Source organism: Siniperca chuatsi, linkage group LG13, assembly GCF_020085105.1.
Source record: "Siniperca chuatsi isolate FFG_IHB_CAS linkage group LG13, ASM2008510v1, whole genome shotgun sequence".
Classification (NCBI taxonomy): domain Eukaryota; kingdom Metazoa; phylum Chordata; class Actinopteri; order Centrarchiformes; family Sinipercidae; genus Siniperca; species Siniperca chuatsi.
In genome coordinates this window covers 5911403-6055581 of record NC_058054.1, presented here as the reverse complement: position 1 = coordinate 6055581, position 144179 = coordinate 5911403, and the positions used below count along the sequence as shown (strand labels likewise).

General features: G+C 39.0%; 1 protein-coding gene, 1 long non-coding RNA gene and 2 other non-coding genes across 5 annotated transcripts; 2 read left to right on the top strand and 2 right to left on the bottom strand.

Moving 5' to 3' along the window:
- Nucleotides 1–24097: 24097 nt before the first annotated feature.
- On the bottom strand, nt 24098–120061 carry LOC122887152 (contactin-associated protein-like 4). Of its 2 annotated transcripts, XM_044220099.1 has the most exons (24): nt 119812–120060; nt 95948–96058; nt 83387–83580; nt 77720–77867; nt 76823–77026; nt 72772–72947; nt 72285–72431; nt 69547–69814; nt 67926–68075; nt 67311–67482; nt 60256–60362; nt 57904–58023; nt 56485–56685; nt 54539–54701; nt 52779–52906; nt 52153–52323; nt 48938–49156; nt 41644–41883; nt 38490–38714; nt 36545–36678; nt 33555–33642; nt 29696–29914; nt 27888–27959; nt 24098–27047 (listed from the first exon to the last, which is right to left on the bottom strand). In XM_044220099.1, the coding sequence occupies exons 1-24, from the start codon at nt 119894–119896 to the stop codon at nt 26851–26853; spliced, it is 3939 nt and encodes a 1312-aa protein (XP_044076034.1). In that variant the 5' UTR covers nt 119897–120060; the 3' UTR covers nt 24098–26850. The 2 variants fall into 2 exon arrangements, with proteins under 2 accessions (XP_044076034.1, XP_044076035.1); XM_044220100.1 differs by lacking the exon at nt 27888–27959 and having other exon boundaries at nt 119812–120061.
- Nucleotides 66203–66285, top strand: trnal-uaa. Its single transcript has one exon. It is a non-coding gene; the product is annotated as a tRNA-Leu (tRNA).
- Nucleotides 66416–66498, top strand: trnal-caa. The gene has a single exon. It is a non-coding gene; the product is annotated as a tRNA-Leu (tRNA).
- Nucleotides 120062–127163: 7102 nt separating the features above from the next.
- On the bottom strand, nt 127164–134469 carry LOC122887337. Its single transcript, XR_006380512.1, has 4 exons — nt 134408–134469; nt 132320–132424; nt 130679–130826; nt 127164–127451 (listed from the first exon to the last, which is right to left on the bottom strand). It is a non-coding gene; the product is annotated as an uncharacterized LOC122887337 (long non-coding RNA).
- Nucleotides 134470–144179: the final 9710 nt, after the last annotated feature.

Genomic DNA, 144179 nt, shown 5'->3' with positions numbered 1-144179 from the left:
AAAAAGAATAAAGAATATTGCCTGAAAACGTGGTCTCAGTGTGTGTCTCAGAGCCAAGGGAACTCACGGTGGCACGATTCTGCTACAGTCTCTTATTCCTCTATCTAAGTTGATCGTCCTGTTCGGGTATCTGTGTTTTGATGTTTGGGCTGGTGGTTGGTGTTTGGGTAGCGCGGTGCTGTCGACTTGTTTCTCAATGGGAGCTCATCCAGAAGCTGCAGCTGAAGCTGAGATTAGAGCTGCTGCTGTTCGACAGCCTGAAGCTGTTTGTCTGATCATTAGCTCACCAGATGTGTCAACACTGCCAGTCAAAAAATCTGTTTTTTTTATCTTTTTTTTTTTACATTTTGGTTAAATCTCAAACAATATATAACCCAACATTAGAAAATTTAATTAAGAAGTAGGTATAAGTTAACAGTATCAATTACTTTCCCATTTGGATCTGAGAGCAGCTAAGCAGCAGTTTCTTAATTATCTTGTTTAATTAAATGTTTACAGGAAATTATGATGAGAAACAGCGGAAAATGTTGCCTCTGGTAATTGATGTGAGGACAAAAATGGAGATATGAGAATGCTGACATGCCAAATAAAAAGGTTTTGCACATGACTACATTTTTTTTCAAAAACTCTGAAAGATAGACTCACCATTGAATTCCTCTTACTTAAAATAATTGATGTTTGATTGATTGTTTTCTGTCAGGAGGAGGTAAGGCATGTGAACGTGGGGACATAACAGAAACATTGCTGGTAGGCAAGGCAGTATTGACTTAAAAGGCCTGACTTAACCGATCCAAAACTTCTGAAATATCTGTACCAAACCAGGCTGTTTCATGCAGACCGGTTCCAGAGACCTGTCTCCATAAGAGACCTCTGAATCCATGTTATAGTGAAACTGGACTCCCTGCACTTTCAAACAATGAACTGGGTTTTATTTTTGTCACCCTTGTGTTAAAGAAAAAAGGTAACACCTGCACACTTACTCCATGCCACAAAAGTGTAATAATGACATTGTTTCGAGCCGTCTTGGATCTTTGTCAGGTCAGATTCATTGACGCTGTTTTCTGATAACCTAGCACCTACGTGATGTACGTATAATTACTCCCTTGTGTTAAAACCATAAACAGGCCAGGTTCACCCAACCACACTTGTGTTAAACATGATTTTACAGCAGATAACTGTATCAACTGCAACTTAAGATTTGTTTATTGTTGCTTTGTTTGTCATTCAGCTGACACTCTTCTCTGGGATTGTAGAACGTCGGTTTAGTCTGTTCTCACCCGTTTCCAGAATTAATTTGTAGACTCATTATCAGTGCTGACATGCCAACATTTCCCCCAGGAATCAGATTTTATTCTTGTCACAGAAAAACCAACATTATCATGTCATAGTATCTGTTTTAGTTGATCCACATTCTGCTCTGATGTGTTTGTAGAAAACACTTTGCTGAATTGATTAGGATCATTTCAAGCTGCTCAGATTCATTTGCACTCACAGCAGTACAAAGAACCAATCTTCCTGTTTTCTGCAGCCGGTGTAAACATGGAGCTCAGGAGATTGGAAAGTGGTGATTAGAGTTTCTTGAAATTTAATGTGGGTTTCAAAAGTCAAGACATGAAGCAGACAGAATTGCGTTTTAGGGGTTTGCCTCAAAATGAATCAGTTCAAAACAATGTGCTTCATGAAAGTATGTGGCGCTGATCATTTAAACATGTTGTATTTCTACAGACAGTGTCTGGTGAGTCAGTGTGTTTTGCAACTTTGTTTTGTGGATCACAGAGTGTTTGTTAAATGAGCCCATATGAAGCGCAAGTGAACATCAGGAGCTTCATTTATCAAAGTATGTATGAAGTTCTTAATCTTTGTATAAGAACGTGATGTACATACAAGAAAGTTGGTAGTAATCAGACTTGTGCGCTCTCTCTCTCGTTCATTGCGCGCGCGCGCGTGTGTGTGTGTGTGTGTATGTGTGTGCATGAGAAACAATGAAATCCGTACATTCTACATCTGCCTGTGCATGAACCACTTAATTTGCATAAAGAGCCATATATGGTCAATAACATCACTTTAAAAAAGGAATAAAGAGCCTTAATGTAGCATCACTTGTTGTGCCAATGTAGCAATTGAGAAAAATAAAGACAAACATCACAGACAATGACGCTGAGGTCCCACTTTTGGGTAAGTTTGGGTAAATTAAAATGTTTGTGGCTTGTCCAAAACAAGAGGCAATGAAGCAGTAGAAGAGACAAGGTGAAATAGAGGCATTCAAGACAGCAATAAGGAATGGCAGGAGGTCAATGTATATTTATAAACAACTAAATTTCACCCTGAAAGACACAATTTACTTGTTTTCAAAATAAATGTAATTTTCACATTGTGAAAAATTGTTTCAGTTGAAAGTCACTATTTTCAAATGAAACTAACGTAAACAACAACCAATTGTCCTGACATGGTTGACAATATTGTTTGAGTTTGTCTGTAATTTGAGAATTAGATTTACATTTCTCTACATCCATGCTTTTTCAATGCATGGTCAGGAGGCATTCTAAATGTAATGTCGATGAAATTTTCAGATCTTTTACTTAAAGGTTCAGTGTGTAGGATTTAGTGGCGTCTAGTGGTGAAACTGCAGTTTGCAACCATTTGAATACCGCTCGCCTCACCCTCCCCTTCCAAGCGTGTAGTAGTAATAGTAGTGGCCATGAAACTTGCGGAAAAACGCGAAAGGTCCTATCTAGTGCCAGAGTCTGATCTTCACTTGTTACTCTTCCTTTTTCTATCCAAAGCTGTAGTTATGAGATTAAACCCACTAGTCTTTTTCAGTTTGTAGGATCTGTAGGTACTGCATGGTGGGACGACGAGGGGGACAGGTACAACCTTCAAATATGGCATATTTAGGTCAGTATCAGTGGATTAACAAATTGAACAAGCTAACACATTACACCTTCTTTCACACAGTTACTTTAATCACTTTCGTGCTTCACTGGAAAGAGCTTTGTAATAACTGATTTGGACAAATTAATTAAGACTGTGGGAGTGGATTGGAGGGTTTAGCCAGTGAGGCTGAAATATCAAACGATGGCTAATGACACTTCTGTTTACACAGACACTGGATAAAAGATTACCCATGAGCCTCTTGGGCCAGGCGTGCAGAAAGAGTCGTAGGTGGTCACAGAGTTGACATGGTAACAAGCTGTGAGCCAGCGGCCTTCTGGGAAGAGGCAGCCATGACACTCGGTGGGCTGTGTGAGAAACAAACACTCGTACGTACTCGAACGTTCAGACTCATGATTAATGGCTGCTGGTGGTTTTACAGCAGTGAGGAATATAAAAGTACATGACATTAGAGGAGAAGCAGAAAAGTGGCTGGTATTAGAACAGAAAAATAACAGGTATTATAGGATAAAAATGGAGCTTCAGAATCATTTGTTGATCCATATGTTTTGCTATTGGGCTGCAGAGTAATGAGAATGTCTGAGAAACTGAACAGAAATGACCCAACAAAGGGCCGTACCGAGGAGATGTGAGGCTCCTGGGAAATCAACATAATGAAACCTTCTCACCTGAAAACACAGACCGCCGGGCCGCAGAGTGATTGCCTTTCATATGGCCGCCTGGATCAGATGGAAAAATGAGCCGACGACAGTGTAAACTAACAGAGGCTTCTGAATGAGGAGGATTTAAAGTGGCCTGTAAAGATCTATGAGTGGTGTTATACAGTGTGTGTTAGACTATAACTGCTCTGTTGCTTTAGAAAACTGAATACACTGAGACACAGAGGGAAACATTTACCCTGCCATATGTTGGGTGCTACAGAGCAGAGTGATGGGAACAGACTTTTTCTTTTAAAGTAATAAAAATATCCCAGAAGAGGTCATACTGGAGCAATATGATGCTCTGATCTATAAATATAATTAAACAACCATCCTAACAGAGTGAGGACTACCAGCAGCACATGGATTGACATGGAGGGAGCAGCCTGCTGGACAAGATACTAAAAAGGAGCTAATCAAGTAGCAGAATGTGGATGTAGCACCTGAAATATATCTAGATACAGTTTTAGGTTTTGTTGTTTTAATGGTATAATTTTTTTATGGTGGTAACCGTTAGACATATTCACTCTCTGCTGAACAACAGTAGCCAGGTTTCCATCGAAATGTAACCCAAATTTTACACAAATGTTCAGAAAATTGGCAAAAGAAGATGCACAATTATGTGCATTTCCATCCACTGCGAATATTAGGAGTTGGTTCAGTGAGACAAGCAGTAGGCGGCGCTACTGCTCCAGTCAGGTGCCATTGCACTATTGTAGAAGAGGGCGCAAAGAGATGACGTAGTTGAGCATGCCAGTCAAACCTCAAACGGTGGGGGGGTAATTGAGGAAACATGATTGAAATATGACATTTATATATTTTGTTTCATGTATTAATTCGAGGAAGGTTACAGTTTCCTCATCTCCTCACCGATCTGTTGTTTTCTGGGACATTTTTAATCTCTCCAGTGGAAGCTCAAGTGATGTTTAAGTCACATACAGTATATGCTTCATGTACGTCATTAATCATTTGTTGAATCAGTTTCCATTGCATATTTTTATGGAAACAGCAGCTTTTCCTCCTTCCTCAAGCATTAATTTTTTATTTTGCGTTTTTTGACATTTCCATTCATTTTCTTTATTGTGCAAATTGAAAATGCGTATAAAACCATGTGGATGGAAACCCACCTAGTGTTTCATCACTGCATCTGCTTTGCGACTGATTAGACAGCTCACTTTGTGGCATTACATCAAAAATTTACAAAATACGCAGAGTCTGTTTCAGAGTTAAGTGGCTTCTACAAACAGCAGACTGAGAAGAAGAAAGTGGTTTGATGTCACACAGCTGGTATTCCTGCTGAATGTAATTATGAAATAATGTACGTCCAGATCTGTCATCAGCTCTGGTGGTTTCACTGGTTTTTACGGAACAGGGATGCAGAAATGAAGCCATGGATGAAAAATACTAATGAGTCTGTGCATACATGCATGTCCATTTGTCATTGGAGGTTAAGAAAATAATAAATTCGCCTGTCAGTTAACTCTTTCTCCCAGTGAGGAAGATGGAGCTAATGTTATTGCAACTTAATGAAGGCCAATCAACAGAAGACCTCAGACGACACTCTCTGTGGAGACAAAGTACATGTTCACACTGGTAGTATGCAGAGTTTCTCCATCCTTCACAGTTTTCCTTTGAGATAAGTTAAACTCCCTTATGATTCCCACACACAGAAATGTCTAGAAACCCAATATTTATGATCTTCCAGTCATTTTTTTGTTCCTTTTAAACTGTTTTTGGAGCACTGAAAGCCCCGAGGAGCATTGAGCCGTGCTAACTCTTATCAAAACTCCCGAGACAGGAGCTGAAAACAACAGTCAAGCTGCAGCAGGCCTGTTGAACAAGGAGACACGGTGAGGGTTGATGTAACAAGCTGTCTTGTTGTGTGGGTGTGTGTTCAGCCGTACAGTGACGGAACATGAAAAGCCCACAGCAAAACCAGGTTGTTGTTTTCCTTCCCAGGTGAATCCCCAGGGATCGCTTTTCCTACTTTTCAAACAAAACAACGCGGAACAGCTGATTGTGTAGTTGAGAGCAGAGAGCGGCACATACAGGAGCTGAAATTGATTTTTAGATAATGATTTTAAATTAAGTGATGAGAAAAGGTCAAAACAAAGTTTAATCAGTCATAAAGTGTCTGTGCTCTTGAGTAGCCAGCAAGGCAGATAAATTGCTTTTAATAATTTTTAGACTACATTACAAAGGTAAACAGGAATGAAAATGTCCTTTAATACTGTCAGAGTCATTTTGAATACTTCCTACTTTAATACTTTCCTCAAAATGTCAAAACATTTAGTTCTTAATGACAGTCAGTGTTGTCCCATTTCATTTTGATGAATCCCAAATTATTCTTAAAGAACTTTTATATTTTTGATGATGTTTCTGGGGTGAATGATTTTTAGCTTCATATACATCCAACAAAATTTTCTCTCTCAATATTTCTCAATTTTTTTTTGTTCATGCACGTGTATATCAGGTAAACAGTGATGTAATGATGAACTATGGCCAACATCATTTCATAAAGACTTGTTTGGTAAGAGGGCCGATGTTTCAGCTCTACTGACCTTTCTCAGGGTAAAACTTTATAGTCCAAATCGCCTGCCACAGGTGTGGTTCCCAATTAGCAATCAGCAGGTGAGGCACCTGACACACTTCCTGTTTTTTCCATATATGGTCTTTTTAGATACACAAACAATTTGTAACAAAATTAAAAGCTCCAGGAATATAAATCAGTTGTAATAGACAGATATACATCAAATGTTTAACATTTGAGGTATCTTAGAAAACTGTCAAATCTAATAAGAAAATTAGTACAAAAATTCTAAAAATGAAGAAGCAGAAAAATGTTTTCAATACTATCCTTTGATTTGTATGTGATTAATGGCCAACAAATACAAATTATGACAATAAACTTGATTTACATTATAAAGCACTAAAAGGAAAACAATCAATATAGGTAAAAATCAACACTAAAAATATAAGCAAAGGTAAAAGAGAACTAGATAAAAGAAACCAACTACGAAAAAACCTTCATATAGAGGCAAGCTTTAAGAAAAGATGATAGACTTATATAATTAATAACTAATAATAACTCAACAATTTTTATATGACCTCAGTGAATTAATTTTGTGGATTTGAAACACTGCTCAAAATAATATTAAATTACTCCGTTACTATCAACCTCAAAATAGCAGCAAAATGGTTAGTTTGGTTTGGTTTTATTCATAGAACCAAAACAAAAATGAGTTTCCACAGAGCATGTGAATACAAAATATGTAAAATGAAAAGAAATAAAATAAACTGTAACAAACTAATGATGTTTTGACACAGTATGACACTGGAAATAAGTTATGTTAACTTGAAGTGTTTTATCCTTTGTGGCCCTGGCCTACCCAAAACCACAATAACGACAAAAAACATTTAAAGAAAGTTGTGACATGAGGATTTTGTTATTATAGGTATTGCACACAATCACATATTAAATACAAATTCAAAATTTTGGCCACCACACAGTGAAAGCACGTAGATCCAAAAGAACCATGCCTGTTCATGTCTGATTTCTTTGCTACGGCTAGTATAATACCTATACTGGTACGCTCAACACCAGAAAGTGTTTCGAACTTTTTATTTTCACTGGCCTCGTTGTCTCCGCTGTCTAAAAACACTATGGTGATTGTCTGAATAAAGAATACAAGAGTCCAGTCTGTGTGCTGTCCATGTTGCTAAAACAGTATAATGCAGATTTAAGCACAAGTGATGTTTCAAAATCTGGAAATCCAGATTTATGGCTTTTTAAACAGGAAGTGTGTTAAATATATAAATTAAACATTGTCACATGGACATGGTAAGTTGTACATATTTATTTATTTATTTGTTATAATATAATGTAAAATGCCTCATATGAGCCACTGTTTGACAATAAGGTGGATCACAAAATGGTACTGATTACCACAGGTGGAGCTACAGGTGACACAGATGACAGCTTGATTACTGAAGAATGCAATCATCCAATAGGATGCTTTGTATGTGTCTGGTAAAACTACATATAAGGTGGTTTCTGACCAGTGCTTCTGTTTGATGCAGATGTCACCAGAAATGCTGGTCTTTGGTTCAGTTTAATGCTGTTAGACTTGTCTTTCTAATATTGTCATATTTAGTAAAATTGTTCTCCTCTTCCAGTTTTTTTCAGTACTCCAAATTTCAGACATCTTATATTACTTTAATCTGTTTCACTATGATGGCTGACATGGATTAATGTTAAACTGATTCACATCAGCCCAAAATGGTGGACAAAAATAAGTTTGTCATGTCATATAGAACATCTCCCTTACTTACTTGAATCTGAGCTAGCACTTTAGTCTGTGACACAATTTATTTTTATTTTTTTTTAAAACTGCTCCAGAACAGCCAGATCACACAACCCATCAAAGCTATCAAGTTCTGATGCAGTTAACCAGCCATCTGGTACACTGCTGCCATTGCCAAGGACAAGGGCAGACTTCAGTGTGTCCTTCGCTCTGCTAAGGTGAATGTCTGCAGTCCCTCCAGACCTGTACGCCACAAGAACAGTTTCTTTCCACCTGCAGCTGGCCTCATCAACAAGGCCCAGGACACCCACTTGATACTGACATATTGTGCAAAAGACTAAGCTAAGCTAAGTTTTTGGCTGAAGTAAAAAATGGGCCTGATTTTTGTGTGCATTGTCTGCAATAGATTGTTTAGCCATCAGTTTTTTTAAGTGTAAATCAGATGATTATATAAGTGGAAATAGTTTTTTACACAAATTTAATCATGACTATGCCAATGAATGGATATAGCTAGAGGTCAGCTGTGGATCTGTTACACTTGGCAGAAAATGAATGAAGATGAAAGCCACCTGAAGGTGCACTGAACAATTTGGCAGTACATCCCATTCTGGCAGAATTAACTTGTTTAAATAACTTGGAACATTTAATTTACATATCATTCATGAAGATGTTGGCACTACCAAAAGGTGAGCAAAATGGAGTACATGGACCAGTAACTAATATTGTGCCAACTAGCAATTTGCTTCCTCGTTCAAATATGGAAGGATCTCTATTGTGTATAAAACTGAAACGTAAGCTGACATAAATATAAAGGCCATTATGAGTGTCAATTTGTTGACACTATGCACAAGACCATTATAATATTGGAAAGACGTATTATTGAATGAAACTTGGCTAAATGAGTTTTGTAGGGAACAAGATGATGCAAAATATTTACAGACACTGGTGAAAATGAGCTTTTACATGATAGACATTGTATGTTCCAGGACAAGTCTCTCATCCCTGACATTGGTCAGGAAGTGCTGGATCAATATTTTGATAATATATTGAATGTGGCTTCCTACGTTCTTTCTTAGCAAACATACAAATTAAGGTCAGGTTACTTCCACCCAAGATCACATTCATTCAATCGTTTATCATTGCGATCTTGAGATGAATGGATTTCCATACAGATCACTGTGTGTAAACTCTTGAACTACCCATCCAGAAGCCTGTAGTACGAAACAAGTTCAACATACCCAGGATATCTTTTCGTCATCTGGTTTCACTAAGCCTAACAACCGCAATCGCTCTAAATGGTCACACGACGGTGGTCATCATCTCAGTAATTTAACCCTGGTTTTCTTAATCTAGCCATGAGTGCATTCACATAAAAGGGGTGGGGTTTGCAGCATATGACCAATTGCAAACATGGACATGTCTACTGGCAGCAGAGCAGCATATTTTACGACCGATGAGCAAACTATAGTAGACAAATAAGTTAAACACGTAATCCAGGCTAAATGCAACACAGTTGCAGCTGCCCATGCTGGAAGGACACCTGGCAAAAAATTGCCGACTGTGTGAATGCTTAAGTTACAACATCACCGCCCCATTATTTGGACATGAGTAGATCTAACTATAATTACATTTGTGTATTCCATTAAATTAACATTGCTTAAATGTATTTTTATGGCATGCATGACAATTTTAGCGTTATTCTTTCAGCTGCAACCCCGGCGGTGTGAAACGGACTTGGGAGCAAATAAAATATAAATATAAAGCCATAGTTCAAAGGGGTAAGTAGGCTTACTTTCACATATTATAAGTACAACAAGTTCAAGGCTTTATTGCCTCAATTAGTATGTTATAGGATGATATCAGTACGCAAAAGTGAAATGGCTTGACATTGCTTGCAGCCAACAGGAAGAAAAATGAGATGAAGACAGGAGGGGGCCCTCCTACACAGGAGTACACTCCTGCTGAGGAGCTGGCCCTCTGCAATAATGAGAGTTGCCCCTTAATGGAAGGGGGTGTCTCATCAGACCCTGGTGGAAGTGGCAGCTCCCAACAGGCCACATTTGTATAGAGTCAGTGAGTCAATGTTAAACTACTGGGTTGCTATTAATAAAACACGATTATATAATATACTAATTATTGTGGGAGTACGGAACATGTATTTACTTTCTCTACAGTTGATGGGGAGACGTTGCTGCCACCACCCACTTACACACTGTCCCATACAGAGGTAACCGTGAAGGGAAGCTGTCATACACTGGCATGTCACCTGTGAATGTCGATCATGGATTAAATAGACCATTTACATGTCTTATTATCTGAGGTGGAGGCACTAGATGACGAGACGGTGTTGGTATAGTCAGAGAGCTTTGGGGGTACACTGTGGTTACCAATTTTATGCAGTTTTCAATTTGCCCATCTTAACACAGATGTTGAGTGTGAACACTTGACTGTAATTGATTTATCTTTAATTACTTGCTAATGGGGGTGGTCTGCACATGGGACTAATAATTGCTTCAAGTGCTCTCTATCCTAAAATGAATCAATTGATTCCATTGCTATAATTTCCTCCCCTGAGCCTGTGGCCTCCACTTCTAGGCCAAGAGGATCACAAATGGTAATGAATTAACCTTAATTTAAACAGGGATAGTCAATGTGACATTTGCACATTTCTTCAAGCGAGGCTTGCAAAGGGACAATGCTTAAATCTTAAAGCGACTGTATTATGTGTTTTATTTGTTTTAGGTTGGAGCAGACAATGAGGTCTCTCTACAAGAGGACCTTTTTAGAACTCGATATTGAGTACAAAAAACATTTAATAAAATAAGTGAAACTAGAGGTGGAGAAACTATAGTACGAAAAGAAGGTAATTCAGTAACACGATATATTTCATAAAAATTATTATTATAAAAATGTGCTCTCCTACAGCCCTGCTAGTAAGGTGGTCTAGGGTGATGGGGTCCACAACATCAGGGGGTTGTTGGCTGACAGCAGGGGCCCTCTCCTTCCGTATGGTGGGGATATTTTGGGGCACAACACATGCTGAGATGAATCTGAAAGCCGGTCTGGGACCACCCTGAACTCACGTAGGCAGACGAAGCGGGCTTTCAGTATCCAAAATGTCATTTTTATCCTCACCCTGGTTTTGGTAAGGGCCATGTTGAATCTATTTTGTCGCCCTGCATCAGGGTCAGGATAGGGGGGTCATTAAAAGGGCTGGAATTCATACCCCCACCCCACGTCACCTAGCAGCACTCCACTGAATAGCCATGAACATAAAAAAGAATATTGCCATGATCAGTATCCCAAAATGCAGTTTAAAGAACATAACAAAATAATATGCAATGTACAGTTGCCATATCTTGCTCAAATCTGTGGCACAGTGCAGGCTCCCTGAAGATCCAGGAGTCATGGACTGACCCAGGCCACTTCAAGACAGTCTGCCTCCAGAGCTCCTCTGGGCTTGCTTCCAGTGCACGCTCTGAGTCTCCTCCTTCCCAATTTATACCCCTCTAGGTTTTTCAATGAAGGCAATAAAGGAGACCTGGGAAACCATCACCATCTCCTCTACACACTCCTCTACAACATTTGACACACACAAACGCATACACCACACATGCACGTATAAATGAATATCCTTTATATTCTTCTTGCAGATCCTAAGATACAACATTTGAACATAAATTTAAAAGATTCAAAATTCACAAACTCTAAATGCTGTTACAGAAAGAGGATGGGAAGGAGGAGGAAGTTAAAATGCTGAAAGCAGGCGTTAGTGCAGCACCAAGGATGCAGTGCTCATTGTTGGTGTCTAGATAGAATGGCAGGATATGGAGCATGTGACTATAAAATTACATCTGTGCCTACCCATACTGGCCCCATGTTTGTTGTTCATTAGTGTCAGCAGTGTCAACAAGGCCCATTCCTGCACATTTGTTGAACATGATGATCAAAGTGATACAGATTGTGGTTCATTGTCCCACTCTGGAGGACACTGAGGTTATTTTTCATTCGGCCACTCTGAGATTTCCGTGTGAAAGATCCCAGAGAAAACAGCCTTTCCCTGATTTACTAAAATCTGTCTCTGTCTCATGCAGTTCAAAGCCTTGTAAACTAATAATCCATCACTGTGCTATGACCTTGGTACATAAACAGCATCACTGATACAGACTGAGTAATGGCACAGAGCAGTGGACGGCCTTTATCACCCGGTCTGACTGGCTCGCTGCCTGCTGTCGATATGGACAAGTAGAAATATGGATCAGGTGGGATCTGAATATGGATGTGATTACAGCTCTGATTACACGTATAACCCAGTGACATGTAGCAGGACCTACAAACTAGACTAATACAAAGAGAGAGGGTTTGATATGGTGGAACATGGTGCAGTCTTCTGTTTCTGGTGAATATAATTATAATGACAAATCTGATTATATGTAAAAACAGTGTGGGTGGTGACAGCAAGGAAGCTGAAATGCATCAAAACTGATGGTTTTTACATACTGATGCATTGATAAAACAATGATAAAAATGTAATGTTTTGTCATGGGTTTCATTCATTCCATTTATCTATTTATTTATATAGTGACAGCGCATCATGGGAAGTTTCCATGCAGTCTAGGCCTATAGCAGCATAACAGAGGAAAGTCTTAAGTCTACTCTTACATGTAGAGATGGTGTCTGTCTCCCAAAACCAAACTGGGACCTGATTCCACAGGAGAGGAGCTTGATAGCTGAAGGGCTTTGGCTCCCATTCTACTTTTGGAGACTCTAGGAACCACATTGTACTTTGATTACTCATATCAATGTATGTAATTTATGGTCATACGTTTGTCATATGCTCACATAGAAACACATGCTTATTTACTTTACTAATAGGCCATGCATGCGGTTCTTGTGGTTGCCATGGCCACAACGAAAGACCAGTTAGAAAAGTTGAACAAGTCTCAAATAAGGTAGCAGGGGCAATACCTCCTTACTTTATTGAGCTGCCTTAGTGTTCATGTTGGAAACAGTAGTGAAGCAGCTTAATTCAGAGCATGTGTCACATATGAGTCTGTAAGTAAGCAAGCAAGCCAAGGATACCATTATTAATGGATGATGATTGATGGACAACAGTAAACAAGTTAGGGACAATTCCTCATTAAGAAACACTGGATGTAGTGTTCTCATACAAAAACCCCATTTGTATTCTGATCTAAGACGTTTTTGATCGTCATCACTTCTAGTTTTGTAATCTGTTGGACGGCACAGAATGAAAGTGTTGAGACTGGAAGACCAGCTTCTTTAAAATGTCAAGCAACAGATTACTTCATATAATTTCTGCATATGGCACTTTTGTGTTCTAAAACACGTTTTAACAGGGCTGCTTGTTTTACCAATAAATTGAAGCCCACATGGGCATGAGAGAAGGTAGATCACACAAACAGATTTGCAGCTAAGGGACTGTCTGATGCTGTAAGTTTTGCCTGTAGTGTGACTTGTGAATGTACTTGTTTCCTTGGAATTCTCATTCAGTTCACATACAAGGAAAGAAGCTGGTCATCCCATCCAAACTTTCCTGGGTGGGTACAGAGGGAAAGAGTATGTGCATATACAAGATAGTCATTTACATGTCTTGGTTTGTACTGGGGAAAAAGAGGAGGACCAGAGAACAGTATTATACAAATAGGGCCTACAAAGAGCATCCCAATGTTTATTTAACAATTTTTTTTATCTCCTTACTAGGTGGTATCAGACTCACATAAATAACTCCTGGTGGATGTGTGGTTTTCAGCTGCCTACCATCAATCTTACAAACTTCTTCAAGTGCCGAATTGAGCCAATTGGTAGGATAGGCTCTCTCCTGGAAGTTCCTGTACATTTTTTGAGCCAGTAAGGAAAAATAAGCACTTTTCAAAACAAAGTAACAAAGTGCTTTACATAACAAAACTGGAAGACAAAGAATGACAGAACAATTTAAAAACAGTATAGCAGTTACACAGCATTGAGCAAAAGGAGTAGGACACGTAAAGTCAGCCCACAAACCCTAAGAAGGCGTACTTATAAAAATGTGTTTTTAAGACGGATTTAAAAGAGGATATGGAGCTTGCCAGTCTGATCTCCTCTGGGAGGTTGTTCCAGAGAGTGGGGGCCCTAACAGAGAAGACATGGTCACCCTCGGTCTTCAGCCTGGAATGTGGAATGGCTAGCAGTCTGGCTAGCTGCATTTTGGACAAGCTGTAATTTATGTAAACTCTGTTGACTCAAACATGTGTAGATAGAGTTACAATAGTCCATGACGAGAGATTTCTGCAGTATAGAAATGAACAGATCTTGGAGTTTCTCCTGAGCTGCAGAAAGCAAGACTGGACAACTGTATTAACATGCTTGTTTCAAGCTGAGGTTGTTGTCAAAGATGACACCGTTTTTTTTTTTTTTTTTTTTTTGTTTTTCTTCAGTTTTGGGATATATTGTGGCACAGAAAGCTTAGATGTTTTGAAGCATGAGTGTTAGCTGTGCCAGGGCCAATAATAATTACATTAGTCTTGTTAATATTTAGCTGCAGGAAGTTCTGGGCCACCCAGCATTTGAGGTCAAGGTTGCAGTCGTTGAGTGTATTAATTTGATAAATTGAAGCTCACGTTATTCTTGCGGATGACAACCCCCAGAGGTAACATGTAGAGACAGGACAAGAGTCCGAGGACAGACCCCTGAGGTACCTCGAAGGTCATCTTCACAGAGGATGACTGAGTTACCAATGGCTACACTTGTTCAAAATCCACAGTGGAACAGATACGTTTTTTATCTCAAAAACTGAGTAAGGAAGCCCTTTCTTTAAGGAAGTAGGACGAAAACTGGATGCATGAAGAATGCTGGTCTTGTGAGTTACATATAGAGGGTTGTATCAGGGTTTTCCAAACTTTTTTGCATCACAAACAATTTTTATATTGACAATGTTGTTGCGGACGTGCCGAACCAGGGGGTGGGGAAGTGGGGTGACATAATTGCTCTGCATAATTATTCTCCACACACCCCATCAGTACGAATACTAGAAGATAAAGTAGATTAACATAAACTTAACTTTATTTGCTCTGGATTTTATTGTGGCTACTTACTAAAAAAAATTATCCTCTCTAATTAAAAATCAGTATATTGTTGTTAGGGCTGTGGCAGGGAATGATGAGGAAAAATGCAGCACAGTACAGTTTGGTGTGTTTGTGCAGTAGCAAATATTGACATGGCAGCCTTTTGTTGAAAAGAATCAACAACTCACAAAAAGTGACTAATTCTGTCACCATATTTGGTTTGGGCAAACAGACACTTGCACTAATGTGTTGTTCACTCAACTCAACATTTTCTATACACATGCTATATTATATCCTGCAGATATGGGGAATGCTTTCTAAAACCCTCATTTCAACAGGGCCAAATCTGCCTGGTGGGGAAATTAAACTGTAGCTGTCAGCTCCACCTCAGCTGTGCTGCTTTCTGTGTGAACACACAAACAAGCAGAGAAAACCTATCTCGGATTAAATAGATCCATTTGCAAATACATTATTCATGTTCCCCTGGTAAGCACTAATATATTTTTACCTGCTGTTATGTTTAATTCATTACTTGAAGACATTTCTCTTGCCTCCAAACTGGGTGAATAAATTGTGAGATGTTGTGATATTTCTCAGAGGCTGTTGTGTCCACTCAGACTGCATGCCCTGGATGGCACTAATGATTCCTCCAGCACCAAAATCGCACTTACTTTAGCAGTAAATATTTCTCTAGGGGTTACCAAATTGGGACGAATAACAGGTGTCAGTTTGTGGCAAAACTGTTAATATTTCCCCCCGACAGTGCTTAAAATGGCATCAGCAATTACGAACAACTAACATCACCCTGCCACAAACTTTTACAGCAACTTTTTGTCCAAGTTTCTTGAATGAGGGCAGAATGGAACTTTGCTAAACTTTTCTTTCTGTTCAAACGTTGACATTAATTAACTGCAAATTTGTTGCCAGAACCTTGTTTAAATTATTTCCCGTTTGCAGTCTGGGATGTTGGCTATAACGTTTTAAATTTAAGTAGTTTTAATTCCTTAAATGTTGAGATGATGTCAGTATACTACACACACCGCACCTACCAACACTGGATGTTGTATGGTGCTTTATTGGCCACACACATCAGGATAAAAATAAATGTACTATGTATCCCTGTTACAACAGGAAAAGGATTACTTCAGCAGACTAAATCTGTGCTCCTTTACAGAGCAGCTTAATAATAAATGTCTTGACTGCCACCACATGACAGATGTTACTGTAAAGCTGTTAATTCAACAAGTTAATATTACACCACCTGCAACTGGCAAAGCACGTGTTTGCTAAATCTCAAAACACAGGGAGACACTGCGCTCGAAATTATCTCAACTGAACAGGCAAGGTACATTGATCAATATTCAGTCAGTAGGAAATTATCATGCAGAAAAATTGCGGATTAAAAATGATTACAGGAGAAAGAGCTGACAATAGGGCAAGAAACAAGCTGGAAAAAACTAAGCCAGAAAAAATAAGAGGGTGAAAAAAATAAGAGTAAATTGCAGAGGGAAAGGCAGAGAGAATGGGAAGAAGGAGCCCGCTGAGCTGAAAATAGCTTTATTGCCTCTATGTGCGAGGTAACAACAAAATAGGACTCCAGTGTAAATGTCAGGATGTAGGTGTATGTAATAGGAGAGGAGCTGTGGGGTAAATGAGACACTTTAGCAAGTGAATGCCTCAAGACACTGATGACAGCAGAGTAGCTTGGAGAAGACCTACAGAGAAATAATAGCTTTAAGTGTATAACTGAAAATAGAAGTCTTAGATGAGTTTCATCCCTCTAAAATCCATCCATCCACAGTTCTTGCTAATGTACCTTGCACCAGCAAGTGTCGGCACATAGAGCACAGGGTGTTTTGTCTTTCTGAGCTTTATCAACAAATCCCATGAAAATACAAAAACCAGCAATTAATTTATCTAACAAGTTTTGTCTTGATACAACGTACACCTCTGTACCTCCCTTACTTCAAGATTAAATAATGCATATGAGTCATATTGTTGCATTTGGCTAATATTCCATCATTCAAATGAACTTGGGCATTGTATTTTTTTCTCTTCAGCACTGTACAGGAAAATGTGTTCATTTATGAAAAAGAGAAATGTTAATCACAGAAAAGGTTGTGCTCAAAACTTTGTGATGGACAACTTGGACAATAATCTACACTCACTTTTAGTGCCAGAGATTATAGTTGAGCAGTGAGTGTCCAGTTGCCCAGGATCCCTTTTAATGGCAAGGCTGTGAGATAAGAGGACTGTAAGAAGCAACTCAAGGTTGTTTGTCTTTAATGCTTGTGTATTGCAGGGTTACATGTTGGTCTGTGTTCAGACACAAGACCGCGGTCACACTGACCCATAACAAGAAGAGCTGAAGCCGAGCAGAAGGATGCTGATACAAAGAAAAGAATCCTTCAACTGTACATTGAACATCAGTAAACATGAGGTGTGTTCACTTAATTTATGGAGACTCCCCTATATAAAATTGAAGACTTAATCAACTCCAATGTCTTTACTCTCTATCAGATTTAAGTCTTTACCTGCTAATTAGAGGGATTTAACGCTGGCAGGGTTTTTTGAGACAAAAGATCTTAATTGTCGAGGTCGTCTGGATTCTGCCGTGTCGGAGTCCTGCACCCTCTTCCTCACAGCTCTCCACCTGCCTGATAAGAGCGTGCAGAGGTGAAACTGAAAAACGTTTTTAGGAAATCTATTTATTATTGGACAGGGAGGCTGTAAGGTGGCTTGGCCATGATAACTGATATGTATCAGGATGAACGCTGACAGAGAGGAGAAGCTGGAAATGTTTTGGAGAGAGAGAGAGATGGTGAGTGCGAGGATAATCCTTTAAAAGTACACGTTGTCTGCAGGCAGCCATGTTTAAAAAGTTGTTCTCCACTGCTGTTATTTCTCTGTCACAGATTAGCTCTGTTTCTACAGGGACTGTCATTTTTCCATTAGAGATTAGACCAGTGTTATCTCCTATTAAGAAGGAAAGGTGGGAATAGTCAAGAATTTAACCGAAGCTGTGAGACTGTAGAGCAATCTGATAAATATACTCTGCAGCCTCATCTGCTCCACGATAAATCTCTTAATTCTCATTGCCTTGTCCTACTTTGTCTTCTCCTTTTGTGTGTTCTCCTTACCTCAGACATCAGGTTACAGGTGATAGCCATCAGTCATAAAGGTGTGAACTAATTCACTGAGAACAGGATGGAAAGAAACTGTTTTAATAACCTTCTCGCATTTCAGATATTTGTCAGAATATCTGAAACAAGATGCTTCTGAAAAAAACCTGTTTTGTTCAACTTCATACAATCACTTTAAGTCAAGTCAAGTCAAGTCAAGTCTGCTTTATTGTCAATTCTTCCACACGTACATTACATACATACAGAGAATCGAAATTGCGTTACTCTCAGACCCCCGGTGCATACAGATAACACTAACAGTAGAGCCTAAAATCTAGATCAAATATAAAATATAAGCTAAAACTATACAATAAGGGAATACAAAAAAGAGACATAATAAAAAATAAAATAAAAATAGGTTGACTAAAAGCAGCGCAAGGCACATGGCAGATAAAGTGCAAACCAGTGAACAAACAGTGCAGATAAAAAGATAGAGCTTATTTTAATTAAACTGACTGAGGTTGTAGAATGGCGTCAGTTCCATGGTGAATGAAGTAGTGAGCAGACCAATGCTACACAAAGTGACTGGTGCATGACATGTATGTCAGTGGAAGGTCCTGGGGATGTGGGATCTGGGGGGGGGGGGTTCATAGTTCAGAGGTGCCTGGGGCAGAAGAGGGACGGGGGGGCAAGTTTGGGAGCGAGTTCAGCTTCCTGACAGCCTGATGGATGAAGCTGTCCTTCAGTCTGTTGGTCCTGGCCTGGAGACTCCGCAGTCTCCTCCCTGATGGCAGCAGACTGAAGAAGCTGTGTGACGGGTGTGTGGGATCACCTGCAATGCAGAGGGCTTTGTATACCATGGCCATTATATATTCTTGAGTCTGACTGATGATTAATAATAGTTACAGATGATTAATAATAGTTACAGTGAGTGTCTCCCACTAGGAGACAGTGAGTGTCTCCCACTAGGACTGACTTATCCTAACCCAGTGGTTCCCAAACTGCGGGTTGGGACCCTAAATGGATCTCAAGATTAAAAAGCAGATATTTCTGTCCACAAATGTTTCTCAATTATTTCCTTTTTTTGTGAAAAACTGGATACAATCAATTCTCATTCTTAAAATGAAACAATCTTAGAGGGAAGAATTGGTTGAACTGCTCACAATTCATGTCCACTCTAAGACCATGACCAGTGATGAAGGGTCATAGGTAGACCTTGCTTCATTTTAAGGGGTCACAAGCAGAAAGCTTTGGGAATTACTGTCCTAACCTCTTGAGGGATCTCTGAGCCCTCTTCAAGCAGTGGAGGAGGCCCAGAATGACACCTGACATGTACTTTTGCTTTGGCTCTTTCCTTGCAACTTCTGAGTCAACACACATGGGACTTTGAGATATGTAGGTTCATATATTTAACTTTAAATGCAATGCCTCATTTTCAGGCCTCATCAACTTCTGCGGTACATCAAAAGATGATTGTGTGTACTCTCTCACATTAGGATTATTATTTGACTAATAGGGTTACAGGTGTCACAGATCTCACATTCTTCAGTGTTAAATTTTAATGAGCTGTTCAGTTGAGGCAGGTACCAAATCTAGCAGATGTTCTGAATTAAGCCCACACATGAATGAAATGAAGTGTTAGATAAGAGAAATGAGGAGTGAAGGAGAGTGATGATGGACTGGCTCTGCTCTCTCCTACGTGCTGTTGGTGGGCTGATAATTAGCAGGGCAAACTCTGCCATCTAATTACTCATCTGATACAATTCAAACTCTGCAGTGAGAAACATCTCCACAGCGGCTCAGATTATAAGCTGTAGGTGGGCCGGATAATTACCAGCAGCCTGCTATGAGAGAGATCTTTTCCCTCCAGCAGAGCATCATGACAAAACTATGGAGGGTTTCAAGTCGAAACAAAGAGAAACTCCTGTTACTCTGACTGCTGTGTAATGAGACAAGATCCTCCTTTAAACTTCCAGCATCTTAACCAACCCTGTTTTTCTATTTTTTGGTTTGTTTGTTTTGTTTGTTTTTGGTCATTTGTTCAAAAACTTAAACCAGCCCATGTCTAGGCAGCAACGCTTTATGTAGGTCCAAAATCCCTTAAAACCATTTTCAATTTCCTTTCAAGTTTCCCTAAAATAACTATGCAATTTAACATTAATTTTAGGGAAAATAGGAATTTATCTGGTTTCATTTGAACATTCTGCTGCTAGTAGTAGACAGTTACACGGCAACGGAGTTTAACTAACAGTTACATCCACCATTTTGTTAGAGGCCAGCAAATATTCATAGGCTGCTTTTCTCTTTTTATTACAGCTGTTTTGTGAATGTTAATATGCAATTTGTTAATGTGGTTTTCCTGCGATCAGTTTACTGCTAATCAAGCTAGCCATTATACAAGCTGTCTGAAGCTAATGTGTTGCTAATACAACATTCTAAGGAACTGCTAATTTACTGTTGGGCTAACTGTTACATATTTTACTCTTTTTGCCTTTATTTTTGTGGACTCTGTACGTTAACTACACTAATTGTTTTGTACTTACTGTGTGACACTTAATGTTGATCTTTGTTTCTCCCTATGCTTTTGTGAATCCAGTTTCCTTGTTACTTTACTAATTCATTTTACAATACCTTTGGTCTAACTCTTGTTTTATTGAACGTTTGGTTAAGTCGCTGCATAGCTGTGCAAAGACACGCATAGTGAGGGCAGAAAAGGATATTCACACACACAACTTTTTGAAAAAGGTTTTACTACACCACTAGTCTACACTGACTTCACAAAATGTAAGTTGAACTTTCCAGATATTAAGTTGCAGACCATATCGCCTGATCGACCCTATCAGTCATCTGAAAGCCTAAAAATCCTTCTCCAACTCGACTGCTTCTGTTTACATCTCCTTTGTGGCAGGTTTGGATTTGATAAGAGAAATCAATACGAGGAAATGACTTTTACCCAGATTAATCTTATCAGTGCATGCAACAAAAAGAGCAAGTGGTATTTGTACATGCAGTGTACATCCTGCTAGCTCGTCTCTAACAATCCTGATAGGTGGTGGTAGATTGTTTCATGCCTACACAAGGAGCAGTTGCTCCAAAGAAGTCTTTTAGCTTTGGTAAATGTCACCATAATCTTCTGGATGACTGTAATAGATCCAGTCTGATGTGACACTGGAGAGCTGAGTGTCGCGTAGAGTCGGTGAGTTTATGAAACTGGTTTGCCAAACATCACTATTCGCGTAGCAGGCCACATGTAATAATACGATCCATTTACAGCATGCAGGACAACACATTATAACTTTAAATCATCCAGCTAAATCACCCCTTCTACTTCTATTTTTGTTTGTTGTTGATGTTTTAATAATTTAAATTTTTGAGGGATAGTTTATTTATAAAGCTTGACTCCTGTTTGGACTTTGCAGCAGATTAAATTCAATTATTATTCTAGAGGGGACCATTAGATGTGCACAGTGTCCCCACCTGCATATCAGAAATAACATGATATTATGACAACGTGGAACTGTGGAACCGCAGCAATTATCCTGAAATGGTAATAGGCAATTCTGGTAATAGCTGTAGAGAAAATAGACACTGACAATGAGGCACTGAAAAGTAGCTGAGGCTCTAAATGGCTCACAAATCAAAACCATTTAATTTCACTGAAGTCAACATCTGATGTTTTTTGTTACTGCTTACATATCTGCCCTGTTTGTGTGACATGAGGAAATGCTGCAAACAGGAATCATCTCAAAGCAATAGCAAAAAGAGAGGCTAGTGAGTTTCACAAAGAAGTATGTTTGTGTTATCCAAAGTAAAGAAGTTTCTCTGGATAGACTGTAAAATAAAGAGTGATAATTAGCATTTGAATTTAAAGAAAATGTAGCCATATTCAAAAGTGTGTTGGAAGTAATTTATTCTGTTCATTTCCCTTCAAACATATTTTAAAAAGCTGATCTTCATCTTTAAATTACGTTTAAAGGGTAAATGTGTAAAACGGCACATTATTCATCCGAATTATTACAGCACGTTGGCTATTTAAAATCACTGTGTCACTGTGTTTAGTTAGTCTGCTACGTTCAAATCATTCATTGAGTTTTCTTCGCCCACCTCAATGAATAAAATAACAGAAGATCTTAATTTTTAAATTACCTTCCTTTTTACATGTTAAGCCTCATAAATGAAACCTGTGAAAGTACAGCGATGAGTGAGCAGGTGTCAACCAGCAGGAGTCCTCTGGGTTAGTCTGAGGGGATCGACTTCGTCCAGCTAGACAACATCTGCATCATGTGGAGAAGAGCTGCTGATCAGGATGAGATGGAGGGAGATGCATATAGAAGGAAGAGAGAGAGGCGGAGGAAAGACTTCAGGTCCTCTTTACTCTGCTTCATTACCGTTAAGTGTCATCACAGCAGTTTATTACATTGCATTTTTGGCAGATTGAAGAGGAAATAATCTCATGGGGTGAGTAAATCAGTAGGGGCCAATGCTGGCTTTTTCACTGAATCAAACACTCGCACCTCTAGGTTTGAAAGGTGGCTGAAAAAAATGCTACACAATTACTTGATGGTACAATGGATACCAAAGATGACATGCTTTCACAGCTGAAAATCAAAATGCCTAAAAAAACTTTCTATATCACTCATAATCCACTTCACCAATGTCTGTAATTCCAGGTTTCCAGTCACTGTGGTTCAATACAGTGAGACAGCAAAAGCTTGTGCTGTTTGTAGGCCACACTTCTGCAATACTGAAGAAGTAATAAAAGTGATTTAAAAAAAATACATATAGTGGTAGTCTTCCGTGTCTTTCATAAATTAAATTTCCAGTGATCTGCTGTCCATAACTTTAAGCATAAAAAACAAGGATGTCAGCAACATAATGTAAGCAAAGCGGAAAGCACGAAGCATAGAAATGAATTAAGCCCATTATCAATAGGAATTACGTCCATATTGGATGATTTTGCACCTCACATCCAATGCAAAATTAAATGCCAATTGATGTGGCTTTATGCGGTGAAGCAGAGAGTATGGTGTGGAGGACAAGGTCGTCTGACTTTCATGTAGGAGATTGGAAGCAATTAACGTTGGACTTTTTATCCACAATCTATCTCTAACCTTAACCATACCATAATTGCCATGCGCACATATTGCAGAAAGGGAGGATTTTAAAAACATTGTCAAAAAAGTTTGCCATTGAATGTAATCTGGGGGTTTGATATCGACATTCTTGTCAGCATGAATTCAGTTGCAATTGACTCAAATTGTGACACGTCTTTTAACCCTACGTTCTCCATGTTGTTCTCCATGAAGGATGAAACTACAAACTTTCAGCTACCCATGGAGCACAAATGGTGGAACTAAATTCCCTGGCTCTGCCAAATTACCAAGGCAACTCTTCCTGTAAGAAGTGTTTGTAGTTGTGGAACTACAATGCATGCATAATGGGTCAAGTTGGCTTTTTCACATTCAAGGCGCAGATTTACATGTAAATACAGGTCACTAGAAGATAGTCAAACCTCCACGATCCTCCCAGGGTGGTGGCCTGGTCCACTCAGGTTCAGCTGTAAAATCAAAGTTGTGGAGATCAGCATCCATTGTGGCTGATGGTGATCTGGTATATTCAAGCTGATTGGCTGACAGCAGAGTAAAAGAGAGAGATCTCATGTCTGCAGAAAGACAGTCTTTCAGAAATGTCATGCGCCAACACTAAACTGACTGAATCATACTCGCAGTTGAGGGGTACATTCTTGCTGTGTGTCAGCTTCATGTAATAGAGAAACAAAAGCTCAATGATTTTTCATTTCAAAACAAATTAGATTTTGTTCACCAACAAAACCTGAATGTCTTACTACATCTGCCAGATTTCTGATTGTTCAGTAAATTACATGCTCTTCTATGGATAGGGAAAATGTATTGGGAGTTTTTGAGTTGTTTTTGCTGTTTGACTGCATGGAGTAATTAATATCAAATATTTATATATCTACATGTATACTTTGGGGTTAGAATCCAATTCAAACTCAGTCTCTGAAAAAACATTTTATTTTCATCAAACAGGATTTTGTCTGTAACCAAACAACCAGGATATGGTTAAAACCTTCTGGGTTTTTTTTTTTTTTTTTGGCATGTCACTCAAACTCACTGACATCACTGTTCATCACCAATACTAAGTATCATTACATTAGTATAGTTACACTGAGAGCTATTCAGCTTAACTACAAACCTTGCCACAAAAGAGACCAAACCACTATCAGCAAAACCTGATTGCAAAAATGCTTTCAGGTGTACAGGTGCACATACGCAGGTTCAAATATGCAACTGTTTCACAGTAACACTGGACTGAGCCTGAAAATTCACAACTAAAGGTCTGTTTTCTGGCTGCCAAATTTTCCTCTTTCTTTCTTTCTGTTTAGTGTCACGGTAAGAGCTTTTCAATTGAGACACATTTTTGTACTCTTCCCTACAAAGGTGAAGCAATAACATTTCTTTGTGTTTTTCAAAAGTGAAACAACATGACTCAACTTTATAACAAACATTACATGCTTTTAAACAATGTTTTTTTTGTTATTCACTACTGTATCCTTTTGTAGGGCAGAAATGTGCTGACCCAACTGCACTGGTATATGTGTAGGCATGGTTACTACTCAGTTTTCGAGTTATGTATGAGCGGCTGCTGCAGCAGAGACACCAGAGACAGAAACACAGCAGAAAACAATACCTGCCATCAGCTGTTCACTTGTGGTTGTGGGGTGATTAAAATAGATACAATGAGATTAAGTTTAAAGAAGCACTTTGAAGTTTTAACAACTTTTGTCATTAAAATCCCATCTGTGCTTTGGGGTCTCGGAGAGAGAGAGGGTGGTGTGTGTTTGATAAACAGCTGCTGTCGATCCTCTTTCTGCTTCTCATCCTCCCTCTATCAGCAGCACTCTTTACACATGAGCTGAATTAACACATGGGGGGATTTTCTTCATTTTCAGTGTTTATCAGAATTGGTGTTTTCATTACATCCATGTCTGCTTGACTCAGCCTCTCGGATTATCTTTCTGTCTCATTCTGATCATCACTCTGCTCAAGTCCCAATCCACCTGTCAGACAGAAGCAGATTAGCATTTCAAAAACACATTAACTGTCTCTGCGTGCAGTGAACAAGGTGACAAACAGCCACAGTGTTGTAGAGTCTATGCTGCTGTCAAAGTTAAAAGCTTTACTGTTCAGAGACATTTAGAGAGCTGGGAGAGGAAGTTCCCAGCAGGCGGCGTGCAGCAGGGAGGAGAAAACGTTTAAGTGGGGGTAGAAAGAAAAAGGAAAATGAACTGGATGTACAGTAAAGGCTTTTGAGGGAACCACCCATGTGATAGAAGTCTAGAAATGATCATGGATGTGACTCAGTTTCCTGCCAATGCCACCATGTTCAGAAAAGAAAGAAGGGGAAAGAATAAATTGAATGCCTGTGTCAGATATCTCAAACCTTCACTGCAACAAACAAAATCGTTCACATACAAAAGTTCTTATAAATGAATCCAGACTACAGACTAGGAACCTAGTTTTACCAGAACAAAGTTGTTTGAATCGTTTGAACCGTGGGAAGGAAAGAAATCAAGAGTTTCTGTGGGAGAAACAGCTTGACTTCTTCGTATGAAAATTTTCAAAAAGAATTTCTCAGGCTACATTACATAAGAGATGCCTCTTTGATATGCTTTAGATAAACCAGTGTTGCCAAATCAACCATGATTTAAATCTTAAACCTGGAATGACTGATTTTTATGGCCACTTGGGCGCAGCAAACAACCTGTAAACAACATTGACATACATCATATTTTGACATATAAGTTGATACAGCAAGCTTGTTAGCAAACAGTTACTTACATTTAATTTGTAGTTGCGTTTCTGCGAATGTAAGTTCAATATTCGCTCTGTTTTTTTGTTTAGCTCTTCAGCTGCTAAATGACAGCTTTTGACCAGCTAGTCTCTAACTGTCTGCCGTTTGGTGCTGAGTAGGAGTGTAGAGTGCGTTATTTGAGCTTTTTTCCAAAAAAAAAAAAAAAAAAGCTGTTGGCTGCACCCACAAAAATTATGCTATGAATGAACCAAAACAGTAAAGTATAAATCTCTGTAAAGCCGAGAGAAGCTGCGGATAATTCTCTGTAGGTTCATCACTACAAGTGACTCCTTTCACATTGTCACGTATTTTTCACATTTTCATTTGATACATGGTACCTTGTAAAAGGCGGCGAAACCATATGATCAGAACCAAAGGTATGATGACTGAACGAACTTCAAGGGGATATACAATAAAACAACGTCCTGCCAATTTCAAGTTCTCTCCTGTCTCTAAATATAAGCACCATCTTTCTCCAAGAGAAATCCAAACACAATAGGGTGTAGCTTGACATTTTCCCTACCCATACACAATAAAAATACTCATACCTCCATCATTTACAACATTTCAATATGACAAAGTGACGTTAGCCAGAGATTTTTACAAAGACAATAATTCAACATTTACATTTTTGAATATTTACAGTTGAAACAAGGATATCACACCTCATAAGTCCAACACTGTTGCCTGTTGTATCAGCATATTCACAATTTACTGTAAAGCAACAGAAAGACAACACTGTGCAAATTGTTCTTTTTTTGCCTCGACATGCTGCGGAGCCACTTCTTCCAGTAAAGTGTCTGAGTGGCTCTGAGTGCAGTGTAAAGTCCTGAGGCGTGGTAGGAGGGCTGGAGCAACATCTATTCCAAAAACCACCAGTTCATCAGGTCATCAGTTAAATGAAATACTCCTTTGGGTTTTCACCGGAGACATTCTGGGAGTCAGCCTGGTTGTTGTAAAGGAAATCTGGGTTGTCCTCCTGTTTGACTCCCTTCACTTCCTGGTTTCGATATGTCTCTTTTCTCCGGTAGAGGAATCTGGCAGTTATCGCCAGGCCAGTCACAACCACAAAGATCACCACTGCTATGACACCTGCAAGGTAAAAGGCTGAGATATTAGATAATTGTCTTTTCAAATTTCAATATGCATGAGTGCTTCAAAGACTTAAAGGAACTACTCCAAAATCAGAACAAAACATATGCCTATTTTTCTCCCATTGTACTGCCATTTAATTTCCTAATGTGTTGATTATCTTGCTAATCTAACTTTCAAGTTTAAACATAATTTGAAATCTTTTGAAGCTATTGGGCTGTTAGGTTGAGCACTTTTGGGAATATGACGGCGGGTTTCATTTAATTGGAATTCCAAAATACATCTGAAATCAATTTTCATACTACATTACATTATAAAAAGACAATGCTTTTTAAGATAACAGCAAAAAAGTTTTCCCATCAGCAAGTCATTCCTGCATAGGTTTAATTAGGTGAGCTGCGCTTTGTGCACTGAGACGGAGTCAGGGCAGTTTAATGGACAGGTTTAAATGACTTTTCTCTGTTTCACCTTTTCTATCTACACGATTATAGATTGAACCTTTTCAGTCTTCACTTTGAATCAATCTGTGCTGGCAGAGCAACAAAGTTTTAAATTAGTTTTAAATGGACTCTTGCCTGGTACATCACTTTACTCTTTCTTGGAGAACATCTGGCAACACAACTTTGTTCATCCCAGCAAACCTGATGTGTAACCTTTAAACTTTGTCACTTTGTTAAAAATGCACCAAACAAATACATTAAATATTAACATGAAAATCAGTATGTTTGACTTGACAACGATTGTTGCTATGTGCCAAAAACCAAAGATCCTGGTGTTATTCAAGTGAAACAAGGTGAGACAGGTTCCAGTACAGTGAAATACGGTGAAAAGGTCCAGTACCTCCAATCAGAGCTGAGTCACTCCTGATGGCATTGACTAAAGGTTGACCTGAACCCATTGAACCAGACTGGTCTACAGCAGAGAAAGAGAGAGAATAGTTGTGAAGGAGAGGAGGAAAACAGAGGGGAAAGATAATAAAAAACAAAGGGTACCAAGAAACAGAAGAGAAGATATTGAAGAGTAAAAAAAGAAATGCAGAAATGATATAAAGGAGAGTGAACAGACAAGAAAATAAGAAGTGAAATTAGATGAAATGGTGGAGGGAATGATGGGAAATTAATGACAAAAAAATGGATCAGAAAGAGAGAGACAGAAGAAAAATCCAGAGACAAGATCAGAAGAAAAATCCAGAGACAAGATCAGAACATCATCATTCAGAGTAGACAGGGAATACTACATCAGCTCTCCAAATGACTCTAATAAAGCATCACAAACTGCATTAGAACAAGCCCAGAGGAAGGAAATCCCAAAAGAAACTTCCCCCTCTGTGGTCCAAATTAATTAAAGCACTGATCACACTGTCATTAATCTAAAAAAAAACAAGGAGGATACCATATGTGATTAATAAGCCCCTTTTATGAGCTGGGAAAGCAGCTTTCATGCAATTTTGATACACAGAAATGGAAAGACAACAGGAGATGCATGCTACTCTACTCTTTATCTGCTTTGGGGTTTAATCTATAGACAGAAACAGAGTTGGAATATATGAGTTAACCAACTTCTAATGTAATGCTATCAGTTATAATTGAGCAATGTCATCAAAAATGTCTTTTATATTTTGGAAAGTATTGTAGAACCATTAACTACAGTGAATTTTAACATCTGTTGAATGAGATATATTCTTGCTTTATCATTTTTAGTTATTGTGGTTTCCATAACAACTATAAAAGCGGTGTTGTTAGCTCCCGACCAATTGCAGATGACACTTTGTGTCGTTGCTCATTTTACAAACTAACCGCTATACTGTCGTTAAACAAAGTGTTAGCAGAAGCAAATACCATAGCAAGTCTGAATGAGCGTAGCAGTGTAACTTGTCATGCTACATAATAATGGCTTCAGGCTTGACAAGTTAACCAAAGATGCTTTAATGACTCCCAATCTGGCATACAACACTGCACCATTGTTGTCACTGTTAGCTGCACTGACTGTGGCTTCTTCTTTAGTACCTACAGGATAAAGCTGACGATTTTCTATATTTCTGTTATTGTCAACAAATCCCATGAAAAGACAAACAATGTATTAATCCATCTCTCAATACTTTCTGACTTCCCTACTCTATCTGTGGCACTCCCCCACGCCCCAAGCTCATTCGTTTATATTGAAGAAGTGAATCTTGAAAACATGCTCACAAATACAGGCTCATTCTTTTTCTAAAACAGCTGGGAACTATAGTTTTAAAAATGTGTTGGGACTATTTTCAGCTGCGGATTATTAAACTTTTGGTGCTCTAATGAGTATTTCTGGCAGCAGGACTGTATGTGGGACTGACTCAAAATAAACGTGTGTGTGTGTGTTTTCATGGTAATGAAGGAACATGTCACCCAGTGCAACACTGTTTTTAACAGTCTTTGGACAATAAGACAACAATGGAGCTTTACCTTGTTTTGTAACTAAATTTGCAGGACCACAGCTATTAGAAGTTTCTAGGCTACAAATAAATAGTCAAAACACATTGGACCTCATTTTTGATATATCATGCTCTTTTCTCTTGTTTGACAAAACTTCCAACAGAAACTTAAGCCTAATTAGTATCCTCACCATCATATCAAGTTTGATATTAGACCTACCCAACCCCTTCCTTCTCCTACCTGACAGGTGATGTGTGTTCTCTGCTGCGTCAGGATTTGCTGAAGCCGAGGAGCCGCAGTTGGACTGGACTAAAGGTCCGGTGATAATGACAGGGCTGGTGTCTGGGTGGAGCAGAGCAGCTTTCAGAGGGCTGATGGAGTTAAAGTAGACCACTGAGAGGCAACCGGTGAAACCGAGAGACGCCAACCTGGCCAGGTCTGGATCCAAATCATCAGACCCTGTAGAAAGAAATTGAATGAGAAAGTTGAATATGTGTCATTGCTGTAAACTGCATAAGTTACAGAATGTAAAAAGGACTGTACATTAAAAAACAACATTAAACCAGTTGGTATATAACTTTACTTCTAATTTAATCACGTCCATTGTCTTTATAAAAAATAGCAACTTAATGTTATTTGGTGCTGATACCTGTAATGGAATAAGATATTCACTGCATTTCCAAGGTACAAGTAACTGACTTATTGCTTTCCCACGTACAGTACTGGCATTGGAAATACTGGCTCTTTTCCATACTGATTAAGAGTAAATGAAACCGGCATAATTACATAATTTTTGTCAGCTATGAGTTTAATACTTAGGGGCCATTCAACACATGGTGGTTTTTAGGGTAACACATGTTTTTTTCCTGGATAGAGTTTCGATTTCTGCCCAGTAGACGTTATTGAAATAGCATCACATCAGCGGAGAAGAATCTCAATGCATTTAATATGACATTACCAGTGAATATCGGTGCCGTTATTAAATTAAATTAAAGACTTAATAAACAGATGAATTGACTCGGCTACAGATTCTCCTGTTGTCCCCCATTGTAGGAACATTTGTGGCAGTACATTAACTTGAAGTGATTTAGCACCTGTAAACATGCCATTCATTCATTACATTATGCTGAATACAATACTGTTTATCTGTTGTAGATGTTTTGTCATATATAGTTTATAGTTTGTTTATTCCACTGAGTGCAACAGCAGGACACAAACTGATATGTCAGGATCCATAATGCTAATCACCATCCAATCAGAAAGAAGGACAAACATACAGACACTAACCAGCCTCATTACAGTACACAGACTGTCAATAACTCAGCTTCCAGTCTGCATCCATCACTCCACAAGACAGATGTGCACTCTCGCCTTTATCTGTTTTATTGACTTAAATCCCTTTATCATACACCTCCACTCCTTCACAGCAGTGTAAACAGCAGCTGTGAAATCTGACATTGCCGCTGTAAACAGCTGCAGCAGTGTCTGTTCAGATGACTGAGAGGTGACTGTGGTTTTACCAGAACACATCTGCATGTTGATGAGAGCAGCAGGAAACATTACTGCAGCCTGTAAGCTCCTCTCAGCTGATACACTATTCACTCCATCACCTCTGTCTCTCTGTATTCCTTCCAGGTCCATTAGTTAGCTTGATGGATGACAGGGTTGGTAGGAAACAACAGAAAATCCACTTTCCTGCTGCTTTTCTGATCCTGATGTGAGACTCTGCTGCCTCTGGTTTGACAGAGGGTAGGACTGGTCACATGATGACATGACGGGGTTAAAACACACTGAGTTCTGAGTACTGGAGCTTTACATCCAAAAAGACAAAAGATCTTGGATAATTAGTTACTCCATATGATATGTAGTGATCATGCCTCGCATAAAATGTAGATTTATTTAGTTTTGTTATGAAATTTAAACACTTTAAACAGTGTTAAATTAGATGTGACAGATATGATAAACCAATGTTTTGAAATGAACCAACTGATGACAATTTTGCATGCAGTATTTTTTAATTTTGATCAATTTCATGCCAAAAAATGCAAGTAATTACAATTTTCGAGCACTGATAAAAAAAAAAAGCTCCTGAAACATCAATTACAGTCTGAGACTGTCAAAGTCTCTAAATTTAATCAAAAGAAAAATAATGCTTGTTTGTGTGGGATCCAATGAAAATGTTCTGAGGTTGGCTTCACAGACAACCACTGCAATGCTGAGCACTCACACAAGAAATATGTAACTAAACCAACTGCATCATATCCATAAAAACAGAAAATAATGACCTATTGATGCCATAAAAAAGTTCAACAAACTGACAAACTGCAAGAATGTATCTGTCTGAAAATACATAATTTGCAGTACAACACAACAATGACAATAACAAACTGCTGCACATTTTCTGTTACAAGACTCTAGTAAAGGGCCATTTGAATAAGAAACCTCTAAATGCCAGAAATTGAAAAAAGACACTTTGTCGAGATATATCATTTTCTTACTTGGTGTTACTTGATAGTACTGATGAAAGCCATTTTAAATAACCAACTCATGCTTTACTTCTAATAGCCAGTGTGTTTCCTTTTTAAATTGACAGTGCAGTTGCTGTGTGTCTGTCTTATCAGAGCGCTGTGACTGCAGCCTATGGCTTCTCAGCCCCTCATGTTATTAACAGCTTATATCTCAGTCCGTCTCGGATGGAGCCAATTACTGTCTCAACCCGACTCTGTAACAGGTCCCTATCCAGAACTACACAGCTAAATGGATAAAGCGTTGCACTAAAACAACCAGGGTTGGTGACACTTTTCAATAAAACATCTATTAATGGACTCCTGTTCACTTCTGAAATGGGAGTGAGGAGGAGACGGTCTGTGAAGGCAGGGAGAGCTTTGACCAAACAGTCAGACTCCCTAGATTAAGGCTGGACAATAAATCAAATTTATTGATTAATCAACATTATGCATCTCTAACAACCTAAATTTAACCATATAATTTAACCAATAGACAACTCACCAGTTTAAAGAGTAACTTAACACCAGGCTGAAAAGTAGTGTTTCACTGCCCTCTCAAGCTTGTTTCCCCTCTGACCACAGCCAGCATCATTGATGAGTGTGGTCAGGAGCGTGCTCTGTTGCACCTGTAACCACACCCAACAGTGATGTCACAGGGTCCTGGAGTACACCTGTACATCACTACAGCAAGGTGAAAAGTTAAAAACTGTGGAGGTCAGGAAAAACAAGATTTTCAGAGGGTGTTAAGTTCAATCTTCAAGGTACATTTATTGGCAAGACAAAGCTGCACAATGAAATTAAAGTTGTACACACACAGAACATACAGTATATACAAATATTTAAAAATTAGTAATAGTTAGTCTTGAACCAACCAATCAGCTCACAGTCTCGTCCAGAACATTTAACTGGGCAAACATAAAGTGAGTCATCAAGAGTAAGAAAATATAATGCACTGATGTACTGAACAAAAGGATGTGTTATTATGAGTAAATTATTAGTTATAACTTATAAGTTAAGACTATCAGGGAAATCTATTTATCAGAAAGACGGTCGAATCAGGAGAAAAGACACTCGATTATTTCAGTATGAAGTAAAAGTGACCAAACATGTTTGTGAGCTAATGTATGGTATTTTATTAATCTGAATGACCTTAACATTTATCTAATAACTGGGTAACAGGTTGATCTGAGCTAGAGAGAACATAACATAACTGAAAGGTCCAAGATGTGGTTCCTGCAGTAATCATGCACGTGTCTGACAACATTAGCATCAATTAGTTGCTCACAACATGTTGTTCTAGATGTGAACCTCAGTTTTAAGTGTAACACAAAAACTTATACATCATGTGGCTAAATCCAACTTCACTATCTGTTATACATCCTGAATCAGCACTACTTAGCACTAAGATGAAAATATGAATCACTTTATCATACTGAGTGCTAACAGGTTTGACTACATTTATTTCTGTAGATTTTCATGAGAAACACATGCTGAGTGTTGGATGAGATCAGTCGTCTCAGGGCTGTTCAAATGAGTATGAGTGCTTGCTAACTAAAAAGCCTTGTCTCTGCTTTTACTGCCTCCTCACTTACCGTGCACTTTGCCCAACACCAGCGACTTGATGGCGTTGAATTCTCCATCAGACGTCAGATTGAAGTCTTCTCTGGCATTTTGGTCGATCTGAAACAATAATTAATTGTGAGAAACTTTTTTTGTCGCCTCATTAGACAAAAAAAAAAACCCCAGTAACTTTAAAATTACTCACTAAGGTTGACTTTTGTGCCATTATTTTCTAAGTGAAGGAAGTCAAAACTGTGGTGATATCTGAATTTGGAACTCTTTTAGAACAGTGTTCAGCTTTCCCTTTGTTTCATCTCACCAGCTCAGTGGGAGAAATGAGCAACCATACTTTCAGTGAAAAACATTCAGTCATCTGGGGTGAAATTCTCCATTGGAGATTATTTTAATGAGGGCTTCTCCACAAAGAGTCTCACCATGTGGCTATGGAGAGGAAAGCTAGTCAAAACCAAAACTGAAGTTTCAAACTAAAACACCAAAGCTTTAAGAGATGCTTAATTTCGGTCTAATATTTTACTTTTTGCCCCATTAGACTTTGTAAGTAGGAGGTTGAAACACTGTTTACTTAATTGAGGTATCACTTGACTTGAAACTCCACTTAAAATAACTCAGTTGGGGGTCATAAACTTAATACATTTTTTTACCTAATTACAAATGTGATGTTTAGTGCTGTGAAGTACACCTGCATGTCTTAAGCATTAACTCTGGCCTTTTATAGCCTTTATAACTAAATGTCATAAAGAGTCAAAAGGAGTATTTCAATTTATTGGTGTACATTTTATGTCATGTAATTCTGTTTAGCAGTGATGTGTGAAATGACAGTTGCAGATCAGAGTCCCTGTGAACAGAAGTCTCATAGATGTGTTAAAAATTTACTTAAAGTGAGGTGAGTTGGACTTGAGTTGAAGTGTGTTCATGAAGAAATAAAATAGTGCAAATGGGTATGGGAAGTAGTTATAGTCCTGTTCTGCTGATATTGAAAGAAAAGCTCCAGGTAAAGTTTTCTTTGCTTTAAATTGATATGATTCAATTTAGTTTATTTTAGGTTCCACATATTGGAGTGTTTCTCCTCCGGTATCTGAACAGAGCAGACTAACTGGAGCATGCTGTGAGATCAACAGGATACCCTTGGAGGAAAACACTAGGCACTGGCCTCTCTGATAGCAGAACGAAAACAGAGGACACAGTGTATTGGTAGCCCAGAGTGATTTAGGCTTCAATGAGTCATTTTTCAATGGGACATCTGCTCAGGGGAGAGGATATGATATTTAGACATGTGGAGACTGTGTGCTGCTGGCCATCAGGAAACCAAACCAAAACTCTTGTTGAGGTTCACCTGATGTCCCTGGAGTATGTTGCTAACAATAAAATGATTCAAGGTGATGGAAACTGGCATGATGAGATGCACCTCCATATTTCACTGGAGCCTCACAACACAGTGAATCAGGAAGCTGCACCCATGCAAAACGAGGTCACCTTGGATTTCATTTCAGGGTGTTAATAATTATACAGACATTCAGGCTGCTGGCTCCTGGTTAGATGAAGTTAACCTCATATATCATCCAAGGCTGCTATTAACAAGATAAGACATTCAGTAGATCCAGGTACGATTAAAACACTTCATATTTCATCTGAAGCTCTTCTAATGTGTAGTTTGTCCCTGCTGCCATCACTAGGCCTTTTATTATTGCTGAGAGAAACAACACAATACTGTAGAGATGGGACTCTGTTCCCTACTTTTTACTGATTGAAAATTATACAACACCCACACATGTGCTCTACCATGTGTCTCTGGTAGATCATTAGTTTCAGTATTCTAACATTTTGGTGTATGCTATCTTGAGTGACAGCAGGTGACTCATTATCTCATGGCATTTAAAACAAATCATTTTAAATGCCATGTGCCCCAAACTGTCACTTTTTTGTGGGAAATTGGTAAAATTGACAAAAATAACAGACTTTTTTCCATCTATTAAGAACTACTCTCCCTGTTTCCACAGGAGGAGAAGGTAGTGAATGGAAGGAGTACATGTGCAGCTACATGATTTAATTTAACTTGGCTACAGCAACATTTTAGCACAAAACTTGAATTTGGTTAACGTCAGGTACTGGTCATTAAAATGTATGTTAAAGTGTTCACATGGAGAAAAAAATTGATTGTATGATTCTGGCCTCTGTTGTCTGAACATGTAAACATTTTAAGTTAAAAGGATACTCCATCCAAAATCTATCTCTTAGTTAGATTAGTAGTCATCAGCTGTAGACTTGGAAGGTGGTTGTTAAAATTTGGCAGTTTCATTACAACAGTGGCTGTTCAGCTTGAAATCACGTCAATGACAATGGAAAACTAATACACAGCTTCCATTTGTCACTGGTGTGGCTAGCTGTTAAAGCTTTTGACCATTGACCAAAATTAAAAGGAAGATGTGCATTTAACCATATTTTGGAGCATTTTGGAGTCTTTGGAACATACTGAGCATATGGATGGAAAACTGGATTATGCTGCAGGACTGGTTGGATTCTTTTATCTTGAAACTGGGTGGAAATTGTTGGAATATATTTTAATCACTGTGGCACTGACCACAGCTGAAATAAAATCAGCTGCATAAAACAGCATTCTCGTCTGCTTTTGTCTTCGGCATTCCAGTTGTTTAAGACAGCTTCTTCCACCGCTTCGAAAAGCAATCAATAGTCCATAAAATAGTGCAGCTTCACGGATGGCTACCATCTTTTTTTGTTTAGTTTTTTGTTGTTGTTTTGTTGGACCCACGCAAACGAGAGGAGGATGTGTGACGTTCGGTCGTTTCAGCTGGACAGAGCAATCGGATCTCAATGTGGACACTGGAGACGCATTTTAATACCAGGTGTACATGTAATCAGGATAATGCAAGGTGTGAAGGGAGTCTCTGTACCAATAGGTACATGGTGTAAATATAGTAATAACTATATGGTGTGTGTGATTGTGTGTGTGTGTGTGTGTGTGTGTGTGTGTGTGTATTGTTACCTGCACAGACACAGAGTCTGTCAGTCTCCTGATGGTAACAGTGTGTAGCTGTCCGTTGGCCAGGCTCCTCACTCCGCTCCTCAACACTTCGGCATCTCTGCTGCTGTCCAGTTTGTATCTCACCTCCAGCTTATCTTCACACGCAAACACACACACACACACAAAGTTTTTCCAATTTAAACTTTTTTCTCATGAAAACATCCAGGTCTCCTTCTCTAATCTTTACTTATCTTATTTTAAGGATGTATTTTTCACTTCAGTGATGAATCTGAATGATGTGCATCTGAGTTAATAAAGCTTTCCATATTAAGAGGATTAGGAGTTAATTCCCTATCAATAACACAACTCCAAATCTAATTTAATTTTACTAATATTTGGAGGATTAAGAGCAGATTTAATGAAAGCCCTGTGATATCTTTGGGCTTTTAAGATTTTAAGAAGGATAAGAAATTACACGTCGTCCTTCAAATGCATACATATTAACATTTATTATACTTTTCAAGTATAATAATTAATCCCATAAATAAAATTTCATGATTATGATTCACTATGTTCTTCTTTTTATTACAAAGGTGTATTTACCAAGAAGGAATAATCATTTGGTGTAAGAGCTAATCCAGTTAGCTGTTGCTTCTGATAATAAATGTATTTTTGAAAACAGGCCTTAAGTGATTGACAAGGAATTTCTGTGTTTGGGCTGAGGAGATTTAACTGCAGCAGAGGGGGAAAATAAATAAGAAATGAGCTGAACAAGAGAAAGCTCTATGGGATTTAATTGGACACTTCAGTTTAAGTGCATCTACCTGACGACTCCACGGTCAGCATGAAACCGTAATGCCCTGCTGTCCATCAGCTTTCTCTGACTCATTAACGCCAGAAAAATCCATTTACAGCTAATCTAGCAGCAAAGTGCTGATTGTATTGGACTCCTGGATGCTGAAAATGTAATTTTAAATTCAAAGTGCCTCCTACTACTCTTAAAAGCCAAATTCACAAGATGATTATTTCACACAAAACTTTATAAAACACATCAGCAAGTTTTCTGCTGTTTTATTCAGCAGCACACTGACCTGCCACCCATTAGCAGCCCACCAGACGTTTATTCCCTCAGTATCGCTCATCAGGTCTCAGTGACCAGTGAACACTTTTTTTAGCCTGAGACAAAACATAATAGCCGGCCCGGCTGGACAGATTAAAAGGCGGAAGAGGCTGACGGGGTGAATCCAGAGAGAGAGGAAAGATCTGACAGATCCTGATAGATCTGGTAAAGTTGCAGAGCAGAGAAGATGAGGAGGAGGAGAGGTCAATATCAGGAGAAGATGACAAGAATGGGAGACAGGATGAGATGAAAAGGAGAGGAGAGGTGAGAGGCTTGGAGCAGCTGAGGAAGAGAGAAAAGTAATTGAAAAAAGTTGATGGAGGAAGACGAGAGGCGCAAAGGAAAAGTCTTGAAAAGATTTAAAATAATATATAAGAAGGGAGAGCAACAAACAAGAAGGAAAAGACCGAAGATTAAAGATATGTAATTACTAGAAGGGGAGAGATGGGGGGAGTAAGAATTTGAAAAAGGTGTATAAGAGGGTGAAAGAAGACTGTAAGGGAGAAGGAGGCAAACAGGAAAAGAAGCTTAAAAGAAGCTTTTCAAAAATATTGACATTCAACCTCAAGTCTGAATGACCTGCAGAGAGGAGACAAAAAAATTATTTGACAGGCGAGAGAGGGGGAAATGAATGGGAGAAGAGGTGTTTAAGAGGCATTTCATAAAAAGTGATACACCTAATATTGTCTGCAATCTTGTTTAAAAAAAAAAAAAATGAATAAATGAAAGCTGCAGGAAAGAGAAGCTGAGGTAGATTAGACGGTTTAAAAATTAAATAAAATGCTCTACCTTAAGCTTGAGCTACAGCCAAACAAACAAACTCCTTCAAAATAAAAGCCTCCTCACCGTGCTTGTTGATGAGCAGGGCCAGGTACTCTCTGTAGTAGGAGCTGACGTAGAACAGCACAGCCGGACTCTGGTTCGTCCTGAAGCTCAGGGAGACGTTCTCTCCTCTCAGCGTCATGTCAGAGTAGATGGAGGACGGCAAAGCGCTGCTGTTCCTGCTCAACTCGTACGGCTCCTTGAAGGTGTAGCTGATAGACGTCCCCGACTTGAAGCTGGCTGACACCTCTGGAGGAAGAGAGACAGCCACAGAGAGGTTATAGTACAGACTTTTATTTGGCAATATCAAAAATGGAAAGGAAAAATGAAAGCTGATTTCCAAATATATAAAAATAAACTGTTCTTTGAAAACAATGGGGCAAAACAAACATCAAACATCGAGAACTCTGACAAAAGATACAGCATTATAAAGCTTTCATTTTTGGCCATTGACTCATGCAGACTAAGAACATATTCAAACCTCTTGAACCTTGAAAGATAAATGGAGGCTTTTTGATGTTTTCAGGACAAGAGTACTACCATTGATTTTTCATCAAGGAGGTAGACTTTTCTTGTTTTGACGTTACTTTTTCACAATGACTTTAGATGCTTTCCCACCACAAACAAACACCACCAGAGTCCAAATGGAACTGGACCAAGAACTTTTCAGATGGTTCAGTTCAGCCTAAATGAACCCAACTAGGCAAACGCACCAGATTTCATTTGAACCGGGCCCAGAGAGACTTTACCATACATGACCATTAAAGGAATAGTTCCACATTTTGAGAAATATGTTTATTTGCTTTCTTGCCAAGTGTCTGACACATAATCCCCTATAAAACAGCAAATTGTTGTTTTTACACTCTGGTTTTTGTACAGACTAAACAAACGAAATGTATTAATTAGTGAGCTTCAAAGAGTGGTATCAATCTCCTCATTTTGCTCTCTGCAAGAAAATGTGTATTTCCAAAAATGTGGAGCTATTCCTTTTAAAAAGAAATGGCTATAAAACATTTTTTTAACAAATTAGTGAGCGTCAAAAACACTTTGTATTATCATAATTTTGCAATGAGGTTTAATAAAATTAAACAAAAGTCTTAAAGAGCCAGATCTGTTTATCACTTTTGTACTATTCATTTGTGTGAGCAGTTGGTTGGCTCAACCAAAGTAAGAATCTAATGCACATGCTCTATGGGCCACAAAATGTAGAAGGGTGAAGAACTTTTTTGGCATATGACGAATAAGAAGAACTACTTTATTATTTCCCTTGGGGAAATTCAACACTCCGTACCAACTGGTCCATGCTGAGATTGTATATTTTGTGTAAGTGTTCATAATATTGTGTTCAACCCTTGTTATTCTAAATTTCAGGAATAGTTTCAGAACAAGACCTGAAACTCAGCAGGATTAAAATGCTGCTGTGGTTCATAGCCCTAATAACAGCAAAGTCTTTTACCGCTGTTTTAAACTTTAGTTTTGGTTTATTGATAGATTTCTTGGAAGTGCGTTGATTTTTTGACTTGCATGAATACCATTTATTTAAATTTGCAGCATCTCTTTTGTTTTTTATCCAGTAGAATAATTGTTTCCCTGGCAAAGTACAATTTACACATATTTATTTTTCACTTTGTTTCAATATTATAATAAATTGCTCAGGGTTATTTTAGCTCAATAAGATATTTACAGCATCTGAACAACACTGACATTGCCACACAAGGCTGTTCTCAAAATACCAGCACCCAAGCAAGAAAAAAACCCCTTTGTACTAATTACAGAAAACTGTGTTTAAAAGTTCAACACAGCTATATCCATGCAGTATTTCACAATTAAAATTTACTTTCTCTGCCTCAGCCTGCTAACGAAGATGCTGATACGTACAGTAGATACCAGTAGTTGGCAAGAGGGCAAAGAGAGTCCTCTTAGTTATTGAACCCAGGTATAAAGTTTAATGTAATGACGCATTATTAGTGCAATGAATTTAACATCAAACGCAGGACTTAAATAGACTCCATCACACATCAAACAGACACATGGTAGCTAAGTACTTGTTGATGAGTCTTAAGTGCAGTAAAATGTTCACTGGAATGATATAGATTCTTACAGCAACAGAAAAACACCCACACATGGACATTTTTAACAGCAGTCTCTGTCTCGTCTTCTTATCTCACGTTTATTTTTATTTGCATTTCCATCCTTTGAGTTAAAGTACATTATGAGAATATATCCCATTAGAGTCCTATAGAAATAGCTGCCTATATGCACTCAATGACATCATCTTTATGGAGACACAGACGTTCAGGGTTCATCTGCACAGTGAAGGACTTTCATTCTCCTCTTTAAGGAACCACAAGCTGACACATATCATCAGAACAGCTTTAACCTTGGAGGTTGAGATATGAGTCAACTACAGTAAATGTAAAGCAAAGAGGAGAGGATGGAGGCATTATGTGACACTGTGTAGCATGTTGTAGAGAAAGGTCAAGGCACCATCAATTTAGTTTGAGCTGAAGAGAAATATAAGATAGAATAAACCCTTTTAATGGCTTCAGCTTTAAATACTGTGACAACTTTGTCCACAGAGCTTAAATGTAACCTGTGGAGTTTCTGATCACTAGAAGTGCTATAGAGCATTGTTTATACATGTTTTGTTTGTATTGAGAACGTGCACAAGCCACACACAATTGTGCGAGCATGAGGGCAATGTGATACACACTCTTGGGATTATCATCATTATTCGCTATTCTGCACAACTGGTTGTGGTAAGACGCAAAGAAATGTAGCAATGCGCAAACAAAGGCAGTGAAAAAGACTTAGATAGCAAGTAAGCATGGATGTAAACAATGCAGGATTTACAGCTTTACAAATGTTTTATGAGGAAGGAAATGCATTCAACACTGAATGTAAACTGTAATGTTTGTTTGTTTAAAAGAAAACACCACAGTACACCATTAAACTTAATTTATAAATCCTTCAGCTTGTATGGTCTCTTTTTATGGGTGCGACATGCTGCTGTGAGGAAGTGATATTTTTATACATTTTTTCTTCCAAAATAAATTTTAAATACCACAAAATCACCTCCAAAGTGAAAAGATTCTCCAGCCAAAGGAAACCTTTACCAACATATAGACATTGGCTAGTATGACTTGCCTACACCTCTACAGTATGTATATGTGTGTACCTGTATGGCAGAAGACTCCAGTGTATGCTGACAGGCCGCAGTCACAGTGGAAGCCGCTGGCTCTCTCCACGCAGCGGCCCTGGTTCTGGCAGAACGAGCCGTAGCTGCTGCAGTGACCCGGGCAGCCGGGTCGAACCCCAGGCGTCATCCTCGCCCTCTCCTCCAAGTCCAGGGTGACGCCGTTCAGTTGCAGGGAGCGAATACAGCCCCGAAAGCCCTTCTGCCTGGACGCTGTGCCTCCTGAAAACATAAACATTGCGTGGCATTTTTTGTATTACATCTCATGTTGTTGTGAAATGCTTCATTTTAAACTTTCTGTGTGGCTGAAACGGCTATGTCACTAATATCACAAGCAATCAGCATGAAAGCATGTAGGGATCAAAGCTAGCACTCAGAACAAAAATGGAACCAATATTCCTGTCTGTCCTCTTTGTCCCAGCCTCTCTCATTTCTTTGTGTGTTGACAAGTCTGTTTGTTTTCTTTCTCTCTAGTTTTTCATTTCTCCTCCTCCTCCTGTCATCTACAGCAGATCAACATGTCGCTTCTACTCCCCAAAAGCTCCAAACTGTCAACACTCTTCTTATAAACTATTAAACAGCAATGAAGCAACAAGCTGTATGTGGAAAACTGATTCGGACATAACACTGTCTTTAGGTCTGTCTGTATAGCATCATTCTAGCTACTGACTGGCTAACAAGGTGGTTGGCTGTCTTGCTGAATTACTGTCTGATTGTGTGTCTGGTTGTATGTTTATGTTTTCCTTGCACCATCTCCAGCACCTCACTTGCAATCTGTCAGAATTTTTTTTAACTACAAACCTGAGGACAGTGAAACAATATCAAAAATACATGTTCACCTTTGCACACACATATACTGAGACCTCATATGTGATGGCACAGCAAGAGTTCAAACCTGACAACCTAATTTCTGCAAAGATCACAGATTGAAATTGTTATTGTCTTCAGAGTTCAGACATGCCAACACTTTGCTCTCAGCCCTCAAAGCTGACAACTTCCTACTGTTTAGCAGTAGCTTACCAATAAATCACTGAGCTCTGTTAGGTCCCTATCTCTGCTCTAATACAAGTCGCACACAGTAAATCATTGAAATAGGTGGGCATCACTAAAGCAACAACAGTGCAATGAGAAGAGTACTTTAATTAAGCTGACACAAATGTGGACTCATTTATCATTTTATAGAAAAACTGTGTTTATTGACAATGAGAAAACAATGCTAATGAGACTAGAATATGTCCTAGTGGGAATTAATTTGTCATAATGTAACAACATTTTTACTACATCTTGCTAAATTATTTGATGTATTTTAGAGTAGGACAAGAGAGGCAGTTATATTGAATGGGAACTGAGGCAATGATTTCAAAATCCAAATGTCTTCATAGGTTTTTGTAGACAATTAAAAATGCAAGCTAGAAAGTACTATTGATGGGTTTTTTATATAAAAATAAAAGAATAGAAAATGTTGAAATGTAAATATTTGGACACCCAAAAACAGGACTTAGACAAAGGTTCTAAGTTTAAACGGTTTATTTCACAACGCTGGGAGCATAGGGGTTTGAGAGGCTGACTCGAAGTCTCATGGTGACGTAGGCAGGAAGACAGACAGGCAAGGAATGTCACAGAGACCAGGCTGGTAGACAGGCAGATTACACAGGAGAATATGATCCTGAGACACAAGGAAAAACACAGGTTAACCAAATTCAAAAGACACAGGATAACAACAAGACGGTGACTAGGGTGTGCATCTGTAACACATAGATAAACTGACTGACTATCTGGCGAAGGCTGGAGAGGAGAGCCGGGGTACTGCTGGAGCTGGATGATTGGATGAACTGCAGGTGTGCAAGGGGAATTGACGGCAAGGGCTTGATGAATGGTTGGTTGCAGGTGTGTAGGAGAGAGATGGACTGCCATGCCTAGACCAGGACACACGTCCACAGACACACACAGAACAAACAGCAAACACAAAGGAAGGGAGAGAACAACTGAAAACACTAAGGATGAGGGAGAGGCAGAGCCAGACCACGACATGACATGTATTATCAAACTAGGGTATATTATGAAATCAAAGGCTGGATGCCTACATGAAAAAGCAGCATCAGAAAATATTAACTTGTTCAGTGTAGGTCATTTGTTTAATACAAAGACTATTTTATAAACTACAACACAAAACTTCACTACAACTTGTGAATGACTACAGTTTCCGATATTGAATGTTGGGGCTGAGACATCATAGATTGTAAGAAATTTTCGTATAATTCCTTAATAGGCTAAAAAAAAGCAGCAATAATAATTATGATTATGCTGTTACACGTGCAGTAACTTTAGCTTATTAATGTTAACTTATTAAAAGTAATCAAGTGACATCCAGATAAATGACTCGCAATTAAAGTTATGTGAAAGTCTAAATTCAGGTTAATTGATTTGCTTAAAATTGTTCTTTAGTATTTAAAATCTTGTGTAGTATAGTATCAGTAAATCATTATTTCAAGTTTTGTTGTATAGTTTCAGGTTAACTTACCTCAAGAATAACTGGGCGTTCAGACCGCCGCCGGCGAGAGCGTCAAAGTGACCGTTCATTCATTTTCTATGTGAGCCGGCAGCAGCGATGCAGTGCGTCTTGGACGTTGTGGGCATCAAGGGAATTTGAAGTCCGGGCAACTTTATGGTAATGAGCTATGACGTGGTTCAGTGGGAACACAGGGTTAGCCGTCTAGCAACACAGAGTAGCATATAGCCTAGCTTCTTAGTCTTAGCTAGCTTGGTAACTTCGAGCTAGGTGGGCGTGTTTCAGCAACCAGGCACCTCAGCTGCACCCACCATTTTTGGTTATCCGGCGACACCCAACCTGGAAAATATGACAGCCAATTCTATTTGTTATAGTGTACCGCGCTCCTGGTCCTTATTCTGAATTTTTATCTGAATTCTCAGAATTTTTAATCAAGTTTAGTCCTTAAAACAGAAAGTAATTATTTTAGGTAATTTTAATATTCATGTGGACATTGATAATGATAGCCTTAGTACTGTGTTTATCTCATTATTAAATTCGACTGGCTTCCGTCAGAGTGTACCTAAACCTACTCACTGTTTTAACCGCACCCTCAACCTTATTCTGGTATATGGCATTGAAATTGAACATTTAAGTCCTTCCACAGAATCCTTCTTTATCGGACCATTACTTAATAACTTCTGATCTCCTATTACTGGACTACGCACCATTAGCCAAAAACTCCTGCACTAGATGTCTATCTGACAGTGCTGTAGCTAAATTAGTGATAAGTGATTCTATCTGCATTTAATTCAATGCCATGTCTCAATATAACAGAGGACTCTTATGCTAATTTCAGCCCCTCTCAAATTGATCATCTTGTTGATAGTGCTGCAGGCTCACTGCCAATGACACTCGACTCTATTGCCCCTCTATAAATGAAGATAATAAAACAAAGAAGGTTAGCCCCATGGTATAACCCCCAAACTGTCAATTAAAGCAAACATTGCGAAAACTTTAAAAGAATTGGCGTTCCACTAATCTGGAAGAATCTCATTTAGTCTGGCAAGATAGTTGTAAAACATATAGGAAAGCCCTCCATAATGACAGAGCAGCTTACTACTCATCATTAATAGAGTAAAATAAAAGCAACCCCAGGTTTCTTTTCAGCACTGTAGCCAGGTTGACAGAGAATCACAGTTAGTTTAATGATAACATTTTAATTATTAGAGACAAAATTAATCACGTCCCACCCTCAACTGGCAACGATTTATTCTTAAAGACAGGAACCTTAGAAACAGCTGTAAAACCTGATATATACTGTATTTAGATTGCTTCTCTCCTTTCGACCTTCTTCAACTAACTTCAGTGATTTCTTCATCTAAGCCATCAACTAGTCTCTTAGACCCTATTCCAACTAGGATGCTTAAAGAAGTTTTACCCTTAGTTAGCACTTCTTTACTGGATATGATCAATCTGTCTTTATTAACATGTCCCAGTCTTTTAAAATAGCTGTAATCAAACTTCTTCTTAAAAAGCCCACTCTTGATCCAGGGGTTTTGGCCAACTATAGACCTATATCCAACCTTCCCTTTCTCTCTAAGATCCTTGAGAAAGCAGTCACCAATCAGTTGTGTGACTTTCTACATAACAATAGTTTATTTGAGGATTTTCAGTCAGGAGACAGCACTGGTGAAAATTACAAATTACCTTCTAATTGCATCAGACAATGGACTTGTCTCTGTACTTGTCTTCTTAGATCTTAGTGCTGCATTCGACACCATTGACCATCTCATCCTGTTACAGAGACTGGAACATTTAATTGGCATTAAAGGAACCGCACTAAGCTGGTTTAAATCTATCTATCAGATCGACCTCAGTTTGTACATGTTAACGATGAATCCTCCATGCACACCAAAGTTAGTCACAGACTTCTGCAAGGTTCTGTGCTTGGACCGATTCTATTCACCTTTTCATATAAACTTCCTTTAGGGAATATTATTTGGAAACATTCCATAAACTTTCATTGTTATACAGATGATACCCAATTATATATATTGATCAAGACAGATGAAACCAATCAGTTAGCTAAACTTCAAGCATGAACGACATGACATGACATGAATGACCTGCAATTTTCTGACACAACTGAGGTTCTTGTACTTGGCCACAAACACCTCTAAGACATGTTATCTATGTGAGTATGAGTTATCTTTGATCAGGATTTGTCTTTTAACTCCCACATGAAAAAAATTTAAGGACTGCTTTTTTTTACTTTCTTTCAACTCTCCAGTTGATCCAGAATGCTGCGGAACATGTACTGACAAGAACTAGGAAAAGAGATCATATTTCTCCAATATTAGCTTCTCTGCACTGGCTCCCTGTAAAATCCAGAATCGAATTTAAAATCCTTCTCCTCACCTACATAACTCTTAATGGTCAGGCACCATCATATTTTACAGAGCTCATAGTACCTTATTACCCCACTAGGACACTGTGCTCCCAGGATGCAGGGTTACTTGTGGTTCCTAGAATCTCCAAAAGTAGAATGGGAGCCAGAGCCTTCAGTTATCAAGCTCTTCTCCTGTGGAATAAGGTTCTAGTTTGGGTTCGGGAGGCTTAAGAATTTCCTCTTTGATAAAGCTTATAGTTAGATTTAGAGTTAGAGCTGGGCCAAATGAGTCCTGAACCATCCCTTAGTTATGCTGCTATAGGCTTAGACTGCCGGGAGAATTACCATGATGCAATGAGCTCCTCTCTCCTCATCTCCTTAACCATCTTATGGCACCACTCATGGGATGCAGAAAACAAATATCTCAACACACCGGCCAACACAGTTGCCAATGCAGCACCAATAAACTACTGCTTATCTATCCAAACCAGGCAATACAACAGGTAATGCAAAATGCTTGCAATGAATGAAAAACTCTTTCATTGCTGTGTGTGGATATTTTACATGTACAAATCAGGCAATAAAGAAAGTGGAAAAGCAATCCCATGGCTTATAAATCCATGCAAGGCAATAAAATGGGTTATTAATCAAAACAATATAATTCACTCCCTTATAAATCGGTACAAGAAATAATTAAGGATCATAAATACACTGTTTATGGAATTATGGCTTATGAATTCATAGAAGACAACACTGTACCTTATTGACTCATACAACTTAGTAACCTGACTTATAAATCTGTGGAGTTCTCCTACATACACTGCACATAATATTTTTATAGTTTATTATATGCAGTGAGTAGAATAATATATCTACTAATGCATACAAAGATTAGAAACCCAAACATTTTTCCTTATGAATTTGTTGAAGGCAGGATTATGGCTCATGAATAAGATGTACATAATCTCATAGCTTGTACAGCAGTGTTGCTTACTGCATATTTATACATCCAATGCTCAAAGTAGCTTTCTCAAGGGCACTTTAACAGAAAATACATTATACTTATTACTGTTCTTGGACTAAACAAGGATGTTCTTCAAACCTGCATGTCAAATCAAGATCATCAAGTCAAATATTTTAATACAAATATACATTACCAAACCATTCTGGGAAATAATACAAGCATTTTTCCATTCAAATACACAAATCTATCAGACTTATTCCAGTGCACTGTATTGATAATTCAGAGGTAATTACATACGGGTTTAGGGTTATGGTGGTGACCTCAAAGCAGATTATCAGCTAAACACATCGAGGTAAATATTAATTCGCTCAATTTCTCTGCTGCTGCCACTGCCTTCATCCAATCTGATCAATGTTTACTAATATGAAGTCACACATAATATTTGCAGAATGATAAAACCTGATAATAAATGATGGATTTTAATTTTTTTGTCCTGCAGGTCTACAGATGGAGTGAGAGGATAAACAGATAGGTAGTGGTAACGTGCTACAAAACTTAGCAATGCCTCAACAATGGCAGGCAAGGTGGAGACTCCTAGCAAACAAATATAAATGTAAATAATTTAGGTTTCAAAATCTTACAAAAATGGGCTCTGAAAATGTTTTATGAGGAAATAAATGCATTCAACATGTGTATTAGGCCTTCGGGTGCATTAGAATACACACAATGTGTTTTTGCTGAGAAACAGTGAATGTAAACATAACTTGAAACTATGAAAAGAAAAACTCGACAGGGTACCTTTTTTAATTGTTTTCTCTGTCTCTGTAAAGTCTTTTCAGAGTTCCCTATGATGTAAATAAATTTGGCTGTGAAACTTTTTATAGGGAATATACTCCCTGGTAAAGAAGACTGAATGCAAATCCTATGTAAATGACCTGTTCTATACTGAAGACTTGAGTACCAAGACAAAGCACTGTACTTGTCTATTTTTCAGTTTCTTTCTGAAGTTCACATCAGGCAGCACAGAGCTTTTCTGCTGGGAGAGACTTAAAAAATATTTGACTAAAAGTTGTGTGATCAAGCTGCTGACTTCAAGAGGAGCTGCAGAGACAGAAACACTGAACTACTGGTTCTCTAGAGAGCAAAGAGGATATGAGAAACAAGGCAAGTGTGTGTGGAAGTTAGTGCCTGAGAGATATGGAGAGACAGAAAGAGACTTGTTCCCATCCCAGAAGACTTGAGAAAGGGCCTTGAATTCACCAGCACTGAGACTAATAAGGCCAAAATTCACACAGAAACTCACACACACATTTGTACTATTATAAGAGGCTGTTTTATAATCAAACAGTCCCTTAAAGAAGCATGAATCAACAAAATAACCACACTATGGAGAAGTTGGTCTCCTTGCTCAAAACAAGAGTACACTCCTCACCTATGAACAGCTGGCTGTTGAGCTGCAGGTGGAACTGTCCGTCAGCAGGAGCCTCCTGTGTGGCGGCAGGAAGTTCATCCAAACGAAGCAATGCCTCCTTGACGTTACGCTCTGCTCGAACTCGATGCCACCGGTTGTCATTCAGCGGCACGCTCGACTCCACGCGAACCTCCAGCGGCCCGTTACCCACATCGAAGGAGAAAACCACGTGAGTGGAGGCTGATAGAGGGGAAGAGATACAGGTGACCGGGAAGAAAGGGGGTTAGCAATAAGGGTGATTGATGTAGATAATGGAGAAATGATTGATGTGGATATGGGAAAGGAAGGGGACAGAGGGAAGTATCAAAACAGAAAAAAACATAAATAATTAATGTACTGTGGGTGTCATATTTAGATGAGTATTCGATTGCCATACCAACTGATTTCACCAGACACCATTTGTTTGCTAAACAAAATCTAACACTATACACTATACTCTGTTGCCTGATGAAGCAGATGTATTTTATTGAAATTTTAAACTTTAAACTTTACAAAAACAAAATGTAATGGAAACCAAATGGAGAACTGATATTGATGAGTACTGCTTTTGTTTGGACAGAATACTCATTCACTGCTGCTTTTAAGGAGACAATTTAGATTTAGTTTTCACCAGTCTCAGACCCCACACCAACATTTAATTTGTGCAAACAGGACACGTCTGCAGCATTAAAATGACTGAGGATGGGACACTGCTGAAACCTCACTTTTGTGATTTAGGCTGAAGGAGGCAGGTGTATGTTTACATAAAAAGCTGGTATGAATCTTCCCTTTATAGCTGTGTATTTTCACACAGCTCCTACAGTCCATCTAAGACCTGCCAATGCTGCAAATGAGAATAAAGACAGGAGCTTTAACAAGCAGGTAGGTTGGAATCTAGTGTATGGAGACCTAACAAGCAGAGATGGGGGGAATGTAGGGCTCCCTGGAATATACTTTAATTACTCTTTCACACCAAAATAACAAACACAAAAGCCAGCAGAGCTTCTAACTAAGCAGACTGGGTACAGTTCTCACAAGATAACAACAAACAAATGACTAGAGGGTCTGCCAAGATGTTATGTACTGATTACTTGAAAGAACTAGACTCTGCTGTGCTTCTTTTCAGACTGTACTTTATTTCAGATTGCACCTACCTCTACCTGGGAGGTAGACTTAGCAGATTCTCTTCTGGGCCTCTTGCCCTCAGCCAGTGACTTAGTACATTTACTCAAGTACTGCACTTGTACAGTTTTGAGGTACTTGAACTTCTGTACTTGATTTCACATATAAAACATATGATTATCTATAAAATATAATGTATTATTACAGATTAAAAGTATACTTTTTATATATGTAAAGTTCTTAAAAATAGCTCTATCAAGACCGACTACAACAGTAAAATGCTACATACATGCACACATATAGTATAATAATGATATAACACTCTGAAAGGGTGAATACTGTGTACTTCTTAGTGAAAAGGGTCCATGATTATATGTACTTTATTTTTTGTAGTATTACTACAAGTTAAGGATATGAATCATTCTTCCACCACTGCCCTTAGCAAAGTTTCCCTCTAATCCTCAGAATCATGCGTCAGGACCACGGCCAGCTCCTCAGCCCTGTTGGTGCAGCCATGTTTCAGCACCATGGGCAGCGAACCAGGGCTGAATGTCTGTCTGTCCGTCTTTACTCCTTTCAGGCTGACTGCTCAGCTCTCTCTCTGTTCTCTTCAACAGCAAAATATTTAGGAGAGGCAAACCATCATCCTTCATGTTGTGCTGGTGGAAGGTGAGGATGTATTACTATTGGAGTACAGAACAAGATGAAACAATATCCCAGCATCCTACAGTAACTTCATTTATAAATTGTTCTCAGGCCCAGCCTCAGTGTTACAGAGCGATCTGAGGAAGCCGGCAACAGAGCAGCAGTATTCAGAGCTGGAACAACCACACTGACATTGATTTCCCTGAGGAGAGAGGCTGTTGGTGCAGCAGTGTCCCTGTATTAGATTATGTGTGTGTCCCTTCAAATCCCATTTCTAAAACAACTTCCTTCAAAATGCGACACAACACAAAAAGAACCAAAACACAGCAAACTAAACCAAACTAAAAAAGGTAGGTGAAGTGCAAGAGCTTCAAAAAGCAACTATGGATGACTCGAATAACTGATTGAAGGCATCTATACAAGTCGTTCCAAACGATACACACCACTGCTGCCCATAAATATGTACCTCATACCATCTGCAACACTATCATAGCCATATAAGCACAAGGACACCTTGTTGGGTAGTACAGCTATATTTTAAATGACACAATATATGGTAGGCTATAAACATACATCTCACAACCGGCCGCATTTCCATGCCACCCATAAACTAAATAACACCCTGTTGGTTATTACTGTCATAATCTAAATGACACACTATGGCACCCATAAATGTGTGTATTACACATGAGACAGGAATTAATGGAGGGCCAAGGCTAAAGTGCTCCTGATAGTTCATAACTTAAATTAAAAGCAAGGGTACAAAAAACCCTGCAATGATTATGAGTTCTCTTTTTATGGATTTCATCTTGGTTACATTTTATTTGTTGTGTTGTGAATACAGTGCTGTCCCATGTGGGCCAGCATATGTTATGCAGGCAGTGTATGACTGTGCAATGCATTCAACTGTAGTCTGTCGGGGAAGAAAATTGATCGGAGAACAAAAAACAATGCAACCTAAAGCAAAACAAAATGTTGGAAACATGCAAGTAGAACCAGAAAAAAACATAATCTGTCAATAAAAAATGAAACAGCCAGTTTCATCCAGCCTCAAAAGTTAAGGGATAAATGGATGGGAAAATGTTACCATCCTCTATTGTAAGGCTCTATTAATTTCAAACACTTTAATTCCAGCACTGGGAAAGAAATTGGAAGAATACAAACGGAGTGTTTTGCTGGGTTCACAGTTCAACAAAAATAAACAAAAAGGACCAGCTTTATCTAAAAATGTGATTTAACAGTGAAAAAAATATAATCAAAGTTTCCTTCGACTGGATCTTCTAACTGCATCACTATTAGGGAGAACAATCTGTTAGTTTTGCTGCCATACTATGAATCACACGCACACCATGAAGGGTTTAAAAGACACACACATATCCCCTTTAACAGTGTTTGATTTGGATTTTGTGTATCCTCCAGCTCCTACTCACAGCTCAGTTCTATCCGGATAAAGTCTTTGATGCCCAGGTTTTCCAGGAACACACCAGAGGAGGCTGTGGTTTTAAATAGGAAGGAGATATCAGCGCTCAGCTCTCCATGGAAGGTGGGAAAGTGGAGGTACGACGTCTCCTTGTCGAAAAACGCAGCGTTCCAGAAGTTCTCTAATAACAAAATAAAATATCACAATCAAGATCTTTAAATGGAAATCACATCAGAAACAAATGAGCCAACCTGTTAAGTTACACTTACAGTAATTCTTTAATTCTATGCTTTGACATTTGTGTCAAATTTATTAATTTAAACAGTTAATTAAAAATTGCAATTACAAAATAATTTAATAAAGGAAAGAAATAATGTTCACTTTGATTTGTTTTGAATAAAACAAAAGAAGTAATGTTTAGTCAAATTACCAACAGTCTTGAACTAGAAGGTTGTGGATGAACTGAAGACTGATTTGTTGGATGAGGATTTAAACTTTTGTTTTTCAAAGCATTTGTTTGACCTAAGCTCTTACGTCAGCCATGCAGTTGGACGTAATAAGCAAGAGACAACAGTAATTCTATAACAGGAAGAAATCTGTCATCACAGAATCATGTGTAACTAGGACCAAACTTACTGTCTCCATGACAACGGAGAGGTCCCACCCTGTAGGCGGCCTCTGACCCCGGCCTCTGGATGTCACCCAGCACCAGAGACCTGACTGGGAGGCTCTCCTTATGGGTGAGCAGGCCCGAGTCTTCAGCCCTGCAGGAAAAGAAAAGAGAGGAAGCAAAAATAGTCGAATGAGCAGGAGATCAACAATTACACTCTACTCACAAACCCCAATGGATTTATTGATGTGTTTGTTTTTAATGTTACATCACTCTTGTGACAATATTATATGTTGTAACTAGCTGATGTAAACATTGCAGTGTGTAGGTGAAATCTCTCGGGGACCTATTTATTCCAAAACTAAATTGTAACCATCAGCCAGTCACCAGTCAACATGCATCGCTGGCAGTTTGTGGAACAGCTACTCCCAAAACAAGACACCCCCTGTCCACATGCAGCTTTATGCATTTAAGATAATGCGCCTGTTAGCCTTGTTGCTGTGGAAAGTCGTGTGTAAAAATACATCCAGGACTGGAAGGACTGAAAGCGAGGAGTGTATACAGCACTTGGAGTCTGATGAAATATTGAGGAGCAGCAGTGGCAGCTCTAGTCTGTAAAAATCTCTGAGAGAGAGTCTCTGTTGCACAAACAGCTTGGACTGGGAAATGATAGAAGGAAGGAAGTGAGGCAAAGGCAGGATTGCTTACAGCATGAGGAAAGGTTAAAATGGTTTTGTTTTTTCCTCTGCTCAATTTATCCCAGTCGATTTGTTGTTGTTGTTTTAACTGCCAAAGTTACAGTGAAAGTGAAACAAGGACAGTTTGCTGGTGTACAGTTATCAGTCAGGCTAAGTATCCTAGAAAAATAAGTTAGCAAATATTCAATCTGGGAGACTACTTCTCAATCATCATATGAATTTTCCTTTTTTTCTTCCAATATTCAGTAAAAGACAAGCTCACCTCCAGATCTGCAACACAAACAACAGTGTCCAAAGTCTGAATTCTTATTCTGGCGTCATGGGGTTGCTACCGCATCAGAGTAATACATTCACAATGAGGTCAAATTGCCAAAAATGTCTCTTTCTATCTTGTAGGTTTTTTATGTATTATATAATAAACAAAATAATTTCAATAGAAATAATTTCCTCACTTTTCTTTAAGTTAGTTTCTCCTGATTTAAAATAATATCCTATCTTTATTTACACATGACCACGAAAGCCATGTTTAGGTCTCTTCAAAGACAACAAGGGACAAAAAAGTAATAGAATTAACATCACACTAAACTGACATATTATGTTGTATTTTTACTTCAACTCTCCCTCAAAACTCATAATATATTTTTTTGTTATAGTTAGAAAAGGCAGACAGTGTATTACTGAATAAATTGCTATATACTATTTACTTATATGTCCATTATTTTTACTGTCTGGAAAGCACTGCATTTTTAAAGATGTCATAATGTTTTACCAGTTAATATACAAAAAAATCAAAGAAATAATACGACCACAGATTAAATGGTAAATGGTTGCATTTATATACAGATTACTGATAAATTGTCCTCCATGTTCAAAATCATATGCAACATTGTACAACAGAGCATTTTGTCTTTCTAACGCTTACAGTCTTCTGTTTTCTTTTCATGAAACACGGTGGCAAGCTGATGGTAGATGCTTAAAAGTGAATGTGTAAACTTACAGAAGCAAGATACCCTGAAAAAGCCTTTACTGTGACTACAAATGATGAGGAGAATATATAAATATGTGTATGTGTTTATTAATGTCAGTACCACTCCATGCGGTCGGCGTCACAGTTGCAGTAGTGTTGTGGATCCACACAGTCGCCCTGCAGGCCGCACGCACACTGCTGGCTGCCTGGCTGAGCTCCGCCCCAATAAGCCTGGAGACGACCGGGACCGGGACCACCGAGCCACCAGCTGAACGGAGAGCCGTCTGGAACACACACACAACCAACAACAACAACTGATGCATATGTCATATACGAGAAAACATTTGGTTCAGTTAGGTTCAGCCTTTTACACCAGAGTCTTACTATTCTGTTCACTCTTTATCCTCACATTTCTTTTGGAAACAAACAAATAAATGTGTGCTGAGAGAAAACCGCTAAGTGCTGTTTGAGAAGACATTTTGCAGTATAAACGGATACAAATATTTACTTCTTCCATACATTTGACCAAAAAAGAAACTTATTTAATGTAGCAAATGACTGTATAGCATGTTTGCCTTGGTGACATGTGAGACTTATCATTCATTTAAACACAGTAGCTTTAATAGACATCACATGATCTCATACTTAAACAGCACATACAAATATAGCATTCAAAGACGATACACAAAAACGGATACATCAAACTTTTTTGTTGCATGTTGATTTCTCTTGGCTTCCCCTGAGAAAAGCTGCGTAGTATATCTTGGCTCTAACAATAAAACTGATAACACTTTCTGGACAAAACATTGAGGCCATAAAATAAAAATGTCTTCTTTTGGGGGCATCATTAATATGAGAACATTGTGAGTTAGGGTCAGGAAAGGTCCATTCATTCCCTCATTCCAAAAAAATCAATCATATCCCTCTACATTGCTTTTATTTCATGTATTTTACTGGTGGGACTCTCACAACACAACGACACCACAGTAAGTCCATAAATACTGCCTGGACATTATTACTGCACTTTTCTTGTGATGTTGATGTACAGACTGAAGCTTTTTCAACAATTACAATTTACTGTAAGCCAATCTAACAGTCTCAACTAAATACCAAGAAAGTAAAGCACTCCCTCGATCCATCCATTAGTCCCTTCCCCTCCTCTTTCCTCAATCCATTTTCTGTTTGCCCTGAATGTTGTTTCTGTCTTGCTTTCCTACCAACTGTCTTTGCTGCAACTGGACAGAAGATGGACAGATGATTATAATGCATAAGATAAATGTTTATGTTAATTTATGTATGTATGATGATAATCACATACGTTCCTGTCCACTTTGTCATAGGCAATGTTTGCCACAAGTAAAATGCCAGTAAAAACATTGTTTTTGGTTGTTTAATTGATTATAACTCACAGCTTCATGGTCAATAAATGACCTGTAAACTTGATGGAGACAAACACCATGATTTGAAAAATGCATGTTCAAAGTAATTGGACTCAACGTTTCTTCTAAAAGAAGAAAATCCTTGGAGTTTGATTAAGTATGAAGCAATGAGCGTAACAATCATTTTGTTTTGTCTAGTAGAGCGAGGAAGATGTGTGTGGAGCTGCAAGGAGTTAGGTTGTTTTCTCCAGAGCTTTTGTTTTTGTGCAAAATGATATTTGCCTCATAACTCACTCTGATTAGATTTGATTCAAAGACAGCACAGAATGTAAGACAAATATTCATACAATATTCAGTGGTTACAACTTGAGTAAATAAAGTCCAGGGGAAAAAAACACATTAACTGAATACTTTGCAACCTCAAAAATTATAATTTATTCTACCCTCATTTAATCAATATTTCTGCCGTCTGAGTTAAAACCTTTTTTTCCCACTGGAGGTAAATGAAGCAGAGAGGATCTTTCACCTAAAATGCAAAGCCAGCCTACATCAACAGGCTTCAAGTTAGAAAAGACAGCTTCTTACTTTTTCTGGTTTGAATCCCTGTAAAGAAAATCTGAGCCAGGATGGTAAAAAAGAGCAAGCTAAACAAATACCTTCTTTCCTAGATAAACAAACAGGCCCTTACCTGGAGTGTTGAGGAGGCGGGACTTCCTGCAGTGGTAGGAAAGTTCCTGTTCGCAGTGCTCTGATTGGCTGATGGCGGCCAAAAGCTGCTCCTCTTCAGTCGAATAGTCAAAGTGGACTGAATGCTGGTTTACACCTGGAGATGGTCGAACTCTGGTCAGCTCTGTGTTGTTGTGCTGGATCACCATCCATGTGTTCCCCTCTGTTGATAGAGAGACAGACACAAGAAAACACAAACATTACTATGATGCAATATACACTATGTGGTCAAGGGTATTTTGGATTCTGCTTGCAACTTAGAGGGATGAAGAACAGAGAAGGGAGGTTTTCTTTTTCTCTTCTTTCCAAAAGAGTAACTTTTGTGTCCTTTGCATTTTTTTTTTGTATAAAAGTTAAAAAAATCCCTGCACAAAAATCGCGCTTACTGTAGATATATCTATGTATTTACAATGTTTTGGTGTGCTCAACCTTCATCAGGTATATTGGCAAGCTTCACAACATTTCCATCCTGTATTTACACATACTGTAGATGCTGGCTAACTTATCCAATCAGAGGACCACAGAAATTACACACAATTGTTTTAAACACCTTGAACAAACACACACACTGCCATCCAGGTAATTAGGTAAAGAAGGCATTTTTCAAAACATCATACTATTAAAGGATTAAAAAAGGATTAGACGACGACAGAGGTAAATAAAATGGTTTAAGCTGTGGAAGAACTTGACTGGCCTGCACAGAGCCCTGACCTTCTCAGCCCCATCCAACACCTTTGGGATGAATTCATTCAAAAACTGCGAGCCATGCCCCATCACCCAGCATCAGTGGCCGACCTCACTAATGCTCTTGTGGCTGAATGGGAACAAATCCCTGCAACCAGGTTCCGAAATTTTGTGGAAAGGCTTCTCAGAAGAGTTACAGCAGCAGATTAATGAACATGGTTTTGGAAAGAGACCAACAACCACATATGAGTGTAATGTGTCCACATACATTTGGCCATGTAGTGTATGCGATAAACAAAGACAGACTGAGAGAGAGAGGGGAGCAAAAGAGAGGATGATTACTATTCAAATTTATACAATTATGTAAATCGTGTTGAGCACTGACACAGATGGCGAGAAAGACATATATGAAGAAAGGAGAGAAAAATAAAATCAAAGTACAAATGACTTAAAGCACCAAGACATATTCAAACAGGGAGATGAATGTGGGAGAGAGAGATTAAAGTAGAGAGGGGAACAGAAAGATAGAGAGCCTTGTAGAAAAAGGGGGATGGAAGATAGAGTGGATCAGAGCGTGATGAGAGGAGTATCATCATTTACAATTATGTAAATGTTAATTATACAAAATGTTGAGAGATGATACGAGGGTGAGGGGAGTTTGTGTGTGTTTGTGTGTGTGTGTGTGTGTGTGTGTCACCTGTCATGTTGCAGTAGACAAGCTGCGGTTTGATTGGTCCGCTGCCGTCCACGTCGATATAAAAATGTCCCGACGAGTTGCCGTTGTGTTTGTACGCCTCGCAGGACTGTTCGTACACAGCTGGGAGGAAAATAATGAGATCAGCTCCAGCATGAATCACATCAACAGCAACACATCAGCTGGCAGACACACAGGAGCTGTGAGGGGATGAAGATCACACACTGTGGAGGATTATGGGTGCTGCTTCATATGTATGTATCACCACTGAATCACTGTCTCATAACCAAAGTGAAGAAAAGGTTTCATTTCTGCAGCAGCATGCCATAAAGTAAAGATAACTCCAACTGGAGAGGACAGTAATGACTGATAGGAGTACAAAGACTCAATAAATAAAACTTTAGACCTTTATCAGCCCTGCCTCTTCCTCTCTATCTCCATAAGTCTTCCGCCCTCCTCTCTCTGTCTCACACACACACCAGTGCATCCTCTGCAGTCAAAGAATCGAGCCCTTCGAGTCAAATCCATATCTAAAGGTTCCCACACTCTGCTCACCTGTTTATCTCTCTTCTTCTCCACAGCCAAAGGCCTTTTATTCATCACATTCCCTCAGTGTGGTTAGAAAAAAGTTTTCACAGAAACATCAGCAATAAAAATGAGACCAGAGGTGAACTGTGTGGGAAACTCTCCCCTTTTGATTTCGAGGATTTGACTCAAGCGAATCGGCACTGAACCAGTATATCTCACCTATAAGCTCACTTCACTGCTGCTGTTTCATTTATTTATCGGCATTTGGCATTTTAGTCACGACTATAGTGTCATTAACCCCCATTATATCACTCATATACAAACACGTTTTATAAATATTTTGCAGTGAGGGGAAAAATACTCATCACATGAAGCTCACAAAGGGGTCAATTTGCACCAGCTACGCTAAAGGGGAAAACCTGTACAACTGTAATTTCTGGCTGGTAAGTGCATCTGTGATTGGCAACTTCAGAATAACAGGTTTTCTGCATATTGAAGTTCAATCTATAAACTAAGCCTCTTTGCTGCTTGGAGCTGCCAACTTGAAAAGTCTTTTAAATACCCTTGACATGAATGATGGAGGGAACTCACAGGTACACAGGACATTACAAGCAGTCTCCATGCTGTTTTATTCACTCATTTTTCATTCTTTTATTGTTTTCTTATAAAAGTAAGAGCAATAGAGTATATAAGTCATATTTGTTCATCACTTTTTTATTTTCAATTTGCCACCTTGCTGTAAGTAGTAAATGTAAAAATAACTGCATGTAAAAGGAAATTCATTATCTGCCTCTCTTTCTCTGACATTGTGTCTCTTACTTGATTCTAATTTTCATTTAATCTGCCATAGCGCTAACTCATAACTCTTGTTTTCTCCCTGTCTAAATCTCTCTCCAACCATGTCTCCTACAAATTACATTTATATACCACAGATTTGCAACATCAAATACATTTTGGAGGAAACATAATGCTGCCCGAAATATGTTTTATATCAACATAATTAACAAAACGTATTTATCCACTCTTGCATTACAGTATCCACTCAGCAACTAAAGCATGATAAATGTTTTTTATGGTTATATTTAGCACCTGGTTAAGGTTAGGGGATTATTGTAGTCTTAGTCAAACATTTAAAAATTGACTTGAAGCAAAAGACACAACGTATTAGCTAACATTTTACAGAAAACACCCAAAGTTGTTTTGTTGCCTAAACCTAACCACACACAGGACTCAGGATGTAAAACCTGGCCTTGAGTGTCAAAGTCCTGCACTTTGTACACCCACTATCCACACCAACCACCTCCCTACAACTTGTGTGTGGTACAAAAACTTTTGGCACAGAACATAAACCAGACAGCATAATACAGTTGCCCTCAAAATGTATTCGGCAAACCAAAATAGTAGTATATAACTCTTGTGTTGTTATCAGTTGCTGATGCCCTGCCTCGTGTCAAAATCTACTTTAATCACTTTATTATTTAATTTCATTTTATGCTTATTTGGTGCATATTTCTAGTAATTCTCTAGTAATTACTTTTATGTTAAAACATTTAGCACACAACAAACCTGGGGACAAAATAGTATTTCAGCAGAGGAGTACTGGTTGGTTTCAGAGTAATCTAATCTATCTAATGGAGATACCACGTGTCATCTGCTGAGCGCTCTGTATCTGATGGGTGCTTAAAGGCAACAGGACACATACACAAAGCAAAGAGAGGGGGAAGAACTTGTGGGTCATTAGGGGCTGACACCACTCTAATGGTTCAATCTGGCCCTACTGTCCATTGGTTACTGTATGTGGTGATGGGTGACTGACAGGTGACTTACAGCTGTGGCAGGTCGCTCCGCTGTAGCCGCTGTCAGAGCAGTTACAGTGGAAGACAGTCCAGGACTGACTGCAGAGGCCGCCATGTTCACAACGACTGGGAGAGCACCTGAGAGAGAGAGAGAGAGTTTATTGCAAAGTTTTTCAAGTATTCTTTTTCAGTCCTCAACAATATCCTGATATACATTTGTGTGGGAGGAACTTGAAGAATTCATTTTTGCTGTCAAGACAAAAAAAAAAGGAGAAAAATGTATCATCATATATTCTTTACTGAGACTGCAGATGTGAAAAATCCATTTGCTTGTTTTGGCAGCTTGAACATTTGGAAACAATTCTGCAAGTCTTACTGCCAAAAACCTTTCAGAGAGGACAAAAGCAGTCGATGCCAATAAACCTCTTTCATTCATTATTATCAAAAGAGGTAAACTTTTTTTTGCTTGTTTGTTTGAAAATGCAGCTGAAACATCTTGTGTTTTAGGTGAGTCATTTGTGAGTCATTTATCTTACAATGGGTGAGCAGGCTCAGTGTGTTTGTGGACACTTTGACAGGAAAAACTGGCTGTCAGGCTCAAACCTTTGACCTTTTGGGGTTACTTTATAGATGATCCTAGATAGTGATGACTGGCAAAAAATACTTTTAAACTGTGACTATCCTCACAAAAACAAAGGTGCATCTTTTCCATTTAAGCATCATGCTGTGGGAGGTTGTCCAACTGAAAAAAATCTCTCTAAAACATTTTGTTTCTAATGTTGACTGTAAATTTAGCTGAACCACTGCTTCACACATCTTCAGGAAGATTAAAAATCATTTCACTTCCTCGCAACTTTCTTTCAGTTGATATCATAGAGAGAGAGAGAGAGAGAGAGAGAGAGAGAGAGAGAGAGAGAGAGAGAGAGAGGAGAGAAAACTTTCCTTCTTTACAGAGAACATTTGAAATACCTTGGCTTTCTTGATTCCAGATTATGAGACTGGGTGAAGTTACTCTTTAAAATATGCTCCTTCAGTGTTTAAAGTTGGGTTCTCACCCAGAGCTTCTTCTGAGATGATAGAACATGCTTAAAACATTGTAGGGCTGTATCATACCCTTTGTAAAAGGACTTTTCTCAGTTTATCTAATTAAGCATAGCTCAGCGTCACTGGGAATATTAATAAAGACATCAAGTGACCTCATTCTGCTGAAATGGGGAAGAGAAAAACAAACATACAGAGAGGATGAACAAAGATGATAACTAGCTATATTTTTAAAGACAGTAACTATGGACCTTGCTTGTTGTTGCCTGTCTGCATGTTACATTACAGCCACTTTATCATTCGCTCTGTGTGCACTTTTTTTTACTTATGGGCACCAGGAGCTTTGATAAATATTATATTATATTATTCTGCAAGCAATGTGCTTCAAACTACCTTTATTTTGATCCTGTCCTGGCCTTTTGAAGCCCCCGTTTCTTGTTGCATCTGACTCAGGCAACAGTATTTTTATCCACATGGATCGCTTCCACGGCCGATTACTTCAGCAGGGTTTGATTCACGCACACACATTCACAAATAAAATCCATAATAATAACCACTTCACTCTAATCCCATCTCATTTCTCAGTTCTGCTTTTGTGAGTGTGTACAGTGTGTTTGTGTGTTGGTATTTGGGGGGCTGGTATTCTGCATGCTTCTGTTTATATCGTCATATTGAGAAATGCATGTTTTGAATACTAAATGTAAACATATGTGACAGTGTTTGGGTGTGTGTTTGCCCAAACCCAGGCAGGAATATTGAAGAGAAAACAGATGACTGTACAGAATCTGCAGCCTCACATTTATTTAGATAAAAGCCCTGACTCAGCAGCCTGTCAGCCTGCTACAGTGTGTGTGTGTGTGTGTGTGAGGGGGGGGGGTTACCTCCATTTATCTCTATACTGCTTTGATCTAAAGTGAGCTAGTTAGCGTTCACATTTAATTCCCATTTAATTTTAACCTAAATTACCACTGCCAGTTTTAGTGTGTAAATAGTGACATCAACCTGTTAGAATCACAGATATGATTCTTGGGGTGGGATGATGATGATGTAGATGCATTTGGAGGAGATGGAGACTTGACTTCTACCCTCCTTTAATAAAACACCAAGTACTAGTCATAACATTGTTTCCCACACAGAAAAAGAATACAAGAAATAAAGAACCCAACACATCCACCCCTCCCCCCAATGGTCACATACACAATCCAGACACAAATACACATATATCCCACCCCACACATATATCATGAAAACATAACGTTGATAGCTTCTGACAACCAGTTTCTCCCACAGAGAGAAAACAATGCAGTGTCACAGATGGATAACCAGTTGAGTTCCTATCAGACTGCAAACAGCCTCATCTAAACCACACATCCATTGAAATGTCATTCACAGAAACACAGTATTCATACTTAGCCCTAAGGCAGCCAAATACCAGCTCTTTAAATACTAATTCAGGATCCATAAGCCCGCTATCCCGCAGCGACTTGAGCCATGTGGCCAATTTAGCCTGACAAAACCAAAAATTCAATAGAACACTTAAAGTTCTGTCACACAGAGTACATTGGCCCCAGTACTGGAGAAAACCCCATTCGCATCTTCCTTCAGACTGTGTACCGTACTGTATCTGTTTGTGGAGAGTCAATAAAAATCCAGTAGAAGAAGAACTACTCAGATCCTAGTAGCAATAACACACTGTGAAAATACTCCACTACAAGTAAAAGTCCTGCATTCAAAGTAAAAGTATTTAAGTATTATCAGCACAATTTATCTAAGCACCAAGTAAAAGTACTTATTCTACAGAAAAATGGTCCCTGTCAGTATTTTACTATTATATATGATGTTTTTGGATTAATATTACTGCTGCATTATGTGTATGTTGCATTTTACTGCTGTAGTTGTTTAAGCGTGAAAAAAACCCAGACAGAGTTGGAATCAGTTTGCTGTTATATCAATCAGTGAAAACACAATTTTTAATATGAAAATGTAAAAAAAATGAAAATGTAAAAAAAAATTACTGTAATGACAGCAATGAAAAAAAAAAAAATAACATGCATGGACCACAACCTGTATCCTAACTCTGATTTTCTTATGTGTTTGTTAAACTTATATTTTTACGAGGTATAACACAAGGTGTTGAACTGATGTTGTAATGGAAAGACTCCTTGTGGGTTGGAGCTCCATTTGTGCTGTTAATGGAGTGTTTGCTTTGGCTAATAATACTATTTGCTATGGGCAACAATCATAAAACACACACACATACACACAACTGTAGATATAATAACCTGCGCTGAAGTATGACCACGACATTGAAGCTATGTCAGTGAGTCCATTTTCCACCTGACTTTACAGTACAATATATCCCATGGGGCCAAAATTCAATCAGCAGGATTACAGCGAGAGGGCATATGGCAGATTTTTTCTCTCTTTACTGGAAAACAGGATTTTTTTGTAAGCTTGTTTCAGTAAGCTGTCAGATCTGTGCAGGAACTGTATTCTGCTGAATAATAATCTGATGAATGCAGAAACAGGGAGACATTTAATTAAAACCACTCGAGCAGATTCTCCTTATCTGGCAAAGATATGTGGTTGGTTCAATATTTGTGTTTACATCCAGTTTACTGTACATGTGGTGTGTGTGTGTGTGTGCTATGCCCTAGGGGAGGGTTTATAATTGTTGTAATTTTCTCATTAATTGTGCTGCTATTTGGCATGACACCAAAACTGATTTGTTCTGCACTCCATCACTCATCTCTCTCTCTTCTCCCGAGGTTGAAGTTATCACTCTCATCCTGCATTGTCACTGATGATACACGTATTTATTATTTAGTTTATCATCTTACCATCAGCTAATCAATGTTTTATATTAACAGATTAACAGGTAGCAAGTGTTTTGTTGCTTCAATTGGAGCTTTTAGATTATCACCCATGAGAATTAGTTTTTACAATTTTTGTCCTCTAAACAATGAAGATGTGTTTTTTATTCAAAATTTCATTGATACATCAATGTCTAATTGTTGTAACTGTTTCAGCGATTGGAGATTAAGTTCATCTCTGTGTCTGTCCCCCATGCTTACTTTTTATAGCCAATTAATGGTCTTTGTTTCTCTCTTTCTGCCCCTATAATACATAACTGTATTGCTAGATGTTGTCGTGGTGATGGTTGTACAATCCAAACCCCTCCCTCAGCCCAACTTCTATTTAATATGTCTTTATCGCTCTCTATGTGGAGATGACTCCATTGGAAATGACATTTATACATAGTAATTTGACATTTCTTTACCCACACATAACTATAATTGCATTACTGGACACAAAATAATTAAATAGAAACAGACAACAGCAGGGCTATTCAACAAACAGATGTGGACATTTGAACATTACACTCAAATGTGATGGTTGAACATCTTTTCAAAATCATGGTCATTAGTCTGCTGCTGTAACAGCCTCCACTTTCCTAAAAAAAAAAAAAAAAAAGGCTTGGATTTGGACAGGGGTGTCCACACACTTTTGGCCATACTGTATATTGTACATGAGTAGTGCACCGGGAATAGAGAAAAGTCCAAGCAGAACAGCTGACTGGCAGATTTGAGCAAGAATACAATTGTCACACCACCAGTCTCCACTGAACAATAATTGTGAATTTCACAAGGGAGATACTGTGGGTGTGTGTGCAGTCTTATGATTGTTTGTGTGTATCTGTGTGTGTCCTGGATGGTGCAGTCTTTATCTAAAATGCGGCACCGCTTCACATCACAAATATATTACTTTGATAGCAAAGGAAAGGAAAGAAAAATGATGTTTCAAAACAACAAAAAGTTGCTTCTCAAAAAACGTTGTATGACAAAACATTTCTGCTTAAGAACCAACAAAACACACTACAGTTTGACAGAACAACAGCAAAAGCATGTCTGACGTACAAGGATGTATCTCTATCATGTACAAGCAGTAATTTGACATATGTAATGACGTTTATTGGACCTAAATACTAGGGATATACTGACTGTATAAATACTATTTTGAAATATTTCCATATTCTGTTGTTTTCAACGAACAACAGCAGCAGATCGTTATTTTCTCTGGGTTGTCAATATGCCTTTTACAGTAGTTAATGACGGACTTAAGATCTAATCGGCAATAGTCATCTTGGTTCAAACCCCACTGCTGGTATAAGTTCTACATTGTGTGATATAATAAGAGTAGTATTCAAATTACTGTGAGAGTTCTAAAAATCTTGCAACCCTTAAAGAATAACTTTATTCGTAGAGCGGTTACTGTAATACATATACTCTGCTTGAGTGTGTTGCTCCATTACAAGCTTAAAGAATAATGAATGAAGTTCAAATTGTTAGTTTGGGGCATTTTCTGTTAGTTATTAGAGTCAGAACAAGTGTCCATGTGTTCTTGTTGGTTTGAATCTCACTCCTCAAGCAGCATCAGCATAGTATGTGTTTGTTACAGGACTTATGAAACCTATTTAAAATATCCTTGTATGGACAAATGAGATCAGCACTGTTAAGACAACTATGCTGAGCTCATCATCCTTGAAAAAGTTACCTTTTAACCTTTTAACCTTTCTTAGCACCTTTCTTAGCATTTCATGCTGAGTGTGAAAGGTGCTATTTCACTGACTGGTTTGAGTGCTTGGATGTAAATCAAATCAACATGCTGTTAAGACACTTCTTATAACAACGAGTCTGTCTGTCTGGACAGAGAATGTCAGATACCAAGTAAAAGTCACACATCTTCACATTGATGTAAGCCATTGAAACCAAACAGCTGAAGTTACCAGGATGGCAGTGTGGGTAAGGTGCTGCACTCAAAATGTGATGAACACCTGTCCATGTGTGTTCAAATCCCATGCCTACTTTGTGGTTTTTTTGATTAGTTAGTGGATCATATTATAGCTTTTTTACTATTAAAAGTGACTAATAAATGTTACCAGGATGACCGAGTGGTTAAGGTGTTGGACTTAAGATCCAATGGGCAAAAGCCCTCGTGGGTTCAAGCCCCACTCCTGGTAATCTGATGTGTTTATTGACTAGGATCATTATGATTTCAATCAAAGATACCTTGTAGAGTTTTAGAATTCAAATACAAAACCTTGTATTCCTCAAAATATGTACATTTTATGCAGCTATTGATGTCATCTCACCAGGATGGCCGAGTGGTTAAGGCGTTGCACTCAAGATGCAATGGACACAAGTCCTCGTGGGTTCAAATCCCACTCCTGGTAGGTGGTTTCCAATTATAGGGAGTAAATTTATGCATTAATAAAAAGACATTAGACAAGGGATATGTCAGAGTGCAGTGCAGCAGTAGTTAAAGCAGTTCCTCAACAAGAGGGTTGATGTTTGACTCAATTCCCTGATGGTATTTGTATTAAAAACAACAGATAGTTGTATTTTGTTACGCCTACCTGACATGTTGGTCAGATAACAGCAGGGTATTTCGTCTTCAAATTGATGTTTTTTTGTCACTGAAACTAAAAAAGTGTTGCACTCAAGATGCAATGAACACAAGTCGTCATGGGCTCAAATCCCATTCCTGATAGGTGGCTTTTGATTACAGCTAGTGGACTGGAAGTAATGCTACAACTCAAACAAAGACACACATTGGTGCCTGGTCTGACCAGGAAGTGGCACAGCAAAATTCTTCATGCATTCTTCATCCATTCTTCATGGATGGTGCAGCACAGCCAATATATTTGCTTCCTCCATGTTGCACTGTGAGTCTCCATTCCCTCAAAGGTCAGCACTGTCAAGACGGTTTGCAATTGGTTAGAGCTGCAATTTGTGTGTCAAAGTAAGCCAAAGTTCCGTGCTGATTTATTTCACCTCCAGGAGCGAATGCACCGATCATGGCAACTGAATTCTGTTCACAATTTCACTGTTTAAATACTTGTGTGATAAAGCTCTGTGGGCTGTGCAGAATATTAGGGGAGGGTTATAATAGGTAATTAGGTAAATAGGTAATAGGGGAGGTAATAGCAAAGCAACAAAAATGAGTCTTAACAAATGTCAGTGACCAACTTTTTTGGAAACTGACCTGTCGATGATTCCACACATGTCGATCTGCAGGTTGCTGTAGATTCCCAGCTGCTTTTGCTGCACCATGATCAGGTCTACATTCTGGTTGTCCAGAGTTAAGAGACGCATGCAGCCCTGGAAGACATTAAAGGGGTTTCTGCATTCCTGCCTGTCGTCTTCTGCAGGACAACCTGAAAAGAGAAGAGACCACAAGAGAGTCATTATTCAGTTAAACAATGTAAACTATCATGTCACATAAAACAACTTCTTAGAGATGAGCTGACACATTTGAACATCATTACTCTTGTCTAAGAAATATCATATAAATTGACATGCACAATGAAATTCTAAATACTGAAAGACATACATAGCTATACCTTGATCATGATGTGAGCTGTGACTGTAATTGTAATTGGTTAATTTCACTTACCAATTTTAGTTACGAAAATATAATACTGCATTATGGGTATAGATTCACTGTTTTTCTGGTGATTACTCTGTGTAAACACAATTTCATTCAAATAGTTTTAGATCTTTCATCACTCACCAGTGTTGAGCTACTTCCACATGGCTGTTTGATGCTTGACAGGGTTTAATTTTTAAGAAAGAAACAGTTGACCTGTTCCACTCTTACCACCAAAGAAGAGATGACTTTCTATGGTGACAGGAAATGAGGGGCTGGCTTGAGCGCTGCCTCCTTCCTCTTTATCCACAGTGATGCTCAGATGACCTCGTCTGGAGATCAGCTCCATCGAATGCCACTGACCGTCATTCAGAGCAGAACCTGGGAACCAAAATACCCATTAACACACACTTCTGAATCTAAATTAAGACCTGCAGATGCAGCAGGTGGTGCAAGATTTTTTTCCAATGCTGAAGCCAAGCATGGGCACTCATGTAGTAATGACCACATTGGATATCCTATCACACCATGACCTGCCACACATGCACGAAACCCAAATTGCTATTTGGAAACAGCTTGTAGTCTCACGATGAAACAGTATTTAGAAGAATATTATCAGTCAAGACTAAAAAATTATTTGAGAAGAGTGCCTGCTGGTGGGTAGACTTGGTACAAATCTGTGTGACTGACCTGCAACAAGTACCAGCAGGGCTGTGCCTGTCTCGTGAATCTGTATGCTGTTTGGAGTTGAGGGGAAAAATCAATATCTCATTATCTGCTCTATTTTTCTTACTGAAAATACTTTGCTCAAGAACACACCCCAGTCATCTTACAGTGTACATCGTTCTGCCAGAGTGATATGGATGTGTGACCAGAGCGTTGGCAAAAAGGATAATACAGTAGATCATAAGGTAAACATCGGACTTTTCAACTTAGTGCAATTGTTAGAGACTTTGTTAGAGTTATGTTAAAAAAAAAACAATTTACAACTAGCACATGTGTATTATTTCTGTAGCTGGTCTTGGATGCTATCAGAGTTTAAGGTAATGCTGGCAGCTCTGTCCTGCTCTTTTTATTGGATTTAGCAGGATATCATGTATGTAGGTATCTTACTTTTTTGGGGGGACTTTTTTGCCTTTATTTAGTACAGCCAAAGAAAGACAGAAGAGGAAGGGAGAGAGAGAGAGGATGACAGGCAGCAAAGGGCCACGAGCTAGATTCAAACTCACGCTGCTGCAGGAAAGACTCAGCCTTAGTACATGGGCCACGAGCTCTACCAGGTGAGCTACCAGGGTATCAAATGCATTTCTCATTTCTCAGAAACAAGTCAGCCAGAGAGAGAATTTTCAACCAACTCATGGAGCTAACATTATCTTAATTAGCTTGCTAGCTACAGCTTATAAGACTGCCAATGATAGTTGTCATTTCAAATGACAAAATCAACGGTCGCTGGCTAAAAATGTGAACCTGCTTTTGTCTACTTCTTTCTGTCACTGACCTATTGTTTCAAAAATTACTAAAAGTTTTGAGTGGTAAATCTTTGTAAACTGCATAAAGCTTGACATGTGTTGCAACAGTAACTAAGGGAGCTTAGCGAACTGTTAATTGTTAACTGTTTTGAAAAAGAATATTTGCCATTTGGAAAAATCTGATGGCCATTTCATACTTTTTATTGACCTGATTTATGGTTTATTGTAAAAGCTTGGGATTAGGTTGTCATAGGAGTACAGTATAGGTTAACTCACATGGATATTGAGTCATTACTGTGTCAAAATGTAAGAGTAACCTCTAACTTAACTGTTAGTAGTTAGAAGTGGTTCTGAAGGTGTAGGGGTTTGGGTTTTCGACTGACCTGCACTGAGCTCCAGCAGCGCCCTGCCAGCTTTATGGATCTGTAGCCGGAGTCTGGCCTCACTCAGGTGCAGCCAGACCACGCCCCCGTCCTGAGGAAGGTCAAAGGTGAGCAGAAGCCCCGCCTTGTTCCACGTCCTGAACTGGAACCCCACAGACACGCCCCCCGAGGAGGACGCTGTCGCCCCTGGCAACTGGAGGAAGCTCTGGGGGCCAGGGAACGTCACGGCAACGGAAACTGGCTCAGCACAAGAAAAGGTCACATTGCCCTGAGATAGAAACATGCAGAGTGGAGAGAGAGGAGGTGGGACAGAAAAAATGATTACTAGAGAGATAAACCAACATAAAACATGAATATTAATCAGTTGCAGAGGGTGCGTCGATGTGACCTCACGTCACAATGAGCTCATCAGCAAGTCTCCTTAAAGAGGACACCAGTGTTGCCATAATGACAACAGCAAGGCTTAGAATAAGATTAGGAAAGCAAACTAAAAATACCAAAGTCACCTGGCTTGGAGGTAAAAGAGATAGCCTAAAGAATGAAAATGAAAGAAAGAGAGCATACCGAAAGCTCAGTACTACAGTATCTTGACATCTCTGTTACAGTCCATTGTTTTGAGTAGTGGTAATGACACCAGGTCCATTGCTAAGGCTGCAGCAGTAATATATTACAGTCTCGACTCTCTGCTGGGAATATCAGCCTGCTATCTTTATAATGCTCCAGAAACACAGATGACATCTAAAAGCCCTTTGTGGTGCAGTTAAAGTGATATGCAATAATTCACGTTGGAGTGGGCTGTGCTATTGCACAACACAAAGTAAAAAGTTACCTTAAAAACCCTCAAAAGTTTACAGCAAGACTAACACCAGCACTGACACCCCAGTCCTCCTTCACCCACACTCTTATTTTCTTTGTATAATGCCCCCTCACAGAGTCATATGAAGCACCATTTAGTCTCTGTATTAAATTGGACCATAAGTTTGTGGCTAGTACCTTAAGTACTAGCAGTACCCGCAGTACCATCATAGAATTGCCTATTAGATCGTCAGCCATGCATGTGATATCTCTGAACCTCTTTACCAAGAATTCATGTTTTTTTCTTCTGCCCGGGCCTTTACTATAATGAGAGAGCATTTATTACTCCCTGCAGAAACGCTTCACAGCCTCTCCCTGATGAGCTTGCTCCACTCATCATGAATGTAGAAACATCTGAAGGTCCTAATGGCCAAGATGAGGAGGCATTAGTGAGAGTCTAACCACAGTGTACACTCCTTTGTCCTGGCTTCATTTAGCATCAGCAGCAGCATGCAGAACAACCAGCAACTACAGTACCTGAGTGGTAAAGCCAATATTTCACCACTAAGACTGAATCCCAGTAGGGATTGGGGAATGTAATACACATACACACACAGAGGGAATGCATTCACACGAGAGTGACCAAAAAAACCAACTGAAAACAAACAAAACAAACAACCCTAATACGTAAAACAAAATAAAACATAACCCACAAGAAACTAACACTAAAAGATATGCATGCTGGTCTGTGGTTATGTATGCACTGTGTTGAATAATTGGTTAGTATTCAATAAACAAAAAAATCACAAAAAACACCAAGGAGAATATTTTATCAGTGTTTGAATAACCAAAAGGAATTTTATGGAGAGCCACATTTGGAGGCAGTCTGGCAGATTTTGGTTTCAGTGGCCCTTGTCCAGTGATTGATGCTGTACCCCCTCAGATAAAAGCCTGAGAGCCCAGAGTTAGAAGAAACTGAACTGTAAATACACAAAGCTGCTGTTTTCTACATGACGTACACACACAGACATCGCATCATTTTAAAAACTTCAATATAGGCTACTGTGCTGTACAATTGTGAGTCCACACATTGAGTATGCACCCAAATTTGGTACCAACATTGTGTGATTTAGAAGATATCAGTGTGATACATCACACACTACTGCTCAAATTTCGATTAAATTTGTTTTTCTACTTTCAGTCCATTTTCCATTTCCCTTACTTTCATTACAGTTTTCCCAAGTTCAGCAGAGTTAGTATGTGATGTGTGTTCTACATTTTATTTTTGACCGATACCATACCATCATTTTAGTTTTATGGGATTTCTTTCAGGAATATTTGCAGTTATTACTTTTATCATTATCATTATAAAACTACTGATTCCTTATTTTGATGGCTAATCTAAGAAGTGATGGTTAGTCTACTAAGTTACACAGTTAGTCGTTTGAGATAAAACTGATGTAGAATAGCTGAAATAACTTCCATTAACATGTTCTGCATACCTGCCAACACTCCCGTTTTTCCCAGGTTTCTCCCGTATTTCTAGCCCATCTCGCGGGAAACTCCAGTAATTTGCATTATTCTCAAAATGTATTATGAATACACGGATCCCACCCGGATCCCGGTTGCCACCGCAACCTGGCAACCCACACCCGATCCAAGGGCCGTGTGCGCAGCTGCTCTCTGCGCAGGCAGACGGTCCAGCTAAATTAACGTTAGCTGTTGTCAAAATGGTCAAAACAGAGGTCAGAAGTTACCAGAAAATTTACTTAGCATATTAACATAGTGTAGTGGTCTTTCTGTTAATAATTGTTATATTGTATTAATCACTAATACAGTGCATTGATGGTTGTTGTGTTTAGCTATGTCACAGTAACTCAGATCCATGTGGTGGCCCCCACTGCACTAAGTGCAGGTGATTGTGTTTAGCTAAATTAACTTACCATTACAGTAACTTGGTGGTCTTTGTGTTTTACTAGTTCTATCAGGTTGAGGCCATTGTACAGCAGGTTTTCCAGGCAGCCATTAAAGTTCCTCTTGGAGACAAATGGTATCTGAGGACCGAGGCTCTGGTCTGCCCCTACACTTAGCTGTATGGGGACAAAAATACAGACATATACAGAGGGTTGAATGGATGAATGAATGAATTTACTTGATGACTAAAAACACATAACACTGCATTGCAGCCATTACATACATTAAAAATCACTGAGGATGAAAACACAATAAAGCCCTAAGGCTTATTTCCATTGCATGCACATTAAATAATAGAAATACAATATCTACACTCCCTCTAGGTCTGTGGTAATTTTGAACATTCAGTGGTTGTACAGTTTTCTGATTCCATGAAAAGTGTGGGATGTATTTGGATGACACAATACTGTCTAATGTTTTGGTGTGTGTAAAGGGTTTTCCTGCGTTTTATCCCACCTGCTTGATGTCCAAGTGGCTGAACTCTGCAGGGATTTGAACCCTCTCGGTGTGTTTGTCCACAGTGAGGTTGAGGTGAGAGCTGCGCCGCTCCACTGCTAAATGGTGCCAATGCTGATCATCTAACAGGCTGCCGAGGGAAGCGAGACGCTGGGGTTCGGAGGATGAAGTCCTACCTGGAAGAGAAGATGTGGAGAGAGTAGTTAGCAGGAAGGGAGTGACAAGAGGGTTGTATAAAAATGGGATTTTCTGATGTCAGTATGAAGATTGTTTTGCATTAGTTGACCTGGTGCTGAGAGAAGTGAACACCAGGCCAATAAAAGCTTATTTATTGTGATGAATATTTTAGTTTTCTCAGTACCCCACAGAGAGGATCACACCGAGGTCAGCCTCTCTTATCTCATTAGAGACTATACAGGATATCTGCATAGTAGAATTTGAGAACTGAAGCCAAATATGTGATAATTTGAAAAACTGCAGAGGAAACATGGTGAGACATCATTAATGATAGATGAGCACCAGCCGGTTCCAAATAAGTGGCTCCATCCCCCCAAAGTACTGGAAGAGAAACTTTGTATTCCTGCTGAGAGAAGGAACTGTAGAGAGAGCTGAATACAGTCATCCATTAAAAATGTATTAGATATTCTTTAGGGAGAGACAATTCCAACTTCAAAGAGAGAAACACAGACAGTTTGGAAGATGATGGACAAATTGATAGTTCAGCCCATATTGTGAGGGGGTATATTTGACTGCAGCTTGGATGGGAAAAAACAACTTCATCCAGAGAGAGAAAGTTAGGATGTGGACCTCATGAAACAGGAGAAGTCTGTCTCCTGTCAACACATTTATTGTGGTGAGTTAAGTGATTACAGTCTGGACAGGTGGAAAGAGAGCAATCAATATGAGAGGAACGATGGCAAGACTTTAAAACAAATCAGATGTTGAAGGTAGAGAAGAGAGGAGAGGACCACATGATTGAGGGTTTCATTGAATGGATGATTTGATTACTGGCTGAATGACTGGAAAGAGAAAGCATGAATCAATATGAGAGATCAGAGGGCAAACAAATAGAAAATTAACTGATATCATATAGAGCTCTCTCTCTCTTTCCTTTTCTTTGTCGCTGTATGTCTTTATTTTCCTCTGCGGTTTTTATCTTTTTTTTTTTGCAGTATTGGGGTCATCAGGAAGAAAATGTATATTTTTCGGACCAACTGGGAAAATCTTGGTGTGGAATGCAAAACACCAGTGCTGTCAATGAGTCCTTTAGCAAGATTGTTATATGAATTGTGATGGGGGTCACCAAAAATCAATAGGTTACTTCCTGATGGGAGCATGAATGTGCACAGAAAATATTAACAAGCAACAGGTCAGCAGATATGAAAAATTTAAAGATCAGGGTTATAGTAGCACAGAAGGAAGGTCATGGGGTCTCAAAAATCCAAACATTTTTCATCTTTGGAGCATGAATGTGCACAGTAAATTTCAACGTGGTTTGTTTTTGAGATATGTTGGTCATATATGCTCCTTGCTGAAGTATTTGGAGCTCTACAACAGCCAGGAAAATCAGATTGTGGTTGTGAATCTGGATATGTGAGATTGTATGAGGAGGTCTGCCTGCTGAAGAAGAGCGAGCATGCTCAGCAAAATCTTTAGATAAATAATGAAAAAAAAAACTGCTAATGACTGCAGCATTTTCTATTAATGTCGAGGAGGGTCAGACTGGATGTGTTTGCCTCATTCTTGCAGCCTCTGCTGAACACTTTTTGCTTTTTTCCTCCAAAGTAACACTGTATCATATCCTGTCTGCAATTTCATTACAGCTGTTCACTGTGACTCTAAATATGATTACGCAGGAAGACAACGACGGTCTTTATCAAGAACTGATGTCTCTGTAATCAGCTCCAAACATCATTTTCAAACTGTAAACACACTTTGGGGAAGCAAATATTTTAGCACACTGACAGGCCATTAAGATTTACACTACTGTGTTGGGTATCATCTTTCTAAAGTTTGTATCTCATAAGGTGGGGTGAGATGACTTGCTGGCTTGTCATTTTAGCTAAATAAATTGTGTCTGCATGTTCCACTGTCCGCTGTTGAAGGTACTTTGGAGGTTCTGTAGAATGTCCTTTACATAAGGCCTTTGGCACATGAGCAAGACTGATACAAATTGTGTTGTACAACTGTTGTGTTATGTACAAATCAAAACTCAAAAGGCTGAGCAAAGTACAAAATGTGATTGAAAACATTCTTGAAGCAGAAAATGAAATGCCATAAGGCACTCAACAGGAATGGTTCCCAAAGTGAGTGTGGCGGACGGGCCAAGGGTGCTGAAAAATGTATCATATCATTGTACATATATTTTGCCTTTTTAATAAAGTTTCACAGAATCAAAATAAACATTTACATTAACTAAGTTTTATGTTATGTTTTCAAACATGTCGAAACAGAAGAAAAAAGCAATAACTCAATCAAATTCATCGTATTAAAAACGTTTCCTGTTACTCAGGACTGAGCTGCTGTTTCTGTGCAGGGATGAAGCGAACTGCATCTGCTGCAGGGGGGCAGACTTGGATGTGTTTGTGTTAACAAAGCAGAGAGGACTTAACATGAGCTCAGGGTCAATGCACACAGCAATGACCTAAATTACACAATTTGTAACCTAAAAAGCAGAGAGAGAGAGAGAGAGAGAGAGAGAGAGAGAGAGAGAGAGAATAGAAAATAAATAGAGGGGAAGAAAAGATGGGAAGGAAGGCAGAGACAGAAATAATTGTGGTGGGATGAAGATGAAGAGGGAACAGCTGAAAAAGGCCAATGTCCTCTTTTGATACAGAAAAAATAAAGGAAAGGGAGATCTATGGAGACAAACAATGGTAATTAGAACAGAAAAGCAGGAAAAGAGAAAGGAGTTGTAAAAGGGACAGAAACAGAGGAAGAAGAGAGGCTGTTTGTTGTTTTCAGTGTTGGTCTGATGTAGAGGACTGCATTGGGATTGGCATTCAAATCTCGCAGAAGTGGGCGGTTTAAACTTTGCGGGAAACTTTACTTGTGGAAACTGCTCAATTCACGCATTATGACGCATGTTACATAGTGATGTAGATACATTACAGAAGTAAAGGCTGGACTACAATTGAGGTGTTTTCAGGCAGTTCAGGATCAGTGTTTTCTGTGGGAGATCGTAACTGGATGGACTTTGGCCTTTTTCACTTTGCAAACTTATTACATGCACAAAAAAGATTTATCACACAATAAAGGAAAGGGGGAAAACCAAAAAGCATAATATGACCACTTTAAAGTTGCATGAAATGGAAATACCCAAGCAAAGTACAAGTAAAAATGTACTTAAGTACAGTACTTGAGTAAATATACTAAATGGATAGATGGAGAAAGTATTTCAGCAGCCAGATGGGGTTCCTGATGAGAGAAGAGCCATATGGTGATGATTCAGCATGGCAGCCTGACAACCTCTGGTTTAACCCCATTTACACACACAGCTCTGTACTGACTGTGAGCCATGCATCAAGTCTTGCAGAGTCCAGCCCTAACACATGCTACAGTGGTTGGGTACCATCCATCATGGCGGTAACTAGACAGCGATGCAGCAGCAGAATGTGAGCCAAGATTTAAACCAATCAGGTGGCAGCATGCGTGTCGTCCATCTCACCCAACCACAACCAATCTAAAATAACTTCAGAGAGTTTATATTGTCCTCCATGTTCTGTACCAATACATCCACAAAGTGACAAACAAAATGTGTTTCTTGTCAGTTTGTGTTTCTGTCGGACGATACAGATAGAAACGTCATGTTCCTTGTCAGAAGAAATGTGTTTACCTGCTATAGTTTCCTTGTTTCTGAGATCCTAACGACATAAGCTTCTTAAGCCTGCCATTTCTTCTAATAAAGGTAGATGTGGTACCTTTATATCTCACTATCATTCTGCAGATAAACCTGGTATTTATCCAGATTTTTGTGTTACACTTCAATGTAGTAGATATCAGTATCTATGAATAGATGTCAGTATCTGTTAGTAGATCTGGTGTGTTGTACCTTGTCTGAGCAGCAGCTGTAGCTTTCCTCTCTCTAACTCCAGACTGAGGCTGAGTCCTCCCTCTCCCTCTGTGTGCAGCAGTGTCCCAGAATTCTTCAGGGTTTTAAATTTCAGAGAGACAACATCTCTGGACATACGCCTCGGCCCGGGACTCAACCTGTACACCAGACTGCTGCCACCGTCCAAACTCACCACATCAGAGGCTGAAAGACACAGATACAGCAGTCAGGACTTTATGGTCATGAAATGCGGCATTTATTTCATTTGCTCCACAGTTCATTTTCTCCTGTTTTTGCTTGTGATGAGAGAGGTTCAGCCAATTATAAGGGAAAATTGGCAAAATGATGAATTATGAAGCTGTCCAGAGTTTTGTGAAAAATATTCACATGCCTGAATATAGTGAGAGTGAATTTTTGTGAATTTCTGCTATAATTTGTCTCGTCAATTTGATTTAATGTTAACAGGAGCTTGGCATTATTTCTCTTCCATTGGACTGGGTTGGTAACTTTCTCTTCAATCTCTTCAGTTAATCTCTTTGAAATCCTATAAAGGATTACATGCAGCTAATTCATCTATATTCATTAATATGCATTACCTTTACTTATTTCTGTTTTATTCATTGTGATAAACTAATAAAGGCTACCTGTAATTTGATTAAAGCTGACTCTTATAGACTTTTATAGTCATCCTGCTAGTCTCTAATAAATGTTGTCTCTATTTCTATAAAGTACTATATTTGGGTCCAATAACCTGAGTATAAGGTGCGCCAGAGCAGGTTAGGTGTGCAGTCTGCGTTGCCATGGTGATATAGACCAATCTAAAGTGAGCCAGCATCTGTTCATTCTTATGAAAACCCTGGAGAGTCCAGTCAGGCCGGTGAAAAAGAAAAGACTTACTGTAAGGACATCCGTAGGTCTCCAGCCGGAGTCCGATCCTCCCGCTGGGGTTCCAGTCCAGAGGAATGAGGCGGAGGAAGCGAGCGATCGCCGGCTGCTGCAGTTTGTACTTAACCACACTGTCTGCATTACTGTTACCTGGAAAAGACTGAAAATACACAAACACAATGAAAACATGCTCCCTGACTACATTTTACTTTTACACACAAAAAAACATGAACTTTCTTTATTTCTCGATTTTCTAGAATCACACTGAGCACTGATGTCAGGTTTCTATCCAAATATAATAAATAATAAATATAGCACAAATGTTAACCGAGTTTCCAGAAAATCAGCATAAGAAAATGCAAATTACTGTGTGTTTCCATCCATTACTGTTATGTGAATATTAGGAGTTGGGTACATTTTAGAAATACAGCATTTAAGTTGTTTCATGTATTAATTTGAGGAAGGTTACATTCTCCTGATGTTGTCGTTTGATGCTATTTTTCATCTCTTCAGTGGACGTTTAAGTCACATGCTTCATGTACAGCATTATTAATTTGCTAAGCTTGTTTCCATTATACTTTGTCGCATTTTGATTTTATCGATAGACCAACTTCATCTCAGCCAACGGTAAAAACTTCCATTCAAACAAACAAACATTCTCTTTATTTCATGCGCAAATTGAAAATGTTGAAACGACTAATCTATTAGTCAATTGAAAGAAAAATAATCTTCAACTATTTTGATCACTGATTCATTTTTCAAACAAAAAATCCTCTATGGTGCCAGCAGCTCCATTATGAGGATTTGCAGCTTTTCTCATGAGTCAGTTTTATATCATCGTGAACTCTATTTCTTTGGGTTTTGGATTGTTGGTTGGACCAAACAATATTTTTTGAAACATTTGATGTCATCACCCTGGACTCTAGGAAATTGGGATGGAGATTTTGTAATAGATTAGAATAATCAGAAGCTGAACCAATAATGAAAATAATAGTTAGTTACACACCTACAGTTTGACATGCATCATTTCCAGTGAATTCCTGGGCATGTATGCATCGGCCACCACCATATAGTTGTACGGGTACACTTACAGTGTACTTTGTCTTGCTGCCATTTTTATTTAAATAACAGATATTTAAAGTACTTTATTTTTACATGATATTTTTCTGGATTAACAATGAACATTTTCTGCAAAATCTGGACTATAAACAGAGAAAAGATCAGTCCATCTCCTTTCTGCCTCTAGGCTGAATGCCTGATCGAACGCTCTTTCCATCTCATTGTGTGTTTGTTTCTGGATCCTGATTATGTTTGTATTAAAAACTTTTGTAGTTTTTTCAAATATTTGTTTGGTGTGTGTGATTATACTGTACATTATGTGCATGTTCTTTGTATATATATGAATATACTGCACAGCCAGTAGAGCTGAGAGTAATCAATTAGATTCATGGGTCATGTGTCATGACTTTAGGACAGAACAGCATCCCATTTACTTTCAGAAACATGATCTGAGTCTCTCAAACAGTTTGAAAGACAGAGAGAGAAAGTTAAACGACTCCCACGGTGCTCAGTTTCCTGTGTTCACACTATTCATTGCCATCCACACTGTTTCAGTGTATAATGAATTCACACATGAGATGCATTGGTTAAGTGGGGTTGGATGTTGCCTATAAGTTACGCGATGGAAAACGTGTTAACAATGGCAGGTGAGGAGTTCTTGTTTTTCTCCTGTTGATATTAATGTGCATCTCATCTGTCACTCAAGATGGCTAACAGCTCCTTTATTTCACAGTTTGCCCAATTTACGAGCTAGTTGTTTTACAATAAACATTACAAAAGTGAGATTTATATTCTCAGTCTTTCCCCCTCAAAGTTAAAAAAAAGAGCAATGGGAACAAAAATAGAAAAAGAGAACTTCCCCTCTTCTGATCCTCAGCCCTCAGCTAAATGTAGAGGCCCAGTAGGAACTATGTTATGGTTGATTCAACAGCTCTGCCATCAACTTTCTCCTCTGACAGACTTTTTGAGCTCGACTGACTAATGCACAGAAGTTCAAAAACACTTTGAAATGTGACTGGGATAGTGCACAGTTTATGTAGTGTCAGATCAACATGTTTTTAAGCTGCGAGAAGCCGTTCTCTGCTCTCTCAGAGAAGATCCTCAGTGCTGAGATTAGCTGGATTCCCTCCATATAAGGAAATTGCCTCGGCTCGACTTCTAATCAAAAGCTCCTCTCTGAACTACTGTAACAAATGTGGTTTTACCCTGGATAAGTGTCCATGCTCACAGTGGGTTAAGTGGGTGTTTTTCCATGTTTGTTGCACTATTTGATTTGGTATAAGGCTCACTAGGAGCGTCCAGGTGAGAAACTCAAACATATTTTGAACTGGCTCTCTGTGCTGACAGGATTCATCATTGTGTTTGCTTCCTACACAAGCAAGATCAAAACTACTTAGTATTCCTGTGGCTGTATACTGAACCATGTACCATCACCACAGTGGAACAAATACAAGTCCAACACGACACTTGTGTGACGGGAAAACACAGAAGGGGAGTTCTGTGTCTACCAGGAGGTGAGAGGTGACACTTCACTGCCTCTGCTGTCCATCTGACTGATTTCTTCATTAGTCAGTTCTACAGAGACCAGCTAAGTTTGTGACATTACAATTGAAAGCCGCACATCGGGAGGTACTTATGTAAAATTACATCCTTCTTAAATGATGTATGCCTGCAACTCTGAATAATATTCCAAACTTGTTATTTATGAAATTGTAACACTGCTATAGTAGGCTTTTATTTAACCCAAAGACTGCAGCAGTTATCTTCATATATTGTATAAATTAAACCAGAAAAGAGGCACATGAAATCACCTGGTATAGAATTCACCTAGAATTTGCCAAGTATTTGCCTAGCCCTGTGTTAAATCCCTGGTTAATGAGATTCTTTGAACTGGAAAGATGTTCAAACTTTGCATGTGATGTGATATATATATATATATATATATATATATATATATATATATATATATATATATATATATATATATATATATATATATATATATATATATATATATATATATATACAGATCATACACTGTGACAAATACATATTCATTGAAAATGTCGAGGATAACACAATAAAGTTAAAGGATGACTTATTTTCATTGAGGTCCTCTTCCACTGTGCATCACCTCTTATTGGAATAGACTTTATTGGGATTAGCAGCTAGTGTCCCAATCTGCTCCTCAGTTCCCCTCGGCCCCTGTCTCCAGCCCCTGCTCACTTCTCCCAGGCCATGTACTTTCTTGCAACTCCCCAGACCTGCCATCCTCTAGTTGTCCACCAGGTGTCCTCGGACTTTCCCTCCTTTTCTCATCACCTGACTGCCCCACCCATCCACTCACCTGTTCCCATTTCTCATCTGCAATGCAGTCACCTGAGCTTCCCCACTCATTTCCCCACATGCACATGATTCCCTAATCAGCCTTTCACTACTTATTCCAGTTCACTTGCTTTGTTCCCTGCCAGATTGTTAAGTTCCCTCCTTTATTTCTTGCTCTCTAGCTTTTGAAGCCTGTTCATCTGTTGTCCCTGAGACCTGTTTCCTGCCTGTTTTGGACCTTGCCTGGTTATTAGACATTTGATTCTTGCTTGCTCCTTGCTGGATTTGTTTGCCTGGTTGGACTGCCTTCTCCTGCTTCACCATCTTTGTACCTCATTGTGTGAATAAAATCACTGAATTGCATCGGCCCTGCCTCAGTAACAGGGACAAACAGCTAGCCTGGCTCAGCCCAAGGTTACCAAAATCCACCTACCAGCACTTCTCAGGTTAATTATTGTTAGCTCGATTGTTTAGTCTGTACAAAAATCAAGAAATACTTCGGCACATACTGTAACACCTATAAAAAGGCTTTTGTACAGATTAAACAAATGAGATACAACTTTTCTTTTAAGGTCTAATTAACACTCAATATGTAATAAAAAAAAAGAATCAGGCAAAATGCATTGTTTCTCTTCATGAACATTACTATAACACCGACTCATCCCATTTCTTGTCCTGTCCTTATTTTCACCCTCCACTCCATACTGTATGCAAAAGGGCAAATCATTAAAAGTATTCTTGAAAAAGTTAAAAAATAAAAAGACAAGTGAGATTGAACATGTGCGAATAAACACCTCAGCTTTGACTTTGGTTCGGCAGATCCACTAGAATTTTTCCTTATTGAGTTTAGTGCTCTAGGCTGCACTGCGTGGTCTCAGGAAAGTGATGCTCGGCTGCCTTTCTGTCCCGCTCTGTGTCCATCAACAGCAGCTTAAGTGTTTTGGCAAAAGGTTCGCACAGTCAGCAAAGCTCTTTCATTGGTTCATCCATTATTAATGATGAGTCAAAGGCTCCTGATGACTGTGATTATCTCCTCAGGATGGACTGATCCCTGCAGACCAGCGCTGCTAAACACCATATCCCCTGTAAATATGACAGTGGCAGTCCAGGAAAATGAGCTGTAATTAACTTGAGTGGTGTACCGTTTTGACCTGATGCTTTACCCACAGTCCTATTTGTGCACTTGTGTTACAGTACTTAAGGTGGTATTGTCTGACACCACAGGTGCCTCTGTTCTAAAATAAATGCATTCTTACTGTCTTCTATTTGGCCCTATCTATATTGTCCTGTTAAACTATATTATTTCAAAAGCAGTGTTTAGCACGGATAAGTCATACCCATAATGTCTTCCTGCCAGTGTGACAAGTTAAAAGACAATACATTCATGTTAGAAGGATAGTAAATTCAGGGTTTGTAATAAGACTAAAATGATCATACATTCATGATTTACAAGTCATAATGGTTTGTTAACGTTTGAATTGGTTTTTCCTTATTTTATTTAAGCAGTGATCATGTTATCAGTGATCTGCCGAGTAGTTTCTCTCTATTAGCCTGAGATTGTAACAATTTGTAAACATTTAGCAAATTATGACGACCAGTTCAAGTTCAAGTACCAGGAGAGTTAAGTGTGCAACACACATTGTGTTTACTCTGAATTCAAATACACATGTATTGTAACTGCCACTCCAATAGGGTATGTATTATTCAGAAAAAGTCATGTTTCCTGAACATTTGTTCATTTCAAATTGTTTACGTACTTGTTAAATACATTTGAGATTAGTGTCTCAGTGAGGAAACACCACCCTGTCACCCTTGTGATTATTTGTCACGGTTTTTCAGGGGTCTATCACCTGTTTTTAAATGCCAACAATAATTTGATAGACCTCTGGGACAAATTTGTGATTTACTGCTATATAAAGAAACTTTACTTAACTTTAATTTGACATCATTGCACCAAGTGAAAACAATGCCTATTGCCTATTCATCCATTTCAAGCAAATGACTGCTTTAGCACGTCAGGGGCCTCAAGCAGAGGCTTTCAACAAAGAAGAGCAGGGTTGTTCAGCTAAAAGTAGAACTTTTTCAGTTTAGCCACTGTACTGTGCTGTGTGTGGTCTGAGCGCCGACTTGATGTCCTGCTGGTGTTGAATTCAGCAACACAATAATCAGACTTGTGATTTACTTCAGTATAGACACATCACTGTACTGTCTGTTGTTACTGTTCTAATGTCTCCCCTTTCATACTATTTGCTACAGTAAGCTGTTTTGATACAGTTTACTGCAGTATGGACTCACCCCTATACTGTCCTCCTGTCTGTATTGTTTCCAGTTGTGTCCCGTGTCGCTGAACATCAGCAGGTACAACGTCAGCCAATCAGAGCTGCCGTAGCGGCCCTGAGTAGCGACAACTGTGATTTTGGTCCGCTCACCCAGGTCGACCTCCAACCACTGATACCTGTCTGAGGTGAGAGGAGACCAACCTCCAGCTCCTGCAGGGAGAGAGAAAATTAAAGAAAAGATTGATTTATTTAATTTCAATCTACAAGGTAAAATGTAATAAGATTTTGAGTCACATGTGTGTGTGTGTGTGTGTGTGTGTGTGTGTATATATATATATATATATATATATATATATATATGTGTGTGTGTGTGTGTGTGTGTTTGTGAGGAATGAATTGCTTGACCTTCAAGTCTTTACTAACATCACATTTTGTTGTTAGAGCCAAAATAAAGCACACTGTTGTGAAACACAGTTTAAAACTCATTTCAGTGCAATAATTGAACATAGTGTCATGTATTTTGTTTTTGTGCTGGAACAGATGATTGGTGTCATTCCAAGACACAGCAGGAGTTTTTTAATGTAGGAAATTTAATTTTAAAAAATGTAAGGAACTCAGATTGCTGCTGTGTATGACAGAATGTTTCCTAATAGCCATTTTAGACACAATACGTGTTGGAATTGCATGTCCATTTGTCTTCATAAGTCGGAAGACATTCAACAGAATGAAAACATTTGCCAATTCTGAACAATTTTCTTGACAGCTTTTCATGCTGGTTTGACATTTGCTTCTGGACTGAGACAATGCAATGCTCTTTAGCAGGGCTTCTGGATGACAGCCTCTCTTACTTTTTCACTCACTTTCTCAGCACACAAATGCACCATCATACAGTACATGACTTCTAAACTGCAATCTTAACATCATTAGTCATTATACAATAAAGGATTGCACAATGAAATGCAATGTAGCGCTCTCCTTGCTACACAAACAGAAAATGTATGAATAAGACAAAGATAATAGTTTAAAAAAATAATATATATATATATATATATATATATATATATATATATATATATATATATATATATATATATATATATATATATATATATATATGTGTATATATAATATAATGGGCAATTGAATACAGCAATTACTTTAGTGGCTATTTAATAAGACTGTATATATTACATAAAGCACACAAATGTCTTAGGAACAAGACAACAGACTGCTAACGTCAGCATGCTAATATTCTCTTTAAGACAATGCTAACATGCTGATGTGTAGTAGGTAAAACATATACCATGTTACTTTAGCGTGTTAGCATGCTAACATTCGCTAATTAGCACTGCACTCAAAGTACAACTAAGGCTGATGGGAATGTCATTAGTTTTGCAGGTATTAATTTTATGTATGGTTGTTGTATGTAACTGTATCTGTGTTATGGAGGCACACATAATGCACACTGTGGAAACGAATTTCCCCTTTGGGAAGAATGAAATCTCTGTCTATCCATCCATCCATCCATGCATCAAAGTCGTGGACAAATAAAATTTTGACCTGATGGGGGCGTTAGAGGAAAACTCAGATTATCACCAAAGTCATTGCAATTCATCCTGAGTGGCACGTGAATGACTGTACAAGATTTCATGGCAATCCATCCAGGAGTTGATGAAATAATTCAGTCTGGACCAGAAAAAGCATGTGGTGTTTTTTGATGTTTATGATTTGATGTTTAAACTTGTTCTGCGCTTGCATCTTCTTTGACCTCATTGCTGTGATGTTTTATTGGATATATTTGATGACAAACAATTTTACACTACACATTATTGTGTAGCCCCTTATTACATTTCCAAAACAAAACATCATCAATAAGAGGTCGCGGTGCCATGCATTGATTCGTTGCACAGAATGCTAGACCATTTGCATTCTATCTCAAATATAACATTTCTAAGAGGCTGTAGTGTGATCTATTGATTAGTTGTACAGTTTGCTTACAAGTCTGGATCATTTGCTATATAGAATATCATCAATAGGAGGTTGTGGTGCCAAGAATTGATCAGTGTTACAGTACCCCTGCAGGTTTGTATCCTTTCCCTCATTTCATATCCCCAATATAGAGCAGTGTTGCAACATATTGATCGGTTGTATCCTAGCTCAATACGCTGAGAAAAATAAAAAGATGGTTTGGTTAAACATGCTGATAAGTTTTAAAACAGTGCAGTTTTTTTCAATAGGCTTGTAGCATTGCCTATGTATAGTATTGCCTAGTTACACATTATGCTAGTAACAATGTGTCTTATTCCTGTCTTATTAGCCGTATACAAGCTCATTGTCTGTTTTCAGATACAGAGATGACTGTTACAAGAGAAAGGAGCCTGTATGTGTGTGCTGGAAAGTGTTTTGTCAGGCCAAAGCGACGCCTCAGAGCTCAAACGCCAGATGGACGATTCTGAAGGAGGAGGTTGCTGACCAGTGTCCTACTGAGCACACACACACACACACACAAATAAAGAAGCACGGGACAAACAGCACAAACTGCATTAATACAGAGGAAGAGAGAGAGGAGGAGGAGGAGGAGTGACTGCACACACACACACACTAGGAGTCGACGAGCACTTGGAAAGCATCAAAAGAACAAACAGACAACAAACGGTGTAAATGTCACTTGTCCTCATGTTACCGTGCTGTTGTCTGCTTTTTGCTGTAGCAGCAGGAAGCATTTTGAAACAAAGCTACAAACATAATTTATCCTGAGCCTTCAGAGGACAGTACTGAGCTGTTCAATTTTGATATAAGAGCTGAAGTCAGAATTGATGCCCGTGGGCCTAGAAAGCCTTTTTGCCTCAAAAATTAATCGGATGACATTTCTGTGTTTGTGTGGTCCAGCAGTCGGCCAAACGCTTAATGTCGTGTGGACCCAACAAACAGGGATCACCAGGAAGTGTACTGAACATAGATCAACTGGTGAATTGAGAGTTTCACCTTTAATCTCCAGCTTCACCATGATTCCCAAGCACTATGCATCCATCAGTACTGATACTGAACCAATCTGGCGGTAATCTCACACTCTTTTTACACTACTCCCTCATGTGGCTGTCACTCCCAACCTGAAGGGAGCAATCCACCATTCTCCAGCAGAGTACCATAGGGTCAGACTCAGATGTGATGACACTCATCCCAACTGACAACCCGATGGAGGTCCCAGTCTGATGGAGGCCAACAAAATGACATCGGCAAAAAGCAGTGATGTAGTCCTGAGGTCACCAAACTGGACACTCTTGATGCCAGATCTTTGATGAAGCCCGATACCTTCCACAAACTGAATGTGTTTGACTCAAAGTTGAAAATAGAGAAAAAAGTTCTTACCCCTGTAATACATGCACAGAATGGCTCTTAATTAACCATCCTGGCACCCCATATCCTTACAGTAACTGCCCCAAGATACTCCAGGAGACATGGTCATAAACCTTCTCCAAGGCAACTGGGCAAACTTTCATGACCCTGCAGTGTTCTTGCAAGAGTCATGAGTTGCTGCATTGTAGCACGACCAGGACAGAACTTGCATTTATCCTCCTGAATCTGACATTGTCAATCAACTAAAGCCTCCTTTTCAGCACCCTGGCACTGCCCAGCTTTCCCAGGACACTGAGGAGTGTCAAGCTTTGTTCATACTCCACAGCTGCTTCTTTGCATACTACAATCGGGGGTCTACGTACACAGACATGTTCCACACACTAGAAAACAAGGTGGTGATGTCCTGACAGCAAAAAGAAGAGCTCAAGAGGCAGATGACGAAATTTACATCACTCCGGCCCTTTGCGGCCACACGGATGCAGCAACCATGAATTAGCCTTCATTCCTCAACAACTGAACCCTCACAGACTCACAGCTTTCAGAGGTTCCCACAAGACAAATACCATGTAACTGCAATGCCACTGGTTCCGGTTCACATCATTTGCTTCTGCTTTTCTGTGTTTCCTGAGGCTCTCTTCTATGAGGTGTCCAATAAAAACAAAATGCCAAAAAAGCAAATAAAACAAATAAAAACCAAGAGGGAAAGGTTTACTTTTCAGGGTAAAATATTTGGTCCACTACATCTTAGGTAATGGAATCTAGTGGTAGCAAAAGGTCAGCTTTGTTGCACATGCACCTGTAGTAATCCTTCTTGAGGTCAATGTTTTAGCTTTTTATTTATGTGTTGAAGTAATACTAGTTTCTTTCCATTTTGAGGGAAATTAACAGTTTCAGTATTCCCTTATTTTTTCTGAACAATGTGTTGTGGCAGGTCGAGGAGAAAAACTCAGCAGTGAAAATGAATCAATGTCGATCTGGTGGCTGGTGGAGCCTGATCTGGCTAAAGGCCAAAGCTAATAAGCACTTGACTAACAGACATATCCAGTGACAGAAGAACAGAAAAGAGCAGACACTCTGACCTTTCCTCGTGAAGATTAAACTTGGGAAGAAAAGAGAAAGAGATCAGAGGGAAACGACTAAGAGACCAAGAGGCGTTCTAAAGATTTACTGTGTCCACCCTGTCAGATATAATTGAAACAGAAGTGAACTGATGGCTGATGGCCTGAACACTTCCTGTCATGGCTGTCACTTTAAATCAAAGCGATCTCCCTGGTTTCTTTCCCCCCCAGTGCCAAGGAACCTACTCTAACACTGAGAAATGCAGTTACAGTTAATGACGGTCAAGAGTGTGACATCACTGCTCTGCCAGCCAATTAGTGACATCACATAAAGCCATTATCTGGCATTTAATTTCCGAAATAACAGCACAAGTGTTTGAGAGCCATGCTGTATTTTCTCCTCCATTTTCTCCTCTGTGTTGAATTAGTTTTTATTTAGATGTTAACATGTCCAAACTGTCAGATCACTATTGGCCTGTCGACACACACAAGTGTTTGAGAGCCATGCTGTATTTATCTGATCACACAGGTGAATTAGTTTTTATTTAGAAACATGTTACTGTTACATATTTGTATCTTCACACATGAATTTGTGAGGTGTTACATATTTGTAGCAAGGTGTAAGTGTAGCAAAAAAGGAAGGGAATATATATACCAGGCACTTTCCCTCTCCCCTCTGTCAGCGTTGCTGTACTGCTATCATACTGAGCCAGTTCTGTATGTTCTTCTGCCTGTTCCCTGTTTTGCTCAAACCTGCCTTTTGCCTCCTGCGTCTGTGCTTAAAGACCTTCTGCTTGTCTGTGACCAGCCTTCTGGCTTCTACCCTGTCAGACTTTGTTTGCCTTGTGATACTGTCTTCATGTTGCCAACCGTAAACCTGCTGGCCACTGATTCAAGTAAAAAAAGTCCCTTTTAATTAAATCGCCAGTGTGGCTGGGTTCTCTTCCTGTTGCCTGTTGAACTGTGACAGCTGTGGCCAACAGCGGCTACAGAAATGCCACATGGAGACCACAAGAATTACGATTGGTAAGCTTGGACTGCTTGTGTTTTCCCCGACAAGTTTCTGATGCCGGTGGAGACTGTTGATAGCATAATCAACATAAAACTGAAGGCTTTGTAATGTCCTTTTCAGTAATACAAGACATAGTTTTTGATTCCATTTCTGCAGTCGTCTCTCTGTATCAGTGAATGAAAGAATATTAACAGGATTACTTTTAGGGTGTATAGTTAAAGCACATCAACACATCTATCTAGTGTTGCAGTGGTAAAATCCAATTCTGAACTACAAATCACTTCCTACCCCGAAGGAACCAGTGACACAGAAATACAAATCGACCTTAAGCCCAACACACATTGGATGAGATAAAATTGCCGTTTTTCTGGAAAGTTGACGCATGTCGGCGTAGGAAAAAGGACAGTGGTGTATCTAGACAAGTTGATACCAGTCTACAGGCTTACACAGAAAACAATGGGTGGGGGTATTTTTAAAAGCGTCATTTGCCACTATTTTTCTCAATATATATTAAATGATGTGCACTGACTAAAAGATCCCTCTTTACACTAGCAATTAATTGGATTTCATTAATTTGAAGTGTACTAATTGAGCACTGTCTCTATTTTCCCTATAATTAATACAAAATTACATTTCTTTCCAGGAAATTATTAAAAAGTAAAATAAAGCATTAATTTCTGCATTGATTTTCCCTTAAAAATCGAATTGTCAAATAATTGATGTAAGTATGATAAATATAGTATGATATACAGTAGGGTATACCCTAAATTTATCTTGGACGATGAAGGGCCAATTCTGTAACTTGAAGTGGGTTTACTACTCTCTTCATCCCTGATATTTCAGTTATTCACTTCATCTGTAAGAGCTCTGACACCTGAAACCAACTCAATTAGTCTCTCTCTTGTTATTAGAGCAGTACAGGTAGTGTATGTAACAGGTGAGGATGAGAGCCGGTCAAGCTGCACAGCTCTCCTTCTGCTTTACTGTTGAAGGGAAACCAAGCTTGACGTGAGTCAGCTCTGGAAAGCAGCTTCACTATAAGGAACAGATGGATGGATAAGTAAAGAAAGGACTGCTGAATCATTAATAATGCACTGATATTCCAGTTACAGAAGAAAGAGACGGGAACACACAAAGAGTGAGACATGAGTAAAATGAAGAGCCAAGCAGAATGGAAAAGCCCAGACAGGCAGAGTAAGCTGTTACAGGGTTCAAATGGGGGCTTGGTAGTCTGACCCCCCTAATTAAGACTTGGACACCCCCAAAAGAGGTCAAAAAAACAAGGTTGGGGGGGTTGAAACGTTTTTCTTCTTACCTGGAATCGTAAATATTACAATATATTTCCCATATTCATGCCTGGAAGAATCTCTGGAAGACACTCCTAAAGTGGACCAAACCATTCTTAACCTTGACGTTAGTTGAATGTCTCGTCTGCCTGCCTCACTCCCATCATTGCAGTGGCTCGCGTCCTCATTAAAGTCTATGCTCACGTGTGTTGCACAAACCAATGGAGATACTGTAGGTTAATGTAAGTAGCTAGCTATCTCGCTAGTTGAATACACTTTACTTTCTTACATTCAGAGTTTTCCGAATTAGATTGTGATTGTCTGCGCGACTTGCTGGCAGTTTTGCTCTAGAATACTTTGTTGGTGACCCCTGACTACAAAAGTTGTTGTGTGGTATGTGCCCCATGAGCTGGTGTAATGGATTTGATTTATTATCATCTACAGACTGCAGGTATTTCGTTAAACAAGCAAGCTACTGTAAGAATTGTAAGAATTTCAGTTCATTGAAGCACGTGCCTTTGCTGTACTGGGTTTCCTTTACGCCCTGGAGAATAAGTTGACCCCCGCAATTGTCATCGTATAATTCTCACTCTGAGGTAGCTGAAAGGAATGGAAGATAGACAGGTGACAGACAGACTGTTTAATGTAGGTCTGGAGTGAGAGCTCATAATTTGCATGAGAATAGAAAACCTGGATGGTAATTTCAGCAGCCTGATAACATGTCAGACGAACAGACAGCCTAGTGGGCCCGATGCAGCAGGAGGTTGGAAAAGATCTGCTCCTACAGGCAAAGTACAACACATTTCCACTTGAGTTTCAAAGTGTAACATTGGAACTTTACAATAAAGTACACACAACTTACACATGTAAATCAATACTTGATTACTTGGCAATCCGTCCACACAACCAGAACAGGTTCCAATTAAAGTTTAATTCCACTTTTAAATCTGATTAATTTAGAAAGTGATTACTGTGTGGCACAATCGTTCTTTTTAAAGTCTGTTCCAGCATAATTGCAGCAGCATCACTGATAATTGTCAGTGTTGCCCAAGAAAAGAAAACGTTTAAACACAATGACTGCTATTAACATTTGGCAAGAAGACTAGAGTTGACTAATTAGTTCTTACTGATGAAAATGTGACTGAAGATGGAGTGAAACCTATGATTACAACAGAACACAGTCTGTAAGAACAGAAGACAATTTAAAAGATGATCATTTAAAGCAAGGAAGACAGACAGATGGAAAAGGGAAAGAAAAAAGACTAAGAATAAAAAGAGGCTGGGGGAGAAACGAAAGATAAAAAGTGAAAACGGGAACTCAAAATGAAGAATAAGAAAGACTGAGGATCAAAACAGAGCAGTAGGGAGCCCAAAATAGTGAGTCATTCATCCTGCAGGTTCTTAGTGAAAGAAACATTCATCTCCAATCAACTGCCTGCCAGAGCTTTTCAGCCAATTCTGGGCCCAGATGTAGAAATGATGTGCATGCACAAAATATTGAGTGTGCCACCTTTCAAAAGAAACTGCTATGTATAAAAAAGAATGTGTGTGTATCTCCACAGATGCTTTATGCCACATTTATCATTTATATTGTGGCAAAAAAGAACCTCAAAGAGGGAATTTGTGGACATTTCAGCTGAAACCTTTTATCTGTTCAGCACACAATAGGTCTCAACAAAGTTCCACAAAGTAGCACAGACTGTAATTACACAAAGGCCAGTGCCTGATGGAGGAACAACAACAACAACAACTCTGCTTTATATTTAGCAAGATTAAGTAGGAATGGACAGAGTGGGCACTGGGCTTGTGCATGTGCATTCATATTTTATATTTTTGGTGTCCTGACCTCTTATTTTTTCCACTGCAAAAAAATCTGTTTTGTCTGTATTTGAGTCATTAATGTCTTATATTCTTAAAATATCTATAAGTCAAAAGACAACTGGACTTGCTTTGGATCAACCAATCAAGATCAAGCAAGACCAGTTGCCTTTTGACTTAGCACTTCTAGACATACCATGACCTGGAAGACTGAGAATTTTCAGACATATTTTCTTGAAAAATCAATCTGTTATCAGCGCAAATCAGGTATTTTCTGACTTCTCTTTTCTTGGTTCTTGTGCAGCAACCTGAATTATTTTGTTCATGTTTCAACATACATACACTTATTTTGAGAAGATTTAAACAAAATGGTTTCTAGTAGAAACCAAGTGCTCTCTTTAATAGGATGAGATGTAAAGATTTTTAAGCTGCTGATGAAATTATCCTGTTAGTTCCAGGACTTACATACTTCCATTACTGTTGGTACGGTGTTACAGGTTATGAATATTACTGACATTGTGCATATTTGGCTAATGCATCGCTGCCAGTGGCCGCCATACCATATGAAACAAATAAGTCACTACTGACTAGCCTTCAACACAAAATATGTTCCTGACTGAGGAGATCCATCGCCTGGTTGTACATACAACTCTATAGTGAAGTAAATTATTACATTTTGATTACAGTCCATTGTTATAATAGAAAATCTAGGATGATAAAGCCCATGTATAAAACACCTATATTTATCTTGTAGGTGGTATTCCAGATCTCTGACAATCTGTTCATTTAGTGAGTAAATGAACTGAAAGCAAAGCTGCTCCTCTGAGAACGACTAGAGGTGGCTGAGAGTTAGCGGCAGCAGCAGGAGATGGTAATGAGATGGAGATGTTCATTTATTCATCGATTTCCTCAGCAAACAGCTGCAATCGTGTGGGCTTTGCACCATAACTACAGCTGGGGAGGAAGTGTGACACAAACAGCTCTCCTAATCTATCAGTAACTGGAGCTGGATTTGAAAAATGCAGTAGTGAATTGATAGGTGAACTTGTTTTATGATCAGCAGTAGCTTTATTACACTCCCATTCCTAATCCATGTATTTTCTCATATTGACATGATTATTATTATTATTATTGAGGGGAAGTCTTTGGATGTACATGTCTCAAGACTGCCTGTGCAATCTACCAACTACTACAGGTTTGAAAAATATGCTAGCACAGATATGGTTATAAAGGATAAAAACATCATACGGTGGTAATGAGTTCAGCTATGTTGAATTTAAAACAGCATTCATTTGATTTTTTTGGCCATTTGGGGGCAGCGCAACAACCTGTTAACATTAAAAGTATTACATTATAAAGTTCAACAGAAAGGTTGTTTGCCAATGACTCCCAAAACAACATAAATGACCGTTGGAGAGTAGGCCTACCGGCAACAGGCATACCAGACCTTCATCGTCGTGGTAACAATAAACACGTGGTTAAAGTTGTGAAACGGTCACAGTTTGGTTAGGTTTAGGGACCAAGACTACTTGGTTAGGTTTAGGAAAAGAACATGGTTTGGGTTAAAATAAGTAAGTTACGTTAGTAAGTCACATGACATAACTTAAGTACTTACATACGTAACTTAAGATAAGTCAACGTTGGTTTCTGGTTTCACAAAGTACACAAACAGTGCTCTCCTGGATGAGTAAGTCACATTAAGTCATGTGACGTAAGTCACGTTAGTAAGTCACATGACGTAACTTAAAGGTATAATATGTAACTTTTGCGCAATAAAATGTCTAAAAATGACTAGACCTATGTTATATATTTTGTTGAGTTGTGTGCTTACATTATCCCAAATGTTTCCAACAATTTTCAAACCTAGAGAAATCTGTAATTTTAATCAAGGTAACGGTGCTTTTCATTTGTTCGCCTGTCAATGGCGTCATATCCCCTTTTAGCATGCGTCAGCATTGTGGTTGTCTGCCAGAAGCTGTCATAAATTGACTTGTTATCCAGTTTTAAGCCACATTTTTACGATACACTTTTAAGATCTTGGTCGTTTTTAACTATATTTTAACTGGATGAAGATTTTATTCATTGGACGTCTGGATCTCAAGTTATCAGAGAACCAAGTTGAGCAACCGTCAGTGGCAGCTCAGTTCGCAGCCCCTCTGGGACGTCCTTTGTCCTCCGACCAGCGTCAGAGAAACATTGATTTTTAACATGAAATTGCGTTATTCAGTGTTTTTACCGGTTTTAATTTTAGTTTGAGAGCAGCTGCGCATACACCCCTCTTATAGTCACACTTGCAGCTCTGGATCCCTCACTCACATCAGTATGTAATGACAGGAAGAGCGATGTTTTTAAAGGGAATGGAAGAAGTCAAAATGGTTGACCATGACTGTTACCAACTGATAACGCAACAATAAATACCTCCTAATCCCACCTCCCCAATTTCCATCGGCACCCTGTATGCACCATGTACCTCCAACCACAGAAATACCAATAATTCCCGCACACTTGATTCACAAATCAGTCAAAAGCAAATGATGTTATTCCATCATCAAAAAGGACTATAATGGAAATAACATTTTTGGAATATTCTTGCCATTTTAGATATACATGTTAAACAAACAGTTTAATGTACATAATATCTTGAGCAGCTTTTCAGAGTCTGGTTGTTGCCTGGCAGCATTTAGCAGCAAAAACAATGTTTGCTTAAAGTCTCGATCATTAAAGTAGTTGAGGACTGAGCAGTGTTCCGCAGGCTCTGCTTCCTTTAGTTTCCCAGGTGGTGAAAATCATTCAGATCCAGATTAAACTCATCTCACCCTCCCAGCTGATTCTGAGCTTTGATGTCGGGATAAAGCAGTAAAGCTCGTTCCCTGCAGAAAGCTCCACAACAAACCATGATCTTCATTTTGTCAAACCTCACATCAGCATCCAGCACAGGACTCCCTGCTGGGTTTTTGTGTTGGATGAACAAACACCATTCACATTTATCCTTCTGGCAACACATACAGCATCTACAGAGAATAAAGACAGGGCATAGCAGCTATTGCTTGTTCTCTTTTATTTTGTCTTGTCTCTTTATTCTGATCCTCTGTCTCCCTCTAAACTAGTCACCAGTCAGTTGTCTGTTAGTCTCTGTGAATCCGATAAAAACTTTTCTGTTTGTTGTGTTTTGTGCTTTGTGTCCTGAGCTAAAGTATTTCCTGCACTGAGCTCCAATGTTGCAGAGCAGCTCCTCAGTAACAGATGCCTCCCCTTCTCCTGATAGAAACATTTGATACAGACAAAACAATGCAAGAGGTAATTCAGATAACCTTTAATCCACATTTAGTTGCATGCATTCTCTGAAGCAGCAGCAAGAATCCCTGCCAGCCTGCTATTGCCAGGCTGAAGATTGTTTCAAACAAAAAAGGGGAAAGTTATCCATCTGTCAAATATCTTTCATTTAAAACAAGCTAAAAAGCAAGACTAAGATTTCATATCAAAAGATGACAAGTCTCAGGGCGTCCTGGTGGACTAGGTGGCTACCATATAACTGCAACGTCCCTGGTTCAGTTCCAGCCAAAGACCTTAAATTGTGTTGCATGTAACACCCCTCTCTCTCCCCCCAACCTACCTTACCTAAAAAAAAACCTAATAAAATGGACAATGAAGCTTTCCAACACAGCGTATGTTAAAGTCAGCAAAAAAGTAACAGCAATATGCATGGACAAAGCATTAGTATCAAATAGGGATTGGATACACAGGTACAAATACTGTATTTTTATTTTCAAATGGTCACTTCAGGCTCCACTGACCAATAATCCTGAAGAAATATCTGTCACCTTTATATGGAATGTGCCATAACTAGACATACAGGCATATTGCAAATAACACTAGCCAATATTAGTAACTGTTTGAACCTGTAAACCATCTACATGCAGTGTAGATGATGTTGTCTAATATTCAGCCACATCATGCTTTACGTTGCAGTCAAATCCAGTGTTTAGGTCCTACTCATCAGTCTACAATTCACTCAGTCACTCTCAGCAGCAGAAACTCTTCCTCACCTTCTCTCCTGTTGAGCTTGGCAAAGCCTGGCGCGTGACTGCTGGACAGCTGGGAGGAGCTTCTGAAGGACGATGGCGGCAGATTAGACACCAGCGCGCTGTCACACACTTCTGTCAACCAATCACAAAGCAGAAAAAAGCATACAGGGTTAGAGTTTCACACTTATCTAATACCTACACTGTTTCCAATTCAATTCTGTGGCTCAAAGTACAAGAAACTTAACCAAAACGGTTTGTGTTGGAGAGTTTTTATCAAAGCAAACGAAATGGAAATTAATGTGGAAATGAAGAAACCTTTTATTGGCTATTCATGATAATCAATACATTTCCTTTTACTATATGCTCGTTTTCAGGATTAAGGATCCCATGTCACATAGCACTGTAACGAAACAGTGGCTCTGACCTTTTTCCTCTTCATCATTGGGTCCTTATAGTGTTGCTGCAAAAGGAATGAAATATTGTATTGCAGCTGATCTTGTTGAGACACTACAGATGTTGATGTGTATGTAAATCACATGCAAATTTCTATAACATGACTTATTTAATTGCTTGGTGATCAGTTTTTGTCCAAAGCAGTCAGCAAATAACAGCATACATGATAGGAACACACAGATGTTGTGTATTGTAATGAATATGTTAAAATGTGACTCAAATTTAGATGTCCCTACTACAGCTGACAAATTACATGCTGTTCTGTGGCATAAAATAAAATCAACAACAAATCAGTCTTTCAAATAGATGGTAGCTTCTAAAAAGTTCCAGTAAAGTTTTGGGGATAACATGTTTTCACCCAACATCCATTCATCTTTCCAGAGGCTCGGAATAGTGGAGATGGTTGAACAGAAGTACCACGACACTTATCCTGAGTGATGCAGCACTTAGAGGTTCAGAAAAGCAGAATACCAGAAGTAACAGAGCAGGAGCCATACATTTTTTAGCCTCGATAAACACCATTGAGCAGCTGAAGAGGAGTGCAGTTTTATCATTGAGCTGCAGGTTTAATGTCAGCTAAGTGAAAACAGGCCTTTGACATTACGCTCCAGTCTCTCACTGAACAGAAAGTAGTTCACAACAGCAGCTTGATACAGGAATGTCTCCTCTTTTAGCACGAGTATAAACATTTCTGTGGTTCAAAATTATTAAAGTAGTTGTTAAGAAGCGTCCAAACTCTTCTCCAAAGTGGAAAAACGCAGCCAAGGATATCACACACTGAGGATATCACAATGTCAGACGCGTGACAAGTGAAAAACTGTTGAATTGTTAAAAACAGCAGCACGGGAGCTCACTGATGCTGAGAGGTGAAAGCCTTGTATCTCAAAATTATCCGCACCAGAACCAAAGAAGTTTCAGAGTTTAGTCAGTCAGGTTTTGATAGTATCATGAGAGCAAATGGTGCTTTTTTCTAAATCCTTTAAATGACATTAATGACAAAAACCTGTTGAGTCTGTGAATATTATCACATGAGTGGCAGAGTGGAGTCTAATCATTGAGAAGCAGGGTTAAATGTTCCCCAGGTGGAAACGGGTCTTTCAGCTGCACCATATTTGATGAATGAACAATGTAATAAAGCCCAGCTGGATAAATGAATGGTGTAATTCTGCTGAGATGGATAAATTAATGTTGTAATCATGTCATGTTGTGGAGATGAATGCTGTCCTGACTGGCTCATTACAGGCTGGACACTGATGGAGACAAATCAGTGTTGTCAGAAGAAACCTTAACGTGTTTCACACTTTAATGGTTTATGGACGATTGAAATTAAAACGTCATGTATTATACATAATGCAGTAATTATTGTTAATTAGGCTTGTATTAATTGAAACCTGTAAAGATACACCAATAAACACATATATACCATAAATTAATACATATTTTTCTCAACTGAAGCCTTGGGGAGGTGCTGCTGGAGCTTTTTCTTCTGATTTATTAAAATGAAACATGGAGAAATAATATACTAAACAGTAAAAGACATAAATAAATCTTGTGTTTTATGAGATAATCTGTGGTCTGCACAGTGTAACTGTATCCCACACACACATACACACAGATTCATGAACGTCAACTCAATAAATATTCATAGTTTTCCTCTCGAGCTCCAAACTGTAAGCTAAAGCCAAACTAACGCTGCCTCCATCTAAAGCCTCTCTGTTAATGGATGTTGTTCTCCACTGCTGAGACAAGAGCCAATTACTATGATTCACGCTGCAGTCCGATCCCGGCCCACAACTCTAACAACCAGGCTTTAGCTTCGATTACTCTGTCAACATCAGTGTACTTCATCTCAACAACACAAGGTCTTCATCTGCCTCTTCACATCCACCACAGCCTGATGATTTCACTTTTTTAAAGGGAATAACACTGCATTTAAAGAGACATAGTTTTCACGACTTGAATAGATAAGTCTTTCGTTTTAAGTGAAGAGGCCTACACATGCCGTTTTGAAGATGAACTGTGATATTGCCTTTCTCACACCAGTGGCATTGCTAGTATTAAATAACACTACTTAAGGCTGGCCTAAAGAGGATACATACAGTATATACATGTTTAAGTGATGTTTAAACCTGCATTAATGCATTTTTGGCCACATGGGGGCAGTGCAACAAGCTATACAAACAACAACATATTATCACCTTTAAAAAGCTGTATTCCAGGCGTGTTAGCAAAACGTTGCCTATTTGTACATCCAGCAGAGCAGCATTAGCATTCATTTGAAGTCATGTTTGTGCCCACCAGGCAAATTTAAGTCTAATACTCGCTGGTCTCAAAAATAGGTTACAAATCACTGTTGAAAAATAAAAAAATTGTTTTATGATGTGACAACGCTCTGGTTAAGGTTAGGTTAGGTTTATGCACAAAAGCGACTTGGTTTGTTGTAGAGAAAGATAAATAAGTACTTAGTTAGGGAAACATCGTGGTGTGGCTTACAATGACTACCTTGTTAGGTTTAGGAACCTTCGTTATCATGATTACATTAATAAACATTTGGTTAAGGTTCGGGCACGATTGTGGTGATGCTTTTACTACCATGCATACCACATAATTGCAACGTCCACGGTTCGATTCCAGCCAAGGACCTATGTTCCACGACATACCCCTCTCTCTTACCTTGTTTCCTGTCTACCTCTATACTGTCCCAACTAATAAAGGTGAAACTGCCCAAAAACATGACTCGCGGTTTGAGTCCAATGTTTTGTGGACCCATCCATCCACCCTGACCTCCTCCCTACCTTCCTCCTTTGCTCCTGTCATAATTACTACAGCCGCTGGAGGGCTTTGTCACTTGAACATAAACATATCGTTTTGGGGCACTTGCTGAAAAAACTGATGCTGTCGTTCTTCTTGGGAGGACAGTATTGAATTATTTGGAATAAAACATGTGACATTTCTTGGCTTTGATGGGCTTTATTTGAAAAAAGACCACTTCCCAATCAAACCCTTTTAGCAAAGTATTAAGTATCTGCCTGCAAATTGGAAGAGAGAGCCCAACAATACCTGAAGCCATTTGACCACGCATTATGCTGAGAACTTTCTCAGCAAGTAACCACAATGACGTCGGCACCAAAAAAAAGGTCTGTTCCTTTTATATTTTTCCAACCCCTCTTTATAATTGCTTTGTAGATTTTTTTTTACAGAACAGTTGCTTGTCATTACATAACTGTAATTAAACATCAATAATATTAAATTAAATTCCCAACCCTATTAATTATATTCCCAGTCCCAGTGTAGTTTGTAATGATTTGCTGATGTTAAAATGCTACACTTAGTGTCTTTAAAGGTTTCATATATGCAAATTAAGAGTTTTACAGTCTATGAATATTTAGTCCAGCGGCTTGATAACATCAGAACGCCTCCAGCTTGGCCCCAGTGACACTCTGGCTCTGAGTAGTTTCTCTTTGATGATAAAATTATCTGATTAACTGAGTCTAACATCTATTAAGGACAGTTTGTTACAGCAGTTATCACTAAGCAACCTGATGTACAGTCATGTTACATAGGCTAAGCCTCACAGTGGCTCTTTATAGTTTATAGTCTTTAATATTTCTATTGTTAGTAATAGAGTGGTTATGAGCTTCATACATATTTAACGTCACTGTTTGAAATGCGGTCTCATCAGAAGGCCTCCAGCTCTTTGCTCCTGTTTGCTCCTCCCGATAGTCTTTATCCCTGCAGGCCTTGGCCTGACAGACACTTGTTACTGTGGGTGGACAAGGAGCCCTCAGTGAAAAGCAGGTGAATTACAGTAGTCTGAAGAGGTGAAATGAGAGGAAAGGCTCTCCAACGCTGAGTGCTGTAATCCCTGAGGAGATAATGTGTGCTGAGAGCACAGCCTCGCTGAGATAACACTCAACAGAGAGAGAGCAGAGGAGTTTAAAAATGCCAGGGGTCTCATTTACAAAACAGTGCATAGGATTCATACTAAAAGTGTATGTGCGCACAAAAGCCAAAAATGGTGTGTGGCACAAAAAAATCTAAATTTATAAAACTGTGTGTACGCACACCTGCAGGCAACTTTCCCTTTATAAATCACAATCCACCTGGAAATGTGCCCACATGGATCAGCATCATATCCCATGGATCAGCATCATATCCCGCCCCCGCCACACATTCAACCATAAATGGTCAATGCAAATCACCACATGAATATTGATGCATATAAATGAGCCTGCTGATCAATGGTTCTTTACGGTGAAATATGGCAATAACAACCGTGAGGAAGACAAAAAAAGTAAATTTTTAAACGGTTCCGTCGGGTTGGTCTGTCTAATGCTGGACCCAGTTCAGCACATAGATCCAAGAGCACGGCTCTAGGGAATCTAAATCGGCGTATTAGCCAATCATCATCAAGGGCCAGACAATCTTTGTGGTCCCTGAACACTCGTACGCTCCTACTCCTTCCATTTGCGTTGTCCTCTGCAGTGCCAGTGCATCCTTCATGTAGCATTACACACGAGTGTCACCGCAGTATTTATGTTTATAGGAATCAGACTAATTGCTTCACATCTTGCTAGGTTATCGAGGTGTATCTGTAATTCACATGAACTGTTACTGTATATAAATTGGGATGCTAATTTTGGCTAGCAGAAAACAGGCTTAAAACAAAATGTACTTATCGGGCTCACAACAAGTGCAAGTACAAATAACACTGCTGGTTTGAATGTTTATGATAACATGGCTCCATAATTAACGTTTGATATTTAGTGAAATTAAAACATGTGAGAGGCATCATTATACAATCTGCGTTGCCAATTTTCCCTGTCCAAAATGTTTGTACGCAGTTTCCGTACAGTTCCGCACACTCTGCCATCAAGTTTGTTTTTATAGATCACAACTTTTGCGTGGGAAGTGGCGTACGCGTATGCAACGGTTAGAAATAAGGCTCCAGGATGGTTTTCCTCAGCTGAGCTTTGGCATTTAAAAGCTGACGTCCCTGAAAGTGTGACCAGTGGAGCACAAACACAGACAGCTCAGAGGAAAATGGAGCTAAATGTTAAATACCTGCTGGACTCTGCGGCCAATGAACCTCAACACTGACCCTGGATGTGTTGGACAGAGAGCTTTCCTGAATATTAAAATATGCACCTTCATCCTCGGCGCAAACTGCTCAAAAACAAACACACCTCCTTTGTCTTTCTGTCAACCTCAACATCTTATGGAGGGTAAACTCACAAAAAAAACATTTTTCTCCTGGCATTTACATTTTAAGCATCCAGGTTAACAGAAGAAAATAGTTGACATTTCTGATTACTTGCAACCAACAGTAAGGGATTCAAGATGTCGGCGCTATAACACACTTACAGCAGAAAAGACAAAAACATTTCTGACATTAGAAGGCCTATTATGGAGAATAAAGCTGGGAAAATGAAAGTCGTTTTGCTTCATGATAAGAGCACTTTCAGAGCAATTTCAGGAGGAAAATATGGGAGAAGAGGTGATTGAGGACACAGAGGCAACTGAGGTGTTTGTTGATAAGATGACTTCTCAGTGTATGAACACTGTGGTAGAAAATAACAGTATTAACTGATCTAATACCAGGCCTCAGTACGATGGTGTTTCTTCCTCAGTTGAAAAGTGTAACGCAGAACTTAACCAACACGAGCAGGAAACCATGATATTGACATTTGAGTGATGAGATATGGCTTTTCATCTCAATAAAATATCCTCCCATCAAATACATTTTTAATCGTTTCTTGTACCTGAGGAGGATTTGGAGGTAGAGAGAAAGAGTCAAACCTCTCTCCTACAGCCCATCCATCCATCCACAGTGTCAGTTTTATCATTCAGGGTGAATAAACTGTGAATCTATCGGCAGTAAAAAGATCTCTGGAGTGCTGAGGCCTTGGCGCTGTCAAACACAATTAATCACCAATGACCTGATAGGTAGACTAATACTTGGCACAAAAGAGAGATGGAGACCACGGCTCGTTCGCCTGCATTGTCCACTTCTTTACAGTGTTGGTGAATAACAAAGTGCCCACAGAGTCCATGACAGAGCTGGAGACCCTGAATACCGATAAGCTCCATCCATCACTTCAACAAACAGCAGCGAACAGAAGGTCCTGCACTTCAGAGCTGTATAAGCCCCACAAACCCAGAGTTCAGTGCTTCTCAATATGAGCCGAGCCGACTTACTTAGCCATTCAGAGCATGTAGCAGTAAGTAGGATAATGAGGCTCCAGCGATGGTTGTTTTTGCTCCAGAGCACTAACAATCATCCTCAAGCAGAAAACGTCAATGTTCATTTCACTAATCCCCCCAACTTCTACCTCCAGTTCGACCCGAAGAGATCTGGCATGAAAGTAGAGAAGAAATATAAAAATAGTGCAGTGTGTTTGTGTAACTTAATGTAGCACAATGTGGTGTCTTGACAAGTTGACTTCAACTTTTTAAAATCAAGCAGCACAAGACAAGCCAAAATAGTAAAAAAAAAAATAGCTATCAAAATCAATGACTGATGTCTTCAAATAACTTTTGTCCAATCTACAGTTCAAAACCCAAAGACATTCAATTTACAATGATATAAAAAAACATAGAAAAGCAGCAAATCCTTACTGTTATGTGAACAGGCAACAGTGAATGTTTGAAAACAATTTTTTTTTATTTAAACAATAATTTTTCTATCAATCCCGAACCCAAAAGTGGCACAAGTTTATCCGCACGTGCCCGCAAAATAGGTGTTTCTAGAGGCTTAGTGACATACTGACTAGTAGGGCTAGTTTATGAGCTACTGTAGCTGGTGAGCTAACCGCTAACACGCTAGCCAGTGGGAAACATGCGAGCGCGAGTCAGTCACAATAGTTCTGAGCTTCTTTCTATTTTCTGTGTATTGTCATTTTGTTTAATCATTTCATAGTTTTATTCAGCATTATTCATTTTATCAAATAAAGAGATGTGGGAGAAAAATCTTGCCAGTGAGCTCTGAGCTTGCCAACTGTCAGTTCCAAAGCTTGTTAGCTTGGTTGCTAATGGAACAAAAAAAGTTCACACAGTTCATTCAAAATGGCCTATTCGTACTATTGACTCCTGTCTCTGTCACAGTTGTGGTAGCAGGGTAACAAGGAACACGGGAAATAGCACCCAAATGCAAAGTTCACCAAATTAATATACTACAATCTAGCTTTTTTTTTAAATGATTGACACACAGCGCTAATGGCTCACCTAACTAAATGAAAGACTGTGCTCTCACTATGGTGGTTACTAGACTGAAGCAAATGAGAAAAACAAAATGATTGATCTCATTAAAGAATCTGTGATAACATGCATCAGCTGTAAAGATAAACTGTAAACCAAAAACAACAGTTGTACTTTCTTTAAAATAATTGAATTTAAACAGCATGTTAGCTTTATATTCTGGCTGTGATAGATAGAACAAGCTGATTAAAACTGCTGAATTATTCAACAGGAGCCAGTAGCCTATCTGTTCTAAAGCTGCCTGTGGTCCTACTTGTTAATTGATTAATTGAAATGCAGAGCAGCGTACTGTACTAACTAATACCCTGAAGGTAAGGACATGGCAGGAACTCTCCTCTCCTAGTTTAATTAGCATTGCTTTGACACATAATTAATAGCACAGGACGAGAGAATCTGATCAGGCTTCACACCAGCATATGGCACCTACCATCTACACGAAACTGCAGCTGCAAAGACCTCACCAAGTAATTTATTTCTATTTTAATCTAATTTTATTCTAACATATATACACTAGAGGAATGATTTGACATATTTTAGGATACTGAATTCTAAACATGAATCATCTGTATTAATTTCATATTATTTACACTTATGCTGGGAACAGACCATAAGACTTCAGAAATGTACAAAGACTAGTAACCCCACACATAAAAACTATTTTAAATACAAAGGACAACACATTGGAGGACAGTTAGGCTTTGATTGTAGTCGCTAGCATTTGCATTTTCCTGTACAACAACAGAAACAGACAAATATCAAAAACAGTCTGACTTGCTGATTTTTGCTGCAATTTGAGCAGGAAAGGCAAAGAACTTGAATTGAGAAATAACAAAATATGATCGAAATGATCGAAACGCACTGTAAACTCTGCACAGAGAGCTGAAGGTGAGTGGGCTTCATGTGGCTCTGCACTGAAACCTACATGAACTGAAACATAAAAGAAGGGGATTTTTCTGCAGTTGAAACCCAGCTATATAGACAGACAAGGTCTACTAAAAGCTTTTCTCTTTGGTGTCAAAAGATCTTTCAGTATCACATGGTTCATAAATGCACATTAATGCATATATACAGTGAGCAGCCCATGCAAACAGCATCCTAATCTACTGCTGCCTTTGAAAGGATAGAACAATCATCATCTTCATTGAGGTTCGTCACACTGAGCAGCGATGTGGGTGGCTGTGTGGGAGACAGACATCAACCAAATGAAATGATCAAAACAGCGACAAGCAACATCAGGGCAGCATTTAAAATCTCTTCATCTTTAAACTGCCAGGTTTAACCCACATAAACAACATGAAAGAGTCGAAACAAGCTGCTGAGAAACACGACTTTCACCAGCATTCAGTTCATTCACTGTCATTCATAACACCAGAATTATGCAGATTTAGAGGGAATGCTGCAGGCTACATCACTCGTACTAATGGCTCCAGGGGGAGATATGTATAATAAAATATCTACTAATCCACCAGCTGCAGTAAGTAAGTGATTTGAATATATTTGCGTCTTAATTGAAAACAACACACATCTCCATAGAAAAAAAGGTAATTTTCTTCTCTCATTCAGGCAAAAAACACATAATACTCACATCATCCAGGCAGCTTGGCAAAATTAATTTACTTCAAAAGTGAGACTTTAAATTGAATGGGACACAAGGGACTCATAAAATGGTAAAAGTAACAGCACTGCTTCAGCTGAGGGATATAATGAGGGTTATAATGTAGAAAATACTGATGCCAGAACAGCATATTACAAACCTTTTTTCCTGTGCAATCTACTGATCCAAGGGTAATGTTTTTACTTTGAGATAGACAGTGCAACAAGTGAGGACTTGTTGCAATTGGTCTCCTCTACGGGTAATGTATTTCTGCAAAGATTGTGCTCACGGTTAAAAGAAACCAGTGTTTACTGTTGATAGACAAATACAAACCCTGGTATCCAGTGTCTAAGTCAGTGTAAACACCCATCCTTCCACCTGATACTCCTCCCAGATGTTTTGCAGTTGTAACAACGTTGTCCTATCTCCTATTTTCATAATGAAATGCTGTGTTTTTCTCAGACAGCGTCAATGCAGTGAGGAAGTCACACATGATAGTAAATGACATTACATTCGAAAACTCATACATTTTACACCCAAATCTGCCAACTACACATCACATCTTCTGTATTTAACGTATAGAAAACAACCTTGTCTCAGCATCAACCTTATACTTTTTGTTACAGAAAAAAGTAATCACATTGCTTCCCAGCACTGCTAAAGAGACACAAAACCTCTGCACATACAGCACAGTATCTACTGCTGGTGCTGCAGAAGAGTTTTATAAAAGCTCCACAGGATGTAGTGGAGAATGGAGCTCTCACTTTCTCTGTCTTTTCGTGCCTGTGTGCCTCTTTACACCTTCACTAAACCACAACAGGAGCTGCAGTCACAGCATCTGCCATTCTCCTTTAGGGGACAGAAGATTAGTGCTCTTTAAAAAAACTTCTCTGCAGATAATGCGATGTTCTCCATCTTCTCCTGCCTCTCAAACACTCAGTGCTCAGCTTTCCCGAGGCTGGAAACACAAAGGCTACCAAGATTCTTTTAACTAACTAAGAGAAGAGTTTCTGACCTTTACCAAAGTTGTGGAGAAAAGCGTTGACGCAGAACTTTTACTCTGTACTACTTAACTTTCACAGGACAGTGTAATTGGGTGTAGCTGACCCTGACAGACTCCAATTAGGGCACCACTCAGAAATGTAGGATATGGTGGTGAATATCTCCTGTCACAGCTTGTTGTTCACATCCTTCTGAACAGATTGATCTTGAAAAGTCTGATGGAATAGAAACTTTTGTTCAAAAAGATCATAGTTGCCTGTTGCATGAATAGTAAAACTTTTGCTATTTGATAATCTTGAATCGACCAGGATGAAGACACACAGGAGGCCTTTCAGCTCGCAGGAATAAAAAGGAGAACAACACAACGTTTACAGCAGATAACTGATGAACCACACGCTTCACACCAAAGAGACTCTCCACTTCCTGTCAGAAAGATGCTGGTGATGGTGCTGGTTATGGAGCAGAGGATTATATGTGGCTTTGCTCCAGACCAGTATTACACACATTTGTTGTCTGCCTGCCTTAAATTGAATCTTTTGCTGAAGCTTGAGGTGTTTTATCTCTGTGTTGCACTTCACAGAAATGCACTTCACAGAAAAAAAATTTTGTTGCTTGGTACACTAGGATAAAATCTATCACACTGTTGAGATATGACCGGTCAGGACCTGAAAACCTCCTGCATCTACTCTCTGCTCCCTGAGGAGCAGCATCAGACTGCTCCTCATGGTCCAGTTACAGTACATCTGTTCACATGAGTTGCAATTGTTTTTCCAGACCGTTTTATGATGTTTATGATGATAACTGATACAGAATAAATCCCTGTAGAAACATTATCTTTTTACTTGCATTTACTAGAGGGGGGTTAAGGGTCAGGTAGAGAGTGTGGTTATTATGGACCTCTAATCACTGCATTATTCCCCAATGTAATAACTTAATGTACTGTACTGAATGGGACATAATGTCTTCTGACCCTCAAAGCATCAGTAGCAGATGAAATAACCATATGATATAACTCTCTCTTCAGTCTCATGCAAATAATTGTTTCCATTAAACTACAGGCATAATTCAAGAGATATATGATTGATCAATGAATCATACTATAGCCATGTCATAATGTAGCTGAGTTAAGCAATAATGTAGCCTACAGCGATTCTTTCTGTAGCCTTGTAAACCAAAGCTTAGTAAGTATCATATGCGTTTTTCATGGAAGACATTTTGACCTGTCACAGTAGAAAAAGCACAGATGTAAATAATCAAATTAATGATGGCTGAATTACATTTAGCTACTTCAGTTTTAGGGTCCTGGTATTGTGCATGCTCCTTCACTGTCACATTTGTCATGACTTACTGGGACACTTGTATAAAACAGCCAACAAACAGGTTTGTAGTCAATAAAGGTCCGATTTACATTAATACGGCTTTTGTTGAATAATAAAAAAACCTTGACTTATCATAAGTCATAGGTACTTTTCTTATGCTATAATTGCCATTACTCTGGTACCTCATCATCACTGCAAATAAAGTGGAAAGGACAAATATCCTTCGTAAGTGTAGCCTTTACTTTAATAATCAGATTCAATCCTTGTTTAACTGACTGAGAGCAGCATGTGAGGAACACAGAGTGACAGAGGAAATTCCTTCTTCAAATTCCAAATATCACTAGAATCGTTTTTTTCTAGGCCAGGCATTAATATTAATACTAGTGCAGTCCTGCAAAAACCCACAACTTGCAGTGCTCTGAAAAACTGAGAGCTGAACATGAAAACACACACATAAATGCACACACACACACTCCAGCCAGTGGGGGGGGTGGAAATGTAGCATCAGTTGAGAATATCACTGCAGGGAAACAGACAGGAAGAAACTGCTAATCTCTCTGAGCAAAACTATCTCTTCATCCCTCCAGTAGCTTCTTCACACTCCTTGTTTCTCCCTTCACCTCTATTGACACGTCTACTGTTCCTACTAACCTCACATTTATCCTTTTCCAGCTTTCCCCACCCTTATCTCTTTCCTTCTCCCTCTCTCCTCACTATCCTTCTTACCGGCTGTCCTCCCGATCATCCTCCTCCTCCTCCTCCAGCCTCCTGCTTCGTCTTATGAAGTCAAATCATCTCAAAGATGTGAGGTGGTGCATCCAGAAAGCAGATGGTGGCCCGTACACACATACAGCAAAGTCAGTGAGGGATAAAATGGGAAAGCCAGTAGAAAATGCCACTGCAGTTGTGAGAAACACAGAGGGAATACTACTACCAAACAGCCTGAAGACTCTGACCCCTAAAGTTTATCCTCTCAGACTTTTCATTGCTCTTCCTCCCCTATCCTGCATCCCCTCTTCCTCCTCGGTTTTACCTCAACGTGCTTAACCCTGATTAAGCTCTGTCTTGTTGTGTTGAAATTCAGCCTTACGCTTCCGTCTTTAATGGCCACTGACTCAGCTCTGTCCTCCTCTCTAATACAAACTGACTGGCCCTGCTTCTTCTCATCAGCAGTCGCTGCAGAGCTGTGGTCACGCAGTACTGACTTCATAAAAAATACACAGCAGTGACAGCATTAAGCTGTGATCAGCATCTATTTTAATGTGTTACGGGGACACATTAGAGCCTGGAATGTGAGAACTGTAAGTTATATAGATGCACTAATGCTGAAGACAGATATTAGCCAATTAGCCTTGCAAAATAATGTAATAATGCACATAAGTAACATATTAAGGAGCCACAAATTTTCAAGGTGAAACTTATTATTCAAAGGAAGTGGGGAGACCATATGAAAATGTGACATTAAAATTCCCACAGCAGTCTGTGTCTCCAGAGCTCGGCGGCACCACCTGTCTCTCTCTCTGTGGCTTGAAATAGAGCCTGTATTTCATCCTTTTTAGGAGGCTCAAGTGAGAGTAAAGGCAATGCCAAAAGCATAGCAGCAGTTTGCTGGTTGTGGAGGCTTAACATAACTTATGACAGTGGCCAATAGGACACCACAGCATATCAGCAAACGTCTGTGATATAATGTAGGACGAGATACATAGGCAAGGCAAGTGTATTTATATAGCACATTTCATCCACAGAGGCAACTCAAGGTGCTTTGCATAATGACATTAAAAAAGACACAGGTAAGAAAGAGAGAGACACAGAGGTTTTTTAGTGCAAATCTAACAGAGAGTGCAGTTTCAATTAAAAGGCAGTAATGAACATAAAAGTCTTTAGCCTGTTTTTAAAAGTAGTTACAATTGATGCAAATCTGAGATCTTCTGGCAGTGGACAGCATAGTAACAATGCAGCTTCACCATGTTTTGTTCTGACTCTGGAAAGCAGAGTCCCACCCAAAGTCTAGGTTTGCTGTTTCAGTAGCCTCTGTAGCCAAATATATATTTTGCATAGAGGAGTTCTTTCATTGGACCCACAGGTACAGTTGTTATGAAGAGTAATTGTTAAATTCTCGCAAAATAATCATTGTTTTATCAGAAACACTAAACAGTAAGACCCACAACATCCTGAGTATTTACCAATGAATGAATAAGACACAATTGATTAATTTAATGCTAATGAACAGCTATGAATCTTGAGCAATATAACTGATAATGATGAAACAGACTGCTTGTTATAGCCCCACCTACGGGGGTTAAGAGCGCAACATAAAAGTTAAACCCAAACCAAAGTCTGAACACTGGATTTAAAATAATTTATTACTACAAAAAGGTGAAAGTGTGACAGTAAACTGAAGCAATATATTTCAGGGTGAACCAAGGCCAAAACAACAAACAAAATAATCTATCTCCTCAAAGTGCTGACTAACTGAAGGTGAAACAAACCAACAAACAAAAAGACATTTACTAAACCTAACTCCCTGGGAGAAAGCAAAACAGGAAAAAGCAGCGCAAAAGAAAATGGCAGCTATTGTGGCCATTACAAATATACTTTATTTACCTTTATTATTTACAGCTATTTATGTACATATTAGTTACTACTTACTTTACTGTCGCTTGTCACTTCAAGTAAAGTACACTAAGAAGCTGACAAGTAGCTACTAGGTAATCACTGGGAGTGTACCAGTAGACGGACAAATTCTCAAAAGAATAATCACTATTGCAGAATTGAAGTTCTTGACAATAGGGTTGAATAATGCTATAGTGGTGAGCTATCGATCAGTCACTCACAAATAAAATTTTGATTTCGTCCATGCTTTCACTTTCTTTGTTATTAACAGCTGCATAAGTTATTCTAGCTTTTCAGCAATGTCAGAATGTTTTTTTGTTCACAATTGCAAACAAGTCTCAACTCAGCACTTACTTAATTCTGCTCAGATGCACATTTCTTTTCCTGAAAACACTTTTTAAAAACTTACACCTGAAACTGGGAAAACAACCACAGAGAAGAAATGCTGGGGAATGTGCCCCTCAACATCGTCCCTCAACATCTGAGTGACAGAGTATCATGACCTCTGCAGATGGAAGCGGACCCAGAATTCAAAACGACAACAAGTCATCTGAGATTATGACAGTCACACATGATGAATGGCTTCATTTTTGGGGAGCCAGACTTCTTCTGGGGACAGCCTTGAACAAATACAGCAGTCCAGCAGGTCCTAATATGAAATGGATGGACTGCAGTCCTGTGTCAGCTCCTCACTTAACTAGCTGTTCGTGGGTTAATAAATCCAGATTCATGACTGGTGGCTCCACGTTCATTCTGTACCCTTGACTTCATCAGATCCCATTCATGGCTCCACTTTGCCTGCACACATTTCCATAAATGACACTAAAGAAGAAATATGAAGGGGATTTATCCTCAGCTACTTTCCTTTTTCCTCATCTTAGCTCTCACTGATGCTGCCCTCTCATGAATCATAAGGACCGTTTACAGATTTACATTTCACCATATTCACAGCCAATAGTCTACATTCACAGGTTTATGTTCTTCTCAGTGCAAACAACCAGCTCACTGAAAAGCAATAAATTCATACGAGACAGGGCAGTGCCAAATAGGTTGCTGAATTTGCACCATCCTCAGTATTTCCTTTACCAGATTAATCCTGGAACAAATGAGGGATACTTCATGAAATTTAATCAAGCATCCCTAATATTCCCTTGGAGTCTCCACATCTTAAATAACCAACCAATAGCCTTCATTGGGTCTATAATAACCCCTGAGTTTGCCATTCAGCCTTCAGCATCTCAATAACTCCCTTCAGCTTCAAATGGAAATAACCAAATCTTGCTGTCTTTAATTTGATGTAATTAACAAAAAAAATCACTAGTGCCCAATTAAAGACAAAGAAATCATGATCACCTGCCTGTTGTGCCTCTTTGTAGCATGATCACAGGACGATTGGAGGACAGGCAGCAAAAAAATGTAGAACCTGTCTGAATATGAATGAATTTCACCTTGACTTTCCCAACAGTCTGTTTCACCTGACAAAACATCTGACTCCCAAACAGCTTTTCAAACTGAACAGCTGACTTTGAGGCAGGACAGGACGCATTTCTTTCTCTATGCAGGCAGAAAATAAACTAACTACTAATAACAGATTTAGGTTTAAAACTTCTCTCCCGGAGGACAGCAGGGAATCCTGTGAAAGAGGAACCGGTGAAAGCCACCAGAGAGTTAAAATGCAAATCAGCATACACACACACAGTAGGAGTGTAGTGGTATTATCTGTCATTAGGTTAGGATTAAAGTCATTTAGTGTTCTTGAGATTATCTGTCATTAGGCTATGATTATGGCTCTAAATCAGCTCAGAGGGGAGATAAAAACCTCAAGGAAGATTGATGAGGCTGAGTGAGAGAGAGAAGGAAAGTGCAAGACAGAGAGTATACCTGAAGATGACGGTTGGGATAGCAAGTGCAGTCATCTATCCTTTTTGTGTGGATGATGAGTAATATGATTAATGACTTACAAGACAAAAAACATTTAATTTTTGCCACTGCAGACTGTACTAGAAAAGATAACATTATATGAATAAGTGATAGGCTGTGTGTGATCAAAGCTGGTCCATGTATTGATTGTACTGTGACCCCGTTTTGCTCTCAACTTTGCCCAGAACATGATCTGAAGATGAAGAGGAAGGAGTCATATCTGTCTTTTTATATGAATATATGAATATGCTTTTTATAAAAACAACGACTGCTGGTTGAAAACGGGAAACAAACAGCACTCTCCCGTGCTAAAGTTTGATGTTTTGTTGACCAGTCCATCCACCCGGACCACCTCCATAAGCCGACTGTCACTCTATAGCAAAGTCACCTGACTTCCTCCTTTGCTCCCGTAATAATTACTACAGCGGCTTTGTCACTTCAACATAAACATATGAATATCAATGTTAATATTACTGCAGGTAATGACCCCCCCCATCATTAAGCAGTGAAACAAGTGGTACATGCCACACAGATGCTGAATTATTGTGAAGGTAGAAACACAAACATCATAACCTCTCAGGACGTAGTTTAGCTCCGTCAATTCACTTTGATAAACAGCTTCAGAGAGACCTTGCCCCTGGCACTGGCAGAGCACAGAAACAAATGACGTGTGGAGAGAAGTCATGGACGGTTATTAAGTGAATGATGAACAATGGGTGGGCTCTCTCGGGAATAAACGGCTGAAGGGCAACATATTGGTTTGAGCCAGCTGTAGGTCCTTTTTTCTTTTGGCTATGGCGTTTAAATGCCAGACATCTCCCTTCTTCCAAAATAATTTCCTTTGAGGCAGTAAGTCCTGTAATCTAGCTGTTGTCTGTGGATACTAATGTAACATGGTGTTCTATATCATATTTTCTGTTCATCACTCTTTCCCTTCATCTGTCAATCCTGCTCTTTTGATCTCATCCCTCAATAGTAATTTGCATTTAGAAATATTATAATATGCCTGGCTTGTTTGTCATTGATCCCTCACCTTTTAGCTATTGATCCATCCTAAATTCCTTGTGTTACATACTGTGATTTCATACTGTATCTGATTTGTAACCCTTATTTAACCAGGCATGTTGAAAAATGATCTTAAATAATGTGTCTTCATTCTAAAATCTGCATATATGTTATAAGTAGTAAGCAAAAATTATAATAATTACATATTTGTGTGGCTACAATAGTGACACCTATATTTTCAAATGGCACATACTTTGCATTAAGTCTCTTTTGTATACCTCTGTTACTTTACATGTCCTTTTATTACTATGGTCTATATTTTTTATCGTAACTTTTATTCATGATTTTAATTGTAACTGAATTTGACATCAGTTTTTATTCCCTTTTTACAAACAGCCAGGCTCATCTTTTGATCTTCCTCTAATCGTCCTGTGTAAATACACACTGAGGAGCTTTAATGTACATTACATCCTCTGCTATCTGATCACTACTGCACTTAAGCAACCATTTCCACTGCAACTTTCTAATTTACAGCCTCAGCCTGAGGATGTACTGTAGCAGGAGGAAGAGTCCTTTCCTCCACAGAGAAACATTACTGTGTTCAGCAGCAGGTCGGATCTGTCTCTTTCACTCAAGGCAGCTACATCTTCATATTAATTTGCTTACATAAACTTTAACCGCATGTTTGCTTAAAACACCCAGGGCCAATCCAATTAATTTAAATCTACAGTGGGAAGAGTAACATACATGAATTTATTACACGTACACATCAACCCACTTGCTAGAACACACACGTACACGCACATAAACACACAAACAGACCAGTTTGGTTTGTACCATGTTCAACACAGAGGCAATGGACTTCTACAGCTTGATATCATCTTAAAAGGACACTCACGTGAAATTCAGTTTACGCGTCATGAGGAGCATTACTCAACTTCCTTTAAACAGTTGTATAATTTCTTTGGTGGCTCTGGAGAGAGCTTTCCAGAGTCTGAGAAAAAAACCCAGATGATGTCATCGGGGTTATGTCGGATTTGGCTTGAGACTGCACATTATGACCAGAAATCCAGAGTCACAAACTTTAGGTGTGGAGTTTGAAAGGTGTTGGTGTTTACCAGGCAGGGAAGGCCAAACCAAAGATAGTTTGCGTTGCATTATGGGAAATGTAGCAAACAGTGGTTTTGGAGCTTTACCCATATTACGGACTTAAAGTTAGGATAGATTATGTCTTGTGAAGCACTTTGGCCTGCATCTTTGCATGAGATATGCTATACAAATAAAGTTATTAAATATTTTTTTAAAGCAAGCTAAAAACTTATCTCTTCACTTTAGCCTTTAATTAGCTGTGACTTTCCTGATACAAGCCGTAAACTCTGCACTAACTTTTAAAATGCTATATTTTACATTTTAACATTATTTTTATTATTATAATTATTTAGTGGGTTTTATTTTAAATCTTCCACATGCATTCTATGTATTCTATTTTTATCTTTATTTTAATTTTATTTTTACTATTATTATCAACTGGGTTTTATTTCCCATCTTATTTTCCATTAATTATGGCATTCTATCCCTGTTTTTATGTTCATTCTATGTCTTTCATGGGAAGCACTCGTGCATGTAATTTTCTTTGTTGTAAAGCACTTCGAGCTGCATTTCTTGTATGAAAGGTGCTATACAAATAAAGTTTATTATTATCATTATTATTATTACTGTTATTATATTCTGCTGCTTTGATTTTTCTTTTTCTTATCTGTCTCTTGTGCCTCCCTCAGCTTTATGGAAGTGTAATACTAAATTGCTGGAGTACCTCTTTAAAACTGTGAGGAACTGAGGATTGGTTTGGGTCCGTGAGCATGTGTGTCCATGTCTGTCTCTGTTTGTCAAAAGCATGCTCTTATAATAATAAAGGGATGTCTTACGGTTTATATAAACACTGACATGAACACATCACAGCATAGTAACAGCAATAGCAATGATGTTGAAAAATAGCAAGAGAACACAAATTGCCTTTTCAAAAACATTGTTGCATTGCAGCTATAAAACAGGAGCTTGCATCACAAAAAGAGTCACTCTCTCACCATAAAAATCCATAATATGGTACAAGTTCAGATTTGTTCTCTGGGGATTGCCAAGAAACATGCAACATAGTGCACGTGCACAACAGCCATGGTGAAATCCAGCCCTGTCAATCAATAATAGCCCCCCCCCCCAAAAGCTGATATTAAACTTTGCATATGAGCACAACATTGGCCTTCATGTATAGTTACATGGTACAGTTAACAATTAACAACAAGAGGAATAACATAACCAAGCTTGACATGCACTGAATTTCTGCTTTGAGACACTGCTGAATGATCCAGAAGCAGAGCTAGTGCAAGAATCAGGAGGATTTCTGAAGGCAGCAGAGAAAACCACAGACTAATAATACAGCAAAACTAATTAAATAATCCACTAATTAATGTAGAATTACATTCAAAGGTCAGCAAAAAGTGTGCTGTTCTTCAGCTTCATTTTGCATCAGTGGCACACATTCACATTTCTAGCCATGCTGGCTCTGTCAGCCTTTCTGACCACTTTGGTCCAGACTGAAATATCTCAACAGCTAATAGATGGATTGCTATGAAATCATGTAAATCCCCAGAAGATGAATCCTGCTGACTTTGGTGATCCCCTGACTTTTCCTCTAATGCCACCATGAGGTTGACATTTGTGGTTTTTAGTAAAATCTCTCAACAACTATTGGACGGATTTCCATGAAATCTGGTACACACATTCACGTCTCCCTAGGGATGAACTGTAATAACTTTAATGATCCTATGACTTTTCATCTAACGCCATTGTAAGGAAAAAAAATTTATTTGTCCACTTATCAGCTTCATTTGTACTTTGAGTTTAGTGCAAATTAGCAAATGTAAGCATGCTAACATGCTAAACTAAGATGGTTATCATGGTAAACATTATACCTGCTCTGTATCATCGTGTTAGCATTGTTATTGTAAGCATGCTAGCATGCTAAAGTTGTCATTTAGCTCAAAGCACCAATGTCCCCAATTACAGCCTTACAGAGCTGCTAGCATGGCTGTAGACTCTTAGTCTTGGTCAAACAGAAACACAATTTTCTACCGCCAACATCTGAGCAACTCAATTAGAGGTACTCGCTTTCAAACTGGCAACCTTACACTCATTATCAAACCACTTTGGTCAACAGCTGTCCAAGAACCTAAACTTTCTCAAACAGAAGGAAAATGTATTATACAACCTCCATCAAGTTATGGATCGTGTGTGTTATTCATGTGCAGCTGTGCATCTGCAAGAATAACTTTTATACTATTTACAAGATTAGGCAGTTTGTGGGAGTCTGCTTCTTCACTGTGCAGTCAAACTTCCTGGAGCTTTTCCTGTTCAGCTGCTGGGAAACAACCTACATCTCTCTGCAGACTGACAAAGGTTAAAGCCTCAATTTACAGGAGCAAAACTGAAAACTAACAATCCACCGTGAGATACTCTATTAGATCTGATAGGTCTGTGATGTTCAAAATATTGTAGTTTATACTTTATACTTCTGCTACATTTAGTGCTGCAGTTTTTACACAGCAGCCAGTCTTTGTGTGATAATTTGTTGTTTTCAATAAAAGAGTGTATCTGTACACAAACAAGTTAAGCTGGCTGGCTTGTTTGTGGACCATATCTATAATGACAGCGACATGCTTTATTTAGAGCACAACATGCCCTGAGGCTGCATTGGATTCTCTGTTTTCTGCAGCTCTGACTTGAAAAAATTGGTCTCTCTGCCCCTTTCCGAGGGATTTCTCACTGTATGATTTTTGAACAAGTGCAAAATTGTTACTATTGACAGAAGCCCTTGCTCTTTTTTTCGCTGAAGGACTGACAGAGAAATCTGATTTTAGCATTAATGCTTTTAAAATGCCAGAGTTTTCTGCTCTCATGAGTTTCTGGACTTTCTCTGCAAGTGTGCCCACTTACCTTTAAAATACAACAACAACAAACAAAACAATTCAACTAAAAATGCAAGGTACATTGCCAAGTTCTCTTTAAAGCTGCACTAATTATCAATATTTCTATATTAATAATGGATCAAATGACTATGTGTAACATGAAAGGTGTCACCAATTCTTCAGTTTTCCTCAGCTCTACAGAGTGTTGTAATGTCTTTCAGCTCATTGTTTGGTTTTACGGTCAACAGCTGTTTTGGTTCAGTCTTCAAGCTCAGTCTGAAACCTGCGGCAGGGATCCCTCCACCTCCGCAGTCTTAACTTATTATGTTGCTGTGGTTTATGGTCCATGTATGATGAGTGTACTGCTGGCTCAGGTCAGGCAAGATAAACAAAGAGATTGACAGAGGAGAGAGAGAGAGAGAGAGAGAGAGAGAGAGAGAGAGAGAGAGAGAGAGAGAGAGAGAAAAGGTGGGAGAATGGACAAGGCAGAAAAAGAGAAACCAAAACCAAACAGGAAAAATGACAGATAGAGCCACTGATTGCAACTAAAATAGGACCAATGGAAAACTGAGCTAATATCAGCCTTTAATTAAATATGCAGTACTGATCAGTCAGTGTTATCCACCTCTGTTTTTCTCTGACCACAACTGCATGAGAACAAACTGTAAAACATGCACATTTACTGTAAATGTGAAATTGTTAAATTTGTTTTGCAAATTAATTTAACGTATCCAAGACTTTGTCAGTAGGTGTGGTGGGTAAACTTGCTTTGAAGAGCTGCAAACCCTAAAACAATGTCATCAGTCTGAGCCTCAGTGGAGGGTTTTAGTGTCCATTGTGGTCTAAATACTGTCTCAGAGGTTTTTACACCCTGACAGGGATACAGAGGGGAGAAACTGAAGCATTAGCATTGGTTTGGGTCTCGTAACAGCTGCAGAAGTAGTTGATGACAGAAACATCAAATCACCTGTAGAAGAAGCGAGAAAGAAAGGAGCAGGAGGAGAGATTAAAGTTACAGAGAGAGAAGTGAGGAGATGTAGCCAAGAAACAGGAGGAAAAATGCAGGAGGGGTAAGGTAAAGAGGAGGAATTATGGAGGAAAGAAGAGGACGGAGAGTCAGCAACATACCTGATTCAGAAACAGCTGGAAAGAAGAGAAGCAACTGAAGGAGAGAAACAGCAGAAGGAAAAGAGACAGAAAGGAGATGGCTTTGATGAAAAAAGACCAAGGAATTCAGATATTTTGGTGAAGGATGAAAAGCTACAGATCTGTTCTAACTGCATATCTTCCTTATATCACCTCTTTTCTCATCTGTCCAACTGTGAAAGAAGAGATCTGTCTTATGTCACTATAACTGCATTACAGCCGACTGCCTTTCCATTAAACTGCAGAACCATGAGACCTCAATGATTACTATGCACGTTGCTGTGTGAGAGAGTCTATCACAGAGAGGACTAAAAGGATGGATATGAAGCAGATTAAAAGTCAGAGGAAGCCAGAAAGGGAGACATTGGTTAATGTTGACTGAAAAAAGGCAGGGAAGCGAATAAAAACACAAAAGAGATTAAATAAAACACAGAAAAGAAGAATCAAAGAGAGGATCAGGTGGTATATAAAAAAGTTGTGGAAGAGGAGAATAAAATCGTGAAGGGTCGGAGAACTTTAACAGCCATCTGCTGCAATTACAGGCATGTCTCATTACACAATGAGATTCATCTCAATTGATCTCTATTTCTATGCTCCCTTCATCCGGATTCTCTCCATCTCTTAGCTTGGATTTCTTTCTCTCTCTTACCCTCCTCATGCAGGGGAACAGACATGCCTGCACATTCACAGCTCAGCTAAACTGTCTATTTACATGATAATATATTGGTATGAAATAACTTAACACAGACAGGAGAAAAGACAGTTTCTCATTCATTTCTCCATCACAGAGATCAAATAATCCAACCAGCAACATCTCTGTCCCATGCTAACCTCTCCAACCTACATAGGCTACTACCGTTTTCTCTCACACACCTTCACACTGCTCTCTGGAGTATGTGAGCACAAACTTGGTTCAGTCCCAGGGTGCTCATCACGCTGCGCTGAGCACCAACTTAGCCAGAAAACAAAGTCATAACGTTGTTTTACGCACACAGTGGATGAACTGGCTTCTAACACGTTTGGGTGACAATGAAATGTTTCTTTTGGCTCTGAGATAGAAAGCGTATGCGAGTATTTCTGTCACGAGCAACAACATCCTTCCATTACGCAAAGCTCTCCATTAGAGAATATGATCATTCTAAATAAACAGCTAATTAAAATGCGACAAAACAGAGTGAATAAAGGAAGAGTGTGGTTAGCCTGGTAAAATCCTTTGAATTAATGCTACTTGCTTTCAAACAGCCTAATGTGTGCCCACAAGACCGCCGTCCACTGTTAAAACAGATCCAGTTTAACAGAAAATGAAATGATCATTCACATCAAACCACTATAACTCTCCTTATTTCTTCTTTACAACCGAGCGCTGATGCGTAACCAAGACGCGCAAAATCCCACAGCCTGTACAAAATCCCTGCAGTCCTCTATCCAAATTAACAAAATAAGTAAATGAGACAGCTGGATATCACTGCATCCAGAAACCAGAAGCCTTGTATTTTTCCAGGCGGTATGACAGAGGGATGATGCCCTGTTTAAAGTCTCCTCTCTCGGGTCTGCGCTGCCCGGACTCGCTCAGTCTCCTCCGGGAAAAGTAAAAAAAGCGCACAGCCTGCTCACCTTCTCCGGTTGTCCCGTACGAGCTGGAGAGAAGCAGGGCGACCTGAGCGATAATCCCAGCGACTCTTTTAGTCCGCAGATCCATGATGAAGCGGCGGGAGGCTGCAGAGAAACCCGGCGGCTGCTGGAAGAGAGAGACGGCCAACCTCTCCTCTCCAGCTCCAAGAGAGATATCCTCAAACCCGGCTGAGGGAAGAGAGGAGGGAGAGAGTAGGGGTGAGAGAGAGTAGGGGGGGAGAGAGAGAGGTCAATGAAGTCTGTTGTGCAGTCTTTTGTTTTCTCAGGCATTCAGTAGCTCTGTGGTTGGAGCCAAACTGAAATGCGCACAGGCTCTCTCTCTCACTCAAACACACATGAATCCTCACATGAAGCACTCAGGTATGAATAAGTTGTTAAAAAGGAAACAATTACCAGTGGTGGAAGAAGTACTCAGGTATTTTACTTAAGTAAAAGTATCACTACCACAGTGTAAAAATACTCCGTTACAAGGAGGCTAAAAGTCCTGCAATCAAAATCTGACTTAAGTAAAAGTAAATAAGTAGGCTATTAGCATTAAACTATAACCTACTTAATAGGTATTATTGGAACACTCCTATCAACTGCATGCAAAATTTTACTTTGACCTACACATTTTCAAAGTGTAAACCTGTGTTATTTGTAAACCCACTGGGTGAGACTGGGTCGCTTAAAGTACTCATGCAGAATGTGTCATGGTTTTGGGTTTGTGTTCTGTTATTTTCTGTTTTATTTTGAAATAGCCTCCTTCTCTCAAGTGTCTTTTAGTTTTGCTTACTGTCTTTGATTGTTTTCACCTGTGTCTTGATCACTTTCACCTGTGTCTCACTGTCTCCCTAACCTGAGTGTATTTAATCTGTGTCCTTCCTTTGTTCAGTGTTAGATTGTAGTATGTTGTATCTCTGTCAGCACCCCGGTTTCTTGTACCACCCCCATCCCTGTCTGTGGATTTTGGATTTTGCCTGCTCACCGTTGGACTTATAGTTCTGTTTTGGACTGCTTACCTGCTGAGAGTTGCTTTTGCCCGCCAATCTACTGTAAGCCTTCTTTTGTTAATAAAATGATCAAACTGCACCTGCTCAGCCTCAGGTGTCTGCATTTGGGTCCTACTCCTGCTTTCCTGCTTAATACACCACAACAGAATGGCCCATATAGCCTATGATATAATTGTTATAATTAGTGATGCATTAAGCATCAAGGGGCTATTTTCAACTTCTTTATATAGGCCTCGGCCTGTATGAACTTCATCTGGTAGATATTGAGATATTTCACTAGATATTTTAGGTACATTTTGCTGATAATACTGATGTATTTTTCCAGGCAGTAAGTAATAGTAAACTTTTGAATTCAGGACTTGTAATGGAGTATTTTAGACTATTGTATTTCTGCTTTTATTTAAGGAAACAATCTGAGTACTTCTACTCCACTGCCTAGTTGTAATTCTGAGTTGGAGGTATCTGGAATCTCTGATATATGAAATCTCCCACAATGTGAAAAGAACTACAGATGTAGCATCAAAAACCTGATACAAAATGGCAGCAAAGCCACTATGGCTGGCAGTTACATCTAAATAAAATCCATTATAAACACTGAGTTTATTCAGCCATTTAAAAATGCAAAATGTGTAATTCATTAACTAAACTGTTAACAAAACTCTACACACATGCAACACAACAAAAGTAGATCATATTTAAAATTTGTGATTACAAGGCTGCAGTGGGGGTAATCTTCTTGGAATAATTGGTGAACACTCCGAAGTCGGTATAACATAAGGCTTTCCTGTTCTTCACATTCTGCCAAACCATATGTCTGTTTGAAATGTTGTGCCAATCCATCTGGCAGATGTCGAGATATTTCACTAGATAATTAAAAACTGACATCCAATATTTCCCGAGATGTTTCAGTCTGGACCAAAGCAGTGTACTGACCAACCATCCTTATAGATCCAATGGTGTGGCAGGAAAATATTTACATAAAAATGAGCGGGGGGCTGGGTGCAAAAGAGCTTTAAGGAGGCTATGCATTCAGTAACAACTTTCTACACATTTTTGGTGCCTCCTACTTGTCTCTGACGCTTCCACAAAGGTGAAAGCTCAAAGTTCGGGTGCAGAAAGAAGAGCTACTATACATGGGTGATGCTGAACACAGGGCTGCAGATAGCCTTAACAGTAAAGAAGACTGACTTTAGATTAAATGTGAAAAGTTTTCTAATTTTGAGAACAAACAGTGAAGTACAAACCACTATGAGTATTCAAGTCCATCATAATCACATACCACCCTGATAAAGATGAAATAGCTGAAAACAAAAGAATAAAGCATTGTATTAGTGAAGACTTGTGTAACGATTTTGATGAAATCGATGACAAAGGTAACGTGAAGGAAGGACTCACATCCAGCGCAGACTCTTCTAAGGAACAGGACAGATAGCAGGTGGATTAGTGCAGAGCAGGTATGAGTATCAGCAACATCATTATGAAGTCCACAGTGTTTCAGAACAGATAGCAGAGGGAGTACATGCCTATATTGCCCGAGGGGGTTTAAAAAACAATGTGCTGTACAGATTGTTAGCTGTGAACGGAAAAAAATGAGTGAGACAGTCAGACTGACAAAAGCATATGCAGTAGAGTGAAAGATGATAAACAAGAATAGAAATAAGTAGGAGGCAGATCATACAGACTCTACGGGAAATAACGACGACCCAGAATAGATATGAGAAGATATGGGAAGACTTACATGATCATATCCAGGTCATGAGAGAGACGGGCTGTCTTATCAAATATGACAGGAAATCAGATTAAAATAAACCAGATGGGTAAAAATTAACATTCACTGGCGACCAACTTCGCAGTTAAACCTTATTTATGAGGATAGGCATTGAATTGTTGTGGAGGATTGTGAGAATTCAAGCATCAAGTAATTTCAGGTGTAGCATTGAGAAGGAGGTGTCAAGTCAACTTTAACCAAATTTTATTCTCTTTTTCAGTCTGTCTTTGACTTCTGATCTAAGAATCATCTACCTGTTTCTTTACAGATTAAGAACATGAAGGATGAATTCACTTAGTACAGAGATGAGTGGAATCAGGGCAGGGCTTCATGGGCGGCAGTTTCAGAATTTTTCAGAGTGGACGATAAAGATGTCTGACCAAAGATTCGGTTTTAGGCTGAAATTAGACAAAACCAATCTTGTTGACTTGGGAAAATATAAATTTGACATTACATTATTCATGCTGATTACATAATCATAGGTAATTCTAACTGATTGGCTGAGCGGTGTCCATTAAAATTGTGTAACCTCAAATATATGTTAATAGACACTGGTTGAAATTAGGTATTTTAAAAAAGATACCCCACACGAAATCCAAGTGATCCAAGCAGAAAATGGATTGTGAAAGATTTTTTTCTTTGCCAAAACAACTGATCACAATTCGAACCCATTGTAACCTCTGTGTTAATGTTACAATTGACCTATCTCGAGCTAAGCAAGCTAGAATATAAACTATAGGCCGACGCCACATGTGAAGATTATAAGATAGCATTATCTCTGAGTTCAGCAGTTTGGTCAAATTTTTCGTATTCTTGTCCTGCTGTTAGTTAGTAGTTGGCATTTTTTAATAACTGATGACTGTAAATTGAGATTGTATGGACCCAGTAGTAGACCAACTGAAACAATGTCGATTGGTTCACCATGTGGTAATCACTTGGCATTACTGTTATGAGATGAGGTGAGATTGGAAGTTTGGAAAGGTTGCTATGTTTATGAGGACATTGCAAGGTTTATTACATATGTCTAACTGTACACAATATTGAACAGTGTCATCGCTGCAATTAGTAAATCATGCAATTCTGCCCCCTATTTGTTTGGAGCATGTAGCCAGGAATTACACATTGTACCTTTTAACAAAAGTGAAAAATAATTTGTGTATCTGCCCCATGATTTGGATGCACTCCAAAATGTAATGGGTTCTTCCTTTGCCCATGCTACACCTTTCCACCAAGTTTCATGAAAATGGAAATTGAAATTAATGGAAATGAAAATGTTTCCAGAATCTTGCTGACAGACAAACAAACAAACGGCACCAAAAACATAACCTCCTTGGCAGAGGTAATGAGAGGTGCAGTTACTAGCGTTAAAATGAATACTAGTGGATATTCAGTGCAAAAATAGTTGAGCAGCAAGAAAAAGATGTCATGCAAAACACAACCCATTTTTCATGCAGCTCACACAGCTGGCCATGAAAACCTAACAAAAACAGGTCTGTGTTAACTCAGATGCACACCCCTATTAGTGGACAAGAGGGGTAACCATGAACCCACACGGGAGAGGAGCTCTTGGTAGCATTCAGCAGGGTTTGTACGTTAAAAGAAAAGGCCCTGAAAACAGAGAGGAGAGGGTAAGACGTGCAGAGAGAGTCAGCAGGGGAATCTGATAATGAAAACCTACTGAGAGTATGGACAGCAGGGGAATCGGATGATAAAAAACCTGTTGAGAGCAAACACAGCAGGGGAATCAGATAACACTGAAGCCAGAGTCTGTGAGAAACAAGGGACCACATCGTGCATTAACACACACACTCAGTATAAGCGTCACGCACCTCGGTGGCCCGCAGACACACCACACACAGAGAGAGTATCAGCTGGCTGTTTAATGTTCACATCAGACGGGTGACAGATTTTAAAACCTTTACTCCCCAAAATCCTCCAGTTAAGAAAATGCTTAATAGTGTAGTGACAACGGCACAATGTCACTTTGTTACGTGGCTCTTGTTAACACCTTCATTGTTGGAAAAATCTTTTCACCATCTTCAGCTTTACCTCCTGCGAAAAAGTAGAATGATGCTATTTCTGTTTTGTTAAGGAAATATTACTTGATGCTGTGATTTGATAAAATCTTTTGGCAGGTGTGAGTGAAACTGGGCCACAATGGGAAATATGGGAAAAGCAATTTGTTTAATTTCAAAGAGAAATGTGCTTTACCTCTTTGCTGACTGAACTGTGTTTTCACAGAAATGTGCGTAAAATGGCATCGTAACCAGAAGACTACAGTTTTTTGTCACCATGGGGTAATGGCTTTATCAAGTACTTCCCAGGAATATGTTATTGAGATATTTGTCTCAACAGTACGACTTTTCTTTGCACCTCCAAGAGTGAGGACATGTTACTCCCTAGGGAAAAGGTACACTAGTGACTAGTTTACCAAATGAACTTATTCACAAGACAGGTGGATCAACAACGCCAGTCTTGCCAGAGCATTGAGGTCAAGAGGGAGCAGAGCCTGAGGGGGAAGCTCTAATTTACGAAGTGCCAGTTAAGGTCATGAGTTTTGAGTTGTGACAGAAAAGATAAGCTCACAGATACACGCAGTCGAAATAAATTTCCTTCACAGAGTGTCTGGGCTAAGGGTGAAGAGCTTGGCTATCTGTTGAGGTGGTTCAAGCATCTGATCAGAATGTCTCCTTGCAAATCCTATGAATTGTGTTCATATGATAACCTAGTAGCAAATAAGTATTGGCTAATACCTTTTGGAAGGACACTTTCATATAGACTTTTGTTTACATTTTGACATGTCACAGTAGGAAAAGCACATGTCATAAATTAATGATGGCTGACTTTAGTTGCTTCGGTTTCAGGGTCCTGGTATTATGCATGCTGGCTCACTGTCACACTGTCATGGCTTACTGGGACACTTGAACAGAACAGAGCCATTGTTACTATTAGTGACACCTTTGCTGTTCCTACTGTGACAAGTCAAAATGTTGGATGTGAAAAAGGCCAACCGCACAATTCTGCAGCACACAACTGACATCCAACACCTACTTTTTGGGTGTGGAGGTCAAGGTGGAGGATGACCATGTAGTGTGTGCAACTTTTATGCAGATTTCTCTCTACGCTAAGTGTAGAGCTGGCAGCTCTGTGAGGCTGTACTTTCTTTGCTTTCAGCTAAATGCTAACGTAATCATGCTAACATTCTCACGGTAACAACACTAAGATATTTAGCAGGTATAATGTTTACCACGATCATCGTCTTAGTTTAGTATGTTGGCATGCTAACATTTGCTAATTAGCACTAAACACAAAGTACAGCTGAGGCTGATGGAATAAATTTAAATTTTGACCTGATGATGGCGCTACATGAACAGTCAGAGGTTCACCAAAGTTATTACAATTCAATCTGAAGGGGACATGAATGTGTGCACCAAATTTCATATCAGTCCATCCAATAGTTGTTGAGATATTTCATTCAAAACCACAAATGTCTACCTCATGGGGGTGCTACGGGAAACGTCAGAGGATCACCAGATTGTACCAAAACATTGAGGTATTTTACTTGATTAGTGAAAACCAGCATCTTTCTCCAGAAAATACCCTTCTGGTTAAATATTTGAATTTTGGTACTATTTCCTAAAGTAACACAATCAGTGAGTGTACGTTTTTACCCTCTGTTCATTTTGTTCTGGTCAGATGTCTAAGCTCACTGGCTCACAGATATCCTCACCTGTCTCTGGATTTAGTTCTCACCCCTGACAAACCATGCTGCAGTTCTCTTAGAAGAGGAAATTAACTTGAATTTTCTGGTGTTTCTGTTAATTAGTGCCCCCAAAGTCCGAATGACTTCACTCTCACTTGGCCAAATGAACCACAGTGAATGAGTACAGGACTCAAAGACTGAATAAACATTTATCTGACTCAGTACTTATTCAGCAATTGACTCCTAACAGATAAACATGTTGAATGTACTTTTGAAAAGAAGAAGGGACATCAGCAGGGAGCAGGTTGAAGAGGCAGGTTTTTGAATACCACTCAAAGTGAGTGATATGATGAGAGTGCCATATGTACAATGCATAATTATGAATTCATCCTGGTTGCATCTTTCATCTGTAGTTAGAGCGTCTGCTTTCAATCTGCTCACTGAAGTTTCACAATTGCCACAGTCTTTAACAGTGCATTTGGGAACACTTCTTTTATTCAGACTGAGGAAGAGCTGAATATTCATATACAAACAGTATGAATGTTTGAGCAAACATTGACTCAGGATTTGTTAATAATTCTGTTTGATTCAGTAGATAAATATTGATAAGAAACAGAAGCTTTTGAGCTCTGAATTATGCCAATATTCGTATTTGTTGTCGTGTTCTTGTCTAATAATGAAGATAAGAGCTTTCTTTGTACGTGTACACAGCATGGAGGAAGACTTTGTTTTTATTTTTACAACACATCATTACTCTAAATTTTGCATATACAGTTTCATATTTTTCTGATTTAGCCAATACTCAAAGTGATCATTTCAAAAGCAGAATACATTTAAATTATTTGACTGAAAGCAATACTGTCATCCATCAGTATGTTGGGGTCAAAGCTACAGTGAGCTGTCAGTAAACAGTTATTAGTAGATACAGTAATGGCATGAAATGAAGTATCAAAGTGTCTCTGACATGATGAGTGAGTTTGCTGCTGAATGATGTTAGCTGTTCCTGAGCCGCTGCCTCATCTTTTTCTGTCCACACTCGTATTTATGTTGAATACCAGATGGAGCGAGCCGGTGATCGATGCACTCTGACTCTGCTTTATATTCACAGCAGCAGCTTCAGGCTGTTGGAGGCCTGCTGCCCGACCGGCCGGCCAGTTGGCTGAAACAGAAAAGACACTCAGAGTTTGGAGCAGAGATCAAGCTGCTGGGAGCCAGAAAAGAGGGAGAGAAATCGAGTTTCAGACAGAAGTCAACTCTTCTGTGAACTGTACACTGATGCATTGCATTTTAGGTAGTGAGTGCTGCCCCTCGTTCCACTGTAAATTAGGTCAAATAGGACTCTGCCATGTGGAGGAAATGCAGGTCTTGTTGTAAAGTAGTTTGTCCTAGTGCACTGTAGGCGAAGAGGTTTGAAGAAAGATTACTTTTTATGTTCAGGTTGTTTTGCTCCCTCAGTTCAGCCTGGCAGGCACTGACCTCCTAGGCTCACAATATAGAGAGGTGACATCCTGAACTGCTTCTTAAGTTCCACAAGCCTCCTAACTCTTTCTGCACAAATCCGATAAAGACTGCAGTTCATCTTTTGAAGTTTTACTGGAAGCAATTGTGAAACTATGAAAACGGTATTGGACAACAAGCTCAACGATAGTTATTACAAATCAGAAACAGATGAGATACCATAAACAATATTCAGACCAAAGGTATAAAAATAAAGTAGTGCAGCAGAAATGGATTCGCAAACCTCTGTCAAATTAGCAACATTGTCCCTCATGCCAGGAAACAACAAATATCACCAGTGAAAGAACAACATTCCCCATATGTACAACACGATAGATAATCTAGTAAACAAATATAAAGTCCACAAGAGTATCATGTCCCATTTTTTCACAAAAGACATGAAAAAAACAGTGAAAGTTAGTGGTGATTAGGCTAAAGTGGAAGTGGGGCGAAGTCCTGTTTGTTTGTTGGTTAGCTAGCTAAGCTTGTAACCAAGCATTGGACACAATTACTTCTCATGTTTTCATCTGACACACCGACACCCTCAAGGCTTTTCTGCTCTTGCTAAATATTAACAGTTAGGGGAGATCTCTAAACGTACGTTGGCCTGCCGGAGTGCATTTCACAATCCCTTAAAGGCAGCAGGTACAAAGTGACACTAACTACAGGCTGCCAAACATACAAGCAGTGACACAGGCAGCAGACTGACATGTTAAACCTGCCAGGAAGACAACTAACAGTAAGAGGCTGCCAGGCAGCCTAAAGAGGGCCAGATAATGACATGTCTAACTGTATTTAAGGCAATGCAAGTGGGAGCCTGTCAGGCATTTAAATGTCTGTGCCATGACAGTGGATTGACACAGATGGCACAAACTACTCTACACTCTGCAGTATTTGGTATACAACCACAACCAGATTTCAAGAGTATCTTCAAGTTAATCCTTCACATGCATTTTTGCATGTTATGCAAGTGAAGGTCAAGGAATTGGCTGGCTGCCTCATCAATGACACGTCAAGATAAAGGGTGATGCTGGAAGGTTTTGTGTGCATGTTTGTGTTTGTGTGTGTGTTCCTGCTGTATATTTATCATGTTGTGGGGACAAAAATCTGTTCACATTGTGGGTACTCACCTTCCATCTGGTCCCCACAGGGTAACCATCTAGTTTAGTATTATGGTTTTAATTGGTCTTAAGTTATTTGGATAAGATTGGGGTAAGAGTTGGGTTTAGGCATGCAGATGTAATGGTTAAGGTTAAGGTAACCTGCGAGGGGTCATGTTTAAAGGGCTAAGAAATAAATAAATAAATGACAAATAAGACAATCTTAGAGGTAAAAAAAATTGCTCTTTGGTTGAACTGCTCACAACTCATGTCCACACTAAGCCCACAGCCTGTGATGTGGGGCCACAAGTAGACACTGCTTTGCTTTAAAGGGTCGTGAGCCAAAATGGTTGTGATCACCTGCTTTAGGGAATTTAAGTTAATACAATGTCCACCCAAGTTTTTGGGTGCATGTGTGTATTTACCCAGGTGTCTATGAGCATTTCAGAGTGACTGTGTGTGTTTGAGTGTCCTTGTTGTTGGTATTCGAAGCTGAATTGAACCTGAATTGGAAACCATTCTTGCTGAGGTTAAATCCACAAAGAGTTCTAGTGCGTGATACTTAAGTCTGTACTTCCCAAACAAAATACAAGTTGGCCCCAGCAATATCCGGTGACTGGTGTGCCAGTGTGTGGAGGGCTGGTGGAGTGTGCCAGTGTCTGGAGGGCTGGTGGAGTGTGCCAGTGTGTGGCCTAGCCCAGAGATGGCTCCAGAGGAGAAGTGACCGCGGGCTGGGCTGGAGGGACTACAACAGCTGAAGAGATCGGTGTGCTTACCGGGCAAACTTAAGCCCACAATCTGCTGTATCAGCACCACCGCTAACTTTGTGTTTGTTTGTTTTTTTGCGTTTGGTTTGTAAAACAGACACAAGCGGAGCTACACATAGCCTAATACAACCTCTATGCTTGACTCAAACTGTTAACTCAGTCCTTCATAATTTACGTTTCCCATTACGCAACACTCTGATAAACAAGGCTTGTTTGTTGTGCTGGCTCTCTACACTTATCTTATGCGCACAATTGAAGAACACTTTCAAAATGTATTTGTGTAAAAATCATTTGGTTGGGGAGGAGTGGTGGCATTTTATGCAACTGAATGCTTCCATTCACATGATAGGTATTGAATGAAGTAGGAAAAAAGGTATCAAATGAAATACTCTATTGGTATTGGTATCACTTTAAGGGTTCTGGTATTGGTACTGGTATCGTCATTTTTTAATACCCAGCCCTAGAGCAAAGACAACAAGATTTCAAATTGTGCTGTTTGGCCCCGATTGACCAACCACCATCAATTGCCTAATAATGCAGGACCCACCGTACGTTGCTACTGTACTTACAGTAAATGGTGCAAATTCCCTAATCAGCTAATCAAATTTCCAAAACCAACTGACTCACAGTGAACCTGGAGCTTTTGGGACCCCTGGGGGTCTGGGAGCCTCGTCCTGTTGATAATCCAGCCTTGGACATGGATCACATAAGAAATACATTTTGAAATAATTGTTAAAGAATCTTAACAATCTTAATTGTTAAAGAGTATGGCATGATGAATGTCGTTCCCTGATTTAGGAATCCAGTTAAAACACTGTCTTACAAAAGCTCCAATTGTGAACATTTCAAATAACCTCTGGAGGAATATATGCTGCATCTTTGGACACAATCAGAACTATTTATGAAAATATTTTTTATACCATTTTAGTCCTGTTTTTTCTCAGTTATGTGTAAGAAGGTAGATTGTTAGTGAGAGTTAGAGAGCCTTGGGTACAGATAGTTCTGTGTTGTTTAATCCTTACCTGACAGATGGTGTGTAATGCCTTCAGACTTCCAGTCAGATGATGAAGACAACAGCAGGTTTCCTCAGAGAGGCACTCCCTGCCTCTGCTGGGTGGGCTACAGGTTTGCATCTACATGTTTTCATCACTGCTGGATCCTGAGAATACTCTACATAATAAGCAGGTTAATACTGCAAGTGAAGGTCAAGTGAAAACACTTTTTCAAGACTTATTTTTATGTTTTATTACAATGCACATATACAAAGCACTGTGTAATGACCACATGTTGTGCATCACTGTTGCACTATTTATCTGTAGGCACACAAATAAGAAAATCCATTCATGTTTGTAGCCAATGTCGTTCCAATATGTCCCACTGGGACGATATTATCAGAGGCATATGTTTACAACTGATAATATAAATAATATTTATTTCATTCAGTCTTTATTATTTATCTTAAATTTCCACATCTGTTGATGTGTGCTTGTATAGTCTACTATTTTCTTTCAAGTTTCTGCTAGAGGAAAACATTTCCACACAACAATCCAAAAAGTTTAATCATATTTCTTGTTTATTCCAACAAGATTTTTCTATAAATTGTTCTACTGGATTTTTAGGTGTACACTATATTTCAAAATACAAACAGACACTCCAACAAAACATGATGAAAAGTGGCTCCTTCTCTCCAACTCACTGCTGATAGAAAACTTGGAGCGAAGCCTTCCTGCTCCAGACTTTGCCTTTAAATGTCAGATGCCCGCTGAGCATTAAAATTTGGTATATTTACTTTGCAGAGTAAACAGCAGAGCAATAATGGCATCAGTGCTGCAGTGATTCTGACATATTACTCATTTATGTTTACCCAACAACGGGATTATGTTCACCACATTCAAACTAAATGTCAGCTGTCACTTTCAACATCAAATACTGAAACGGTTTATTACTGACATTACTTTTTGAAACCCAAGAGCTGCCCATCATTCACAGGTATATGGTTCATTGTGCTCTATTGTTGTATTTACTGCCCAGGTTCCAGTCCATGCCTTGTATGCCCCCCCATAATCACAATTTTTAGCCATGTTGTGGCTTTATAGGGACGGCAATGCTGGTCTGAAAGCCGGTCAGTTTTGGCTCAGACTGAAAAATCTCAACAACTATTGGATAGATTGCTATGAAATGGCCATTCATGGTCCACAGAGGATAAATCCTACTGACTTTTGTGATCCCCTGACTTTTTCACTAGCACCACCCTGAGGTTCACATTTGTGGAGTGAGTAAAATGTCTCAACAACTATTGGATGGAATGTCATGTAATTTGGTAGAGACATATATCTTTCTCAGGATGAACTGTGTAATCTTAATGATTCCTTAACTTTTTATTTTGCACCATCATCAGAACACATTTTTAATTTTCCAATACTTACATCTATCATACTTTGTGTACTTTGTGTTTGATGCTAATTAGCAAATATTAGCACACAAACATGCTAAACTAAGACGGCGAACATGGTAAACAGTATAATTGCTAAACATCATTATCTTCTTACATTTGGGACTGTACTGATTATTACATTAGAGCCAGTAGGTGATTTGAGGGGGGGCGAGGGGGTATGCCATCCCCCTTGTTAGCAAAATGACCAAAATCCATCCCCCTTGTATACCTGCTCAAAAGATGCTCTGTGGTTTGTCTCGTAGTGGCACTTCACATTGCCGCTTTTAATAATCACCACAATCTCGGAACGTGAGACACACTGGTTGTGAACTGCCTGTGGGAAGATTGAACATGTAAGAGTCTGTCCATTCTTGATTAAAAGCTCTGTTTATGCTGTCTACTTCTACTTCTTCTCTTTTTAGAGCACGCCATGTGAAATTATTTCTCCGACTCATTTCGACTCTACTTTCCCTGTGTGTGTGTGTACCTCACACTCACTGATTCGACTTGCGGGCCACTAAACCAGTGCCATAAAGGCTAGAAAAGCTGCACCGGTTAAAACGTTCCGTCAAAATGTAATAATTCTCAACAATATATCGAAATTTTCTACAGCAGACGTGGGGAAAGAGAAAGTACGGAAGCAGCAGTTTTGGGCCGGGTCAGAAATTAACAGAGCTTGGCCAAAAGTGCCCTTGAATGCTCATAAACTTTTTTTTCTTGCTCTTACTTGTTACTTGTTGTTTTTCAAATAAAACAAAGCTTTGTTCCACAAATTGAGTGTTTATTTGACAATATAACATAATAATTATACATTATTTCAGAGTTTAGTAAATGCCCCTAAAAATCAGTTCAAGAGGGTATAAGGGAGCCCTCCTCGCCCTCCACGCAGGGGGGAGATCATCCTTGTGCTGGATGGAGGTGAAGCTGGCCAAGTCTCTGAGTGTGAGTTATCTGACCTTTGCTCACCTTGTAGCAACTCCTCCTGGCAGATGCTATAAATATTAATGTTTGTTTTGGGGTTTTTTTTTTTTACAAAACACGACTGGTTCAATAACAGTTAAAAACAGCCTGAAGGTGTTTTATAATCCTGGATTTATGAAAGCAGGTCAGAGAAGAAAAGGAGATCCAAAAGGCATTAAAAGTTCAGTATAACTTTCCCTTTTTTATCCTTGAAACACTGACATTAGAAAACTACAGACAGCAGCTTTGCTAATCCTATTGGTTTCTCTTTCAGGGCAACTCAGGTTTTTTTTGTTTTGGAACAAAGCTGATCAGACTGGCAGCAGCCTCCTGGAAGTTGTTGTCAGTCGGCCTCTTCCAATTTTAACACGCTTACTTCTAGATTACACAACAACAGACAGCTCTTACATCCACATCATAGAGTGAACACTTTTCAACAACTTCTCATAAAAGAAAGATGTTGCAGCGTAATCCTCACACTCTCCTGCAATCTTTATAACAATTAAACATCAAAATATCAAAGCAGAAAGAACAGGCCAAGCAGAAGTAATTCTCTTTGATCATGACATTGAAAGTTTACATCTACATATCAAAGATGATGTTGCTAATCCATCTGAATGCAATAATTAGCAGAAGAAGGTTCTTTTTTGCTTTTCTACAAAAAACGCACTGTGCTTTCTCTATGAAATTCAGCAATATCTTTTCAAAGGGTAAATAAATTAAACTAAGTACTTGACTAAGCATTTAGTGGTGTGAGATAGCAACAAAAAATGCAGGTGTCATTATGGCAATGACACAGTTTGTAATTACATTACTAATCCACAAAACCTACGATACTATGTCAGTTTTACTGCTCCTGAACTTCAACTCGAGCGATATATTCACTCGCATCCGAGTACCGTCTGTGGTTAGATGTATGCAACAAAAGCACTTTGTCTGTATAAAAAAAGTGCTGCTAGTCTCTAAAACATAGTCATAAAAAGTTTAATAATGCTGTAGTCACTACGAGCAGATATTTTATTGCAAGATCGGATATTTTGGTGAAAAACAAATGAAATAATTGTCAATGAACATTTTACTGATCCATTTAGTTAGAAACTATTTTGTGAGATAGATATGTTAATTAACCACATTTCCCCTTATGTTAAGAAAACAAACAGTAATAGTAATCCAGTCAGAATTACGTTTCCTTAAAAACGTATTTTGTTGTGAAAAGAGTTAAATACATACTAGTCAATTAACAGTAAATTAAATACATACCAGTCAATAACAGTAAATTAACAGCTTGCTTAGCAGTAAACTGATCACAGAAAAACTAAATTAACAAATCACATAGACAAAATAAAAGAGCACCTACAGATAACGCTCCAATAAGGCTGCTTGGGGAGTAGATAAAAGATGCTTGGTCACAGATCTGACAAAATGGCGGATGTAACAATGTCAGATTAACTGCTATAGAACTTTGCCAGAGGTGGTTGCTACTAACAACATAATGTTCAACTGTAACCAACTGCTGGTGGCAGAATAATTATATTTAGCCTACAGTACGTAAACACATCCTGGTACGCTCCTCTGTCACACGGAAAGTAAGATTTATTTTTGGTGGTTTATTTTGGTGCAGAATGAGAGCATTTTTTTAGATCAGCATCAACAAGAAATAACTGGATAAAAAGGATAGGATCCCAGATAGAATGGATGTATACATGGCTCAAAAGCACATTTAATTTTTTTTTTTTTGGTATTAGTTACATTACTGTTGCCCTGCCCTTTACTGTATTGAACACCCATTTACAACAGTATGACAATATCCTCCCTGCTAATCCATTGATCATCTCTGTGCACTTTACTGGAACACATATGGATTTACCTTGACTGAAAATACACTTTTTATCAACTACTATATTTTGTTGCTGTGAAAAAGGATTTTAAAGATAGTAGCAAATCTATTGATCAGGACCATACAGTATGTCATGTTACTAGCATGACAAATATGGATAAGTTTTTTACAGCTACAGAAAACAAACAATATTTGAAAATATCTCTTAGAAATACTTTTTAAAGCAACTTTAACAAATCATTGATCAGTGTAGATAACTGGCGTGTACATTGATTCCACCTGAGCTTCACTATTAATATCCATTAATGACCTCATTTGAGGAAAAGAGGGAAATAGGTTTCCATTAAACCTGAAAATAGCATTTCAATTCACCTCCTTCATTAAAAGTGTTGTTGAAAGGAAATTCATCAGAGCCCAAATCATCCTTTATTGGAGAGCAGCAGCTCAGCTGGTGAGGAAATTAATCATGCAGATCATAATTACCACCCTGAATTTTGGCTAGATGCGTCTGCGTCTGCCTCTGCGTCTCCAACCTTCAGTCCAGAGAGAGAAAGAAAGTAGTGAGGGATTATTTCTAATGATGCACAAGTTTGATATGGATTTACTTTCATTGATTTTGTGTTGTAATGTGATGTTATTGAATGTAGATTGGTTTGCTCATTCCAGTTATTGCTGCCAATGTGCAGTTCTTCCTCACTATCAGTACAACTATGCTGTAGTGTAGAGAAGAAGAAGATGAAGAGGAGCTTTATCCAAAATAGCTCAATTACTCAGAATATTGGCTGGTGAACATGGTGTGCAGACAGGCAGGATGGATGGATGGCTGGTCAGCCAGCAGAGTCAGGGGAAGATGAAATTATTCTGGAGGAATTTATTTCAACAGAGTTTCACTTCCTGACAAGATCTTATCATTAGTTGACACACACACAGTAGAGTATTTCAAATAAAATACTGTGATCAGACAGACTGGCCGACAGAAAGGACACCAGACACACAGTTAGACATGTAGCAGTGGTTACGCTGGATATCAGCCAGTTGTATATGCAATTATAGGTTTGGGATTTCCTGACATAAGTTTTATCATAGATTCATTTTTCATTTAAAGGCAGTGATGTACCGCAGAGTTGGCCCTGTCAACAACTATATGGACACCATGTAAGCAGCAGGTCATCAGTACTGTTCAGCCATGTTTCTGACATAAAACCATCTGACAAACACACAAGAGCACGTTTATACATGAAAGTTTTTTTTAAAATGGAGGCACACAAAAGCGCTTCAAGTCCCAGTGACATGTGCAACAGATATCAGTTAAAAATCAACTATTGGTGATTTACAGAGTTTCCTGATGGACAGATAGCTTTAAAGTAACCGCTAACTGTAGCTAGTTAGCTCTGTTAGCCGTGCAGCTAGTGGTACATCAACTAGGATGTACATTTTGCTTGTAGTATTTACCTTATACTGAGATGATAGACCTATATGTATGTGGTGTGTGTTGCCTGTTTCATAGAAATGTGTGTTATTTAATTTGTATATCATTCTAAAATCCTCCAAAAATTAGGTAGTTGTTTGCTTTAGGCCTCTAACATGAGATTAACTTTTTCTGATCTCTGTTGGTTCAGCAATGATGGAGCTGGAGAGATAGAGCAGAGAACAGAGAATGGTAGACACTCGACAGACAAGTACAACCAGGTATATTTTTTTTTCTACCATTTCTATCTATTGAATTTATTCAGGCAGTCTTTCCCAGATGAAAGGAAACTTCAAAATAACATCTTTTCTTTATCCAGCATATTTCTCCTAGACATAACTGAGCTCAAACAGGTCAGAATTCAGTAATCTCCAAATAAGATGATTTATTTCTGATGAGACAAAGAAAAGACTATTGTCAGCAGCAAAATTTTCCTCTGGGTTGGAAGAAAAATGTCTGAATAAAGCATGAAATCTCTTTACTTCTAGAAGTGTATCTGATTTAAATTGTAGCCTAGGTGGAATTGTCTTTTCTTTTTTTGTTAAAGTTGTGCTTCAGATTTCTTTTCACTTAACCCAAATGAGATTTATTCACATAATGTCAGACAGGAGCAAAAATATATATGAAAATAGTTTAAATTATCTGTTGTCTGAACCTATGAAGCTGTGTTTGGTTTATCTCACCTGACACACCAACAGCCTCAGAAGTGGAATTGTTTCTTTCAAGATATTAGACAGCAGAGCTCCTTAAGCTTTCTCAAATATATGAAGGATATACAGTACAATTACTGATTATCTCAGATCAGGCAGTGAGACGTTGTGACAGAGTGTCTGGTAAATACCTTTTGGTTGAAATGTCATGTTGATCTAAAAGCTTATCTCTATATTATTCCTTAATTTTTTCCTGGTATGAATGCAAATAGTATCCTGAATTGAGTTTTAACTGAGACAAACTCCAAATGTGCGTCTGCAAATGTTACAGAAAGTCCCACAGCACCATCCTCCTCATTGTATCACTGACACTTATTTAGGTATACTAAAACAAATATCTTGTTTATTGAGAGACACTCAGAAATATAGGACATTGGGAGAGTCAATAGAGAAGTGTTTACCGACTGTTGAATCTATGCTGTACTGCTGAGTACTGCTGGCTAATCAAGCAGAGGAGAGAGATTTGTTCAGAGGCTAGAAATGGTAAAAAGAAATATAGTGTAGTTGCAGAACATCTATGTTCAGTTAGTCTGGTTTGTGATTAATGAAGCTGCAGGGTGTATGATGGGTGTCATTTTTTATATGCAGATTTATGCCAAGGGATCTAGCCAGAAATCAGGAGGACTAAAATTATTTCTTTTAGTTGGGGATCTACTATTACAAAGACCAAATGTTGCTTGAAACCTTAACAATCTATATTCAATAACCAGGCCTGATGCCACATTGGACCAACTAAGTGGTGGTCGCACTAAATGTTTTATGAATTGTACTTAAGCTAGATTAATGTTACAAAATTAAAACTTAAAAAATTATGCTGCTTGGTTTGCTGTGGAGCAGAGCGACTGCTGCTGCTGTACTTTATGAAGCACTTGCATCTGTGGAATGACTTCATCTCCTGCTTCACTGCAGAAAATAAAATGATATCTATGGAAGTATATTAGTCAGAATTGTCACTAATGCCACAAAAGAGATGTTTATGCATACAGAGGGATGTCCAGGTGTCCAGGGAGGACACCAGCATGCCGCACTTTGCTCAACATCTCTGCTCATGCATACCATTATAATATCACACAATTATAAACAATCCTATGGGAGGAAGTAAGTTAGTAGACTAGCTTTATAGCACTGTTTAAAAAACAAAGCAAATTGTCTTGACCTTTGGCATGAGGTGATGTTATTGTTAAGCACTTAAGGCTGATAGTTTCAACCTTGCTAACTGTATCAGTGTTTTACTGACTGATGAACTAACTCCCTATTTTCATGGTTGTGGGGTACTGAGAGTGTTGTGGAGCCTGACACAGAGCTTCACTGCAGGAGTGAATGAATGACTGAGCGGGTGAGTGCCTGTTTGACTGGCTGATTCTCGAGGTTTGTATCCAGCTGAGGAGCCCTGAAGGGTGTTGAAGCGTGATATTAGACCCTGAGCTTCACAGCAGGAGGTTTCAGAGTCCTAACAACCTCTGAGCATCTCCGACCCGTCAGCTGTGACTGACAGCTGCTCTCATCTGTGACAAAACGCTGCTAAAAGAGAGAAACTGCCTCAATAGTGTGAAATGACGAAATGTCCTATTAGGACATACAGACTGTCTACAGATTACTGGACGTTTTGAGAACACTGATGGATTTGGACGGGACCAAGAAGTGAACCTGCTAATAGGAAAGTGAACCAGCCACAGATCACTGGACAACATGATGACACTATCAAAAGTCTAGGTTGACTGCCAGTCACACCAGAAAGTGGCAAGAAGGTGAGAAATTCAAAACAGGTGTTGCTGGAAGCTTTGTGGCATATATAAAATTGGATGGTACAACACAGCCTATATTTTAGCTTCCTCCATCTTGGACTCTTCCGGTCTCTCTTCACTCAAAGATCAGCACCGTCAAGACGTTCTACAATTGGTCGACATATCATTCACCAAAGTTAAAGTCTACATAAAAGCACAGAATTGACTTCACTTCCAGAGCAAATACTCTGATCACAGCAATTACATCACAAATCTATTGATTTCAGTCTGAAATTTTTCTGTTAGAAATGTTGGTCTGACCGAGACCTTAGACAGAAAAACTAGACAGTGCATAAATCAGCAGCTGTGTGAATTGAGCTAGAAATTAATCCTTTTCTGCCTTTTCAGTGCACCAAAAGTCAAGAATTTGCAACCTGTTCATTTGAATGAAGAAGGGGTTGAAATGTGTTCATTCTTATAAATCTCACAGAGCGCTACCTGTCTAAACTTTGACCGGTAAAAAAACGAGACTTTACAAAAATGTTTCAGAAGTAAAACGTGGGATTAGAGAGAAATCTGACTGGTCAGGGTTTTGTATCACAGTTTGGTTGGAGTCATTTTATAAAACACTGCAGTACTGCTGTTATGGTTTCTGGGCCCAAACTTATAAAAAGGAAATTGCCCACATATACATTTGGACAATTATTCATTTCTAATAACCTGCTTCACACTCTTTGGTAATAACATAATTTCCTGCTCTTCACTAACTCTTAATGCATTTAGCGCTGCCTCAGGCTACCTTCTCCATTTAGATTAAGTTTCTCCTTCACGTATGTCATTTCCTCCTCTGCCTCTTTTTCTCTCTCATTTTGTCTATGCTGTCCTCTTCCTGTCTGTCTCTCTCCATCTGTCTGTCTGTCTCTCATCAGGTCGTTCTCTCTCTTCTTTCTCTCACTTTCTTCCCGTCAATGTCGGTAATTTTTCTCTGCAGGGCTTCTTCCTGTCACAGCTGACACTTGTTTCCCCTCCACCAATCTCCCTCTGACAGCAGCGTGGCTGATCTGAGCAAACTATTTCTCCTCCCATGTAAACATCAATTACTGACCATGAGAGAGCGAGGGGGAGGGAGAGAGAGGATGTATGATGCCAAAGGTGATCAGGCATCCACAGCTGATGCGTTTCAGGTGTCTTGAACAAAACAAACCTTGTGAAAGCTTTGACCTCAATTCTACAACAGGTGAGGACATTTCCATGCAGCAGTCTGCTTCCATTACAAAAACTCCATAAGCATCAGTTGTTTCCAGCAGCAGCTCACTGCAGGAGGAGACATCAGCAACAGCAGCTCATGCGGTGGCAGCAAGTGAGGCAACAAGAAAAAGCTGATATGATCAGAACATATCACAGCTGAACTAATAACATTTGTTCCTTGAATACAAAAAAACAGACACAACTCATTGCACAATTGTAGGTAGCTCCATCAGATGTACAATCAGAATTATTAAATTGATCGACACAATCCTCATCATGATTAAGTTAATATAAAATTACTCTTGCTCCCACAGCCCTGACATATTCTTGGGTCTCTAAGTTAAGCCTGCGTTAATTGATTGATAATTTTTTTTTTTTTTTGGCCACTTGGCGGCAACAAGCTGTAAACAAAACCCTAACATGCAATCATATTATAAAGTTGATATGCAAATGTGATAGCAAACTTACCTATTTATGCATCGGGCATTAAGGAGCAACAAGTCCAATATTGACTCTCCTTTTAGCTCTGGTTTGGTTTCCACCAACTCCTGAGAAAAAAATTTTTGCTGCTAAATGCTCCACTACGTTCACCAGCTAGTTGCTACCTTTTTCTGTTTGCTGTTTCTGTGCTGATCGGGTAGCATACAGTGGGGTTTATCAGAGATTTTTTGGTGTGAAAGCAGCTGCCTGCTGTGTCTGGACACAATGCTCATGAGAGCCATGAGAGTGAACCAAAATAGTATACTTAAGAGCCGTAGAACCAATGCTAAAAAGCTCAAACCGTCAGAGCCGTTGGTTTGTCACAACAACCCCATTTACATTAAACATACTCTGACCCATTGTTAATATAAGAATATTGTGTGTATATATATATATATATATATATATATATATATATATATATATATATATATATATATACAGCTAATTTGTAAGCAAATATTTGCCTATTTACATCCAGCAGACACGGAGCAACACTGGGATTCATTTGAAGTCATCTTTCTTTTCAAACCCCGACATTCACTCTTCTTGTAGCTCCGGTTTGGTGTCCACCAACTCTTGAAAGCTCCAGCTGGAAATGGGTTTGATGAGAGTTGTGAGACTGAACCATACAATAAATGTTCCATAAAACTAAAGAATTGAATTAAAAGAGACTACAATGTTCTGTAGCGCTGCATTTTTATTAATTGTTAATACAACAAATGTTGATTACAAAAAGCTGAATTAAAAATGTTGATAGTAGAGCTTTATATCCTCTGCATCATCAGAAACAATCAGAGTTGGACATGTACTACCACAATTACCACAAACATGACTACAAGTGACATAATAGTGACAAAAGATTATAGTAACACTGTTTTGATGTTCTGTAGCAACAGATAAAAAAACCTGTCCTTCTTCTCTTCTGCCGTTTCAGGTTCAGATTTAATATTTCCTGTCAAAAAACATATTTTACATTCTTCGTATCATCTATCATTATGGATGTAACATCAAACTGAACAAGATTTAATGAAGGCTTGGATGATGAAACCTTGTAAAGCAGTTACCTTGAAGAAGAACACGATGCTCTTGAAACGTCGACACCTGGGCGTAAAACTGTCAGATCCTTTTTTACCTCAAGTCAGATTCTGGCTCAGGACCATCAAAGGTCGGACTCAATCTACACTGACACTAATGCTCAGGCTGACACAGAATAAGTTAAACACCTCGTTTCCCATCAGCAGTTTGCTGAAAAGGTCAAGCAATCATACGACAATTCAGCATTTTTATGGGCAAGCTGCACCATTCCTCAGAGCTCAGGACTGTCTCAGCGCTCGCCATCAAAATGTCACCAACCATCTGTTGATTCTGAATCTTAATGTTTGACCTGCAAAGTTATATTTGAATTGTGACTTTCTCTCCAAGCTGAACATAAGGAAGAACTGATTCACTGCCATAATGAGCTTCTTCTCAGTTACTAAAGACATGCTTCTTTAGTCCACAGGCTGTCTGAAATGGTGTCTACAGGAGCTGAACTGCTGAGTGTGGAACTAATGGAGACGCTAATGACTCTACTGAATCAGAGTGGAGCTGTTTGTGCTTTAGTGGCGGCAGGTTCAAAGGGTTAATGGATTATTTCTCCTTTAGGGCCAGGAAGGCAAATAATGCGGTGATATGGAAATCTGATGAGAGAAGAGGAAAGGCTGTTTGATTATTTCTGTTTGGTCTTCTTCTTTTATATCTTTCCTCTATGTTACCCTTCTCTCTCTTGTCTCTAAAGTTACAACCTGCAAACACATTTTAATTCTCCTAAAAGGTGTTAAATAGCAGCCGTGATTCAGCGGGTCATTTAATCATAGTTACACTCATTTATATTCTGCCAAGACTAATTAGATGCCTAATATTCTATTTTTGTCACGGTAGAATTAATTAATGCCCTGACCCGACCAAAGAGAAAAAGAAAACTCTCACACTACATTGTCAGGTTTTTTTTCTCCGTCTGAAATGGATAAATATTGAAATGAAAACTGACACTGTTTTGTTGACATTCAGAAGTTCAGATTCTTAATTGTGATTAAATGAATGTTGTGTACAGTAATTAAAAATTAATTAAGGTGATTTTCAAATAAAGTATGCCCTCTTGTAAACCCAAGGCTTCTTGGGAACATGCATTAAAGGGTCAGTTCACCCAAAGCATAAAGAAAAGCATATTTTCTCACTTAACTCTAGCGATATCTAGCCATGCAGATAGTTTTGGTTGTATTTGTCCAGGTCTAAAAAAAATCCCTGTTGCTCTGGATAATTCGCAGAATATGCTGTCAACAGTTTTAACTGGAACTACTTTCTACCTTACTTAAAAGAACTGTTCATATTTGGATGAAATCACCCTTTAAATAGAGAATACATGAATCAATGAATGAATTATGTCTGAATCCCTGTGATGATCCCATGATTCAGTTTCCATTTGTAGATGTCCAGATGTTGGTGCCGGACTATTTCTTGCCCCAGTGAGTGACTTCCTCCAGACTCCACTGGTAACAGATTTTCTTACCTTTGGACAGAGCCAGGTTATCTCTTTACCTCTGTTGTCAGTCTTTATGTTAAGCTAAGGTAACCGGCGTTTGGCTGCAGCTTCATACTGAGACATACATAAGAGTGTTATTGATCTTCTCATCTAACTTGTCAAGAAAGCGAATAAGCTAATTTCCCAAAATGTTGAATTATTCCTTTAAAGCAGAAACATCAGATATCAAACGAAAAATGCAGCCAAATAAAAAAATGAATTCTGGGATCATGTTTTGGTTTTCTTCATATTCAGCAGCATGTGACTGGCTTTGTATTTTGAGCCAATGGCAGCCCTCTTCTATAACACGTGTTACAGAGAGATAGTCTTTTATGATTAGATTGAGCTTCAGATCATCATAAGAAAGTAAAAAGTGATCCTCCACAATATATCTGATAAGTGAAGACTGGGCTCACAATTATGATCATCTCACAGCTTCATCTGAAACCAGCCAATGGCAGTCTGCCGCTCTAATGAAGCAGAGCAGTGGATTGTGGGCTGTTGGTGTCCAACCATTCTTCCCATCAGCAGAGCTGGATTGGGCTTTGTCACATCACATTGGCTATATAAGTGAGACTCTCTCAGGTCTGTGCAATTATCACCCATTTGACACAGTCTGAGCGTCTTGTCTGGAATATAAATGAGGAAGATAAAAATACTGAGATCACAGCGAACCAAAGCTTTGTACCTGAAAGAATTATCAACGCCTCGACTCCCATCAATGTCCTCACCGATCCCTCGCTAACAGACAACAATTATCTCATTTGTGGCCGCTTTGCCTCCTCACATCTTCAGGCTGGTCATTTACTTCCTTTGAGAGGTGAATTCCTGCAATAAATCCTAAATATCAGCCAGCGTGTTGCAGGTTTGTAGAGGATGTATGGCACAAAGCCCAGACCTGCTATTGATGTGTACAGCTTTTAGTGATGCAGCTAATAAGAGCTTAATGACTTGTGTTTGTGTGTGTGTTTGGGTTTTTAATGCCTAATCACATGGGAAGCCTCTTCCCTGATATCAGAGGTCGGGTACGGGCAGTTTGTCATCACATCCTGTTTACTGACCTTTGTTAAAACAAAATATAAATCAGGCCTTTTAAACG

Bases quoted from the DNA above. Each gene is read 5' to 3' on its own strand.
- LOC122887152 (XM_044220099.1), bottom strand. From the start codon at position 119,896: ATGGATCTGCGGACTAAAAGAGTCGCTGGGATTATCGCTCAGGTCGCC. The intron at 68,076-69,546 runs GTCAGTCGAAAA...TTTGGTTCCCAG, and splicing joins GCTGCTGGAGCTCAGTGCAG to GTTCTGCTCTGAATGACGGT. The intron at 29,915-33,554 runs GTAAGTGAGGAG...TTCTTTCTACAG, and splicing joins GGTGTTGGGCAAAGTGCACG to GGTCTGATGATTTGGATCCA.